At 33.2% G+C, this 114,875-nt stretch overlaps 10 protein-coding genes and 3 long non-coding RNA genes across 15 annotated transcripts; 9 read left to right on the top strand and 4 right to left on the bottom strand.

The window, feature by feature from the left end:
* Positions 1-2,279: 2,279 nt before the first annotated feature.
* LOC130467186 (uncharacterized) lies at positions 2,280-3,773 on the bottom strand. The gene is made up of 2 exons (XR_008927337.1): positions 3,609-3,773; positions 2,280-2,825 (listed from the first exon to the last, which is right to left on the bottom strand). It is a non-coding gene; the product is annotated as an uncharacterized lncRNA (long non-coding RNA).
* Positions 3,774-6,755: 2,982 nt separating this feature from the next.
* Positions 6,756-7,720, top strand: LOC130467185 (uncharacterized). The gene is made up of 2 exons (XM_056835609.1): positions 6,756-6,914; positions 7,109-7,720. The coding sequence occupies exons 1-2, from the start codon at positions 6,866-6,868 to the stop codon at positions 7,366-7,368; spliced, it is 309 nt and encodes a 102-aa protein (XP_056691587.1). The 5' UTR covers positions 6,756-6,865; the 3' UTR covers positions 7,369-7,720.
* A 4,771-nt stretch (positions 7,721-12,491) lies between these two features.
* Positions 12,492-13,314, top strand: LOC130467184 (uncharacterized). The gene is made up of 2 exons (XR_008927336.1): positions 12,492-12,671; positions 12,831-13,314. It is a non-coding gene; the product is annotated as an uncharacterized lncRNA (long non-coding RNA).
* A 5,807-nt stretch (positions 13,315-19,121) lies between these two features.
* LOC130467183 (uncharacterized) lies at positions 19,122-20,195 on the bottom strand. The gene is made up of 2 exons (XM_056835608.1): positions 20,040-20,195; positions 19,122-19,859 (listed from the first exon to the last, which is right to left on the bottom strand). Exons 1-2 carry the CDS (start codon positions 20,086-20,088, stop codon positions 19,357-19,359), a joined length of 552 nt encoding a protein of 183 aa, XP_056691586.1. The 5' UTR covers positions 20,089-20,195; the 3' UTR covers positions 19,122-19,356.
* Positions 20,196-21,663: 1,468 nt separating this feature from the next.
* Positions 21,664-24,721, top strand: LOC130467182 (uncharacterized). Its single transcript, XR_008927335.1, has 3 exons — positions 21,664-21,907; positions 21,999-22,119; positions 24,537-24,721. It is a non-coding gene; the product is annotated as an uncharacterized lncRNA (long non-coding RNA).
* A 2,806-nt stretch (positions 24,722-27,527) lies between these two features.
* On the top strand, positions 27,528-28,602 carry LOC130467181 (uncharacterized). Its single transcript, XM_056835607.1, has 2 exons — positions 27,528-27,683; positions 27,864-28,602. Exons 1-2 carry the CDS (start codon positions 27,635-27,637, stop codon positions 28,364-28,366), a joined length of 552 nt encoding a protein of 183 aa, XP_056691585.1. The 5' UTR covers positions 27,528-27,634; the 3' UTR covers positions 28,367-28,602.
* Positions 28,603-34,007: 5,405 nt separating this feature from the next.
* On the top strand, positions 34,008-35,363 carry LOC130467180 (uncharacterized). The gene is made up of 2 exons (XM_056835606.1): positions 34,008-34,160; positions 34,605-35,363. The coding sequence occupies exons 1-2, from the start codon at positions 34,112-34,114 to the stop codon at positions 35,012-35,014; spliced, it is 459 nt and encodes a 152-aa protein (XP_056691584.1). The 5' UTR covers positions 34,008-34,111; the 3' UTR covers positions 35,015-35,363.
* Positions 35,364-36,817: 1,454 nt separating this feature from the next.
* On the bottom strand, positions 36,818-47,224 carry LOC110775904 (F-box protein SKIP23). The gene is made up of 4 exons (XM_021980527.2): positions 45,903-47,224; positions 40,038-40,107; positions 38,379-38,546; positions 36,818-37,166 (listed from the first exon to the last, which is right to left on the bottom strand). The coding sequence occupies exons 1-4, from the start codon at positions 47,168-47,170 to the stop codon at positions 36,996-36,998; spliced, it is 1,677 nt and encodes a 558-aa protein (XP_021836219.2). The 5' UTR covers positions 47,171-47,224; the 3' UTR covers positions 36,818-36,995.
* Positions 47,225-48,097: 873 nt separating this feature from the next.
* On the top strand, positions 48,098-51,629 carry LOC130467179 (uncharacterized). Its single transcript, XM_056835605.1, has 7 exons — positions 48,098-48,201; positions 48,300-48,475; positions 48,645-48,779; positions 49,385-49,672; positions 50,120-50,311; positions 50,413-50,513; positions 51,320-51,629. The coding sequence occupies exons 1-7, from the start codon at positions 48,189-48,191 to the stop codon at positions 51,339-51,341; spliced, it is 927 nt and encodes a 308-aa protein (XP_056691583.1). The 5' UTR covers positions 48,098-48,188; the 3' UTR covers positions 51,342-51,629.
* A 2,186-nt stretch (positions 51,630-53,815) lies between these two features.
* LOC130467178 (uncharacterized) lies at positions 53,816-63,410 on the top strand. Its single transcript, XM_056835604.1, has 8 exons — positions 53,816-53,975; positions 54,531-54,665; positions 55,095-55,351; positions 59,160-59,216; positions 61,319-61,606; positions 62,074-62,265; positions 62,359-62,462; positions 63,132-63,410. The coding sequence occupies exons 4-7, from the start codon at positions 59,196-59,198 to the stop codon at positions 62,458-62,460; spliced, it is 603 nt and encodes a 200-aa protein (XP_056691582.1). The 5' UTR covers positions 53,816-53,975; positions 54,531-54,665; positions 55,095-55,351; positions 59,160-59,195; the 3' UTR covers positions 62,461-62,462; positions 63,132-63,410.
* Positions 63,411-64,480: 1,070 nt separating this feature from the next.
* On the top strand, positions 64,481-68,499 carry LOC110785350 (uncharacterized). 2 transcript variants are annotated; one of them, XM_056835602.1, is made up of 7 exons: positions 64,481-64,616; positions 64,719-64,894; positions 65,277-65,411; positions 66,003-66,290; positions 66,972-67,163; positions 67,281-67,384; positions 68,208-68,499. In XM_056835602.1, the coding sequence occupies exons 1-6, from the start codon at positions 64,604-64,606 to the stop codon at positions 67,380-67,382; spliced, it is 906 nt and encodes a 301-aa protein (XP_056691580.1). In that variant the 5' UTR covers positions 64,481-64,603; the 3' UTR covers positions 67,383-67,384; positions 68,208-68,499. The 2 variants fall into 2 exon arrangements, with proteins under 2 accessions (XP_056691580.1, XP_056691581.1); XM_056835603.1 differs by lacking the exon at positions 65,277-65,411.
* A 7,857-nt stretch (positions 68,500-76,356) lies between these two features.
* On the top strand, positions 76,357-85,367 carry LOC110775990 (uncharacterized). 2 transcript variants are annotated; one of them, XM_021980645.2, is made up of 5 exons: positions 76,357-77,356; positions 80,498-80,642; positions 80,723-83,728; positions 84,346-84,733; positions 85,060-85,367. In XM_021980645.2, the coding sequence occupies exons 1-4, from the start codon at positions 76,476-76,478 to the stop codon at positions 84,706-84,708; spliced, it is 4,395 nt and encodes a 1,464-aa protein (XP_021836337.2). In that variant the 5' UTR covers positions 76,357-76,475; the 3' UTR covers positions 84,709-84,733; positions 85,060-85,367. The 2 variants fall into 2 exon arrangements, with proteins under 2 accessions (XP_021836337.2, XP_021836290.2); XM_021980598.2 differs by lacking the exon at positions 85,060-85,367 and having other exon boundaries at positions 84,346-85,058.
* Positions 85,368-91,076: 5,709 nt separating this feature from the next.
* Positions 91,077-94,356, bottom strand: LOC110776129 (probable indole-3-acetic acid-amido synthetase GH3.1). The gene is made up of 3 exons (XM_021980705.2): positions 93,866-94,356; positions 92,887-92,988; positions 91,077-92,715 (listed from the first exon to the last, which is right to left on the bottom strand). Exons 1-3 carry the CDS (start codon positions 94,294-94,296, stop codon positions 91,353-91,355), a joined length of 1,896 nt encoding a protein of 631 aa, XP_021836397.1. The 5' UTR covers positions 94,297-94,356; the 3' UTR covers positions 91,077-91,352.
* Positions 94,357-114,875: the final 20,519 nt, after the last annotated feature.

Genomic DNA, 114,875 nt, shown 5'->3' with positions numbered 1-114,875 from the left:
GACCTTAAAATCTTAACCTACCTTGAAATTAAAATTACAAAACACAGTATTATAATTTGAAGTATATAAGTTAACCAAATAAATAAATAAATGTTCAACCGAAGTGTCGTTTTAATCCAAAAATCAGGAAAGAAAAAAGTGTTTTCCCTTTCTCTGTTATATTGGGCTGGTAGGGCCCGTTATTATATGGTCCACATTGCTAAGTTATCAGAAAGACACCAACCTTACTAATGGGCCAAACTTCTGTAGGGGGTAATCGACTGATAATTGACAAAACCATTGTTAAGTTGTTCAGAAGTCAAGAAAATCTGTTTGTTTTGGTGAACTGAATCCAAGTACTACTCTCGCCCCTTATAGATTTAGATTAGAAAAAAGGATCAGATTAGACCAGAAAAAGTAAAAAATACTTCAAAAAATATTCAAATTAGCCCGTTAAACAAAAACTGGAAAAATCAGACCAGGTGAAGAAAACAAAGCCTCAACTGCAGAGTTCTGAATGGATCTGGTGCGTTAGTGCTGGTATAATCACATCCTTAACCATGCAATATCTTACTTAATACTTCTTATTGAGTTGTCTAAGCCTATTTTCAATTCTATGGATTTAACCGATTTACTGTATAATGGCAATATTTAAAGACATTCCTCTAACTTATCTTCGTGAAAAACAACAATTTTTATGTAAGACCGCCTAATCGAAAAGACAGATTTGATTTTTTAACTAATTGGTTTCATTGTTTAACTAATTAGTTCCGTTGTATAACTAATTAGTTTCAGTGCTTAACTAATTAATTCCATTACTTAACTAATTAGTTTCATTACTTAACTTATTTGACACCAATGTAGTTTTTTTGTGTAAGAATGCATTATATAAATGTTTGTACATGAAAAAAGGGGTGGGTAGGATTTTAACACTAGTGACTATAGTTTATTGAGTAAAACATATTCACAAAAAATCAACTATGTTTGTAATTAATGTTAGCCGTACGAGAAGGATGTACAATTTGATGGGAAATTGAAAGCCGTCACATGGGGCAATCCACAAATTTGGAATCTTCAAATTGTGATACTCATATATTCTTGGCATTTTATTAGTTGGGTTGGCACAATTGATAAAGAAACTCTCATATCAAATCAAATTAGCTTAGCTTGGCTTATCAATACATGGTCCAATTATCACGTGGTCCAAATATGATAAAAACACAAAGTTTCTCACCTAATTGGTCCAACTCCTTATATTTTAATAATTTAGATCGTATCATTTTTATAAAATGTTGATGTTACATTATAATAACAAAATTTTGAATCAAGTAGTTTTCATTTTTCAATTTTGCATGTGCAATTTGGACTATAGTAGTCAGTATATACTGAAACATTAATTAAGATCTTACGATTTGTGTAACTTACTAAAATGGCCTTTTCAATCTAGGAAGAGTTACTTTTCGATTGCAAATTTCAGGGTTTGTAAATTGTTATTTATAGCCAATTCACATATTTGAAGACCGATATACCCGCCGGAGTGGCAATACGGTGAGATCAGATGACATGAAATGGTTGGAAAAGAATAAATTAGTTTCTCGATAATGAATTGTTATTCAAGAGCTGAGGCCAAAAACATGTACGTGAAGATTGCTATTGGTCGTATATAACTACACAAGAGACTAGGTAAGGGGAATTGATAAAAAAATATATAAGGGAAATTGATCGAGCGTGGAATATAATGGAGATTTATAATTCAATTCGAAATGCAAACCAAAACTCAATATTTGTGTGGGGGGGAATGTGGAATATAGGGTGAGACTAGGTCGATGATTATGTACCACTTATCAGTGACCACTTATCAGTGACTTAAGCAAAGGTCGAGGCTTTTTAAATCACACAAATGATGTGTCTTATAGGACACTAGGAGTCCGGGGGGAGGTCTTTAGAGTGATTGAAAACACCATGCGCGCCTTTGCCTTTACCTTTACCTTTACGATCATCTAACCATTTTTCAAAACAACCCCTTTAAAGGCTATTAAACTCATTTTTGGGACGCGCTTTAGAGACTGAATTGAACCCTTGACCAATATATTCGTGTAGCAACTCTTGTTTCAAACATAACAACCACTAAAATACCATCTAATTTATGACATTTTAAAAAGTTACAAACTTTATTTTGGTGCGTCACGCTACACACCATGACCCTATATGGTTCAAGTCCGTTCAACCATTGTCCATGTGGCAATACCGGGCGGGTAGGGTCTCCAATATCTAACATACAAAAAAAAAAAGTACAAATATACAAAAACAAAGGAAAAGTCGTCTATCATTATTTATTCATATATATATATAGATGTTGGTATACAACTATACAAGTATACAACATCTCAATTCCCAACTAGCCTCAGTTCTGGTAGATGGTAAGGAAGCAAGCATCAAAGTATCAAACAGTTCTTAACAAACATAATATGGTATCGAAATCAGATCAAACGGAACAACAAACAAAGTAACATACAAATGATACAATGATCGATCAATCGCCGTGCATCGTGATGCCAGAAGATGCATGATCGGGAAATACATCATTGTGGTGGTCGGAAAACACTTGTTCGATCAAAGTTGCTTGCATTGGTACTTATCTCCGCCAATGGAAACACACGTGAGTGTTGTGTGAGGACAACACTCACGTACACCAGGGGTACAAGAGTGCAACGCGTGCTCCTCGCAATTTTTGCAAAATCCAAATGAGCATGCAAGTTCGAGTGGTGATTGACAACAGTTTGCCGATATAGCACATGGCATATTCACTCCTTGACACGCGTCCACATAAACCATTTGTAGCATCACTGCGGAAAAAAAAAACATTGAGATACAAAATTGTTACGTAACGTACATACTATTACCTCCGTTTCTAAAAGTTATTTATGTTTGGAATTTGTGCCCACAAATATGAAAATTCGTAAATTCTCACTATTATATACATCAAAACGTTACATGTAAGATCTTGTTAGATTGGTCTCGGTCTCTATTTTCATAATATTAACCTTTTATAATTTTTTCAAATACGTCATTTTATATATTAGTAGTTAAATATTACATTGGAGTCCGTGCAAATAGTAACTGTAAAGAACTTTCAGAAATAGATCGAGGTAGTACTAACTAATAAGTTCTATCTGCGTAATTATATGTAAATATTACTATGGGTCGGGCCGGGCCAAGCTTTGGTCCGACACCAGCACGAATTCGTGGGCCTGTCGGGATTGGGCCAGATTTTTTTAAAGAAAAAGCACGACAAGACATGATACGGTCCGACACGACAATCCACGCTAAATTAGTAAAACAGCCTTAGACACGACGGTCTGGCCCGACCCTCATTACAAGTGGGCCGGCCTGAACCTTATTTTTAAAATTTTCGGCCTGGTCCATTACAAGTGGGCTTGGTGTGGGCCTGGCCGATATAGACCCACGGACCCTAGGTTCGGCTCGAAGCACGGCCGACTTACAACCATCTTTAATTATATATGAGTCGATCTATAATTTCCTTAATTTGGAACGTTTGCCAATATACATTATTAGGGTTAATATCTTTAAATAAAAAGTATGAATATAAAAATTAAAGGAGACACTACCTGCTGCGAGGAAGAAAAACGCTGCTAATTTGATTTGCTTGTTGGCCATTATATTTTTTGTCGAACTTTGGTATGATCGAGTTTAAGTGTGTAATAAGTTGTTATTGGCGAAAAATGTGTGTAGGTTTCCAATTAATTTTGGTTCTATTTATAGGATTTCATTGTGCCAATGATTAATCTTAGTTATCTTTCTAGTCAGTTTCACTACATATAATAAGTATATACGTCGTCATCGATTGGCCGATTATTGTTAATTTTTTAATTAGCTACTAATACTTCAACGCTTCGTTACAATTATTAATTGTTGGGCAAAAATAATGTTGTCATATGTTTCATTCGAAAGAACTGTACAGCTTTTTTTTAAACGAGATGGTTTTATTTTGTGCTGTTTTTGCAGTTTATATTTCTCATCATGACTCTAAAATGTCGCCATGAAGGTGATGATATGTACCTTCCACATTTGTGATTTTATTATGCTTGGATATACTCATATACTCCATCCGTTTCATAAACTTTAAGCGTAATAGTGAGAATAGTGTTCACCATCCATGCCGCTAGAGGGATAGGAGTCACAAAATGTCTTGCACGTACAAGGTGTACAATAAATTTATATTGTACACTAAGATAACTTTTACATAGATTTTTGTAATTACATAATTTTTTGTAATTTTAACGAGTAATATGTTTTGATTAACTTTTATATTATATAAAAAAAGTTGATAGAAAAATATTTTAAAGGGTTAAATGATTAATTTTATACTATCCCCCATTTACCTGGAAGTTCTTTACGCTTTGAAATATGTGTCCAAAGTATGAAAACTTTGATCGTAAATTCTCACTATTATGAACATCATAACGTTATCACGTAAGGTCTTATCAGATTGGTCTAGGTATGTATTTTCAGAATATCAACTTTTTATAATTTTTTCACATACGGAATTGGATATATTAGTGGTTAAGTATTGCATTAAATTCCGTGCAAATAGTAAGCGTAAAGAACATTAAGGAACGGAGGTAAAACATTATTAATGATTTTGAAGAATTTTTTTTATTAAGATGAAAAAAATTTATCACTACAAAATAGATAACTTTTACATATATAAAGGTAACTTTTAAACATTTTGAGTTAACTTTCAATATTTATTGTACACCACTTTACCACTTGTAAATAAGAATTTATATACGCGTCATTTACATGGATGGAGAAATATCAAAAGATAACTCTTACAAAGAGGTACGTAGAATGCAAAAATCATCTATTATTACTATATTAGTATATACTAAAATAGACACCAGGAATAACACGTGTCAATTCCTGGTGTGATTTTTTCCCGCCAAAAACCACTTTCCCAAAAAAGTGCATCTGTTTTATTTTATTTTTATTTTCTACCTTTTTCTTATAAACTATTTATGTATGGAAACAAAATTTAGTTTATAAATTATGGCAATAATAGATACGACGTAATAATAATTATTCTAAATTGATAATATTTTAGTCAAATCGCTATATTAGTAATGGAAAATATATCACTCAATATTTTGGTCAAATTACCATATTAGCATTTTAAATATGCATATTAGATGAATAAATTCAAACGAGTATGTTAAAAATCTATTATTATATACTAAAAAAGACACCAGAAATGACACGTGTGTCAGAAATGACACGTGCGATTTTTTCCCGCCAAAATGTTTTTTTTATTTTTTTACTTTAAAATAAATAAATTTCATTTCGTATTTTTAGGAAACTAAGATAAAAATATATTTTAATTACCATAGATGTGTACTGCACAATATATTATTGGAGGAAAGCTAAATCAATATTATTTTTTCCTTTATGATATAATTTTATTTATGTATTATTATAACTTTTTAATCTGATAAGAAATATAAAAAATATTGATAAATGAACTTCTAATGTTAGTCTACTATTAATAATACTCCCTCCATTCCTAAATGATCTTCCTATTTGGTGTTTGGGATGGAAAATAAGAAAATGGAATCTTGTAATGATTGGGTGTAAGAGTAATGATTGGGTGTAAGGAAAATAATAAATAAATGAAGAAAAGTAATAAAAAATTGAAGGAGAGAGAAAATATTTTTATTAAAGTAATAAAAAATCATAAAAGTGGGGTTGGGTGGGTGAATGGGGAAATGTGAATGAATTAAATAAGGGATGGTGGGGAAATTTATGGTAAAAAGTCATGTCCAAAAATAGAAACAGGAAGATCAAATAGGAATGACATTTATAGAAACAGGAAGATAAAAAAGGAATGGAGTGAGTATAATACATGGTAACGGGTAAGTAAGAATGTTAATTAAAATAATAATACATGGTAAGTATACTAACATATAAGTTTATTTATCAAGATTTTACTTAATTCAAAATATGTTGTATTTGACTAACTCGGTTAAGCTCGGGTCTTTTCGAAAATTAGTCTTGAGTCATTCGTGTTTGGTTAACGTTGTTAGATCGTTCTACATACAAGTAACGACTATAATTTTTAACTTTGTATAGTAATATGCAAATTTAGTTCATTTGAATTAATATTTTTTTTACACAACTTTGAATTTGACTTTTTTCATATATCCTTTTTACTTTCATGTTTTCCTAATATCACAAGTCTTTTAGTTACTATTAAAATAATATATTTTTTTAGTAGTAGCCGTGCGTTGCACGGGCCCTAAACTAGTGTTATAACTATGCAGTAGTTTGAGAGATATTCAATTAAATATTTTGTGAAAAAAATGATCAAAATCCGTGTATACACGGGATCTAATCTAGTTATAAATAAATAAATATGATTGTGCTAATTGACGCGTTATTTTGGCATTAATTCCTATATACTTGTGTGATTTTTAAATCAAAATCATCTTCTGGCAACATTTTTTGTCATAATGAGAAGAGTAAGCTACAAAAAGGGCACACATCAAAAGTATTTGGCAATTAAAAATAATCTATAGCTCTTATAAATGAAAGAAATGACAACATTCTTGCACAACATTAGGAGACGTTGAATTAGCAAGAGAATATAATCAAGTGAATGTATTATTAAATTAGGAAGGGATAGATCAAACTAATAAACAACAATTGTATTAATATAAAATTAATGATTGGAGTTTTAAGCAATGAAATTTCTATAAATAGAACAAAAAAAATAATGGGATTACTCACAAAAACTAAGTTCATTTAGCTTGTAACAAATTACATACTTGACTTATTATATACAGAAAAAGTCGGGTTTTGAAAAAGAAAAATGGGGAGGAAGGACATCCAATTAGCAGGTTTTTTGTTCCTGGCCACAGGTATTACTTACTTACCTCTGATTTTTTGTTTTAGATTTACTACGTGCATGTATTTTATGTACCAATTATATATACAAGTATAATTCATACTAATTTATTATTTATATATACATTGTGCACAATAATTATTAATTATATTATATATACTATTCCCTAATGATATATTTATTGTATCTAAACAATAATATATGCAGTGATGATGCAAATGGTTTATGTGAATGCATGTATCATAGAGGGTGGCATATGCACTGCTACTCCAGGTGAATGTTGTCAAACACCAAAAGAACTATCATGCTGGAAAGATCCAACAGATCCAACTGGTATTCGTAAGATTTGCACAAATTGTGAGTCGCACCCAGGGCATCCTTGTATCCCTGGTGAACGTGAGTGTTGTACTGACAGTGGACTTACGTGTGCTAATATCGGAGGCGATAATTACGAGTGCAAATTATAAGTTTAATTTGATATGTTGCCATAATCATCATCATCATGATACCGGCCCCGTGCAACTTATGTGTGCCTGATTTGGATTATATTTATGTCATTGTACGTTGTTGTGTGTTGTACGTTCTTTTTCGTTTGAGTACGTGATTGAATACTTATCGATCTGGTTTGTCATGTTATGTTAGTTGATCTGGTTGATGATCGATCTAGCTTGTTGCATGTATGGTTATCCCATGCATTGACTTTGATAAAATGTCAACTGTGGGTAATACTTAGCTTCTTAGCATGGTCGTCCTAGCCTTCTTCCTAACTAACATATACTTGTATTATATATCATCAATAAATTGTTTTTGTTTTTCTAATCTTTCAATTTACGTAATCACTACAAAATTATGCATCAATTTGAGATGGGTTTTGAGACGGATTACTAGCTAAAATCGAAAATGATAAAAGTCGCAACATACGACCTTTAAGCCGTGTCACAATGATGACATGGCATGTTTATGTGTCATGATTTAAACTGGAAACTAAAATATTTAATTTATATATTCTATTTTAAATGTTTCAAAAAAATCTAGGAAAATCTTAATATTCTAATTTGTTTCCTTATTTATACCGACTACCTTATTTACATATTTTCATAGTAAAAATATTGCATTAATAGTAAAAATATTATGATGACTCTTAGCCTACGTGTCGCCTATATGTACCAATTAAACTGCAACAACTAAATGTTGTCGCAACTTGCGACCTTTATCATCATCCTACTAAAATTTCGTCTCTAAATTAAAATTGATATGGAATCATATATGGACTTTCAAAAATTTCGTCTCAAATTTGTAATGGATTTGCAAGAATTCCGTCTCGAATTTTTTTGAGACGTCCTCTATAGAGACGCCCTACTATTTCGTCTCAAATCCGTCTCTAAACATCATTTTGAGACGGATTTGGACCATATAGAGACGAAATTTCTCGTCTCTATAAAACAATTATTTTGTAGTGAATACTCCGCACTACACTACTACTACGTACTTATTTATTGTACCTGTAGTATCAAAACTAAGGGTCTGTTCGTCAAACACCAACTCATGTTTCTTATTGAAATTGAATGATGGGAATTTGTTATAGGCTCGAGTTGAAGATCGACGCACTACAAGAATTTGTATCTTTAACGACAACCTAATTACGACGGGTCAAAAATTCCGTCGCAAAAGCCTTTTGCGACGGGGCTAACAACCAAACAATGACGGGAATAACCGTCGCAAATGTCTTTTACGACGGGTCAAAAATTCCGTCGCAAAAGCCTTTTGCGACGGGGTTAACAACCAAACAATGACGGGAATAACCGTCGCAAATGTCTTTTACGACGGGTTTACGACAAATTTACGACGGGATTTCTATTAACGACGGCCCCCTTTTATGACGGGTTCGCGACAGGAAATCCCGTCGTTAATCAACGATTATTGGCCTTTCGCGACGGGATTTCCCGTCGTTAATAGTACAATTTCTTGTAGTGACGTAAGGTGAAAAACTTGTGCGACGATGTAATGAGAAGCATAATAAGTTAATAACCCGTTGCACCAGCCTATTACAAATGCAACTTCATATATATAAGGGGAAAAAAATAATTAAATTCCGGATTGGCGATATATAGTTGAACGGAAAAAAAAAAAAAAAGAACTATTGAATTCCAGCGTTAGACGACTTTACCATCTGCTTCTCAGGTAACATCTCACGTTAAAGAGATAATTGAATTGCACGTAAAATGCTCTCAGTGAAGTCCGTGTACTGGTCGAAATTTTGGGACTACCTTCATAATCCGGTCGATCTCTAGCTAGTTAGTCTAAATCCGTCTCAAAATAATGATTAAAAACGAATTTAATACGGAAACAGGGTCATAGGGCGCGCGTTCCTATAAAGATCTATCGTCTCAAAAAATTTGAGATCAAAATTTGGCAAATCCATTACAAATTTGAGACGTAATTTTTGGACTCCATACACAAATTTATCTCAATTATTACTTACTGACAAAATTTTAATAATTCATCTCAAGTTTGAGATACTTATACTCTTATAGCGTCCGTCTCAAAATTCGTCTCTAATAATGGCCTAATTTGATAATCCTTAGTTAAAGGTAATTAATTACAACAATTTCTATAGTTTCTCGTAAAAACTAGATTTTAAAAAAAAAACAGAAGTAGGTTTTGACAAATTTTCTTTTATTTTATATCAATATACTGGAAATGGACAGCTCTTCATTCATTGTTATTACAAGTTTTCAATAAATAATTGTTTATTACTTAGTCCATTCGATATGATAGTATCATTTTTGTAATTGAGTAAGTAAAGTCAATAAACACAATAATACATCTATCCACCTGATTATGTTGCCTATATATTAATACTTGTACTATTAATTCAACGTCGTCTATTAATGATTATATGTTGCAAAAATGTTGTCATAAGTTTCATATTTTAGAGCTATAGCCTATAGGTGAAATAATGGTTAGATTAAGGCCGGCTTAGTTGTGTTCGTTGTTGGCCCCCCAGCGAAAAAATTCGAAGTGTACTTTTAGTTTTGCTCCATAAAATTTGAGTATAATTGTATAAATTTTATATTATAATGTTTACTTTTATAGTGACTGCCTTGTAAAACTATTCAAGATCGGCTACTAATTGTTGTTGTTGTTGGTGTTGGGGTTGCCGTTGAGGGTATGTAAGATGGACAACGGTGTAGACTCCATAACTCTAAGGGCCTCAAATTAGCAATTAACTAGCCTATTTAATCACTACAAAATAATCATTTTATAGAGACGAGAAATTTCGTCTCTATATAGTCCAGATCCGTCTCAAAATAATGCTTAGAGACGGATTTGAGACGAAAATAAGGCGTCTCTATAGAGAGCGTCTCAAAACAATTTGAGACGGAATTCTTGCAAATCCATTACAAATTTGAGACGGAATTTTTGAAACTCCCTATACAATTTCATCTCAATTTTAATTTAGAGACGAAATTAAGTAATCCGTCTCTATTTTGAGATGTTTGTTGTATCCGTCTCAAAATCCATCTCTAATTGATGCATAATTTTGTAGTGAATATACCACCGTATGAATATCAGTTTCACCGAACTTAATTGGCTTTTCCTTCTTTTGCATTCCAAATCACTTTTGTTTTTCACCTAAAGTTTAATTAAGCTAGCAACAATGCTTGTAGTTAAGCTCGTGTTTTGTGAGATATTTAAGGTCTCGTCTTCTCTATAGTGATACCTAAAGTCTTATATGTGACCAGCCACACCATCAATTTGATGGTGCGACATATTCACTCTCGTAACTAAGTCCAGCGTGTTGGTTAACGGAACCTAAAACGTCAGTTTAGTTTTAAGGCAATTACTTTTATAGGGGTAGGTCAGTTACTTTTATAGCTTTAGGTCAGGTACTTTTATAGTTTTATTCAAGATACTTCTATAGTTCTATAGTTTTACAGTTTCAGGAAAGATACTTTAATAATTTCTGCCTTTTTAGGGAGGTTCTTTTATAGTTTTTAGTTCATGTACTTTTATACAAGTAACTCTAACGTGAATTTCAAGAAAAGTAACAGCGAATACAATGTGTAAGTAACAACTGAATAGAAAGTCAAGTAACACAAGTCAATAACCTTTTCCATAATAGTTGCGCGCGAGAGAGGAGATACTTTCATAGTTTTAGTGGAGGTACTTTTATAGTTTTAGGGAATGTACTTTTATATTTTTTAGCCAGTGTACTTCTATAGTTTTATAGATTCGGCTAGGGACGGAGAAACTATTATAATTTTAGTCAAGATGCTTTTATGGTTTAATTTATAGATCTATGGACGGTACTTTTATAGTTTTATGGGAGGTACTTTTATAGTTTTAGGCGAGATACTTTTATAGTTTTAGTAAGATACTTTTATAGTTTCAGGTAAGTCACTTTTGTAGTTTTAGTGGAGATATTTTTATAATTTCAGGGGAGCTACTTTTATAGTTTTTAGGCCAAATACTTTCATATAAGAAACCTCTAACATGAAATTCAAGAAACTGCAATAAAACAAGAAAATTAACAACGAATGCAATATATAAGTAACACCAGCATGACTAGCACCACTCAATAAACTTATTCATAGTAGTTGCGTGCAGGGGGAAATGTGCGTCATGTCACACCATCAACGTGATGGTGTGGCTGGTCACACAAGAGATACGCCAGAGGAGACCATTATTAGATTTATTAATACTCCGTACGTACATTAGAACATTAGAACGAGGCAGGGGTGTAAATAGGGCAAGACTTCATATAAACAAGTCGTGTTCTTACTTGGATAAAGCTCGAATATGCTCATTTATTTAATAAACAAGTCGACTTTGAACAAGTTTTGAGCCTCTTATTGAATGAGTTTGAACAATATAATTTGGATTTTCATTATACAAGTACTCTATATAAACATTCACAAACGTAGAAAATGTCATTAATTATGGCAACATTAATCTTTTGTCATAATTATAAATTCGAAAATTATAAAGGTCGCAACATGCGACCTTTAAGCCGTGTCACAAAGATGACATGGCATGCTTATGTGTCATGATTTAAATTGGAAATCAAAACATTTAACTTATATAACCTATTATATATACATGTTTCAAAAAACATGTAGGAGAATCTTAAAATACTAATTTGTTTCCTTATTTATATCGATTACCTTATTTACATATTTTTATAGTAAAATATTCATATTAAAAATATTACGATGACGCATATCCTACGTGGCACTTATATGTACCAATTAAACTCCGACACATAAGATTGCGATAACATTGAATTGCCGCAACTTGCGACCTTTATCATCACCCTTATAAATTTAGGCAATAAAAACTGCACAAATCAAAACTTTTACCGATTCAGAAAAATCTATAGTTCTAAATTTGAAAGATATGACAATATATTTGCACCAGTTAACAGGCATACTATATAACCATAATCAATTTAGAAACATTCAATTAGCAAAAATGAAACATATGACAACATATTTGCAAAAGCATGCATATAACCATTATTTTAAAATGTTGACTTAGCAAACTAATTAAAAACATGATATGATTATTATCAAAGGATTGAAGTATATTGATATAAAATTAATGAAATTAGTATAAATAGAACCAAAAAATATGGAACACTCACAAAATCTTTTTCCCTAACAAATTACATACATACACACACACAAAAGTTGAGTTTTTAGAAAAGAAAAACGAAGAATGGAGAGGAAGCAAGTCCAATTAGTCACTTATTTATTTCTCGCCACAGGTACGTACATTAATACTTACTCCAATTAATTGTAATAATTTTTTATATTTAATTACGTACATTAAGTCACTTGATAGATGGTACTTCTGTTATTTAATTTTCCCGAAATGTGTGTAATCGATTAATTGTAATAATTTATATCTCAAATATTTTCCGCAGTGATGCTGCAAATGGTTTACGTGAAGGCACAAACATGTAGCAATTTGAATGACCCATGTCCTCCACAATGTTGTGATCCGGAACATGCATGCTGGACAAATCCAATCGATCCAGCCGGTAGTAAGATTTGTACAAATTGTGAGTCGCACAAAGGGCACCCTTGTACCGTTGGTGGACCACGTGATTGTTGTCCTGGAAGTGGATTTATCTGTGTAAATACTCAAAGTAATGGTTACCAGTGTCTTTAATTTATAGCGCACGCGCTTAAAGTCTTGCCACAATCATCATCATGATCGATGTTGCGTGCATCTTATCTCTGTCTGATTTCGATTATATTTATATTTATATTTGTCGTTGTTGTGTGCCGGTACCTTCCACTAGATCCTACTTCAGGGTCTAATGGATGTGCTGTTCTTTTCGTTTGAGTGATTGAATTCGATATACTGCTTGATCTGGTTTATGATCTACTCCCTCTGTTCCATAATGTTCCTCATGTTTACTATTCATATGGTCAAAGTTTAAAAACTTTGACCGTAATTATTAGTATGATTAAGAGTATAAATGTTAACCTGTGGGATACCATTGGATTCGTTTCAATATAATTTTCTAAATATGAAATTTTTATAATTTTTACTAATACGAAATTAAAATTATCAACGGTCAAAGTAGTGCATTGGAGACCGCGCATAATAGAAATGTGAGGAACATTATGGAATGGAGGGAGTAGCTTGTAATTGAATGGTTATCCCATGCATTGACTTTCACAAAATGTCAACTACCCATATACTTGTATTATATATTTACATATCACCAATAAATCACTTTTAATTGTTTTCCAATCTAATCGTACTATTTTATTTTGTTTTTGATGAAAATGGGCGATTTAACTTGTCCTTTTAGAAGCGATTTGTTTTAGTGTATAACGCTTCACTTAACATACATGCATATCTACATATTGTATCGAGAGATTCGAGACAACACAGACCGAGAGCAAGAGATACCAAGCCTACTTTTAACGCCATTAATTCCAACAATTTGACTATAAGGACTATAGACCTATAGTAGCTTGGAGGCCAGAAGTAAATATCAATAACGGTTATATATCGATAATTGAAAATATAACATAGTAAATCTATAAATACATTGAACTTTCAATGGTATTAAATATGAAAACAATGGTATAAAAAACAGGTCCGATCCTGACAATATATGGGCCCTAGGTAAACTAAGAGGTGAGAGCCCCTTAAAATGTACGTAGTATAACGTAAAAACTAAAAATTAAATGGAAAACGGGCGGTACCGTTACGGATTTTTATTACTTAAACAAAAATCAGAAGCTATTACATCCTCTAATACGCTCAGACAGCCCCAACCCACACTCTTGTTGAAAACTCAAGAGGGCTAAGGTGAGCCATCGTATGCGCCGCTAGAGTAGCATCTCTATAAAGATGAGAAAATGAAATACTGTAAAAAAAACTAGCTAGAATTCCTATTTCTTTCACGATCATGCCTAAAGCAGTACTCGAACTTCCTTTGCCATTGACCAAATCAACCACCTGTTTGTTGTCGCTCTCCACCACCACTCGCCTTACATTTCCTTGCGTTGCTAGCTTCAAACCCAAGGCTATCGCTTTAGCTTCCGTAGTGGGAACCTCCCATGCGTGGCCTATCTGCTGGCAAGCAGCCTTCACCACTCCCCCATTGCAGTCACGCATTGCCACCAACTGACCCAGTCAACCGCACAGCCCACACGTGGGCAATCCCCCATGTAACCCAACTCTTACATGGATCGGCCCACACATTTACCCGACGACCGTCTCCGATAACCCACTTGCACCCTTTTTCTAAAACCCATTTGCTGCCCCATATGCTCCTCCACACATAACTTGGTCTACTTCCCACCCTCGAGTCAAGAAAAGAGTTATTAGAGTAATACCTAGCGCATAGAATTTGCGACGATAAAAGGTCAGGCATCATCAGTACTCTCCACGCCTGTTTTGCCAAAAGAGCCTCATTAAAGTCAGCAATGTTTCGGTATCCCATACCCCCATCCACCTTCTTTCGACACATCTTATCCCATGAAACCCATGAAATCTACCTCGAGTCCTCTTTACCACCCCGCCAAAAACGACCCATCATGCTTTGGATATCGTGGCATAAGCCCAACGGGCCCGGAGACGAAACAAACTCGATCATTATATAGGTGGGGATCGCTTGGACAACTGCCTTTAAGTGAATTTCCCGACATGCCAACGATAAGAGTTGTTGCTTCCACCCTTTAATCTCAACTTTCACCCATCTTCTCAAAATAATTCCAATTTTAAATTATTCATGTCAAATTTAGGATTGCTCCTTTCTTTTTCTGGTTCCATTTATGTGACATCAAAACTCGAAGGAACTAACTGAAAGTTGAACTAAGGGCAATTTCTTAAAGTTTTTACTCGTCCATTACTTTCACCAGCCCCCTAACATGACCCAAATATTACTGATGTTATCATACTTATCAACATATCGCATTGCATGTCCAGCTCCTGCCCATGCGTTATCTTCATCAACTGCCATCAGTTTTCTGTCGAATTAAGGCACAAACAATCGATCTTTCATTTACAGATCAAAGACTTCACACTGAAAACGTCACAGCATTAAGACGACAATACATAGTGGTCTGACATAGTGGTCCGAGTAAATTGAGTAACTGATATATGACAAATAAAAATAATCATTAACTCTTAAAAATGAAATACGGAGTATATGACAACATTCTTGCACAAAATTAGCAAAATAACTAGTATAGTACCCGTGCGATGCACGGTTTTAAGTTTACAATCTAAATATTAAATTTGCACAAAATTTAAACTACAGTTATAGAAAATTATCATCAGAATAGAGCTTACATATATTCTTCTAATTAAAATTAATGATGGGTGATATGTTATTGCCTCATTCTCCGTCTTAATAAAAAAAACAATAAAACATACATAAATAAAATTAATTTCATCTCCGTTTATCACCCGCATACATAAAGTTATGTTCATCCAACTTTTACTTCAATAGTCATATCCACTATCTAACTCATTACCCAATCACTCACACCCATAGAATACTCGATCATCTACTTAATTAAGCTAGAGATACTTCAAGGCGGGGGCAGGTGCGGGGATGGTACCTCCACGTCTGTGCCCACCTAAAATTGTCACTTTATAATGTTGAGGAATTTCGTTTCTAGCTGGTTAGTCTAAATGTGTATCAAAATAATGACTAGACATATTTGGATGAAACGGAAATAGGGCGTCCCTATAGAGGTCGTCTTAAAAAATTGAGACCAAATTTGGCAATCCATTACGAATTTGAGACGGTTAATCTCAATTATTACTTAAAGATCGACAAAAATTTTGTAATTCAACTCAAGTTTGAGATGGATATACTACGCATCCGTCTCAAAATTCGTCTTTAATAATGACCTAGTTTTGCAGTGAAGGTAATTAATTAAAACAATTTTCTACTACGTATAAGGTAGTTTATCGTAAAAACTCGATTTTGACAAATTTTCTTTTATTTTATATCAATATACTGGAACCCAAATTCTTATATGAGACTGTCCTCACCATCAACTGATGGTGAGACCAGTTCACACTTGCGAATTTAGGTATATATGTTATTTCTATAGTTTAGACATGTTACTTTTTTTTATATAATTTTAGAGGAGGTACTTATTTTAGTTTAGGTATATTACTTCTATAGTTTATACATGTTACTTTTTTTATACGGAGTAGTTTAAGGGGAGATACCTTCTTAGTTTAGGTATGTTACTTCTATAGTTTAGACATATTACTTTTTTTTATATAATTTTAGAGGAAGTACTTTTTTTAGTTTAGGTACGTTACTTCTATAGTTTATACATGTTACGTTTTTTATACGGAGTAGTTTTAGGGGAGATACCTTCTAAGTTTAGGTATGTTACTCCTATAGTTTAGACATGTTACTTCTTTTTTTTTTAATAATTTTAGAGGAGGTATTTTTTTTAGTTTAGGTATGTTACTTCTATAGTTTAAACATGTTACTTTTTTTTATAATTTGATATGTGGTACTTTTTTAGTTTAGGTATGTTACTTCTATAGTTTAGACATGTTACTTTTTTTTATACGGAATAGTTTTAGGGGAGGTACATTTTTAATTTAGATATGTTACTTCTATAGTTTAGACATGTTACTTTTTTTTATAATTTTAGAGGAGGTACTTTTTTAGTTTAGGTATGTTACTTCTATAGTTTAGATTTGTTACTTTTTTTATATAATTTTAGGGGAGGTACGCTATTGGTTTCGCGCTCGTCACACCATCAAGTTGATGGTGTGACTGGTCTCATAGGAGACGCGCTGATACTGGAAATGGATAGCTCTTCATTCATTATTATTACAAATTTTCAATAAATAATTGTTTATTACTTAGTCCATTCGATATGATAGTATATTTTTTGTAATTGAGTAAGTAAAGTCAATAGACACAATAATACATCTATCCACCTGATTATGTTGCCTATATATTAATACTTAGTACTACTAATTCAACCTCGTCTATTGATGATTATATGTTGCAAAAATGTTGTCATATGTTTCATATTTTAGAACTATAGGTGAAATAATGGTTGGATTAAGGCCCGCTTAATGAGTAGTACGTGTACTTTTAGTTTCGCCCCATAATTAGAAGGGCGACCAATCGACCATATAGGGTTCATAACCCTATATGTTACGGAATTTCAAACTAATTTTTTGAGCGGTTGTTAAATTGATTTTACCACCTACCTGCCGTTGACCGTTGTAAGGTAGGAGTAGTCTCTTCTTAGATCGAAAATCAAAGTTGCGAATTTAAAGAGGAATATATTTATGTCGCAAAACTAAAAGTAAACCATTTTAATAACAATTTTTTTTAAACGCCCTACATATTTAATGTAGTCACTGGTTGTTATTTAAAATAAGGTATGACATTGCATTTTATTATAAGGGATATATTATGCTCTTTTAAAATATAGACTGCCATATTAAAGGGTATCCTACTAAATTTAGTTCATGATACGCCAAATGCGATCGGTAGATAACGGTGACACAACATCTGACAAATTCTGGTTCTCTCGATGTAACATTGTAACTATACTAAATCGGCATGGATGATCTATGCATAAATTGTCAAAGTATGAAAACATAAGTATAATAATAAAATATATAAGAATCATCTCATGGCAACATTTTTTTGTCATAAGGAGAAGAGTAAGGTACAGGAAAGGTCTAAACCAAAATTATTTGCCAAATAAAAATAATCTATAACTCTTGAAAATGGAATATATGACAACATTCTTGCACAACATTAGAAAACGTTGAATTAGCAAGAGAATATAATCAAGTGGATGTATATAATCAAGTGGTATCCGAGCCAGCGTGACACAAATATCGCAGATTCAAATCTCATCCACCCATCATTTTAAAGTGGAATATTTAGCGTTGGATATGAGGAGGCATATGATGCATCCACACCATTTAAGGGGGGTATGATTTATTACTTTACTATATACTAAAAGAGACACCAGGAATGACACGTGTCACTACCTGGTGAAAAATTTTCCCACCAAAAACTCTTTACTAAAAAGACATATCTATTTTATTATTTTCATATTTTCTCTCGTATAAAATATTTATATATGGAAAAAAATATAGGATTATGAAATATGCCATTATTAAAAAAATTTGGTAATATTTTAGTCAAATTTCATATCAATAATAGAAAATATTCTTACTCAATATTTTGGTCAAATTAGCATATTAAATATATCAAATATGTTAGTCAGATCATCGTATTAAACATATAAAATATATTACATAGGTTAAAATTGTATATTATATGATAAAATGAGTACATTCGAGATTACTAATTACGCAATAGATTTAAGATTTTAAGGGATAAATAATTCAATTAAAAATTTTATAAAAAAATGGCCAAATAATAATTTTTAAATATCCGTGCGTGCACGGGACCTAATCTAGTAGAGTATAAAACTTATCATAGAGCTTCAAAAATCAGTTTTAATAATCTCATTACTCGATTATTTAATGAAATTAACTTGATTGTTGAAAAAGAAAACAAAAAGTGTTTTTTTTTAACTCGGCCGGATAGTTGAAGGAAAAGGAAAATTCAGCATCGATCAGTATAATTGAAAAATATTATTTATTCATAACATATATATATATATATATATATATATATATATATATATATATATATATATATATATATATATATATATTGATACATAACACATATTAGTTGCTAAAGCTAATACTCCAAGGGAAGTATAACCATGCAAGCTAGATGATGAGATCACCATATATGCCAGTATTCAAACAACAAAATGAACAGTTGGTACATCTCTTAAGATGGTACGTACCGGCACACACCAAGGACGAAGACATACATAAATATAATCCAAATTAGATCGAAATACATAAAGATATATCGATGAAGTAAGTTTGTTCAAGTGTTACATACACTTGAAAACACCTGGAGAAGCTTGAGCACAAACAAGTCCACTTCCAGGACAACAATCACGTGAACCATCAACGGCACAAGGATGCCCTTCGTGCGACTCACAATCCGTGCATTTGTTGTTTACACACGCATATTCTTCATTACAACACTCACGTGTTCCAATGGTACAACTATGATCTAAGTGCTCTTCACAATTTGTGCAAATACTATTTTTGCATGCTATTTCATCATCACAACATCCACGTACACCAAGGGTACATGAATGTCCTACGTGCTCTTCACAATTTGTGCAAATACTATTTTTGCATGCTATTTCAGCATTACAACATTCACGTACACCAAGGGTACATGAATGTCCTACGTGATCTTCACAATTTGTACAAACGCCCATCACACACGCAAGTTCCACTGGTGTTTGACAACAGTTATTTGGAGTAGTACACGCGTTACCCGTTGTGATACATTGTGCGTTCACATAAACCATTTGCACGACCGCTGCATTTTTTTCATAGATACAAATAACGTACATTATTACCGGGCATTGTATAATTGCTGTGCACTATTCAGTATTATGTAATTTGAATATTCATACATGCTTTTAGCAATTGTAAAAATGAAAATATTAAAAATTAAGGTAGGCTTACTTTTATTTAATGAGAGGTAAGTAAGTAATACCTGTGGCCAAGAAGAAAAAAGCTACTAAGTGGATATGCTTCCTCCCCATTTTTCTTTTTTGAAAATCTGACCTTTTAATTTTCTGTGTATAACAATTTAAGTATGTAATTTGTTACAAGCTGAAGAAGTTAGTTTTTGTGAGTATCCCATTATTTTTGGTTCTATTTATAGAAATTTTATTGCTTCAATCATCAATTTTATATCAATAAAATTGTTGTTTATTACTTTGATCCATTCCTAATTTAGTAAATATATACATCTAACTTGATTATATTCTCTTGCTAGTTCAACGTTTTCTAATGGTTGTGCAAGAATGTTGTCATATATTTCATTTTTAAGAGTTATAGATTTTTTTATTGGCAAATAATTTTGATTTATGCCCTTTCTTTACCTTACTCTTCTCCTTATGACAAAAAAAAGTTAATTGCCATGAGATGATTCTTATATATTTTATTATTATGATACTTATGTTTTCATACTTTGACAATTTATGCATAGGTCATCATGTCGAATTAGTATAGTTACATAGGGAGAACCAGAATTTGTCAGATGTTGTGTCACCGTTATCTGCCGATCTCATCCGGCATATCCATGAACTAAACTTGGTAGGATAACCCTTAATATGACAGTCTATATTTTAAACTCTTATAATAAAATGCAATGTCATACCTTATTCTAAATTACAACCAGTGACTACATTAAATATGTAGGGTGTTTAAAAAAAATTGTCATTAAAATGGTTTACTTTTAGTTTTGCGAATATATTCCTCTTTAAATTCACAATTTTGATTTTCGATCTAAGAAAAGAGTACTTCTACCTTACAATGGTCAGCGGGCAGGTAAGTGGTAACATCAAATTAATAACCGCTCAAAAAATTAGTGGGAAATTCCTCTTATTTTGAAATTCTAATACACTTACCCTTTAATTAGTTTCATGGTTGTTAATGTACAACCTTATACGGAGTAGTTATCAGTGAAAATACATGTAACTCAAAAGTTCAAAAAAAATTCATCTGTTTTTATGGTAAAATTTGAGAGATTGATGTATTTAATGGAACTGAACTGAATTGACTGAATGAATAGTAAACTATAAATAATAACAATAAATAATAAATAATAAATAATAAACAATAAACAATAAACAATAAATAATATAATAATTAATAAATAATAATTAATAAGTAATAAGTAATAAGTAATAAGTAGTAATAAGTAATAAGTAATAAATAATAAATAATAAATAATAAATAATAAATAATAAATAATAAATAGTAAAATGTCAATTTTAATTGCAATATCAAGAATAAATGTCAATTTTAATTGCAATATCAAGAATAAAAATAATTACAAAGAAAGATGAATCCGTTCTTTTGAACTGAACTGAATTGAACTGAATGAAGCTAAACTGAACTGAACTGAACTTAATGGAGCTGAACTGAACTGAACTGAACTGAACTAAACTTAATGGAGCTGAGCTGAACTGAACTGAACTGAACTGAACTTAATGAAACTGCAAAAAAGTCCAAAAGAACAGGGCCTTAATATTCTATGTCTCTTTCATAATGTGCAACTAGGGCTTAATAAGGACGTGATGCTATCACTTTACCATTGTTGTCCCCTTCACATGTTTGTTTGGAATGAGAACCTGTGTTGTTGGTTGTTCTCAATAGTTAGCTTGATACGTGCTCCTGGATTTTCACCCTTCTTTGGTCTTTCCCTCTGCATCTCTCCTAAAAGAAGCTTTATCTCGAGCACTGAAGCATAATTTCGCAAATTCAAGAAAGTTGTGTTCAAGATTTTCTGGTGTGGTGATTCTTATTGTATCTAGCTCGACATTTCAGAGGCTTTGCAAGCAATGGAGTAGTATGGTTGGCATGCTTAATGTCTTATTACTTGTTTCATTCATATAACTTTGTTTAAAGAGGTTATTTTGAAATTTGATTACTACACTAAATGCAGAATTTCTTATGGTATTCGTTTCCGGAGTCAAAAGGTTGTTGAGATGCTTTTCTTGGGGGAGGAGCACAGCTGTAATTCTTGATGTTGAGGAGAAGACAATTTAAGAAATGTCACCCTCACTGTAAGTGTCTCATAATACAACTTTTCTTTAAAAAAGAATTATTGAATGTCTTTAAGTAGCTACTTTACTTTCTTTCCCTGAAGTCTGTTGTTTGTTTTGTCTGATCTGTATTGTTCTTGGTGTTGATATGCTCTTCTGCTATTGCTCTTAGATGGTTTTTCTGTGAAGTCTCAGTCTTATTATTCTTGTTCTATCCCTTAACTTGTGCATTTAGAACGACCTAAATAAGTCATTTTAGTCAAAGTGTGACCTATAATTACCAAACGAGCATTAAATGTACATAACTTGACCAAATTAGGTGAGAATGCATTTTTGAAACATTAAAATTATTATACTAAACATGTACAAAGTTTAAGATACTCATTTAGGTTCATTAGTTGAAATTAAGTTGGGAATGAAATAAGCCATTTTAGTCAAAATGTGACCTATAATGATCAAACGAGTTTTATATGTGCATAACTTGACCAAAGTGGGTGATAATTAGTCTTTGAAACATAAAGCTAAGTGTATTAAACATGTAAGGGGTTTAAAATACTCATTTAAGTTCATTAGTTGAAAGTTGGGAATGAAATAAGTCATTTTAGTCAAAATGTGACCTATAATGATCAAACGAGTCTTAAATGTGCATAACTTGACCATATTGGGTGATAATGAGTTTTTGAAACATAAAAGTGAGTGTATTAAACACGGAAAGGCTTTAAAATACTTATTTAAGTTCATTAGTTAAGTGTTGGGACTGAAAGAAGCCATTTTAGACAAAATTTGACCTATAATGATTATACGAGTCTTATATGTGCATAACTTGAAAAAAGTGGGTGATAATGAGTCTTTGAAATATAAATCTAAGTTTATTATACATGTAATGGGTTTAAAATACTTATTTAAGTTCATTAGTAGAAAATGGAGAGCAAAATAAGTCATTTTAATTAGTCAAAATGTGACCTAGCTATGAGGATCAAACTAGTTTTAAATGTGCATAACTGGCCTAAAATGGGTGATAATGAATCTTTGAAACATAAAACTAAGTTTATTAAACATAGAAAAGCTTTAAAATACTTATTTAAGTTCATTCGTTGAAAGTTGGGATCGAAATAAGCCATTTTAGTCAAAATGTGACCTCTAATGATCAAACGTGCATTAAATGCACATAACTTCACCAAAGTAGGTGAGAATGAGTCTTTGAAACATTAAAATAAGTACATTAAACATGTAAATGGTTTAAAATATTTATTTAAGTTCATTAGTTGTAAGTTGGGACCGAAATAAGCCATTTTAGTCAAAATGTGACCTATAATGATCAAACGAGTCTTATATGTGTATAACTTGACAAAAGTGGGTGATAATGAGTCTTTGAAACATAAAGGGAAGTTTATTAAACATGTAAAGGGTTTACAATACTCATTTAGGTTCATTAGTTGAAAGTTGGGACTGAAATAAGTCATTTTAGTCAAAATTTGACCTATAATGATCAAACGAGTCTTAAATGTGCATAACTTGACCATAATGGGTGATAATGAGTCTCTGAAACATAAAATTAAGTGTATTAAACATGGAAAGACTTTAAAATACTCATTTAAGTTCATTAGTTGAAAGTTGGGACCAAAACTAGTCATTTTAGTCAAAATGTGAATGATAATGAACTAACGAGGCTTAAATGTGCATAACTTCACCAAAAAGGGTGATAATGAGTCTTTCAAACATAAAACTAAGTGTATTAAACATGGAAATACTTTAAAATACTCATTTAAGTTCATTAGATAAAAGTTGGGGTCGAAATTAGCCATTTTAGTCAAAATTTGTATGATAATGAACTAACGAGGCTTAAATGTGCATAACTTCACCAAAATGGGTGAGAATGAGTCTTTGAAACATAAAACTAAGTGTATCATACATGGAAAAACTTTAAAATACTCATTTAAGTTCATTAGTTGAAAGTTGGGATCGAAATAAGTCATTTTAGTCAAAATGTGACCGATAATGATCAAACGAGTCTTAAATGTGCATAACTTCACCAAAAAGGGTGATAATGAGTCTTTCAAACATAAAACTAAGTGTATTAAACATGGAAATACTTTAAAATACTCATATAAGTTCATTAGATAAAAGTTGGGGCCGAAATTAGCTATTTTAGTCAAAATTTGTATGATAATGAACTAACGAGGCTTAAATGTGCATAACTTCACCAAAATGGGTGAGAATGAGTCTTTGAAACATAAAACTAAGTGTATTAAACATGGAAGGACTTTAAAATACTCATTTAAGTTCATTAGATGAAAGTTGAGACCGAAATTAACCAATTTTATTATTATACGGTTCATTATTTCTTTGTTATGAACAAATTAATTTATTTTTACGATTCAATATTTATAATATAACTAATGTGTATATATATTTTTTTGATGGTCGATCTTTTTAAGGTATTCAATAATCCGAGTGAGCGGCCTTTCACCTTTGAGGAGATACATGAAGTTCGAGAAATGTTGGTAAACTTTATTACCAGTGACTGTCTTTGATATTTTCTTGTACTGAATCTTAAATTATGGATGCTAGTTGTTCATATGATTGCAATGTAATCGACTTTTATATTTACAATTATATACTTCCTCCGTCTCTTTTTGTTTTTTACGTTTGATGTTTTTCACGCGATTTAACGACTATTTAATGTGCATTGAGATTCCTCTACTTTTTTATTTAAACAAGAAAAATTACGTTTATTTATAATGTTTTCACTTTTATCAAAAATCTGACATTGGGAAAATGAGAAATATTTAATGTCAAATGGATTTAATTGGTTAAATAATATTTGGGCACACATTTTGATAGAATATTAATGCATTATGTGACAATATAAAAAGAAATGTAAAGAACAAAATGAAACACCAAAAATGGAATACGTAAAAAACAAAAAGAGACGGAGGGAGTACTATTTAATTTAAATATCTATATAATTGGATACTTTTTATGTGATGTATGGAGGTTAATCAGTGGCGTAGTCCAATTGTAAAATGTAGCAGGAAAATCGGTTATACAACAAATATAGATCAAGTGAAGCTCATTTATAGGTCAAGTGCGGCTCATTTATAGGCCAAGTGCGACTCAATAAGCCAAGTGCGGCTCATTTATATATCAAGTGCGGCTCACTTTTATGCTTGTGCTGCCCATTTTTATGTCAAGTGCGAGCTCATTTTCAAATTTGGCTGCACCAAATATATATATCAAGTAATTTTCAAAATTGGAAGCACCAAATATGTCAAGTGCGGACTCATATTCTAAAATTGGCAGCACAAAATATGTCAAGTGCGGGCTCATTTTCCAAATTTGCAGCACTTGAAACATCAAGTGCTGCCAATATTTTGGCAGCACTTGAGAAACATCAAGTGCGGGCCGGCCATGTGTTGCACATGTAAAAGCCACACCAAACCCCTTAAAATGTGCCCGCACTTGAGGTTTTTTTCCTCTAGTGGTGTTTTTTTAAGATTCTTTAAAATTTGGCGAAATATTTTTGGCGGTAAAAAAAGGAAAAAATAATAAGGACTCGCCAGAACGTGACACTTCTCATTCCTAATGTGTCTATTAGTAGCTATAGTAAAGCAAATTAGCAATAGATAGATAGATAGATAGATAGATAGATAGATAGATTAACACAAAAATCTTAAAATTAAGGGGTCCATTGGCTCGGCCCAACACAACATATGGGATGAATCGTTCATGGACCTCATTTATAAATGAAAGTCACGAATCTGGTACTATTTTTCTTTAGCTCGTTCCAGGTCCTAGGACTTGACATGTAGTGAGCCTAGACGGCCTCACCTGTGGCCAGCTCTGGTACTCTCTATATTTTTTCTTTGATGGTGACTACATTAACAATAAAAATTATATATTCGTTAATTATTTTTCAATTACAACTACCTAAAGTTTTATATGTGACTTGCCACACCATCAATTGATGGTATTACATATCCAAAATTCCTCCTTTACTCTGACCTTTTAAATTTTTGACTCTAGTGTCCTTATGATGTACTCACACATACAGTCTCCTCATCCTATTTCATACCCACCATTGTTAATCCTCCAATTTCTCTCCTCCTCTTCCTTTCTACGAGTTTAATTTTGGATGTTATTTTTTCGATTTTGTCCTCTCTTACGGTAATTTGTCACTAGTGAATTCAAATTGGGGTAAGTTGGAAGTCAGATTTAATTTGTTGTTAATTGTATAAACAAGGAGGAGGAGAGTAGTGGTGGTTTAACAGATTCTACGTACTATGGTCGGACGACTATGGCTATGGTGGAAGAAAACTTCGTTTGTGAGTAATGAAAGCATTTCAGTTGTTGCATGTAACATTTAAGTAAATAGCGATGGAACTATGTCATTCGTAACCTTAAATATTATATTAAGTAATTCCCTAATAATATAAAAGTAACGTACATAAATTCATATACAGTGCTAATAATCCCTAAACTATTATCAATAATTCTAAATATCATGTTAAGTAACTCTCGTGTAATATAAAAATAACTCAAATGTATATGAAAAGTAACCCCTTTTCTTACAAAAAATATCAAGTAAACCTTAACATTATGATTGGTATATGTTAAGTAATTCCCGGATAAAATAACCCCAAAATATATTGATAATATAATCCTTTTTAAAAATATAAAATTAAGTCATTCGTAACCTTAAATATTATATTAAGTAACTCCATAATAATATAAAAGTCCTTTAAGCATTAACAAATTCTAAATATCAGGTTAATTAAGTAACTCTCCGATAATATAAAAGTAACCCAAATGTATATGAAAGGTAACCCATTTTCTAAAAAAAAAATTATCAAGTAAACCTTAACATTAATTATGATTGGTATTTGTACGTTAAGTGATCGCGCGATAAAATGAATCCCAAAATATATTGATAATATAATCCTTTTTAAAAAAGTAAAATTAAGTCATTCGTAACTTTAAATATTATATTAAGTAATAATAATATAAAAGTAACGTACACAAATTCATATACAGTACTAATAATCCCTTTTAAGCATTAAAACTATGATTAATAACTCTCAATATCATGTCAAGTAACTCTCAAAGTCAACCATGGTGCGATATTTCCGGAACAGATGAAGTATAAGACTTATCTCATGGCAACATTTTTTTGTCATAAGGAGAAGAGTAAGGTATAGAAAGGGCATAAATCAAAATTATTTGCCAATAAAAAAAAATCTATAACTCTTAAAAATGAAATATATGACAACATTCTTGCACAACCATTAGAAAACGTTGAACTAGCAAGAGAATATAATCAAGTTAGATGTATATATTTACTAAATTAGGAATGGATCAAAGTAATAAACAACAATTTTATTGATATAAAATTGATGATTGAAGCAATAAAATTTCTATAAATAGAACCAAAAATAATGGGATACTCACAAAAACTAACTTCTTCAGCTTGTAACAAATTACATACTTAAATTGTTATACACAGAAAATTAAAAGGTCAGATTTTCAAAAAAGAAAAATGGGGAGGAAGCATATCCACTTAGTAGCTTTTTTCTTCTTGGCCACAGGTATTACTTACTTACCTCTCATTAAATAAAAGTAAGCCTACCTTAATTTTTAATATTTTCATTTTTACAATTGCTAAAAGCATGTATGAATATTCAAATTACATAATACTGAATAGTGCACAGCAATTATACAATGCCCGGTAATAATGTACGTTATTTGTATCTATGAAAAAAATGCAGCGGTCGTGCAAATGGTTTATGTGAACGCACAATGTATCACAACGGGTAACGCGTGTACTACTCCAAATAACTGTTGTCAAACACCAGTGGAACTTGCGTGTGTGATGGGCGTTTGTACAAATTGTGAAGATCACGTAGGACATTCATGTACCCTTGGTGTACGTGAATGTTGTAATGCTGAAATAGCATGCAAAAATAGTATTTGCACAAATTGTGAAGAGCACGTAGGACATTCATGTACCCTTGGTGTACGTGGATGTTGTGATGATGAAATAGCATGCAAAAATAGTATTTGCACAAATTGTGAAGAGCACTTAGATCATAGTTGTACCATTGGAACACGTGAGTGTTGTAATGAAGAATATGCGTGTGTAAACAACAAATGCACGGATTGTGAGTCGCACGAAGGGCATCCTTGTGCCGTTGATGGTTCACGTGATTGTTGTCCTGGAAGTGGACTTGTTTGTGCTCAAGCTTCTCCAGGTGTTTTCAAGTGTATGTAACACTTGAACAAACTTACTTCATCGATATATCTTTATGTATTTCGATCTAATTTGGATTATATTTATGTATGTCTTCGTCCTTGGTGTGTGCCGGTACGTACCATCTTAAGAGATGTACCAACTGTTCATTTTGTTGTTTGAATACTGGCATATATGGTGATCTCATCATCTAGCTTGCATGGTTATACTTCCCTTGGAGTATTAGCTTTAGCAACTAATATGTGTTATGTATCAATATATATATATATATATATATATATATATATATATATATATATATATATATATATATATATATATATGTTATGAATAAATAATATTTTTCAATTATACTGATCGATGCTGAATTTTCCTTTTCCTTCAACTATCCGGCCGAGTTAAAAAAAAACACTTTTTGTTTTCTTTTTCAACAATCAAGTTAATTTCATTAAATAATCGAGTAATGAGATTATTAAAACTGATTTTTGAAGCTCTATGATAAGTTTTATACTCTACTAGATTAGGTCCCGTGTACGCACGGATATTTAAAAATTATTATTTGGCCATTTTTTTATAAAATTTTTAATTGAATTATTTATCCCTTAAAATCTTAAATCTATTGCGTAATTAGTAATCTCGAATGTACTCATTTTATCATATAATATACAATTTTAACCTATGTAATATATTTTATATGTTTAATACGATGATCTGACTAACATATTTGATATATTTAATATGCTAATTTGACCAAAATATTGAGTAAGAATATTTTCTATTATTGATATGAAATTTGACTAAAATATTACCAAATTTTTTTAATAATGGCATATTTCATAATCCTATATTTTTTTCCATATATAAATATTTTATACGAGAGAAAATATGAAAATAATAAAATAGATATGTCTTTTTAGTAAAGAGTTTTTGGTGGGAAAATTTTTCACCAGGTAGTGACACGTGTCATTCCTGGTGTCTCTTTTAGTATATAGTAAAGTAATAAATCATACCCCCCTTAAATGGTGTGGATGCATCATATGCCTCCTCATATCCAACGCTAAATATTCCACTTTAAAATGATGGGTGGATGAGATTTGAATCTGCGATATTTGTGTCACGCTGGCTCGGATACCACTTGATTATATACATCCACTTGATTATATTCTCTTGCTAATTCAACGTTTTCTAATGTTGTGCAAGAATGTTGTCATATATTCCATTTTCAAGAGTTATAGATTATTTTTATTTGGCAAATAATTTTGGTTTAGACCTTTCCTGTACCTTACTCTTCTCCTTATGACAAAAAAATGTTGCCATGAGATGATTCTTATATATTTTATTATTATACTTATGTTTTCATACTTTGACAATTTATGCATAGATCATCCATGCCGATTTAGTATAGTTACAATGTTACATCGAGAGAACCAGAATTTGTCAGATGTTGTGTCACCGTTATCTACCGATCGCATTTGGCGTATCATGAACTAAATTTAGTAGGATACCCTTTAATATGGCAGTCTATATTTTAAAAGAGCATAATATATCCCTTATAATAAAATGCAATGTCATACCTTATTTTAAATAACAACCAGTGACTACATTAAATATGTAGGGCGTTTAAAAAAAATTGTTATTAAAATGGTTTACTTTTAGTTTTGCGACATAAATATATTCCTCTTTAAATTCGCAACTTTGATTTTCGATCTAAGAAGAGACTACTCCTACCTTACAACGGTCAACGGCAGGTAGGTGGTAAAATCAATTTAACAACCGCTCAAAAAATTAGTTTGAAATTCCGTAACATATAGGGTTATGAACCCTATATGGTCGATTGGTCGCCCTTCTAATTATGGGGCGAAACTAAAAGTACACGTACTACTCATTAAGCGGGCCTTAATCCAACCATTATTTCACCTATAGTTCTAAAATATGAAACATATGACAACATTTTTGCAACATATAATCATCAATAGACGAGGTTGAATTAGTAGTACTAAGTATTAATATATAGGCAACATAATCAGGTGGATAGATGTATTATTGTGTCTATTGACTTTACTTACTCAATTACAAAAAATATACTATCATATCGAATGGACTAAGTAATAAACAATTATTTATTGAAAATTTGTAATAATAATGAATGAAGAGCTATCCATTTCCAGTATCAGCGCGTCTCCTATGAGACCAGTCACACCATCAACTTGATGGTGTGACGAGCGCGAAACCAATAGCGTACCTCCCCTAAAATTATATAAAAAAAGTAACAAATCTAAACTATAGAAGTAACATACCTAAACTAAAAAAGTACCTCCTCTAAAATTATAAAAAAAAAGTAACATGTCTAAACTATAGAAGTAACATATCTAAATTAAAAATGTACCTCCCCTAAAACTATTCCGTATAAAAAAAAGTAACATGTCTAAACTATAGAAGTAACATACCTAAACTAAAAAAGTACCACATATCAAATTATAAAAAAAAGTAACATGTTTAAACTATAGAAGTAACATACCTAAACTAAAAAAAAATACCTCCTCTAAAATTATTAAAAAAAAAAGAAGTAACATGTCTAAACTATAGGAGTAACATACCTAAACTTAGAAGGTATCTCCCCTAAAACTACTCCGTATAAAAAAAGTAACATGTATAAACTATAGAAGTAACGCACCTAAACTAAAAAAAGTACTTCCTCTAAAATTATATAAAAAAAAGTAATATGTCTAAACTATAGAAGTAACATACCTAAACTAAGAAGGTATCTCCCCTTAAACTACTCCGTATAAAAAAAGTAACATGTATAAACTATAGAAGTAACATACCTAAACTAAAATAAGTACCTCCTCTAAAATTATAAAAAAAAGTAACATGTCTAAACTATAAAAGTAACATATATACCTAAATTCGCAAGTGTGAACTGGTCTCACCATCAGTTGATGGTGAGGACAGTCTCATATAAGAATTTGGGTTCCAGTATATTGATATAAAATAAAAGAAAATTTGTCGAAATCGAGTTTTTACGATAAACTACCTTATACGTAGTAGAAAATTGTTTTAATTAATTACCTTCACTGCAAAACTAGGTCATTATTAAAGACGAATTTTGAGACGGATGCGTAGTATATCCATCTCAAACTTGAGTTGAATTACAAAAATTTTGTCGATCTTTAAGTAATAATTGAGATTAACCGTCTCAAATTCATAATGGATTGCCAAATTTGGTCTCAATTTTTTAAGACGACCTCTATAGGGACGCCCTATTTCCGTTTCATCCAAATATGTCTAGTCATTATTTTGATACACATTTAGACTAACCAGATAGATAGTGGATATGACTATTGAAGTAAAAGTTGGATGAACATAACTAATGAGGCAATAACATATCCACCCATCATTAATTTTAATTAGAAGAATATATGTAAGCTCTATTCTGATGATAATTTTCTATAACTGTAGTTTAAATTTTGTGCAAATTTAATATTTAGATTGTAAACCGTGCATCGCACGGGTAAAATACTAGTTATTTTGCTAATTTTGTGCAAGAATGTTGTCATATACTCATGGGTACAATCAAGTTTCATTAAATAATCATGTGATGGGATTTTATAAGTGTGTGTGCAATAGTTAACAACTCTTAGATTACGTTCTAGAAACCGGCCTCCTTTGTTCTTCCTAAATCTTTATAAATTATAACGCTATGGTCATACACACGGTGATATAATGAGACGATATCTAGATAGGAAATCCTTTGCATGCCGGGATAATGAGACGATATCCGTTTATAGCTTATTAATTAGTTATTTATAAGTCCGTTTACGACTCGCTTAAGCTCGAAAAAATAATTTAATGTAATAGAATGTAAGTTTTTTAAAAAAAATATAAACCTTAAATGTCAAAAAATGTATAAAACGGAAGCGAATCTATCATGTAGTACGTATAATATCTCATAGAATATTCCAGTCGTACATATATTTTGTGAAGTTGATATATGATTTAAATTAATTGGACGATTTCTCAAAGCTCGTTTATATATTAAGCTCGAAAAATCTCGTTTTACTCTAGCTCAAACTCGGGGTGAAGCTCGAGCTAAACTAGAGAGCTCGAGTTGAACTCGAGATATCCTAATGCATAGTGAACAAAGTCAAAGAACAAATGGCAAAGCTCAGTGTTAAGCTCGAGATCGACAAGCTCGAACAATGAAAATTCTTATCAAGCTTAACTCGAACAAGGTAAAACTCGAATCGGCTAAACTAAGGTATACCAGTCCACAGGTAGAAAACGATTTAATTATATACGGAGTAGGAAATGATCAATAAACATGATTGGAACTTGTTGGACATGATTCTAAGAGAGTAATCTGGAGAGAGTCACATTGTACGACTTGATTGGAACTTATAGGAACTGATTGGAACATATTGACCTGATAGGACCTGATTGCAATTAATCTGTACTTATTAGACCTGATTTTTTTTTCATTAAAATGAAAAGTACGCACCCTTATTACGTGATTTAGTCACTCGCCTTTAACTCTTTAACTTTTTTCTAAGGTACTTATGTCGCGCTATTTCTTTTTGTTCTTCAAATATTGTTCATTTGCAGTTAAAGATAGACATGTCACCTATACATAGGAAACTGCCAATGAACTTTTGACCTGGTGGTTAAAGGTAAGAGTATGTATATATAAAATTGAACTTAAGTTTGAATCCCTCTCCCCATTTGTAATAAATGAGCCAAGTTTGAACAACTTCATTCTCAACCTGTTAATGTTCGTGAACAATTAGTTTAAGTTCTTTTATAAGCGTGATTATGTTCAAGTATAACTCGTTAAAAACTCGCAATAATATATATAGTTTGTGTTAATTACTTAAATTATTCTTTTGTAAGCATGTCTATGTGCGAGTCGTACCGGGGTAGTTAAAGCTCTTTAACAATATTATTTGTGTTAATTCTTAATATATTTTTTGTAAGCGTGAGCACGACAAGCCGCCCCGTACATCGACATGCTTATTTTTAACTAATTAACACAGAAAAATTACATTTAAAAGGGGCCTGTTAGATCGGCTCAACACAACATGTGGGATTTGTTGTTCATGGACCTCATTTATATATTAAAAAAAAAACACGAGTTTGATACGACTTTTCTTTAGCCCGTTCCAAGTACGAGGACTTCACGACTTGGACTACATTAACTATAAAAATTATTCATTAATTCATTTTCATTTGTAACTATAGGAGTCCTCCCTTTTTCTTTTTCTTTTTTGACAAGAGTACTAAGAAAGTAGATAACACAGGAAATTTTTTAAAAAAAGGAAACAAGTTGTAATTCGGCATGAATGACCTATGCATAAATTGTCAAAGTATGAAAACATAAGAATCATAATTAAATATATAAGAATCATCTCATGGCAACATTTTTTTGTCATAATGAGAAGAGTAAGGGCATAAATCAAATTTCTTTTGCCAAATAAAAAATCTATAACTCTTAAAAATGAAGTATATGACAACATTCTTCACAACATTAGAAAGCGTTGAATTAGCAAGAGAATATAATCAAGTTGATGTATATGTTTACTAAATTAGGAATGGATCAAACTAATAAACAACAATTCTATTGATATAAAATTAATGATTGGAGCAATAAAGTTTCTATAAATAGAACCAAAATTAATGGGATACTCACAAAAACTAACTTTTTCAGCTTGTAACAAATTACATTCTTAAATTATTATTCGCAGAAAAAGGTCGGGTTTTCAGAAAAAGAAAATGGGGAGGAAGCACATCCAGTTAGTAGCATTTTTCTTCCTGGCCACAGGTATTACTTACTTACCTCTCATTAAATAAAAGTTGTCCTACCTCAATTTTTATTTTTTTTAATTTTACAATTTCTAAATGCATGCATAAGAACTTTTGTGGTAAGACCGCCTTATCGAAAAGACCACTTTAATTGCTTAACTAATTGGTTATATTACTTAACTAATTAGTTCTAGTGCTTAACTAATCAGTTTCATTGCTTAATGTACTAATTGGTTTCAGTAAATTAGTTATTGTGCTTAACTAATTGTTTCCATTGGTTAATTTATATGACACCAAATTGATTTTTTTGTGTAAAACCGCCGGCCTTATATAAAAATTTGTAATGCACGTATGAATATTCAAATTACATATCATGTGCTCACATTAATAATACTTTATAGTGCACAATAATTATACATTGCTTGGTAATAATATTATTTGTATCTATGAAAAAAATATGCAGCGGTCGTGCAAATGGTTTATGTGAACGCACAATGTATCACAACGGGTAACGCGTGTACTACTCCAAACAACTGTTGTCAAACACCAGTCGAACTTGCGTGTGTGATGGGCGTTTGTACAAATTGTGAAGATCACGTAGGACATTCTTGTACCCTTGGTGTACGTGAATGTTGTGATCCTGAAATCTCATGTAACAATAATGTTTGCACAAATTGTGAAGAGCACGAAAATCATAGTTGTACCAGTGTACGTGGGTGTTGTAATGAAGAATTTGCGTGTGTAGACAACAAATGTACGAATTGTGAGTCACACGAAGGGCATACTTGTGAAGTTGGTGGACCACGTGATTGTTGTCCCGGAAGTGGACTTGATTGTGCTCAAGTTTCTCCAGGTGTTTTCAAGTGTATGTAACACTTGAACAAGTATACTTTCGATCCACAATCACATACTCATCGAAATATCTTTATGTATTTCGATCTTAATTTGGATTATATTTATGTATGTCTTCGTCCTTGGTGTGTGCCGGTACGTACCATCCTAAGAGATGTACGAACTGTTCATTATTTTGTTGTGTGTGTTCTTTTTTGTTATTGTGTGCAGTGGGGTGATCTCATGATCTAGCTTGCATGGTTATACTTTTCCCGAGTATTAGCTTTAGCAACTAATACGAAGTACTCCGTATGTTTTATGTATCACCATATATATTTATGAACAATAATATTGATGAATTTTCAAGTCCTTTTCCTTCGATTCTCTCGGCCGAGTTAAAAAAACACTTTTTTTCTTTTCTTTTTCAACAATCAAGTTTTATTAAATAATCGAGTGATGAGATTATTACTACAGGAATTTGTATCTTTTATGACAACTTAATAGCAACGGGTCGAAAATTCCGTCGCAAAAACCTTTTGCGACGGGGCTAACAACCCAACAAAGATGGGAACAACCGTCGCAAATGTCTTTTATGACGGATTAACGACGGGATGTTCCATTAACGACAGCCCCCTTTTATGACGGGTTTGCAACAGGAAATTCCGTCGTTAACCATCGATTATTGGCCTTTAGCGACGGGATTTCCCGTCGTTAACGGTACAATTTCTTGGAGTGTATTAAAACTGATTGAGTATAAAACCATCATCTTAAGTTTTTAGTTGTCAAAGGACCAACTCAACCAAAAGCTTAAATTGGTTGTCGAAGTTCTACGATAAGTTTTATATTCTATTTCGCCCCCTCACATGAAAGCCTTTTGGCTTGAAGTATGGATGCAACATATGCCTACTCAAACCCAGCGTTAGATATTCCCATTTGAAATGAGGGGTACATGAGATTTGAGTCCGTGACCTTAGTGTCACGCTGGCTCTGATATCATGTCAAAGGATTAACTCAACCAAAAACTTAAGATGATGGTTGAAGTCTCAAGATAAGTTTTGTACTCTATCAATACATTTCGTACTTCCAATAAATTATGGTAATGAAGGAGGTGGGAGCAAAAATGGAGTTGTAGAAAAAAGAAAGAGTCGACATCCAATAAATTAATGTACGTACATCCGGCTTTTAAAAATGTTTGTGAAGCAGTTAACAACTCTTAGATTAAGTTCTACAAACATGAAAGTGTTAACTTTAACAAATTTTCCTAAAGTAAAAGTAAAATGGAATGGTATTTAGTAGAGCTGTTCTTGGAAAAGGAGTTCATCAAGCCCTTTTAAAAAGAAGACTTGGACAACGATTTTGCAGAAAATTGGGGTGGGCTAGATCCAGGACTAGACCTGGTTAATGGACAGGGTAGTCCAATGGATATAGGGTTAGGGTCAAGTTAATAGGGCTTTTATTGGGCAGGGCTTTTATTGGGCAGGGCTCTTATTGGACAGGGCCTTTATTGGACAGGGTCATTATAGGGTCAAACTTATACTACAATTATTTTGAAAATTAAAATAGTAATGATATATAAAATTACGTGTATAGCTTAGTATTTACTTGTACTTGCACATGGCTCTTTTGTTTTTCATTTTTCATTGCTCGTTTATTGACCCGCCCACTAATGACCCGCTATTGACCCGTGACCCGCTTTTGACCCGCCCATTATCGACCCGCTAAAAATGACCCTTTCAATACCCGACCCTCTTTTGACCCGCACTGACCCTGACCCGCCCCGCCTGATAACCAGGTCTACCCAGGACATGAGCAAGATATTATTTGTCGCGGACAAGTCCACCCGGCTCAACACAAAGAACGTAGATTTATTTTATGATTTTTTGAGTTATACTTGTTTTATTTATTTATTTTGTACATAGCACGTAATAGAATGAATGTCTAGTTATTAAGCTCCATCAAACATAAAAATTAAGTAAATCTTGGAGAATCCGACTAATCCGTAAATGGTGAAACCAGTAATGCTCTATTCGACAACCACGCAAAATTTATGCTGTTTGAGTTTTGTCTCCATACTGCTGGTCTTTTCTTCATCTTGAAGGACACAGGTATTTATATTTGTCTCCATAAATAACCAATCAGAATCAACATTAACAGACTCACGGCTTTCTTCAGTTCCAAGCGAGGACGTTCCTACCTGCACACGAAGGAAGGAAGGAAGTCACTCCATGTTCAAACAAATTCTCCATTGTTGTGGTCCTTGTGGAAGACATGATCTCGAAGAAAATAACAACAAAAAGATATAAGGGAAAGTAATAGGAATGGCCTTCAAGTTGTCTTATTGATATTCATACCGTCATTTTTTTGTGTGCTATTCTATTGTTCTAGGCTATGTTACTTCCGACACTCTGGTTGGTTGACAGTAGAGCTGGTTATTGGGCGGGCGGATCAGGGTCGTTGCGGGTCAAAAGCTGGCCGGATAATGAAAGGGTCAGTTTTAGGGCCAGAGCAGGTCATGGGTCAATAGCGGGTGGGTCAACAAACAAACAAGAAAAAATGAAAAAAAAAGTCATATGCGAATACAAGTGAATACTAAAATATAGTTGTATATCTCATAACTATTTTTGTTTTCAAAACTATTGTGTTATAAGTTTGGCCCTATATTGACACTTTCCAATAAAAACCTTTTTCAATAAGAGGCCTACCTAATAAGAACCCTATTAACATGACCCATACCCTATACTCATTGGGCTACTCTGTCCAATAACTAGGTCTAGTTGACACAGGGTGTCGGATAATCCGATCCTTCGACACCTTGTATGATTGTATCATTTATTTCATCTAGTGTGTCAAGAGGAGTGTCGGATCCTCCAATCTCTTGTTGAACACGACACCCAAATAAGAGTCTAAGCAACATAGGTATAAGTTAATTCTATCTGCTACTCTTCTGCTTCTGCTATTATCCACCAGCAAACCCTTTTATCTCCAAATCATTAAAAAAAAATAACAGTTAACACTCGTCTCATGTGTCTCCATCACCACACCAATATTCCAAACCCGACACCATTACCCTCTACATTACTGACACGATTTCACTGATGAGTATGTGAGCAGTGTGCCTCGATCTCAGTCAAATGGTCAAGAAGAAGCCACAATGGAGTTATCTTTCCTAACCCTACATGACCTTTGTTTTGGAGAGTATAAGTTTGCAGGTAACCATGCCATATAAGTTCGCAGATTTGAAAACGAAACAAGGAGAAGAGATAACCAGAAAATTTGGATGGGCACTGATTTAAGGAAAACTGGAAACCAGCAGCAATAACAAGCAACAGAAAAAAAAAAAAAAAAAAAAAAAAAAAAAAAAAAGACCTCAACAACTGAATTTGTAAAAGCAAGAGACAGAAATTACTTGATCTTGCTCATTAACGGAATCACTGAGTCGCTTCATATCTCTGAATTGATTGAATTGAGTTAGGAGTTTCGTCAACCTAAAAATCTCCGTCTTAAGTTTAAGCACTTCAGTTATAAGTTTAAGTGCATCCACTTGTTGCAGCAAAGAGAGCTCTTTGAACTTGGGCTGCATTTAACCAAGATCCATTACAATTGTGTAAAACATGAAGGAAAGAAGAGACAAAAGAAATAGAGAGGAAGGTATTAAGGCAGTATCATCATTCTTTTCTGAAACCTGTGTCAAATTCATACAAAAAGGATTGCATACTAGAACTGCCTAATCATTTCAATATTAACACCCGTTGCAGACTAATGTTACTGTGTAACGTGTAACATCATAATATAAAAACAAAATCAAGTTATCAATAAACTGAATTCAGGACCTATAGGTTAAAAACTTTTACACTCTTGATATTAAGAGTATTTTCTTAAGTGTGGAATTAGTTAGAAACAATGTTCAAATCAAATACACATACACCAATAAATTCACTTAAGGGACTAAAGGCCGTTCATCTTTGACAACCATGGGCAAATATTACATCTATTCTTCTTCATAACTACTCTGTATCAATTATCATAAACTCTTCTTCGTGTTCTTTATTTTAATTTTTCATTCTTTACAACTCCAACTCGTATTATTTTATAACATTAAGTTTTTGTGTCAACATGTGTACTGCCTCATTTTTTATCCTAAAAGAAATTCCGACTTTCACTCTTCGATATACCACTTAATGACTCTTCCAATCTTCCTCCAACTTCACTTTACTCCTCTCCTTAACCTTCATCATTTTTTCGCCTCCCCTTCAAACAATTTATTGAAATCACCAATGTACAAGCAATAATAACGATATATCCTTATTCCCAAAGAGAAAGTGTTGGCTGCATGAACCAAGAGTCTCCATTCGCCGCTATCTAATGCTACATCATCTTGCAAGCCGACTTTCTCACATCTTTTTAAACTAGGCTAGGCCTTCAGGGTAACATTTACTTGACATAGTCAAACTCTTGCTTGCATTAAGAGAGTTTCCTTGCTTACTTGTTAGAGTAAGGTCTCTAGTTGTGTAAGGATTTTTGCTGTGATAAAAAGACTAAAGGCCCCTTCAGCTAACATTAGCTCAGAAAAGTCATAAGCCAAGGTTACCTCTTGTAGTGTATGCCACAACGTCCGTATGGACAAGGGGACAAGTGAATTATCACTTTTGAGCGTAAGCAACCTGAAAAGTCATCTTTGTCCTTCCTCAACCCTCCACATACCCAAACCATCATAACTGCTTATCTTATCCTCAATATCCTCTAAATTGAACTTTCCTCTAAGTTCTACATTCCTAGCTAGTAGCTACTTCAATCCATCAAGGTATTCCAACATATCCATCTACGTGTCACTCATCTTTTTAATGTGCTCCTTCCTTAATGCCCAACATTCTGAGCCGTACAATGCAGGAAAAATATTGCCGCTCCAGTTAAAAATTATATATCAATCTAATTATAAAAAATTCCTAAGAAAACGAAAAACATAGAAAACACTCAAATGACAACAATTGCCACACATCAACAAGATACAACAGATTAGCTAGGGAAAAAAGGGAAGAGAGGGGGGAAGGATAAAGAGAGGAAGAACCTTATCTTGATCTAGAATTCTTGACTGAAACTGATCAAGTGTAACTATGAGGGCTGCAAGACGCTCAGACCTGACAGTAAAAAGAAGAAGAAAAAATCAAAATTGTCTGGCAACCTATTCCAGTTATCCACTAGTTAGAGACAAATAAGATGTCTTCATATTAAAGAAGCAATGAAATACTTCAAAGAACAATCTTTCAAGTTTATTTGTTTAGCATAACACCAAGTCAGAGATACAACAACAACACTTCTATACTGTTTTAGAGGCTAAACAAGGCTTCTTCCTTTTTTTCCTTTGAAATTGGAAGGAATGTAGATAAAAGAACCTTACTTCAAGGAACTTAGCACGTGAAACTATTTGATTTTCTAGTTCGTTTAAAATTGGATAGATTATATAATCGAGGGAACCAGACACAAAACAATTGGACCCTCTCCATTATCTCAAAAACTAAGGTGATAGCCAGTCTCGGTTTTGAACTAGGCCAATGAGAAGGAAATAAAATGCCAACGAAGTTAAGGGAGGCAATGAGATAGCCATGGCTTCACGGGTCATAGATAACTCATCCTTATCTGGACCTAGTGTTTTTACTATCATTTCTGTCCTTTTTGTCATTGAAAACATCCTTCTAGTTGTTAAAACATGCACGGGTATACTTCTATTTCTAGAGGTATCCGTACCGGGTACCTCTTGGGTACGGGTACCTCAAGGAAACGTCCCGATTCGTCTCCAATAATCGGGTACAGTCAACTGATATGGATACGGTCAAAGGCTGAGCTTGGGACGTTTTGGCCTAGAAATATAAGTACACGTTAAGAAAAAGGGGGAATAATTTCTCTGTTAGTTAGTTGAGGATTGATTAAGTAGCTGTTGTATGTTATTGTTTCTTGCTACTGCTAGTCTGCTACTGTCATCTTTGTTTCTTGCTACTGCTACCAGCAACTTTGTGCCTTACTGCTACTGCTTTATGGTGTTGTGTGGATTGAAATGGTTATAATTTATTTTTCGCCTATGGTTTTTAACAAACTCTTTAAGGCGTTGGCCCAATTAATATTATAATCGCCTGTTGAAAAAAATACAATAACCCAAATTCCCTGTTTTCCATGCTTTGATATTCTTGTGGCAGATTCTTTTTATATAATATAATTATTTTGGACTATTTTTTCCGTGTCCTTGCCGTACCCACTTTTTGAAATTTTGATTTTACCGTTTCCCGTTCTCGTCCCGGTATTTGTCCCGTACCCGTTTTTGCGCTACCTAGGTTAAAAGTAAGCCCACAGAAACTATGACACCCCAATGGCTTGATTCTCACTGGTTATTTCATTGTTTTTTTTCCTACGGTCTCAATATTAGATTAGTTTTCAGAATGCTCATTGCACAAAGCCTTTGCAATTTTCTATCAATTAAAAGTTCAAAAGTCTACAAAACTAGATTAGGCAACAAGGCAAGCCCATAAAAAAAATGCAAATTTACCTCAAAATGGAAAATATTTGGCAACACAAAAAGAGGATAAGGTGTCCTCAGAATCCTGACAAAGAAACCCTACATGTGAGATAGTAAGATTCATGTTGGACCCTTCCCCTGAGTCACACACTCTAAACTTGTCTAAATCATACAATTGAAACTACTTTTCCTGTCTACTACAAGATTAGAAATTTAGAAGTATGAAAAAGCTATTTAAGGTATCCCCTCCCATTAAAGCATCAGCACCAAAACAATGAAGTCGCCACTCAGTAGTAAAAAACGAAAAAGTAGGTACAAATGGGAATGTACGTTAGCCTCTTCAGAGCTTTGTAGGTTTCACTCTTGCAGTTGTGGTAAAAGTAGTTTCTTTTTCAATCCCGTCAAGAAACTAAGTATTAAGAAACAATACCTATTAATTTAAATGACATAGCAACTGTGTTGTGTAAGATTCTTCTATAAAAATAAAGCATCATCCAAAGTGTTGTCATATTACCTAAGCTAAGCAAGTTTTGGGTTATGAGAAGCTGAGGGTATCCTAAAAAAATAAAAATGAATTCGCCACGAATTATCCCATGGGACTTCAATATTCATGGCAAATTTACCTCTTGGCTCTTGCCATGGAAAAATTAGCTCCCACTTCAAACTGCAAATGACTACAAAAAGTTGTGCAGTAGCCTATATGTAATACTTCTTAATTTTCAGAACATAGAAAGCAGTGTTACACTGTTAGATACTCCGTATTGTACAAGTCACATAAATTATTAAGACTAACAAGAACACAAAAATTGATCTTTGATCACCTAATACCCTAAAATGGGTTACCAATCTTTAATTATAGAAATGAAGAACTAGTGCAGCTTGTCAAACACTTATTGTCCACTATATTGTAATGTAACCAATCATAAGTTCACAGACATAGTTGCAGATTAACCTTAATACCATGCAAAGTAAGGTTATACATATATATATACTTAACAACCAAATACCAAACACCCAAAAAAATTGAAGGCATAAACAAAGGGAAGGTTGGTATTTCATGAAACAAAATAATTCAAAAAAACATTTTCAGAAGAGGATCTACAACCTCAATTACCCAAGTAAATAGTAGACATTTTAACATAAACATATACTAAGTAAGTGCTCAATAAGTTAATAAAATCATACCCTCTTTTACTTCCTTAAAAATTTATGTGTAAAGCGTTACAACAACATTTTTAGACTAAGGAAATACTTAATCAGTTAATAAAATCATATACACCATACGTCGACCTCATATGATTTACCTGTCGTATGCTTTCCCAATAAATGCAACGCCGAAACTCCAAATCCAAACCAACACTTTCAACATTAATCTTCCAAATCTATTAAAAAAATGAATAGTTGTAAAAATATCATGCTAGCCCAGAGAAGAGCATTTACAAAAAAAAATTATAAATATGGAGCAACCATTTGGGAAAAATACATAAATTTAGTTCACTTGCGAGTAGATCAACAATTTGCACTTTAGAAACCTTGAAATGCGCAATAAGGGAGTTCACAAAATGATACGGCAACCTAAGTTACGTGAAATTAGCAACTATTAGGAACATACTTAAAATGAGTAGAATATAATCTAAATACATACCTCAGTGCTCAATTCAACATTTCCGCAATACTTACTAAAGATCAATTTCTTCTTCCAATTTTTCGGTTTACTCTTGTATTTTTCAATCAACTGAGAAACAAGACATTAGGACTCTGCGATACAAATGTTGTTATGTAAGATGTTATTTGATTGAAACATACATGCACCTCTAGTTTCGCTGTTGTCAAAGACATTTGCTCGTCATCATAACTTAACAAGCGGTAGTTTCTCAAAATAGGTTTCTCAAAGCAAAATGTTGGAGTTTGAACCTGTTTTGAGAAACTACAAGTTATGATGATGAGCAAATGCCTATGGCAACAACGAAACCAAAGTTACATGTTTGTCTCAATCAAATAACATCTTACATAGTAGCATTTGTAACGCAAACTGGTTTAATGTCTTGTTTCCCAGTTGATTGAAAAATACATGAGTAAGCCGAAAAATTGGAAGAAGAAATTGATCTTTAGTAAGTATCGCGGAGATGTTGAATTGAGCACCGAGGTATGTATTTAGATTATATTCTACTCATTTTAAGTATGTTCCTAATAGTTGCTAATTCCTCGTAACTTAGGTTGCCGTATCATTTTGTGAACTCCTTATTGCGCATTTTGAGATTTCTTAAGTGCAAATTGTTGATCCACTCGTAAGTGAACTAAATATACTTATCTTTCTCAAATAATTGCCCCATATTTATAATTTTATTTGTTAATGTTCTTCTCTGGGCTAACATGGTTTTTTTACACCTATTCATTTTTTTTAATAGATTCGGGAGATTAATGTTGAAAGTGTTGGTTTGGATTTGGAGTTTCGGCATTGCATTTATTGGGAAAGCATACACCAGGTAAATCATATGAGGTCGGCGTATGGTTTATATGATTTTATTAACTGATTAAGTACTTCCTTAGTCTAAAAATGTTGGTGTATACGCTTTACACATAAATTTTTAAGAAAGTAAAAAAGAGGGTATGATTTTGTTAACTTATTAAGCATTTACTTAGTCTATGTTTATGTTAAAATGTCTACTATTTACTTGAGTAATTGAAGTCATAGATCCTCTTCTGAAAAAAATGAGTTTGTGAACTAATGATTGATTACATTACAATATAGTGGATAATAAGTGTTTGACAAGCTGCACTAGCTTTTCAATTTTATAATTAAAGATTGCAGTGTTAGACTGTTAGATACTAGAAGATACTATAAAAGTCACTGAAATTATTAAGATTGACTACTCTTGTGTTCCAATGTTTCAATGTCTACTATCATTGTGTGCTTGACAGGATTACAAGTTACTAGATTATGCATCATAACTTTGTAAGATATTTTATTTAAGAAAATTTGATAACACTTTTGAAAAGCAGGTTTAGTTCTACTGGTCTTACCTCTTGAGTATATATGCAAATATTGCCAAATTATGTCACATTGTTATTAACCAATTGAACTGCACGATTGCACGAGGACACATGCTAGTTTCAGGTGACGTTCTGTCCTTTGCTCTTCCGTTGTGAGTTGCACAGTCTTCTTCAGGCATGTACTATGTAGTTAAATCTTTCTTGTAATGCTTCTACCTTCTAGATAATTTCTTTATTTATTTATGACATGTATGTCATACAATCTAAAAAGGCAAATAGGACCCAAGTGTTTTTCATTTTCTATCTGAACTTATGCTTTAGCGTATCACGTGTATTCTAGCTTGACTTGTCCAACAAATTTGAAATCCTTAGTTTTACTATTTTAGTCTGGAACTTGCGACTTTCAACTTATGCATCATTTCCAGAATTATTTCAGATTTTTCCAATATACACTTTTCTGAAAGACTTGTTTCTGGATTGTGGATTGTGGATTGTGGTTTTCTTATTGATGGTGATGTGTTATGTTGTTCCTAGTCGTTTTTGCTCGGGATATCAACTGAAGGTTTGATGCAAGGTAAACATACAGCTTAATTTCAAATCATACCTAGAAAGTTGAAAAATGTTCCAAATTCTTTGTTCTTGTCAGTCTTATATTTTGGGTTTCAGACCTTGGTTTCTGTTTGTTTTGTGCCTGCTCACTTTGGTAGTTTGGTTTTCAAGCCGTTTTGAAGTTGTTAGACCTAGTATTTTCATGTTGCTCGGGCTTAGTTTCATCCAAATCGAAACTCCAAATCTTTACTTATTCTATGTTAGATTATTCGTGCAGTGAATAATGGTTCTTCCACTAAAATATCTATCAATTAATCAATTATACTGATCTATTTGGTATTTTCATTTCTTTCACTTGCAGGTCTGATAATAGAGTTATTGCACTGTTAACCGACTAGAGATAATGAAGCACAACTGCACAAGACAACTATTATTCATATGTAATTTTCTTTTGTACATTGAGAGTGACCTTTTTTATTAAAAAATTTAATTAACTATTTATTTTGAGTAAATTCTATACACTTTACTAAAGCTACGAAATTTCGACACTTCTATCACATAACATGAGCAATATTTGATACTAGTAAAGAAGCTTTCCATGACTTCAATGTTTAGGCCATGGGTATAATATGTTGCCAGCATTAATTATTGAAGCATTGCCACATCCCCCTCAAAATAATTGAAGCATTACAGCCATTGCCACATTTGTGCTTGTGGCTAGATGATGGTACATTTGTACTTTTGGCAAGGGGATAATGTTAGACACATTACCTAACTTAAGCAACTTTTGGGTTATGAGAAGCCTAGTGTGTCATAAAAATAGATCACAGACAGTTTATCTTAGTAAGGAACATAAATCAAGAGTCATGACTTAATACATACCTGTCTTTCGGCCAAATCCAAGATGGGGGCGGCCACAATAAAGCGGAATATCCACAGTGTGATCCAATTAAACCGAGATGAGAAGCATCTTCCATCTTCCATACTCCAACATTAAGATTAACGGATTCTACTTTCTTAAACAGTGCAGAATCATCATCATATCCACTATAGTTCAGAAAACTATGTTCTTTAAAAAGGATGCAATTCTTCCCACAAGAACCATGGAGTTTCTCCGCCGCAACGGACAAAGAAAATCCAACACCAAAGAAAAAAGTCTCATCACAAAGACTATGAACCTCAACCCATCTCTTGGTACCCTCATTGGTAACATAAACCTTAAACAAGGAATCAGTCTCTGCAACAACATTACATCGAACCACTAAATGCAACCGCCCTAACGATTCCACTAACCGCTTCCTTCTTCCACCTCCACCAGTAATAGGAATTACAATGGCATTCATTTTAGCAGGGGAAGCACAACCTATCTCAATCTCATACACTCGTCCCCTTCGATCAATACCTAAAAGCCTCCCCTTAAAATCAACAATGTCATCGAATCGAAAGCCTTTACCATCATGTACAATCTCCCATTTTAGTTCTGTAACCAAATTATCATAATTATCCCTTAAACCTAACTTAAGCATCCCCAATTTCCCCTCATCGGAGAGGGCAACAACAGTTAACCCATAATCATTAGAGAACACAACGACCTTATGAACCACCCCAAAACTACTTGGTTTAGTAAGCTTACCATTTGAATTAGAAAGATAACTAATATTATAAATTCGACCCAATTCAGAAGCGCGAAAGCCCAGAAAAGTTAGGTAACCAGGAAAATTAATCGGCATAGAATAAGGAAATTGAGAAAAGGGTTTGCGAATACTGAACTTACCAGGACTAGCTTGATCTAGAAAGAGAAAGCAAACCTTAGGCATCCATGAAGGTAGAAGCTGTTCTATTGGAGGACGAAGAACGTAGATGACGGTGACGGATAAAACGGTGGCGTCTGGCCTTTTGATAGAGCCACCGTAGGATAAAGGAAATGAGTAGCGGGAATGAATAGAGTGCGGCGGCGGAGGAGTGTTGATAGGCAGCGGAGGAGAGAGAATCCAAGGTTGGGAGGGGAGAGAAAGTGACCATGATTTGCAAACACTGCGGAAACTTAGGAGGTCGATTGGGTTTGAGGTTAGGAATTCGGCTATGGTGGATAAGAGTTCTTGAGGAAGGTCTGACCATGGCGGAAATCGACCCATTTTACAGTTTCTCATTGTAGTTTCTGGGTTTGGGATGTTTAGGGAAAACTGAATCACAAACTTTTATATAAGAATGTCGTACACAAAAGACCATCTTGATGTCATATAAGTTAAGCAATATAATTAATTAGTTAAACATTTGAACTAATTAGTTAAGCACCAACACCAATTAGTTAAGAAATGAAAATAATTAGTTAAGCACTAGAACTAATTAGTTAACTAATATAACCTATTAGTTAAACAATGAAAGTGGTCTTTCCGGTAAGGCGGTCTTGCACAAAAGTTGCCGAAACTGAATAACGCTGCTTGGTTGCAAAAAAGGAAAATAAGAAGGAAAATAAGAAAGCTAATATAGTGTGGAGCCAAAATCAATAGTTTTCTCTATCACCATTTTTGCACTCATAGTGACTTTTATTGTTCTTATAATAATTGTAATAAATTAAACACCAAAATTCTTAGACATAGTAATCATTTTTTGAGGTATAATAACCCTGTATTTTTTTAAGCGAATTATGACTTAAAATCACATTATTCAAGCACAACATGAATTAACAACACTGATTTGATATTTTTTTGTTCATAATAATCCTAATACAATGCCAAAATAAACTAGGAACAAGTTATTGACTTTATTTTAAGACATGATCCACAATAAATTTAGCGAAAAATGGTTAAAATAAGAAATGGTGGAAGTTATTTTGTTACTGAAAATAAGGAATGTTGTTGACCAAGGTACGTGGCCTAGGTGGGACTTCCCCACTTCAAAATAACCCGACCCGTATCCTACTTGAGTAACCGTTTTGACAGCGGATGGGCTTGAAAGATGTTAGGAAGTAACATAATTGGGCTGGAGTTGGGCTGCCACAACCTACACAAGTAACATAATTTAATTGAGAGATCAAGCCGGACCTTGGAGTTCACGGCAAGCAAAATAGTCAACGATAGATTTGGAATTCGTATCCCACTAAACAATAAATAAAACCCCTCAAAAAAAAAAAAAAGTTTATCAAATATCATTTCAACAGAAATACCAATGGCGTTTGAAGGTACTAATTCTATTATTCAACCTCTAAATAAATTGGTAGAAATTATGTTTATCTTTAATTAATTAATTTGTCTTTCGTTGTTTAAAATTTTAAAACAGGTGATGATAATGATAATCAAAATTCAAGCAATTTGGTTCATCAATTTTCCTTTGCCAAAACGGTGCGGCATTGCTCGGATTCTGAATTGGAAGCGAACCTAACCCTAGCCAAGGAGTTAAGAAAACGGTTTCGTGACGAGAAAGAATGTTTGTTACTTAAAATACGATCGTTAAAGGTATTTCCTTAAAAAAAAAAAAAATTATTTTTTCTCGTCTTAATTTAGAGCATTTTATACTATAAGCTCCCTTTCTTTATAATTATTCATAAGAAGACATTATTAACTGGGAATTTTAGAATTATTATTTGTATGAATGAATAATTATTTTTCTTATAATTGTTGGCAGGAAGGATTAGACGTTGAAAATTCAAAAATATTGGAACTGAGCGACAAGGAAAAAGCACATAGATATCACGATTATGAAATTCACAGACTTGAAGAATACCATACAGAACTTTTGAAGTGTTTTCCTGAAACCATTGTAAGCTATTTCGACTATTGGACTTTTCACCGGTTCTGGTATGATTTTTCTAGCTTTTAAAATGGTAGGATTTTTCTAGTTTTTGGTGTGATCTGGTTTGAATGTTTAATGTGAGTGTTTTTGCTTTTTCTGGTCTGATTTTTCTTGTCTTATCTAAAATAAGTAAGTAACAAAAATAAGGAGAACATAACATACTTTTGATCGAAAGTCATACGACATCTGCAGAAATAAGTTAAAACATTAACAAAAAGTTATCAAATTGAACCAAATAAAACTCCGTTTAACGTAGTGATAGATTTGACACGTGAGCATACATTCTTTCACATTGTTGTTTGGCACAATCTTTAATGAGTGGATCTAATGATCTTTGCAATTTTAAGGTGGATTTCGATCTGATTCAATTGACTGCAGTCGAAGATCTAACCTCTCATATTGTTATAATTAGACCACTGCACTTTGGGAAAATATTACTCCATTTGACCATTTTTGTGAGAGTTTTTGGGTCAAATGGAGCAAGTAAAAGGAGACTGAAAATGTACCTTTTTTTTTTAACCATCAGTCTGCATATTTATTATTGTTGTACATGGTTGTATGAATGATTACAGAATGAAGACCTAGAAGAAGAATCTGACCCGGATATAGAGTTGGCTGAAATTGCGGAAAAAATAGAGAAATTGAGTTCGCAATTGGGTCATGGGAAGACTAATTGGGCAACCGAGAAACAATTGCTCAAAGAGCTCGAACCTCTTCAAAGAAGGAGGCTCATTCTCGAGGCTGAAGTTAAACAAGCTGAAGCTAAAATTCCAAAATCAAAACTTATAAGACATAGCAAATTCGAGTATTGGCAAGGGTGGCGCTTTGGTTCTAAGTACGAATTGAAACGCAATATTCGTGTAAGATTAACATTACTTTTGCATTCGTTATGATAAATTCACCGGGCCATATACGAAGTCATACTTCCTTTGTTCTGAAAAGATGCAACATTTACTGTTCATCATGAATTTTCCATTGTACATGGATTCAAGGAAATTTACATATTTATCCCCCTAGGAAAAAAAAAGTGAGTGATATGAGTAGTGGGTAGGTTAATGAAAACAAATGAGAGTATTTTGGTAAAATTGGTAGCAAAGGTTACCACAAAATAGAAAGGTTGCAACTAAAAGAAAATGGAGGAAGTATAGAAAAAATATTGACAACATGCAAATCTGACGAGTTACATCCTAAAACAATTGGTGATACGTGGGTATCCCACAAATCTTGTAGTACTTCGTATATTAGTCAATCTTTCTCTATTTTTTCGACATGGAATAACTATCCACTCTTGCTTTGTGTCATTGTAGAAATGTTTGAAGGAAATCAGAGTAAAACATCCAGATTTTTGGAATGAAAAAAAACAAGCACAACGTAACCAAAGAATCAGTCAAATAGAGAAGGAACTTGAACCTCTAGAAAAGAGATTCGACATTTTAAAGCGAAAGGAAGAAGAGGCTTCTAAATCAGTTATGGAACTTCAAATCCAAAAGAAGCAGGAGGTATTAACTATTTATGCTACATTGTTATAGTTATATTATAGATTTTAAATAAATTGCTTTGAACTTATTATTAGTAAGATGATTATATATATTTTTGACAGATTGATCTCAAACACAAATATTGCGAACTAGAACAGAAATTCCAGGACTTTGAAACAGAGACAGATTGGATATTACTTGAAGAATTGTCTTCCAAAAATAGGTAATTAGTTACACACTTAGACTTTGTTTTGTTCATCTGGTCTGATCTGGATTTTCTAGTTCCTGGTTTGTGAGAAACGAAACACGAAAGATAGAATCGCACAACTAGAAACTGATTCACGATTCTGATGGGTTGTTGACAATAGTTTCTGACCATCCCAAAGCTCTCACTTTGTGATGCTCAAACTATTGTTCATGAAGATGGTCAGAAAATCTGTCCAAATTGATGGTCTTTGACAATAGTTTTGATCAGTAAGAAATAAAGGTTTGTTTTGAGTGGAATCCAATAAACTTTGTTGATCTTTTCTTAGCTAATTCGTGACTAAGTAATGCATGGAATGAACTTTGAATTACCATAGCACCTTGAACTGATTTCGTGGGACTTTGAACATATTCCATATCAAGTCTAGTCGGGATTTTGTTAGTTTCTAGTTTGATCAGTTATGGTCTAATCCTTCCTGGTTTGATCTAGTGTTGTCTAAATATTATTTGTGAGTTTTTTTTTGTTTTTTTTTTGTTTTTTTTTTTTGTTTTTTGTTTTTTGTTTTTTTTCCTTATCTGATGTGGCCTAATAAGCACTAAGAATAAGTTGAAGAGAAAGAGCCTTACACGCGTATGCTTTCATTCATAGGCCTTACATAGTACTACTAGGTTTGGAACCCGTACATTAAATTATTAGTCACATACTACGTACGAGATAATTCTAATATGTAGTAACATATTACTACAAATAATATTATGTGTTTTTTCTCAAGATATTTTGCTGTTTTTGACTTGTATTTTCCATCTGAATGTATGTGTGGTTAGATCAATCGAGGAGTTCATCTAAGTCTAAATGGAATCGCGATGATCAAACTATACCAGAAGTATTCAGCTATCCCTTACCAATCGAGGCGATGGAAGGATGCAAGATCCCTCGGAAATCATACTTACTTCTCCGTACTTTATAATTTGAGACCTTTGTTCATTTCTTGTATTATTGCATAAGCATAATATCTTCTCCGGTGACAAACTAGTTTTATATGTACGTGATACGTGTTTAAATGTAAATTCGTTGCTGAATGATGAATGTTTGTACTAGTATATGTTAATTAGTACGACATCTAATTTTTATTGATGTGTACTCCGCATTTGATTCAACAGTAAATTACAATGGTAGAATTTGAGATATTTACGAGTACGACTTAAATCGTGACGCGAACGTCGTAAAAAAATCTAATGGAGCAAATAATAAGGGACGAAATGAGTATACGTCAACTCTTGAAGGTCTTCGTTCACGTGATTTTAACTTTTTAAGAGTAAAATTTCCAAATAAGCGGTCACTTAGCCTTTGTTCTGTTCACATGGTCTAGTCTAATTTTTTCTAGTTCACAGTCTCATCTGATTCTTACTAGTCTGATCTGATTTTTCTAGTTTGTGGTCTGGTTTGATTTTTTCAATTTCTGGAATGATCTGATCCGATTCTTTCTGGTCCAGTTTGGTCTAAATATCTTATATGAGTATTTTTTGGTTTGGTTTGAATTTTTCTAGTCCTAATTTGATTTTTTTGATTTGGTCGGGTATAATTTGCAATAATTAAGAATAAGATAAAATAAAATATATAGCCTTAGATAGTTAGACCGCTTAGACGTGTATTCTTCTATCCTTACTTCCTTAGGTTTGAAACATGTACATTGAATTACCTTCTATCCTTAAGCCTTAGGTTTGGAACCTGTACATTGAATTAAATAGATAATTCTAATAATATACTACCTCCGTTTCAAAGTTATTTTTATATTTTCCGTTTTAGTCCGTTTTATAATGTTATTTACACTTTTCTTTATTCCATTTATGGACAAATCAGGTGACATCTACATTTAGACGACAAAGTATACCCCGTATTTGATTTCAATCGTAAGTTAAGATGGTAGAATTTGAGATATTTACGAGTACGTATTAAGCGACTTGGAAATCGTGAAAAGTCTAATGGAGTAAGTAATAAGGGACGGAAGGAAAATGAGGCCTTATAACTTATAAGCAACTCTTGAAGTGTTGGACTATTGGTGTTCACATGATTTTAAGAGTAAAAACTTCAAAATAAGTGTGTGATGTCACATATATTATTTGTGATCCGGATAAGGAATAACTGTTAAAAATTGACCCGATTTGAGAACTCAATTTAAAGTGACCCAGATTGGGACCCGAGATATTGTTAAAACGGGAAACGACCCGACTGTATCAGACCCAACAAAACTAATAATCGGTATAGTATGACCCGAATATGAACTCGACACCGTCCGAAAGATGACCGACAACAGATTGGCCCGACTGAAAAATTAATTCGAACCTGATTCGACACTGTCCTGACAATGATTTGAACCCAATTATAACTGACACAAACTGTTAGTGGTCCGACCTATATATTATCCGATTTTACCTGGCCTGTTGATAACTGGACTTGTCATTGACCAAGCTAAATACTAACTCTAAACCTCAATTTGATCTGATCATTCTTACATTGACCAGACAAGAACACACGATGACTTGATGACCTAATCGATTGGAAAAAAACTCAAATTTTAAATAAATAGAACATTGATTTTACAATATTAGAAAATAATAATAATCATAGGTTAAAAGCTTGACCAGATCTGAGAGTTATTGAACTCGATCTTGACCCGTATCCGGAAGTGAATCCGACTTGATTTTTGATAATTATCCGATTCAAATTTGGCCCGAACCTAAAATTACATGTTACAATACCGGCTCATACCCGACCCAAAAATTAAACTCGACCCAAATATGAATCGATCCGAACCCGATATGTATACGAAATGGAAAAAATATCGACATGACCCGACTGAAGCCAACCCGACTTGAACTCGGGTAATAGAGTGATCTGACACGACCCAATCAGATATGACTTGATACCCAAAATAACCCGACTCATATCCGACTTGAGTAACCGTTTTGACGGCAGATGGGCTTGAAAGATGTTAGGAAGATGTCCACGCTGGAGTTGGGCTGTGTCAACGTAATTTAATTGGGAGATCAAGTCAGGCCTTGGAGTTCACGGCAAGCAAATTAGTCAACTATAGATTTGGAACTCGTATCCCCTTAAACAATAAAACCCCTCAAAAAAAACAAGTTTATCAAACAAATATCAGAAATTTCAACAGAAATACCAATGGAGTTTGAAGGTACTAATTCGATTATTCAACCTCCTAAATAAATTGGTAGAAATTATGTTTATCTTTAATTAATTAATTAATTAATTTGTTTTCGTTATTTTTGAATTTTAAAAACAGGTGATTATAATGATAATCAAAATTTAAGCAATTTGGTTCATCAATTTTCCTTTGCTAAAATGGAGCAGCATTGCTCGGATCCTGAATTGGAAGCGAACCTAACCCTAGCCAAGGAGTTAAGAAAACGGCTTCGTGACGAGAAAGAATGTTTGTTACTTAAAATAAGATCGTTAAAGGTATACCCCAACATTTTTTTTTTCTCCTCTTAATTAGAGGGTTTTATACTATAAGCTCCCTTTATCAATTATTCATAAGAAGACATCATTAAATGGGAATTTTATAATGATTATTTGTAAAATGGTAAATTGTTTTTTATGACCTCAAAAATTTGATATATTGGTTTTTACCACCTAAAAAAATAAAAATTGTCTTTTACCACCTAAAAATAAAATAAAAGTTTGTTTTAACACCTCTTAATAGGAAAGATGGATGATAACGTTATGTGGACTCATTTCAACGACTATATTTTTTATTTACTTCTTTTCTCCCACGATTTTCATGTATATAAACTACCATTTTCCCTTATTTCCTATTAATTCACATAACGTTTTCGTCCATTTTGTAGTTAAGAGGTGATAAAAGACAATTTTTATTTAATTTTTAGGTAAAAAAAACAACTTTTATTTTTTTAGGTGGTAAAAAACAATTTGTCAACTTTTTTTTAGTTGGTAAAAAACAATTTAACCTTATTTGTATGAATAAATAAATAATTTTCTTATAATTGTTGGCAGGAAGAATTACACGTTGAAAATTCAAAAATATTGGAACTGAGCGACAAGGGAAAAGTGGATAGATATCACAATTATAAAATTTACGGACTTGAAGAATACCATACAGAACTTTTGAAGCATTTTCCTGAAACCATTGTAAGCCATTTCGACTATTGGACATGTCACGTGTTCTTTGATTGTTTTTGCTTTTTTTGGTCTGATTTTTTTTTTGGGTCTTATCTACAACCTTTTAAAAGTGAGAACCTTAGTTTAACTATTCATGCAATAGTATTATCCCTACAAAGCCCTTCATTTTATGCCCATTAATAGATTTGCCCTTTCTAAACTGTCCACACGTGCCTTCCTCTTTCTCACACATGACTGCCTTCCTCTTTCTCACCCATGAGTCTTCTGTGTTCCTTACTCTCTCCCTTGCTTCTCCTTCACCTCCATACTCTGCTCTCGAAATCAGCCCTCCTTTTCATCCTCTCTTTGTTTAGCTTTTGTCTGTCATCCAGGGTTTGTTATCGGGTTTGCCTTTCTTTCTCCCTCGCCTCTCCTTCACCTCCAGCCTTTTCTCTGCAGATTTGCTGTCCTTGGAGGCGCGGCCTTCTTCTTCGGTGTCGGCATCTTCTATTTTGCTCGGTAGAAACCTACCGGAGATGTGGACCCAATGCATTGGGTTCCGTGCGTTGCGTTAGGCCTCGCCCAGAAATCAGATCTGGGGAGCGTGTCTAACCATGCATCCGGTCCTAATTCATTAGGTTCCATATTTCTGGTAGGATTCCTACCGTTTTTAGGGCGATTTATGTAGCTGGAATCGGTCCGATATCTGGGCCTTGGTGCGTTTCTCTTCCGCCCTTTCTTGTAGTTTACTGTTTATTTATCATCTGCAATTGTGGTTTACCCTGGGTTCGTTTATTGCTTGGACATATTTTCTTGTTTCTTTTGTCTTAACATTGGCCCAAATTGTTTTAGATTTCTATGCATTTTTTTGCTTTCCAATTGCTTGAGTTCATTAGCGTTTCCCAGATCTGTTTGCTTTAGTTACTGATTTTATTACATCTTCTTGCTGATCTTGCATGTGGAAGGATGATTCCTTGGGCAACACCGAATTGTGAGTTAAGTGTTTGATTAAGTGGCTTGGAATTTGTTAGATTTACATTTCTGTTCCTTCCTGATTTTAGGTTTTTGGTCATTTAGATGTTTATGGTCATTTTCATTTCTGTTATGAGCTGGGAAATTTTTGATGGGGTTTCTTAGTACTGAAAGTTTTAGAGTGAAATTGTAAAATTTTGTGGGAAATATGAACTTAATTTGATTGTTAAAATGATGGGATTGGTTGTGTTTGCTGGGAAAATGGGATAAATTATGAGAGAATGTTGCTTGTAATTGATTATGACGAATTGGAGACAAAATAGAGGATTGAAGAAGCAGTATTTCTATATCATCAAATCATCAACTTAGCTTTCTGGAATCTTCGAATTCAAGTTTCTTTCCTTTTGGTTTCAGTTATGATTGATAATTTGTAAAACTTTTGCTGTGAATTTGCAATTCGTTGATGTTTGAGAAAGTGCGGAGGTTATTGGAGAAGGATTTACTGTTAGAGACTCGCACTTCGGATACGCATAAAGGATTAAATTAGTCAATAATTGTCTTCAAACGGTTATCTCTTGTTTTTTTTTTATGATTAATTAGTGGTTTATGAGATTGGACAGTTGTGGTTATGATTATTGTGGTAGGAGCTACATTTCATTGTTTTTAGCATTACGCGACAACGATTATGAATTTGGGATCTGATTTTGTTTAGTTGTTATTACTTTGAGTTGTTTGTTACTGAGCACGTCACATTAGGTGATTGGTGTTTGCTTTAATTCTTGCTTAATTAACTGCTCAAGTAAGGGTGTTGAGGATTATGAGAAGTACTCCTTATTATCTGTAAAATCGTGTTATATAGGGGAAGAAGGCAGTTTTGCTTTTTTTTTTCTTGATTGTAGAATCTGTTTGAGTTCCTGTCTTTTGATTAAGGGCCTGATGGTTAAGAATTAATTACTCGTATTACCCTAAAATTAGTTGGACGGGCGGTAATGTCAATAGGAGATTAGAGTAATTGTTTTATTGGGAAAGTTGTGATTGTAGGTGGATATACAACAGGCTATGTCTATCCATGTCCACTCCTACATTCCCCACTCTTTAGGAATCTTTAGACGGTGGCCGAATGACAGGCGGTGGCGGCACTCAAGTGTTTGGGAAGGTATATGAGATGAAGGAAGCCGATGTAGAGGTATGTGGGAAATGATATTGATAAGGAAAGAGATGGAGTTGCAAGAATTGTGGCTATGAAGAATCTGAAAAGGGTTAGTTGTGGTTTTAAATTGAAGTTGTTTTGAGTTTCCATTCTGAAAGAGTTGATGGAAATTTCTTAGTGAGGAGGAATTGAAGATGATGAACAAACTGCACACTTTAATTTATAGCTAGCTAGAATCCAAACCCACCCAACCCTTTCCTTAATCACCCGTGCCTATTAGAGGAGTAAAGTTTTTAACACAACCTTGATACATCTTATCTTATACTCCATACTACTACTCATAATTTAAAGAAAAAACGAGATTGGAGGAAATGACCAATACCATTCTTCAAGAATTTTTCTACCTCAGAAGTTTGTAATATTGCTGTGTATTGGTAGTTTTTGTGCTAGAATGTTCTACAAGGTAAAAACTTACTTTTTCTGGGTAGTTTGATTTTTCTAATTTATTTTCTGTAAATTTGTTACCAGATTTGGGTATAATTTCTTCTAAATTGTTTGCGAAATTATTTTATTGTGTATTTAACCAACTAGGCAAGCTATGAATATATGAAAAGCTTATTAATTGGGGAAAAGGGTGTTGAGATTTGATTTTTATTGAGGTTTTCTATGATTAGAAATTATTTAGGTTTGCTTAATTTCTAAATCCTTAACCCTTGTAAAAGCAGCAATTACTTAGGTTTATGGTCATTTAGGTTTAATAGCAAGTTCATTTTGCTATTTCTAATCCGGCAGTTTTAGGTTTATGGTGATTTAGATGTTTGGTTTCAATTTCAAATGGTCGTCATCTAAATGCTCGATTTCAGTTTTTGTGGCATCTAAATGCTCGGTTTCAGTTTTTGTCCTGTTTTTGTGGAGCCTATTCTGTTAAGTCAAACTGATTGGTCATTTAAATGCTCGGTTACAGTTTAAAATGAATGTCTCCCTTTACATGGTTGGTTCAAACTGAAATGGTCGGTGTCATCTAAATGCTCTGCTATTCCTGATTTTGTTAGATTTACATTTATGTTCCTGATTTTAGGTTTATGGTCATCTAGGTTTATACTGAGTTCATTCTGCTATGTCTATGCTCGTGGTTTGAGGTTTATGGTCATTCAGATGTTTGGTCTCGATTCCAGATGGTCGTCATCTAAATGCTCGATTTCAGTTTTGTTGGCATCTAAATGCTCGGTTACAGTTTTGTTTCCTGTTTTAGTGGAGGCTATTCTTTTAGGCCAAACTGATTGGTCATTTAAATGCTCGGTTACAGTAAAATGAATGTTTCCCTTTACATGGTTGCCTTTTATAAGTATTTATTAGTCCGTTTTTTGTGGAGCCTGTTTTTTTTATTTAAACTACTTGCACCCACCCCTGCTCTCATTGAGTGTACACCTGATATAGCTCGAGGAAATGTTCGGTTTTAACCCCGTCCTCAATCTGCTCAGGGTAGATGCTCGGTTTCAGCTTGAGGTAATTGGTCATTTAAATGCTCGGTTTCAATTTTTAATGCTGGGTTTTATTTGGAGTTCATGTTCATTTAAATGCTTGGTGCCAGTAGTTGCAGGTACCTACAAATTATCTGTTCTGGTAATATAATTTTATATATAAATGCAAAAAACCAGCTGCAGATTAGTTGTTCTGGTAATATTAGAAAGGTATAATTTGAGACATTGTTCAGTTTAAAAATCGACTTTGCTCTGCTATTTGTATGCTCTTGGTTCTAGGTTTATAGCCATTTTAGTGTTCGGTTTCAGTTTCAGATGTTCGGTTTACATTTGAGATGCACGATTGTTAAAATGCTTGGTTTCAGCTTAAAATAAAAATGTCGTCCTTTAAATGCTCGGTTTTGTTTATTTGTTCACTTTCTGTGGGGCCTGTCCTTTTATTTCACGCTGTTTGCCCATTTAGATCCTTGGTTACAGTTCAAAATAAATGTCTGCTCGGTTTGATTTATTGGCCCCTTTTTTGTGAGCCTGCTTATTTTATTCAACCTGCTTGCAAATTCCGCTCGGTTTTAATTTATTTTATTTCGGTATTCTTTTAACACTACCTTGGGAAATGTTCAATTTCAATCTCGTGCTCAATCTGTTCAGACAAAATGCTCGGTTTGAGTTTGAGGTAATAGGTCATTTAAATGCTCGGCTTCAGTTTGAGATAATTGGTGTGAATGTTACATAAATAAGTGCCGGCCTGCAAGTGCTTGACTTCAATTTGTTGTTTTATCTTTCTTGGAACCTCACTCTGTCATTTATCCCATTTTTATGTGTAGATTTTTCTTTGGTCGTGGAGGGTATTGGGGGTGGTATGGGGGCTATCTTGGAGGCCTAAACTGATGACCCTTACCCTGTTTGTTACATTGTTTGCAGGCCAGGCACTGTTCCCACCTTTTTTCATGGAAAGGCATGCTCTTAAATAGTAAAAAAGTACTTCCTCATTCCTTTTGACCTTTCCCCCCCTCTTGCACTTGTATATGCTCAGTCCCAATTTTTTTACCCTTTAGTTGTTGTACTTTTTTTTACCTCCCTCCTGCTTTTTTTTATTTTCCCTTTTACTTTTTGGGTGTAGCCTACTTCTGTGTGGCTGCTGTCATGTGTGTATATATATGTGTCCTCTTTTGCTTTTAGTTCATTAGGTTTCTGGCCTCTTTTGTTTTCTTAACCTTTTTCCCCCATTTATAACTCACACCAGTAAGGTACTCCCTGCTCTTGCTTTTTAGCTTGGCCACTTTAGTTGGATGTTTGTGAGCTTGGATAATAATTTTCATTTGATGATATGATACCGAATAATATGTTTCCCATGGACAATGTTTCACCCACTGCATAAAATTATATAGTGAATGCTGTCATTCCGATGCTTTGCTATTTGGATCTGCTACGGCGTTTACTTGTGTGCATGTACTTGGAAACATTATTTGTTAAACTTCTCATCTCACCAACTGATGTCCGTGACTTTTTGTCTTGATTTGATCGATGCTTTCTTCCATTTAGTTTTGGTTTTAGGTTTGAGGAGAATTTTTAGGTTTTGAACAATTTTTTGGATTACTGTGATTACTTTTTGTTACCTGGCCGTTTGATGTGAGGCCTGTTTTATTCGTTTAATTTACTTTATTGACTGAAAGTAGGAGTTTGATCGGAGTCATTTGTTTTTTCATACGCGTCTCGTTGATGAGACTAACACGGTTAATTTGGTTTTTTTACTCTTGTAATGTGTAGCCGCTATCTTGATCTACACTCTAACTTCATAACTTTAGCTCATTCACCCCCTTAATCTTCAGTTATGCCTTGTTATTTGGATGTGATATGCGGTTTTCTTGTGTGTATATATTTGTGATCTTCTCATCTCAGTAACTGAACTACGTGGACCTCTCTTGGTTTAATCAAAGTTCCCTTCATATTAGGTTGACCTTTAGGTTTAAGGATCATATTTAGGATTCCTACAGGATTTTGGATATACCTGATTAAGTTTGGTTAGTTGAACGTTTGATGTGAGGAATGTTTTGTTAGTTCAACTGGCCGTGTTTGGTATGTGTGAATCTATTGATTCATTTATCTGCTGCTTACAAAAGTAGAATGGCTACAATGAAATGTCGTATACTAATTCCGCTCGGGATTTCCTTTGCATTTCGGTATTCTTTTAACACTAACTTGGGGGACCGCGCACGGGCCAACAACTAGTCTAATAAGTACAAGAATAAGGTGAAAAAAACATACTCTTGAGCAAAAGTCGTGCTACATCTACACATATAAGTTAAAAACATTAACAAAAACTTATCACATTGAACCAAATAAAACTTCATTTCTCGTTATGGATAGATTCGACACATGTGCATACGCTCTTTTCATATTGTTTGGTAGAATCTTTAACGAGTGGATCTAAAAATATGTGCAATTTTGAGGTGGCTTTTTCGATCTAATTCAATTTATTGTAGTCGAGGATCTAACCTCTCGTTCTGTTGTAATTCGACCACTGCACTTAATATATTGGAAAAATGTTACTCCTTTCGTCTCTCCAGTTGACCATTTTTTGTGAGACTTTTTTGGGTCAAATGGAACAAGTAAAATGAGACTGAAAGAGATTATTCCTGCGTCAACCTGATCCACAATAATATTAGTGTGAATCCAAAACCAATAATTTTCTCTAATACCTTTTTTCATACATATGGACCTTTATTGTTCATATAGTTACTATAATAAATTAAATACCAAATTTCTTAGATATAGTAACCATTTTTTGTATCATAGTAACCCGTGTTTTTAAAAGTTAATTGTAACTTAAAATCATATTATTCAAACACAACATTATTTATCTACGACACCAATTTAATATATTTTTTTCATAACAATCTTAATAAACATGCAAAACAAATTAAGAACAAGTTGTTGACCTTCATTTAGGCATGATTCACAATAAATTTAGTGTGAATCAAGTCCATTTAAGAATTGGTGGACTGAAAGAGTATCTCTCTTTTGTAACCATTAGTCTCCATAATAATTGTTGTTGTACATGGTTGTATGAATGATTACAGAATGAAGACCTAGAAGAAGAATCCGACCCGGATATAGAATTGGCTGAAATCGTGAAAAAAATAGAGGAATTGAGTTCGCAACTGGGTCATGGGAAGACTAATTGGGCAACAGAGAAACAATTTCTCAAAGATCTCGAACCTCTACAAAGAAGGAGGGTGATTCTCGAGCCCGAAGTTAAACAAGCTGAAGCTAAAATCCCAAAACCACAACTTGTAAGACGTAGGAATTTCGAGTATTGGCAAACGTGGCGCCATGGTTCTAAGTACGAATTGAAACGCAATATTCGTGTAAGATTCACATTACTTTTTTCATTCGTTACGGTAAATTCACCAGGCCATATACAAAGTCATACTTTCTCTGTTTCGAAATAGATGTAACGTTTACTGTTCATCATGAATTTTCCATTGTAAGTGGATTCAAGGAAATTTACATATTAATCCCCCTAACGAAAAAAGTGAATGATATGATCGAGTAATTGAGTAGTGCAAGTGGGTGGGTTAAGGAAAACAAGTGAGAGTATTTTGGTAAAATTGGTAACAAATGTTACCGATAATAGAAAAGTTGTAACTAAAAGAGAATGGAGGAAGTATAGAAAAAAATATTGACAACATGTAAATCTGACGATTAACGTCCTAAAACAATTGGTGATACGTGGGGTGGCCCACGAATCTTATAATACTTCGTATATTAGTCAATCTTTCTCTATTTTTTTCGACATGGAATAACTATTCACTCTTACTTTGTGTCATTGTAGAAATGTTTGAAGGAAATCAGAGTAAAACATCCAGATTTTTGGAATGGAAAAAAACAAGCACAACGTAACCAAAGAATCAGTCAAATAGAGAAGGAACTTAAACCTCTCGAAAAGAGATTCGACATTTTGAAGCGAAAGGAAGAAGAGGCTTCTAAATCAGTAATAGAACTTCAAATTCAAAAGAAGCATGAGGTATTTATGCTACATTGTTATAGTTATATCATAGATTTTAAATAAATTGCTTTGAATTATTATAAGTAAGATGATTATATATATTTTTGACAGATTGATCTCAAACACAAATATTGCGAACTAAAACAGAAATTCCAGGACTTTGAAACGGAGACAGATTGGGTATTACTTGAAGAATTGTCTTCCAAAAATTAAAGGTTAGTTACACAATTAGGCTTTGTTTTGTTCATCTGGTTTCTAGTTCCTGATTTGTGAGGAACGAAACAAGAAAGATAGAATCGCACAACTAGAAACTGATTCATGGTTGTGATGGGTTTTTGACAATAGTTTCTGACCATCCCAAAACTCTTACTTTGTGATGCTCAAACTATTGTCCATGAAGATGGTCAGAAAATCTGTCCAAAATGATGATCTTGACAATAGTTTTGATCAGCAAGAAATAAAGTAACTAGTGGAATCCTATAAACTTTGCCGATCTTTTCTTAGCTAATTCGTGACTAAGTAATGCATGGAATGAACTTTGAATTACCTGATCAGTTCTGGTCTGATCCTTCCTGGTTTGATCTAGTCTTGTCTAAATATTTTGTGAGTTTTTTTTTAAATTTTTTTTTCCTGATTTGGTATGACCTAATAAGCACTAAGAATAAGTTGAAGAGAAAGAGCCTTACACGCGTATTCTTTCATTCTTAGGCCTTACGTAGTACTACTAGGTTTGGAACCCGTACATTGAATTATTAATCACATACTACGTACGAGATAATTCTAATATGTAGTAACATATTACTACGAATAATATTAAGTGTATTTTATCTAGAGATTTTGCTGTTTTTGACTTGCATTTTCCATCTGCATGTATGTGTGGTTAGATCAATCGAGGAGTTCATCTAAGTCTAAATGGAATCGCGATGTCACATTTAGATCAAACTATACCACAAGTATTCGATCCCTCGGAAGTCATACTTACTTCTCCGTACTTGATAATTTGAGACCTTTGTTCATTTCTTTATATGTACGTAATACGCGTTTAAATGTAAATTCGTTGCTGAATAATGAATGTTTGTACTAGTATATGTTAATTAGTATGGCGTCTAATTTTTATTGAAGTGTACTCCGTATTTGATTCAACAGTAAATTACAATGGTAGAATTTGAGATATTTACAAGTACAACTTAAACCGTGACGTGAACATTGTAAAAAGTCTAATGGAGCAAATAAAAAGGGACGAAATTGGTATACGTCAACTCTTGAAGTGTTGGTGTTCACGTGATTTTAAGAGTAAAAAATTCAAAATAAGCGTATTATGTCACATACTCCGTATATTACTCTGTGATCCGGATAAGGAACAAATGACAAAAACTGACCCGACCCAAGAACCCGACTTGAACCGACCTATACCTGTAACCGATCGGGATCCGAAATGTTATTTAGACAGGAAACGCATAACATGGCCGTACCCGACCCTACAAAACAGATAACCTTTGACCCGATATTGTATGATCAAACCCGACAGCCGATCGGAAGATGGTCGATCGATAACATAGCTGGCCCGACCAGACAATTAATCTGGACGAACTGGACCCGACAATAATCTGAACCCAATTATAACTCGATAAAAATTGTTAGAGACCCGACATGTGACGACCTGTTATCCGATTTAACCTGATATGTTGATAACTCAACTTGTCATTGACCAGAGGTTGATGACCTAATCGATTTGAGTATAACTCAAATTTGAAATAAACATAACCTTAAATTTTATAATATAAGAAAACAAAATCATAGGTTGAAAATTAACTTGACCAGATCTGATAATTACCAGAACCGAACTTCACCCATGTTCGGGTGTGAACTTGACCTGAATGTTAATCAACCCGAAAATTATCCGATCTAAACTTGACTCGAACTCGAATTTACTTGCTACGAAACTGACTTAAACCCAACCCAACATGACCCAACTGAAAACCAAATCTGAACTCGTGTGCTAAAGTGACCCGACATGACCCCATACATGAAATGACCAGACTCGAGTAACCATTTTGACAGCTCTACACTATAAAATAATTCTGATGGGCTTGGAAGATGTTAGGAAGATGTCCACGCTGGAGTTGGGCCGTTTGGGCCTGTGTCACACCCTAGTACCCTACACAGAAACGTAAAAAGTTGCCTCGTAATTGAGAGATTAAGCTGGACCTTGGAGTTCACGGCATGCAAATTAGTCAACGATATATTTGGTAATCGTATCTCCATAAAATAATAAATGAAATTAACAAACATACAAAAATTACCCCTCAAAAATTAAAAGATTATCAAATATCAGAAATTTCAAACAGAAATACCAATGGCGTTAAAAGGTTTTAATTCGAATATTCATCCTTTAAATAATTTGGTAGAAATTATGTTTATGTTTATGTTTAATTAATTATTTGTTTTTTGTTATTTAAATTTTAAAACAGGTGATGATAATGATAATCAACATCTGAGCAATTTGGTTCATCAATTTTCGTTTGCCAAAACGGAGCAGCATTTTATAGATCCTGAATTGGAAGCGACTCTAACCCTAGCTAAGGAGTTAAGAAAACGGGTTCGTGGCGAGAAAAAATGTTTGTTTCTAAAAATACAATCTTTAAAGGTATTTCCTAGTTTTTTCTCTCTTGTTTTTTCTCGTCTTACTTAACTTTATCATACCCTTAATTCCCTAGTTTTTTCCCTAATTCTCTTTGTTTCTTTTATTAATTGCATAATAAAGCATTTTTCTTGGGGAATTGTTAGAATAATACTCTGTATGAAAGAATAGAACAATGATAGAGTAACCCTAAGGGTTGGTAACCCTTTAAATATTGAATTATGATTGGTTACAAATTCATTGAAACTCACCTTATAACACTTTCTCTCTCCAATTAATTACACTTATATATTATTTTATTTTATGTTATATGTATCTTAAGGGTTGCTAACCCTTAGGGTCAACCAAATATTTTCCGAAAGAATATTGTTTTTCTTATTGTTGGCAGGGCGAATTAAAGGTTGAAAATTTAAAAGTGTTGGAACTAAGCGACAAATCAAAATGGAAGAATCATCAGATTTACAAACTTTACACACTTGATGAATACCATACAAAACTTTTGAAGCATTTTCCTGAAAGCATTGTAAGCAATTTCTACTATTGGACTTTTCACTTGTTCTCATCTGATTTTTCTAGTTTTTGATTGGTATGATTTTTCTAATTTTTGGTGTGACCTGGTTTGAATGTTGCCGAGGATATTTTTTGGTCTGACCTAGTATAAATAACAAGAATAAAGTAAAAAGAATATGCTTTTAATCAAATGTCATACATCTCCGGAAATAAGTTAAAAACATTAACAAAACCTTATCAAATTGAACCAAATGAAACTCTATTTACCGTTGTGGATAGATTTGACACATGTACATACATTATTTCACATCATTATTTGGTACAATCTTTGATGATTGGTTCTAATGATCTAAACAATTTTAAGGTGGCTTTTGATCTGACTCGATTGATTGCGGTCGAAGATCTAACCTCTCAACACTACACCTTATTTATTGGAAAAATCTCACTCTCTCTGTCTTATTTTTCTTGCTTCATCCGTCCATTTTTTGTGAGAGTTTTTTGTGTAAAATGGAACAAGTAAAATAAGACTGAAGGAGTATCTCTCTTTTTTAACCATTAGTCTCCATAATAATTATTGTTGTACATGGTTATATAATGATTACAGAATGAAAACCTAGAAGAAGAATCCGACCCGGATATAGAGTTGGCTGAAATCGTGGAAAGAATAGAGAAATTGAGTTCGCAATTGGGTCATGGGAAGACTAATTGGGCAACGGAGAAACAATTGTTGAAAGAGCTTGAACCTCTTCAAAGAAGGAGGTCGATTCTCGAGCCCGAAGTTAAACAAGCCGAAGCTAAAGTTCCAAAACCAAGACTTGTGAGATATCCTAACTATGAGTATTGGCAAAAGTGGCGCTATGGTTCTAAGTACGAATTGAAACGCAATATTCGTGTAAGATTCACATTTCTTTCTTTTGCATTCATTGTGATAAATTCATTGGGCCATAAACAAACATGATCAGAGAAGAGATTGACAAAATGATGACATATGAGTCTAACGAGTACCATCCTAAAATCGGACAACTAGTCTAATACTCACATGTGAATAATACTCTTAACACGTACTCCACCTCATTGTGAGCCACCTTAAAATTTGCGGTCTGGATAGGTCATACAACATGCTCACAGACCCCCTAACTTTAGAAGAGATAGATCACATACACAAGCTCATATAAGAGAAGAGATTGACTACATATACTCACATACTTTCTCTGTTTCACAATAGATGCATCATTTTGTCTTTCTATACTATTTATGCATTAATTTGAACATAAGTATCTTACATATTATTAGATGCTTTGAAAATATATATTGAGATTAACCTAATAACAACTAAAAAACATAAAATTTGTCTTTACGTATTACTGTATTAGTAATACATATGGTCAAAGTTAGTACATTTATAGTGTAAAAACTCAAAATGATGCATACGACGGAGGTATGACGGAGAATTATGACGGGTTCCATCCTAACACCAATTGGTGATAGGTGGAGTGACCCACCAATCTTATATACGAAGTACGAAGTATTAGTCAATTTATCTCACTTTCACTTTCACTTTGTGTCATTGTAGAAATGTTTGAAGGAAATCAGAGTAGAATATCCAGATTTTTGGAATGAAAAAAAACTGGCACAACGTAACCAAAGAGTCAGTCAAATAGAGAAGGAACTTGAATTTCTCGAAGAGAGATTCGACATTTTGGAGCGAAAGGAAGAAGAGGCTACTAAATCAGTAATGAAACTTCAAATTCAAAGGAAATATGAGGTATTTATGCTAGTACATTGTTATAGTTATAGATTTTGCCCTTTGAGTTTTGATATTAAATTATAAATTGCTTTGAACTTGTTATTAGTATGATGATTATGTACATATTTATGACAGATTGATCTCAAACACAAATATTGCGAACTAAAACAGAAAGTCCAGGAGCTTGAAATTGAGAAAGATTGGGTATTACTTGAAGAATTGTCCTCTAAAAATTAAAGGTTAGTTAGTTACACATTTAGCCTTGTTCTGTTCATATGATCTGGTCTAATTTTTTTTAGTTTACGGTCTGATCTGATTCTACTTGGTCTGATCTGATCTGATTTTTCTAATTTTTGGTCTGGTCTGATTTTTTTCTCATCCGATTTTTCATGATCCAAGTCTGGTCTAAATGTCTTATATGAGTAATTTTTGGTTTTTTTGGTCTGTTGTTGATTTTTCTAGTCCTAATTTGATTTTTTTGATTTGTCCTGGTCTAATTAGCAATAATTAAGAATAAGATAAAATAAATATATAGCCTTAGACGTGTATTCTTCTATCCATAGGTTTGAGACCTGTACATTGAATTATCTTATATCCTTAAGCCTTATGTTTGAAACCTGTACATTGAATTAATAGATAATTCTAATAATTACATATCTATACTAATATATTAAAAGGCGTTTATGAAAACGTATATGTGTCGCGTAGATTCCCTCCGTATTACGCCATGTCACCACTAATAAGCATATCATGGTATGTTATTGACAACCAAAAAAAGCATGTAGCAAGGATCGAATATCAAACCTAATGGATTAAAAGTTTCACTTCCTACCATCTCAACTACCTACAATGTTTGTCATACTTTCACATATAAATGTAAAATACAATCTTTTAAAATTGGGCACATTTTTAGAAAATGTAAACCCGATTAAAAGTAAAACCCGGAGCAACGCCCGGGCCACACACTAGTTATAATATAATATTAAGTGTGTTCTACTGTTCTCTGTGGAGATTTTGCTGTTTTTTAACTTATGTTTTCCATCTGCATGAATGTGTGGTTAGATTGAAGAGTTCATGAAGAGATCAAACTATACGAGAATTGAAGTACTTACCAATTATCGAGGCTTGAGCAGCGATGAATCATGGAAGGATGCAAGAATCAAGATCCCTTGGAAATGATATTTGATATTTCGTACATTATAATTTGATGAGACCTTTCTTCATATCTTGTACAAGCATGATATGTTATCTTATGACTAGTCTTTTATGCACGCGATGCGTGCGAGATAATATCTGAACTTTAAATTATTTTATTACAACTAATCACCAATAATAATATAAGGCTCTATGTACCTAATTTATTCATAAATTATTTTATTCATAACTAATCACCAATAATAATATAAAGTCTTATATGCACGCGATGCGTGCGGAATTACATAAAAACTTAAAATTGTACTATTACAACTAAATATAAATATTAGATTAAAAAAAATGTTCACAAAATTCATATTTAAAAAATTTAAGGTTATACTATACAATCAAACATCTAAATAGTAAAACGGAGTAATCATGCCCTTTACATGACAAAGAATCTAATCTTAGTACCAAAATAAAGAAATTATATCAATGACACAAATATGATAAATAAATAAAAATAAAAATAAACTGATTTCTCTTCTTTGTACTTCTGGCTCTTTCCATGGGCAGTCTCCTGAAATAATGACATCCCACAACAGTAACTAAACCGGCATACAATTGAATTAAATACACAACTGAATTAAATACACAACTGAATCATCGGCAACTTTTCTAGCGAAGTTACAACAATGTTTGATCTTTCGCCTTTTCTTCTTCTCCACATCATGAATCCTTACTAATAACCAACATATTTCAAAATAGTAAGGAACATCAAAGTTTTATTAGCATTAAAGTAGTTAAACCATTAGACACTGTGAATTACTACCCGGTCAGAATTACAGTAATCAATGGCACGATTAAAGCTAATCAGAACAACTGAACTAATTAACAACAGGTAATCAATGGCACAATTAAAGCTAATAATTCTCTAACTGCTACACCAAGGTAAGATCCATCATATTGCTCATTTTGGAGCATCTTCACCACCCTGCAAGCAGTCACATTCGACAATTAACGTACTCGGGTTGCAAGGCAATGTTATTTTAGCCCCAAACACGATTGATTTTGCCTCCACAATGCTTGCCTCCCTCACCTCCTCCATTTGCTGGCAGCCTGCACATACCACATCCCCTAAATGGTCACGTATGACAGCACCCAGACCAACCCCTTTATATCCGAACTTCGCTCAGTCAACATTTAGCTTAAGCCCACCAGTAGGGGGGCTTCTCGATGCATCCTACCCTCTGTACTACTCCCCCTCCCCACACTACTTGCCAACCAATATCCCATCAGATAGGACTCGGCTCCAGCAACTACTTCTGCCGGGTGCTTAGAACAGCCCCCATGCATTGCTATAGCCCATGCCAACATCACCACCTTTGCTAACTCTTCCCCACTGAAGCTTCTCATACACCAACTTACCCACTCCAACACACTGTCACCTAACCTTCAATTCCCTAAGCCACCTCATCCCATCCCCATGTTCCCAGACCTAGAAGCATAGATAATCAATGATGTTTATCCTATATCTATTTTTTTTTAATTACCTGAAATATGGTCAAACATTCATAAACGAAAAGGACAAAATAAGTTCAAAGTGATATGAAAACCAAAAAGACATGTAGAGTTTTTATTTTATAGGCGTCAGTTCATAGAATTACAGATATTGAGGGAAGAAGTTAGACTACTTTACGGTGAATTTGTAACTCATCCCATCATCAACTATTAGTAATTTGATGTAATTTATCAACTCATCCCATAATCGAATATAAAAAAAAAAACAATTATTAAATGAAATTAATTGATGAACCATAAGTAAGCAGAAAATAAAGAAAAGGAGACCTGTCGTTGAGATCAGAAGAAAGAGTTATTCGACATTGACAATGAATTGCTGTTCTTCATCAACTTGTTTTTCTCTAATAATTGCAGCAACGTCTAAAAATAGAGAAGAGATTCGACTCCAAAGTTACTCATCACCGTCTGCGAAATTTATTGATTCAATTCAAGTTAGCTACATTTGGTTTGATTTGAAAACTGAACGGAAAATAAGAAAATTAGTACTGCTACTTGCATCATAAGCTTCGTTGATCTGGTGGAAACTGATTGACCAATTATCTCCTCTGCATACATCTGGATGATACTGCAATGTATTACCACCAAATTACAATCAAATCGACAGTAATTAAAGAGAACACACTTCAAATTCCACAATAATCAACCGGAAACCATAGTTTATTCATAAAACGCTGCTAAAATAGTGAAATGTTTCAAATTAAAAGAAAAACGATGATTTTTTTTATAAAGTCGGACACCTCCGGTCAGATCAACTATGAAACAGAAACTCTACCTGCAAATGAAGGTCTTTTAGAGACTTTTTTTTTGCCTGTTTCTATCTACATTAACATTGAATCCCAAATTCAAGCAGGTGAATTATTGATAGAACCCAGAAACAGATAATTTGGATGCTTTTTCATACCGATGTGTGTACTATTCCAGTAGTATAGGAACAAATATGATCAATTGAACAAAAAAAAATTTACACAAACACACTCTTCATTCCCTTAATTCATGAAATCTGGCTCACCAAGGAGGCAATGGAGTATGACGCTTAAACTACAAAATTTTACCTTTGATTTCTTTTATTTGTACCAAAAAAGAATGGAATCCTAAATGTCCATATTTAAATTTAAAACCTCTAAACTTGATCAGTTCCACCAGAATTGGTTTCACTGTTTTTGTTTATCTTAGATGGAACTTTTTACAATAATTTTTCCATTAAACTTATAGTATTACAGAAACAATAATTAATCAAAATGAGTAACAAAAAATATAAGGAAGAAATAAATTACCATGGAAGAGGGCATTAAGATATGGAGGACGATGAAGAACAACAGTGCAACTATGCGAATTTCCTTCAACCAGCACCTGCTAAGATAATCGAATAACAAAAAAAAAAAACAATTAGTAAATGTAATTAATTGATGAACTAATCCATAATTATTGAAGAGTCTGTTAAGAAATTCAAACCAAAATCGGAAAAAACACATGATCAACAAAATCTCCAGAATCAATTCGAAATCTCCAGATCTCATAATAATTGTGAAAAAAAATGAAATTTAATCATCTGAAGATTAAAGAAGTAATATTTACCACTTTCGAGAACTTGGCATTATTGCCCAAAATGGGCGAATTTCCAGGATATCCTAAACCCAAACCCGAACCCATTCCCACAGTCAGATCCTCCACCTTTACCCCACCCACCACCGTCGGAATCTCTTTCCTCCTCCACCACACTCCCCTGTTCTTCCTACTCAACCACCCTCTCTCAAACCCAACCCACCGTTCATTAACAACCTCGATCCCAACCCAGAATCTGACCCGATACCCGCCCCAAAAGGACTTCGTTTAGGGGAAACGGCGGTGAGATGGCGGAGATCTTTTAAGACAAAAAAAACCTTGGAGAGAGAAAGGTATAACTGAAGATTTGAGAGAGGGAGAAAACGCAAAAAATTACCTTAATGCCGCTTTGAGACGCGATTTGCTGAGGAACGACGGCGAAGAAGTGGAACCTAGAAACGACGGCGAGCGATGGCTTTTCTCAAGGTGGTCGACATTGATTTAGGATTGAGGTTTTTGCGGGGCGGGGGGGAGAAATTGGGGGTTTATTTTAGGGCTAGACGGGTAATAACTCTAATCGGGAAGTGGGGGGTATTTTGGTCTTTTAATTTGGGGACACGAAAAGTTAATTTACTATTTTAACCTCAGCTGTTCCTTTATATAATAGAGATAAACTAGTTTTATATGCACGTGCGTGATACGTGTGACGTGTATAATGTAAAATTTGGTGCAGAAATACAGAATAATGAACTGTTTGTGTACGTTTAGTTAATATGACATCTAATTTTTATTATTGTTCACTTGGGGTTTTAACTTTTAAAAAATTGGTCAACATTTAAGCAATCTAATACTCGTACATGAATATAACCAACCTAAATTGGTGGAGAACTCACATTGTGAATTGGAGGTCATAGGGTCGAGTCTCAACAACTGTGTAATGGCTCGAGCAAAAACCTAAGTAGCTAGGATAGCTAACCTGTGCTAGGTGCTTATTCAGTAGCTGAGTAGGGTCTCTTCGTCTTATACGTTTGGAAAAAAAATACTCGTAATATGTCTTGCAAGTGAGAAGGTGTTCAACCGGAATTACATATTGTTCATATATACCCCCTATAAATTATACCCACATGCAATTGATTCTTGGCAGTTAAAAGATTGTAGAAAACATCATTTTTTTTTTTTTTTGAGGGAATAGAAAACCTCATCTTAGTAAAAACCTTAAACTTTTATAATTAAGATATATAAATAACAAATTTTAGGTATTTTAAGTGAATACCAATACGTACCGGAGGAGTTAGGGCGGTGATCGAGATGCACCTTTCGAGATTAATAAGTAAATTAACGTCAACGGAATATCAATGATCAAAATTGTTAACGTCAACCGAATATCAATATATGATCAAAATTATGAGGAGGAAAAAATTAAAAGTATTGAATTCCGATGTAAAGAGTACGTAAATTTGAAGGGTGAGAACACAAGTAAAGAACCACCAAAAGCCATTAGAACCCTCCTTTTTAATCAGAAACACAATTAAAGAACCACCAAAAATTTCATGTTAACATAGTAAGAATCGAACATGAGACCAAGAAGAAGCTAGACAACTAGTATTTGATATGATCGTTTCAACTCAATATTTAAATGTGAATATCTCCGAATAAGTACGTTAAAAAAAATATAAAAATTTAGTTTTAATAAACTACACATTGAGACGAACAAAACAAGACATGAATATATTTTGAAATACATATGGAAAAGAAATTAAAAGATTTTCTTCAATTATAAATAGTGTCAAGATTCCAAAAGGGATTAATAATCAAGAACAGAGGGAGTACATAACTTAGAATAATAATGAATTCACAGCTTTGATAACAAGATCTTGTATGACTAATTTTTTATCTTACCTACAAAATCACCAACAACAATGAAAATATGTGAATAACATAAAAAATTCAAACGTTACGAGTATTAAAAAACTGATGACGTGTAAATTTTGTTACCAAACGTTCCATTCTTTCTTCTTCTTCGAGTAGATTACCAAAGATAATACGTTCGATGCCATTAATCGCCTCTTGTATTCCTACACGGGTAACGGCGTTTTCGTTCGAAAAAACCCACGTTATCATCGAGTCGATAACCTCGTCTTGTACGTTATAAGGTATTCGATTCATTAAACGACGACACCACAATCTCGTTAGAATTTCCAGCCTCAATGTCTCTGCCTCTAACCGGACGTGAGCCGGAAATTGCAGTACGTCCGTCAGAATTTCGCGGATTCTGTACATTAGTTCGAGTCGATTGTTACGAGGAGAATCCATGTTTGTACGTTAAACAAGGTAAATGATCGAAATAAGGTTATTTATGGGAAGGGTTTTCGATGGGTTTTTAGAGATGAGTATTATGAATAGGTAATTTGGTGAGTATATATATATATATATATATATATATATATATATATATATATATATATATATATATATATATATATATATATATATATATAATTTGTAGTTAGATCGAATTTGTAGTAAAATAGGAATCCTATTCCTTGGTGAAATATAATTTGATTTGTTAATACGAATTGGAAAACGATTTTTTTTAAGAGATCTATTCTCTTACAAAAACATGTAATGTAAATATGTAATGTACGTAGTAGTTGTGTGCTTCGAGTATACTTCCTTCGTTTTTCGAATATAAATGTTTTTTTTTATATAAATTCTGCCTATCTATGATTTGTATATTTTGCTTATATGTAATTAAAGATAATAACTATTTAAGTTAATTATACATTGACAAAGGTGAAAAACAAAGTGCAGTAAGTAAAAAAAAAAGAAAAAAGCACAGAGGAAGTATAATAAAAAAAAATTATTGTATACTAGGTAAATTTTAATCAATTTTTGTTGTTAACTTTTAACACGTTGCAATTAACTTTGTATAGTAGGAAATATTTTTGTATGAAATACCATTCTAAGTAATCAATTAAAGGGTAATTCCCTTTAAAGAGACAACATTTTCATTTAAAAATAATCGGCTTTTATATTATACTATAGCGAGAAATTTTAATTACTTTGAGATAATTTTACATCCACCTTACAAGTTAAAATATCTATTGTACAAAATTAATGGTAATCACCACAATTAGACTACCTGGCTTCTTCCGAATTCAAAATTACTGGAACAAATCCGAACCGATCCGAGTAAAAATATTATCCTATTACGAAGTAATATGAACCGTTTACATTCGATCTCATGATCCGATTTGACAGCCCGGGATTATTAATACAAAGTCCATACACACTGGGCTATCCCAAATTCCAAACTCGGCATAGAAAGACTCAAGGGCCAAGCCCAAAAAAACCCGGCCCATACTTTTTTTTGGCCCACATTTTCTCTCTCCTCCTTCCTCTCCCTCTCCTCTCGACGCCGTACTCCTCCCTAGGGGTGAAAGTTTGGTAGAAAAAACCGAAAATCGAACCAAAACAAAGCGAATTTCTTATTCGGTTTGGTATTTTTTTCTATTCGGTTCGGTTTGAACTAAGATTTAAAAAAAAATTGGACTAAGATTAATGGTAATCACCACAATGCTCGAGACTACCTGGCTTCTTCCGAATTCAAAATTACTGGAACAAATCCGAACCGATCCGAATAAAAATCTAATATATATATAAAGGGGAGTTTTTTTTGGAGAGCATTGAGAGCGTCCACGTAGGATTTCCACGTCATCACATATTATTAAGTTATTAACTAATTAAATAAATAATATTAGAGTCTTGCCAAGATTAACTACTTAATATGATAAAGATAGATTCCACAAACTTCTTCCACCTTTTTGAATACATATACATAAAATCTCAACCCTCACATTAAAAATCTCAACCCTCATCTTCATTATACGTGCTTCATTGTTAATCTCAACCCTCACCAAATTAGAATTTTGTATGTTGGGCTTCATTGTTAATCTCAACCCTCACCAAATTAGAATTTTGTACGAGCATAAATCATAATTGTTTATGTTAGACTTCATTGTTTATGTTCTATGGAAAATAATTTTGTATGTGCTTCATTGTTTATGTTCCATCGCAAGAATTTTGTACAAGCATAATTGTTTTTGTTCCATCGATTTATGTGTGTTCATTTAATACTACTTCGTATACCTACTGGATATTGATATATTTGTATTTTAACTTACGTATATTAATTCTTTTACTGTGATGATGGAGTATTACACATATAAGTTGCACACAAGAAAAAAAAAGCACAAACTTTAATTCATCAGCGATTTTTATGCATTGATCAACCCATCTTTTCCCTAATTAGTAATTGTGTATTCATAACCGTGCCATGTAATTATCTTGCAGGAACAAACACTTGGGACAGATTTGAGTTGCGTGCCCACAAGAGAGTCATCGACCTCTTCAGCTCCCCTGATGTGGTGAAGCAGATCACTTCAATCACCATTGAACCTGGTGTTGAGGTTGAGGTTACAATTGCAGACTCTTAGATGTCCTGCCAAGTTATGTTTTAGGGCTTTTGTAGTTGTCCCTATATATAGTGGTGCTCCTACTTACTCGGAATTTTGGAGATAACTGAAATTGTTTGTTGGAAGAGATATTTTTATTTAGTTATTATTGTTATCATGTTTTCATTGAACATGTGTTATTTCTCCATGTTTTATTAATAGAACTCTCCAGTTTGAGTATGGAAATTTATAAAAAAAACCATTTGTATACGATATAATAACACAAATATGTACGAAAATTGACAAACCCGTGTATCGCACGGGCTTCAATACTAGTATTATCCTATTACGAAGAAATATGAACCGTCTACATTCAATATGATGATTCGATTTGACAGCCCGGGATTATTAATACAAAGTCCATACACACTGGGCTATCCAAAATTCCAAACTCGGCATAGAAAGACTCAAGGGTCAAGCCCACATATAACCCGGCCCATACTTTCTCTCTCCTCCTTCCTCTCCCTCTCCTCTCGACGCCGTACTCCCCCTCCCACACAAAGTCGCAAACCCAACTGCACAAACTCAATTTCTCTATCCTCCCCCATTTTCACCCACCATGGCTTCCACCGTCAGCCCACCACCACCTCCACCACCTCCGGATCGCCTCTCCTTAGAATCAATCCCAATCGTCGATCTCCGTCTCCTCTCTCAATCAGAACTCACCGCGCTTTCTCTCTGCTCCTCCCACGCCTTCGACCTCCGCCGTTGCGAAGACGTCGTAATCCCTAAAATAGATCGTTCCGTCTTCAATGAGTCCGCCGGAAGCCGTAAACAAACTTACTCCCGCCTCCGCCTTGCCCCGCGCAACGCCAGCAACAACCTCGCCTCCACCACGCCGAAACCCCGCTCCACTCTCTCTCATCTCGACGCGGACAACTCGCGCATTATCTCTCTTTTTAAGACTCTATTCGACGGCGGAAATGATGCCGGAAACGGAGACAACTTCTCCGCGCTTGTTCCCGTCAGTGTTGAGTACAGCGACGCTTTCCTTGGTGGCGGAGATGGTGGAGAGAGAAAACGGAAGCGTGTACAGAAGGCGAAAAGTGATTCGACCGCGGAAGCTGTGACGACGGTTGCATTGGTGGTGGGAGAGGAGCTGAGAAATGATGATGAGAAGGCACCAACGGCGGAGGAGAAGGAGTATAGAGAGAAAGAGCTGGTGAATAGGAATGGCGAGGTGGTTGATTTGGCAGAATTAGGGAGGAAGGATGATCCATACGGGGATGAGATAAGGAGGAGGACGGAAGGTAAGGAAAGTCCTGAAGAATTGTTAGGGTTTATTGGGGATTTGAATGGAATTTGGGGGAGTAGAAGGAAGAAGAGGAAGATTGTTGATGCTAATCAGTTTGGGGATGTTTTGCCTAATGGTTGGAAGGTATTGATTGCCATGAAGAAGAAGCAGGGCCGCGCCTGGGTGTTTTGCCGGCGATATATAAGGTTTATCTTTCATTCTTTCTATGTTTATTTGATGATATTGTTGAAAGGTTGATGCTGAATTTCTTATTGTTGGATATAGAGCTTATTTTTGTCGAATTGAGTAATATAAATGCTTGTTGAGGTTTCCTTTTCATGTATAAAAGGAAAGATAGGGCCTTGAAGTAGCTGAATTGAAATACTGGAATTGATGCAGTTCTAGTTGTAGAATGATACAAAGCATTGTCCATGAATAGTGAATGCTTGAGCTGATTTTTTTGTAGAAGGAATTTAGAATTATTACTGATCGACAGCTTGATTGACTGTGCAATATTAGGCAAGTGAACTACCATAGATACAATCAAGTGTAATGAGCCGTTAAGAGTATATAAGTAATGATTGAATGGTAATTGTTCAGTCAAGATTTGTTTTGGTAGTTATGGAATGAATAAGTAATGATTGAATGGCAGTGAAAGTTAGTTGTGCAATTGTATAGTTGCGAACAAAATTACAAACAAGAGGTAATGATTTGATCTTGAAAAGCAACTTAAAGTTTTTAAAAAACTACAACTGTAATTCATACTGGATGCGAATGTGAGTAATAACTTGGGATTAGTGGACGAGTGGTATAGATAGTACAATTTCTTGGTCAGAAATGTGTTAAAACAACTAAGGAGTTTACTTATAGAGCTCAGCCAATACTAGATTACAATACCTAGTTTAGCTCAAGAACAATGATTCAAATTAAGTTGTGGTAAGGTTGTCATTGTGATTTTTGTATGTCAAATCTAATTCTCAAATGCAATGGTGACTTGATTGAGGAGGAAAAAGGCTCCGTAGATGAAGGTGAAATGTGATAGAGTAGGTTATTTTAGATATGGACAGAACATTAGGACTGTAAATTGTAGTTAAACTGCTGAGTTTTACCAAGTTGGTGCATGATATTAAAGATCAAGATGCCACCGTGTAAGGAAAATTCAATTTTTTTGGAGTTTGTTTCTTTGGTGTTTGAGGAGAGTCCCACCAGCTAGACTCATGCTCTATCAGTAGTGCTAATTGTGCATGGTTGGAGAGACCTTTCTACTATTGGGTATACGTATAAAATTCTAAGTGCGATCTAATCTTTGACATTCTCTTTATTCAATTACTATTGGCATTAATTATCAAACCAAATATGGTCTTTATAAGAAAGAATCACTAGGACACACTTACAACTACTGCGCTGCTGGCTTTGAGGAAGAACCCTTCATATTCTGTTACTTTCCGATGCCTTTTCTTCTCTTAGACTTATACCTTGCATAAAATCCACCTTATTTAAAACCCAACTTGTTGGACTTCAACTGCCCGTTCAGTTGTTCTTCCTCTTTCCATGGACACATCACCATTCCAGATCTCACCTTACAATATGATCTTTTTCTTTCAGCACCAACCCTTGACCTCAATAATTTCTCATAAAGCTTTCTGTCTTGTTTGCAATGGTTACGGGAAACTTAAGAACGGAATTAGAGAGGTTTATTAGAGTGAGAAGAATTTAGTAAGTAATCCTCCCTCCATGGCATAAATTGATTTCTCCCACAGTCCCCACAAATCTAGCCTCTTTAGAGATCATGCAATTATTAGCTCCCCTCTTCAAAGGCCTTGCAAATACTGGATCCCAAACAGAGTTCTTAAGTGGGTTAACTCAAGTGACACCCTTTATCAAGGTACCTGGCCAGAATTTTATACCCTTCTAAACGGCTACAAACTGTCAAAAGTGTGGTGCTAAGCGAGCGAGTCCACTCCAATTGAAAACCGGTCGACGCATGCTTGACTCAACGTGGACACCGATTCATTTGTACTCGAATCAAAACTCTTCGAAATCAAAAGTCCCGAGCTTAGCTAGTGCTCGAAAATTATTTTTGTTGTTCGCGTGTTCCGCTTGACTCTAGCTCGTCAAGCTTTGACAAATTAGTATGATCATCATTCTCTTTATGGTGAACACATATTTTCTTTATAGTGAGAAAAACGAAGAAGTAGCCACCATTCTCTTTAATAGAGAACATAGGGTTTAGTTTTTTCTTCCCACCAATTTTAGAATTTTTTAAGAACTATACATCATTTTCTTTTGAAAAAATATATAGGCATATGTGTTTGGTTCATTCACATTTTATTTTTAAAGAAGTGCCCGTCATTCTCTTTTGTAGAAAACATATTTTCTTTCGTTCTTTTTTTTTTCTTCCCAATCTTACGCGTGACAGTATTTTAAGAAGCCAATTTTTTTCTAGAGCTATTTTTTTTTTTCAAACAAATGTTGGACAAATTCAAGATTGCTTGAAAACGCTCTAGAATGTAAGTTGCTCCTGGTTATTGTTGGACAACTTCTTTTATGTGTTATTTATCCCTTCTCCTTCTTATATACTTTTATATTGATTCCTTTCTTCTTTTAATATAGTTTCTTTCTTAGTGTTGGCACTTTATAGTTTTGGTATGATTTAAACATAGGTGACCTTTATGTTAATGATTTAACCTTCATTAAGATATCATATATGGGTTTATACTAAGATTTATTAGAGAGAAATGATGTTTTATAGAGAAGTGAGGTTTGTGGTTTGAACAACTCGACTCGTGAAGGTCTCACGTTCGAGTCAATTTGAGCTTTGACGGAGTTGAGTACGAGTTGCTCTCTATCTGACCCGATTAGTTCCCCTCCTTTCAAAGAACTTCATGATCAAGATCAGTGTCTACTTAGGTATACATAAAAAGGTTGATCTTATCCCTTTGGTTTTACAGTTTATACCAGTCCTTGTAGGACTCGTGGCCTTCCTTTGATGTATAGTATTTATTCCTTGTCTTGAAAAAACATTTTTTGTTTTGTTTTGTACAAAGCACTTTTTTAAAATTATTAGTATTGTTCTCCTCTTGCCAACCCCTCTCTTATTAGTTTAGTCCTCCTTGCAGGCTCATTTTTTTTGTTAATACCATAATGACACGATGAAAACTTATGATGCTAGAGTAATAGCTTGGTAGCTTAAACGTTAGCCTGAAAACTTTTGACAATTTTTATGGTGCAAAATTTTGTCTTGTTATTTTAGTTCACTGTATTTGGTTTTGCTATCCTTGGAGTTCTGTTGGGTTACAGTTTACGCCTGCTTTACTCACACAGTTTATCTGCTGGATGTTATGCAGTCCTAATGGACGGTATTTTGTGTCCTGCAAGGAAATCTCTTCTTATTTGCTCTCCCTGACTAGCCCTGAAGATTTAAAGCAGCAGATAACTGCTGTTCAATGCACAGAAGCTTCAGTTGTCGACAACAAAATCGCTTCTGAAAATGTCAGTCATTATATTTGTACTTTGATACATGCTTCCTTCTGTTATTTCCGCTGTGCCTGAATTGATGTAATATTCTACAGGCTGCAGATCTGGGAGCAAAAATTGAGCACCCATCATTGTCTGTCACTCCTCAATTTAATGATTACGAAAATCAGCAGAAGCCTCTCTCTACCCCTCCAACTATTGATAGTGAAAAACAGCTAGCCTTATTGACACCTGTTCATTCAGAAGAAGTACAAGCAGCATCTGGTTTGAAGTGCCACAAATGTTCCACTGCATTTGGTGGAAAGGATGAGCTATTGGGCCACCTTGTGTCATGTCACAAGAGGAAGCGGCGAAAATCTGGTGCACCAGTTGAAGATGATATTGTGATGAAAGATGGAAAGTATGAGTGTCAGTTTTGTAACAAGGTGTTCCATGAGAGGAGCAGCTATTTTGGGCATGTGGGCATGCATGTGAAAAACTATGTGAAAAGTATTGGTGGGTCTCCAGGTCTGACAGTGACGTCCAAGCAAAGGAATTCTTCTATCTCTGTTGCTGAGGTCCCAGAAACTGTGTCTGAAACAGTAGGAGATGTAGAAATGGATGCTGTTCCTATATCTTCAGTTCCTAATATTTTAGCTGGTAGTGAGCATATTTCAAATTCATCTGACAAGAAACCTGAAGCTGGTTGTGAGGCTGAAACACATTTAGGAAATGATAGAGTTGACCAAGATAATTTGTCTCTTCACGCGGAGCTGGTAAATGAAGCTGCTCAAAATTATAAAATATCAGCTGATGACTCTTCTGGTAAACATGATGGAACTGCCCCTAATACTGAAAATATTGTTAGGGAGGTAGAAGAGGCAGTTGATTTTTCTGCTATGGAGCCTGATAATCATTCTCTTTCTGAGGAGATGTGTAATAATGAAAATAATGATTTTTGCGAGAATCTTGGTGAAATAAATGCAACTGAATGTGTAGATTCTGAAATAAGCAAATCATCAGTTGCACTGGTGGAAGATGATAGAACTTGTTTCCTATCAGATAGAGGGCAGGTAGATCTTGGTTATAATGTTGCTGACGACCTCTTTCAAAGGGAGAGTGATGCTTCTGAAAGTGATCTACTTGCTGAAAATGAGGAAAACTCATCAGGTGATCAGAACTCTAAAGATAAATCCGTGGGTCTCGAGACTGTTGAGCATAGTTGTTTTACTGAAGGCTTGGAAGTTGGAGATGATGTTGAGCTGATGGAGTGTACCGAGAGTGGACATCTTGATCTGGGTATTGATGCTGCTGACGAGGTTCAACATACTGGGAGCTTGGATGAATATTCAAATGTTTTTTATAAAGAAGAGGAAACGTGTGGTTTTACAGCCAATAAGATTGAGCTTCCGGAGTCTCCGTTGGCAGATTCCAATGAAAATAGTTCTTGCAGTCCATCAGGGGATCAACCTACATCTGAGATGCAGAACTATGTTGGAAAAGACTTTTTTGGCATGGTTAGTGAGACGGAGGTCGACATGTGCAGCTTGGAAGATACCGATGCAACAGTTGGTGTCGAGGGGTGTATTGCTCAGGAAAGGCCCGAAAGTTGTACAGCTCTTCTATTAAAGGATAATAATGGTTGTGGTTATATTGCGAATGAGGCTCAAACTTTTAGCGACACTGAAGTTTTTCAGGTTGAGCAAACTTGTAGACTTGAGAATAGCCCAAGGTGTGAGCTGTCAAATAGAAAAGGCGGGGATCCTAAAAGTGCCCAAGTTATGAATATGAATGCAAGCAATCTATTTTTAACTCCTGGAAGCAACGATAGCCATTTAGCTGCTAATGTTATAACTAGCAATGATCAAGAGAATAGTGATGTCTCTAATGTATTAGGGTCCTTCAGCAATTTTATTGAGGATAAGCAGGAACAAGTTCCTAAAGATATTCTATCTGAACTTTCCACTAATAAGCACATGCGTGGAGTTTCCATGAATACTGCGACGGGCGTTCCTTCCACTACAACACAGCTGCCTGAACTTGATAAGGTGGACAGCTCAAGGACTAATAAGATGATATTTGATTTTGGCAGCATTCCTGAAATGAATACAAGATTCCTTAGTTCTGTACAGAATGAGACTGTTGTTCCTCAAGGGACATCCCCCTTTTCACTGTGGGGGCAGCAGACATGTGCTGTTGATGACAGTCAAACTAGGGTTTATGGTGGTTCCAGGGGTGTTGCTGATCAACAGAGGGGTTCAGATAATAGTTCACTTAATCTGGTAGGTCTTCAGCAACCTTCAGATGTAGGGTATAACTTGAACAAGGTTTGTATGAACGAACAAAGGTTTGGTGTTCAGCATAATGAAACGGGAGTTTACAGAAATAATAACGAACCTAGGAGGGAGGAGATCTACGGTGGTGGCAGGGGTATTGTTCAGCAAGAGAGGGCTTCTGACAACAATTTGCTTAACTTGGTTGGTCTTCAGCAATCTTCAGATGCCGGATTTAATTTGAACAAGGTCCATATGAACGAGCAAAGATATGGTGTGCAGCAAAATGAATCAGGAGTATACAACAACAAAAGTAATGAAACTAGGAGAGAGGGGATATCTCATGGAAATACTCTTAATCTAGCTGGTCTTCAGCAGAAATTTGACGCTGGATATAACTTGAACAAGCCTTGTTTAAATCAACCAAGTTATGGCATGCAATGTAATGAAACTAGAGCTTATAACAGCACAAGCGACGAGTCAAAGCAAGAGAGGGTGACTTATGGAAATTCTCTTAGTCTAGCTAGTGTTCCCCAAACACGTGACACAAGGTACGGCTTGAACAAAGCATGCATTCAGCAAACCTGTGATACGGGTTTTAGCTTGAACAAGGGATATATGGGTACCATGCAGGAACTGTCTAAATTAGATGAACTTGGACACTCTCGAGACCGAGATTTAATGGTTGGTTTTGGAAATGGTGGTGGGAGGCCTAATCAGGGTGTTGCAACTGATTTTTTATGGAGAGCGACAGAGGGAAATATTTTACCTGGTGGTTTGATGGATTCTTCACCGTCCCAGGGACAGTCATCTGGCTCTTATCAAGCTTTTGATTTCCTTTCAGACAAGGTATTAAACAATTCAATTTTCATCCTTTTAGAATTGGAAGTAACAAGGATAGTTTTCTTTGATTTATCTTTCTTTTAAACATATATAAATTCATGTGTTCTTATGGCCAAAACGACTGAGTAAAAAGAAAAGTCAAACAGGGAGTTTTTAGCTAGGTTTAGGGGAGGGGTAAGAGGAGCAGACAAGGTACATTTGCTTCCCCATGTTCCTATATATGTATAAAGGTTGTGCATCTTTTCGATACCTACCTCTCACTTGGATGCACCACTAGGCGTAAAAGAGTTCTCAATGGCCTTTACATATCTTGTTGTTTGCCTGGTTGCTTTAAGTTCGAATTGGTGGAAAGCAGTAACTTTTTTTTTCAATTGAAGGATGGAGTTCCTCAATTTGTGTTTGTTGACCATGTGCCCTTTCACCCATTGCTTTTAGAATACTTTAAAAAAGATTGCTAAGAGATTTCTCACTATCCAGTGGGGATAAGGAAATGACTCAGTTTAGGCTCTGTTCTATTCGACTTATTTTATCTCAACTTATATTCTCTGAACTTAACTGAACTTATCTGGTCATTGTATATGTTGAAGAACAGAAATGTGATGATATTTTGTCTAATTTTTCAGGGTGGGAATGATCTCTATGCTGCCAATGAGAAATTTGATAACATGTCAAGCTTCGAAGGGCTAAGACCTACCGGCGTGGAACCAATGGAATTTAGTTTCATGACAACACAAGATTCAAATGCTCAATTGGAACACCAAAAGGTCATGTCATTCAATGCACAGATGAATCAAGGTTTTGGGTGGCATCATCATCAAAAACCAACATCCATGCCAAATATGATGACCGGACACGTTGTTAGCACGATGTGTGTTTGGTGTGGAAATGAATTTCATCAAGATTCATTAGGCTGCGAAATGCAAGCTGGTTCAATTGGTTATCTTTGTCCAACCTGCAAAGCTAGAATGTCAGGGCAGTTTCTGTAGACAGTAATCAGCCCCAATCTTAATGGTAAAGTTAACAAATCTGATGTTTTTTTGCTGTTTGTATTTTGTAATTTTTGTTGTAAATGATTTAGTTTCTTCATGCATTCATTCATGTTTAGCGCGATTTCTAGGGGAAAAAAATGAATGCAACAATGTGCATAATGCTGCATTTAGTTTGGTTAGGGTAATCATAAGTTATTAGCTTGCATAGTTACATTAGTTTGAGTTTCTATTGATGCATCAATCTGTTGAGATTTGTGCATTTGCTTTAAGCTTATCTTGTTTTAACACTTAGTAATAGCAAATATATACTTTATTCCATAATGGATGACTGTTTTTGTTGTTTTTCAGATGATGAGTGAAGCTATAAGTCGAGTTTTACAAATTTTCTGCTCTTTTTTGTTTTAGTATTGTTGCTCATATACCTATGAGACAGACAAATTTGTTTGGCTTAATATATTCTTCGCTACTAGACGGCATTAGACCTGGTTATTGGGCATGGTAGCTCAATGGGTATAAGATTTGGATCATGCTTATCGATTTTTATTGGATATGGCTCTTATTGGACATGACCTTTATTGGACAGGGTCAATGTAGGGCTAAACTTGATTGCTAAAAGTTGATAACTATTATATTATGTAAAATGACATTTTTAGACATTGATTTTTGTCGCATTACTTTATTTTCCCCTCTTCATTATTAAAATATGAATGGTGAATTTCTAATTTATAAATATAACTTTGGGAAAAGTACAAATTTAGGTGGTAAATATTGTATATACTCACCTTAGCGGCCCATACTATGTCCCATACCATCCATCTCGTTTATTCTGCACGAGTGTGGATAGGGGGTTGTCCAAGTATCGTAAAAGATATTGTAGCTTCTGATTTTTGCCTAAATAATGATGATAACTAGTGGCTGGTGCCGTTGATCTAAAAAAAAAATGTATTGTATGTACTCCGTATTTGTGTACTACTCCAATTTGGACATTTTCAATGTACAACTTGAAAGTGAGTTACTATTACAGTATTACTGTGTTCATCTAAAAAAAAAAAAAAAAGCAAGAAAAATGAAATTAAAATGTAAAATAAAAAAGGAAAGGAGAAAAATAGAAGGAAAAAAACAGAAATATCCATAACCGTCCATAACAAAAAAGAAAAGTATGAATATCAATTAAACAAATAATCAAATGGCAGGAGCTCCTTCCTTGAAGTGTTAGAGCTGATGTAGGAGGTAAGAAGAGAGGAGGGGGATGAACTAAAGAAAGATGCAATTGATTATTTATGGACAAAAACATATTTTACAAATTAATGTTTCAAACCTCCAACAAAAACGTTGCCCGTAGCAGCGTGTTCAAAACTGGTGATTTTACCTCAAACCTCTCTTTACCAAACATCTCTTATAGAAGTTTTGTCAAGTCAAATCTCTAAAAGTGGTCCAAACTTCTAAAATTGCCCCCAAACTCTATCTGCCGAACAAGACCATAAGCTCAAACACTCGTAATTAATACATTCCGGTCATGAATTACGGAGTATTTTTTTTATTTCAAACTTATGTTGAGCATATTATATATTTATATGCGCGAAAAAACCCATAACAGTTGTATATGTGACTTAAAGTCATACACCAATGAAAAATCTTTAATACTTCGTATGAAGTAATAATGTTACCATGAAATTCTCAAGTGATTTAACTAACCACAACAACTAGGTGCATCCACTCACATTTATCTGGTATGTGAAATATAAGAAGAATATGTAAGACAAACCATCAATTCTAAATCGGAAATTCATAAAGATATACTTCTTGCTTTAGGTGCAACTGAGAATTTGTATCGTATATGGCCCAGTAGATATTTCAAATTTTAGGCATTAAAGAGGTGAACATTATGATTTGATTATTTATCTTTATTAAATTAAATCATTTGGACTTATTCTATATTTTGGGTATAGTGGAAATTCACTCTAGTGTATATGATTATGATGTTATGTACCATGGACTATTCATTCTCATACAACCCATTAGACATTCCAACATGACCTAAAAGCTTATGTTGGCCCATTTAATAATTAAACTTGTAAAATTAATGTGTTACTAAATTGAATAAAATAATTAATTTCCATCATTTTATTGTAATCGAAAGATGTACTTCATATTGTAAAGACTTTAGAAGTCTGTACAAAAATTAACCATATGAAATTCACGTAGTAAAGTCATCTCGAACTGTTTAATTTCAACTTTATAGTACAATTAAGTACCACTCCACTATTGAGTATATATGATTGTACATCCATAATCTACTTTATAATAACCGTACTTTTGCCTAACCATTTACGTATTAGCATTACAATAGTAGAAAATCAAAACCCTAATTTTGCGAGTTGATGTAGTATCTAAAAAGAGCAATTAGGCAAGAAATTGAGGGATTTGGCCCTCATGCAAGAGGGTACGTACGATGAATAGAGGCAACTTAATTGGTTGGATCATTTGCATGTGATGGAATGACTACTCAATATTATTGTAGACATTGCTAAAACAAGAACAACACAAATTTATTAGCAACTTCATCTTTGTTTCATCTTATTTGGCCATTTAATTAAAAGGGGATTGATTTGAATATTGATTCTATTTCTTTGTCCAGCTAGTTTTGGCTACTTTCCTAATCACATTAATTAATTTCGACCCATATTTAGATGCTAATTGTCTTATTAGTACATTGAAACAAGGAAAAGCTCTACAATCTAACACTTATAGTTGATCTTTCGATCATCTTTATTTTTTGAGGATAAGATTACATTCAAATCTCGTATTGCCATGTCATGTGCTTGGTGGTAATACTAATTAGATATGGCAAATAAGGCTATGTCATGGTCACCTTATTTTCACTAGCTTATATCTGAAAAAATAAGTTATGATAAGTTCATATTTAGTATAAGATAAATTCAGGAAAAATAAGTTTATGTCAAATTAGGTGAATAAAATGCACCTTAAGTCGTGTTTTAATTATATTACTTTACATTCAAGTTATTTATCTACATTTTATGTAATTTTGGTTTGGTTAGGCTCCGTTCTGTTGGACTTGTTTTGACTAAACTTATATTATCTGAACTTAACTGAACTTATCTGAACTGGAAAAAAAAAAAAAAAAACTTATTTTGTCTGAAATAAACTTATTTGTGTGAGAAAATGTCTAAATAAACTTATATTATCTGAACTTAACTGAACTTATCTGAATTTAATTTGTTTGAAATAAGTCAAAATAAGTCGAACATAACAGAGCATTAACATTAGGGTTGGAAAGTACACTATAGTGAATAAGTGACCCATGTTTTACTATTGACACCATGTTACATTGAGTCTATTGAGAGTATTGACCAACAAATTATTTAGGAGCACGTTTCATTTTGTTTTTTTTTTTTTTTACATAGAAGAGTACTCCCTCTGTATTTATTTAAAGGATACACTTGTCTTTTCCGGCCGTATTTGTTTAAGAGATACACTTGTTATTTTTAGTAACTTATCAACCCCCCATCTAATTAAAAAATATATCTACATCTCACCCACACCCCCCACTCTCTAAAATGACATGTTCCCCCACTTGTTTTTCTTATTAATATATCTAATCAATCCCACTTGTTTTATTACTTTATTTCATTCAATTTTTTTTCTTAATACCCGTGCCCGGCCAAGTGTATCTCTTAAATAAATACGGAAGGAGTACGTTCTTGTTGTTTGTATAAATGTAATACATGCAAGTGCTATCAACAGAACAATATACGGAGTAATATATTGTGTTCATAATTCCCGATTTATTTACTTTTGTTGATCAAATAAGTCAAAAATTAAATTCGAATGATCATAATTCATAACAATTACTCCGTATTATGTAAGTACATTACATGATATTGATAAGACTGTAAAAGGGAACAGATGGGATATATAATGAATGACGAGCCATAAAATTGAAAATGCTTTAAGGGAAAGATGAAAGATCTAATCAAAAAATACATAATGCTTATCCATTCCTATTCAAAAATCGTCAACTTTAATTTGTACAGTAATTGGATATATTCAATTCACCGAATTTATTTCCCATAATTGCATACTTTTATTAAAGTGAGGCATCTTTTAAAAGAAAGTTTTATAAGTTTGTGTCAAACATTCACTGTACTTAAAAAATTACTAGGGTCAAAATTCAAAAACATAATCACTACCCAAAAGTTTCATTGTTACATAAATGTCGTGTAAAAGTTGTGTCAAATACTGTTAATGTTTTAACTGTGTGTCGATCTAAGGTGATCAGAAATGGCAACATACTTTAATAATCCTACCTTAGTTGTTTATGATATATACCCATCAAATTTGTGTAAATATCATAAGTTGTTGTTGATCACCCATAAAAAAAAAGGACATGTCACAACTGACTACGGAGTAATTAAATAGTGGGCGGCCATGTCGATGCCCCGATTGCTACTTTGAATAATTAAAATTCAAAATTCTTATTCATCTTAATATTTGACCAAAATACATGTAGTTCATTAAAGTGAAAAGATTTATTAAACTGGTCAACTACACATGTAGTCCGAGTAATTTTTCAATTAGATAATCTTATAATTAATATATTTTTTACTCTAATGGAACTAAGAACATCTTCAAATCTTCAATGGCGAGCTAATTGTCAAATTAGTTTGTCATGCCACTTCGTATATAGAGTTTCTGGTGTCATGTAAGTTTCCTATAGTTAATAGGTTTATAAATTAAGAGTTTGTGTGGCCCTTTCCCTTTGGTCAAATCCTCTAACTAGGCTAAATCCTCTAATTATAGTTGAAACCTCTGAGTATCAAACGCAACCAATATATGAAAGACTAAGTCGTTTTCTCCTAGTCTTCTTTGAGTATACCATAATAATCAATGTTTTTCTTTTTGTACGAATGAGTCACAAAGGTAATACAGATTAATTACAAATGGGGGCGTAAGAATTCGAACTTGAGACCTATCATGCATACAAATACCATTAGTTTTAACCACTAGGCCAGAACCTCGATAATTGATGCTAATAATCAAGTGGATGCACGTGGATCGCGTCTTATCTACATTTATACTACTTCAGTCATTCATCCACCCTCAACATGTGTATCGGAAAGCAAATCAAGTGTTGACTAAGTTTGACCGTGTCGGACTCATGTAACTTGTGAGTTATATTGTTTCATATGTACACGTACTCCATACCATTCCATTCCATTAATACAGTACTAGTGTACTACACCACAACAATATGGAATATGTTATTGTTGAAGTAGTCAACAATATAATGTGCAAGTTTGGAATTGGACAAACAAAATATCTGATTTTAAGAAAGAGTAATCTTTCTCTCCTCACTCTGTGTGCTAGCTCTCTGAATCTGTTGAACACATTATTGTTGAGGTAGGTGAGAAATTTTACTAGACTTTTTTTTATTACTCTTTCTTTAATACATTACTAATGTTAAGTCCTTTTTGCTTTATAGGGCAGACATTAGGGATGGAGTAATTAAGTTAGGGACGGAATGATTACTACACTTTATAACAAAAACAAATAAAATTTATAATTATGTAATACGGAGTAGTAAACTTATGAGTTGAATATTTAAAATATACATTGAGTCAAACCCAATAACATTTTTCTTAATATGGAGTAATATTTTTTTTTATTTGTCAATAGAAAACTATAGTCAAAGTAAAATAAATTAAATAGTGAAAAAAGTAAAAATTGTGCAACAATTTAGAAACATAGTACTCCAAATACTTAGTTAGTAAATGTTGGCTTTCCCAATCCTTTTTACTCTCTCCGTTTTAGAAATACTCACAATACTTGAGTTTGGGCGTAATTTAAGTAAAGTTGTCGGCAGTACCTCTACATGAATAAGCTAATGTGCAAGTGGAAATAATGTGATTATTGTAATTGTTCTTGAGAGAGTGAAAACTGAAAAGTACTCCGTATATTCAAATAATGGGTGCAAGTGGAGTTAATATGAGAAAAACACATTGAAGAATTGATTCAACTTGCAAGTGTGATAAATAGGAAAAAATAGTAAATAATTTGTAATCTCGCGTTAAAATAAGAATTGTTATAATTATTCAAAAAGGGACATAAAAAATACAAGTGTTGAAGAATATTCAGAAACGAAATAAAAACGTGCTTAAAAAAATGTGACACAGATGCACAAATTCACCACTTCTTCAACAATCAACACTCAACAGTAAATTCGATCCATAATTGAAAAATAACCAAATACAATGTACAAGTAAAAAAGCAAAAAAGAGAGTTGAAAAAATTAAAAGCAAGTTGCAATTAGAGGTTGGTTGCAAAAGGCAAACATTAAAAATTACTTTAGATTACAAAGCCTTTTCTAAAGGCCAACAACACTCTTTTTTTTCTTACTAAAAGAGAAGGGTTACATCTTTTTACTACAAACTTCCCGATTTACTTCCCTAAACCAAACTAATTACCCACCTTTTTCCTTGATTCCAAAGGTTAATTAATTAATTACCCCCAACAAAATAGAGGTAAAAAAAACTGTCCAGAAAATTAAGGGAAGCAGAAGTTAAAAAAAAAAAAAAAAAAAAAAAAAGGAATATAAATCTTCCTAAAAATCTAATTAATTTTCACCTACGGCGCTCAGGAGTCCAATGTGGTACAGTCGGGCTAAAATGCGCCGATACAACTCGTGAGTCAAGCAACTCCATTATTGGCGTAAAATTCACACATCTCGGCACTTTATACTGATTTATCGACGCTCCACGTGAGATTGCATAATCCATAAGTTCCTCGAAGGTCCCACTTGTAACGACCCGGATTTCCAATGCCCCGATTGAGTTATCCGCGACCCGGCATTGCCGGTATACCGAGTTAAGCGATTCCTCCATAGCTAAACAACATTCATTTAACACGTGACTCGGTGGCGAGTTTCCCGAGTCCTTCACTAATAACTCCCAATAGATGACGTAATGACCCGGGATTGTTGTCGTATCAGCGTAACTCGTGTACTCTACAACACTTGCGTTGTACTTTTTGAGGAGTTTTGTGGCGTTTTCTACTGCTCTTTGTAACTCGGACTCGTCCGTTTTGTCCGAGTCAATGCTGAGTAGTACGTTCTTTCTCCTCACGAAATGGAACTGTGGGGCCGAGTTGTGGAAACCGGTGACTCGGAGGATGTCGCCGACTCGGTAACGGTATAGCCCCGCGTAGGTGGTGATCACGAGCTCGTACTCTTTCCCCACCTCGACGTCGACAAGGTCAACGAGTTTTGACTCACGAGTTGACCCGGGCGGGTCGAGTGGGAGGAACTCGAAGTAGGCCATGTTTGGCATAATGGTGTAGGAAACTTCCGAAGGTTTACACATGGGGTTTAAATTTAACCCAAAGTAACATTCTGATGACGCATACATGGTACAAGCCAAGGGTAAACCCCCGCTGTAAAAATCCAAAGTGGGAATATACTGAGCCATTGCCCCAGTAACTATGACGTCAAGGTACTTGGTGTTGGGCCAAATCCGGGTTATGATCCCTTCCCATTGGTCCTTCTCACACACCGCGGCGATAAAGTCCGCCAACTCCGGGTCGGGTTTCATAACCCGACTCATGGCTGAACGGATACTCGGGTCGGTAACCTTAGCATTAAGGGTCCCGTCTCGGATATCCTGAGCCAACTGCCTCCAGTTAAGCTGTAGGAAACGAATGGCCCGGAGAAGACCCGAGGCAAAAACCGCCCCTAGACGTAGAACTGACTTCCGCTCGTACATCCCGCACAACATCTGAGAGTACATGCTCTGGTAAGAATCGGCACAGAGGATCGCCTCGTTCGGGCTAGTATACACCATATACGGGTCATATGGGCGGGTCTTGAAGTGCTCGCTTTTGTAGTAGCTAGTGAGAACGGGTCGGGCTAAAAGCCCGCCCGGAGTCTTGGTTTCTGATTTCACAAATAAGAAGTAAAGTCCTTTTCCCTTGTCTAGTCCTGGCACGTACCTATCACGTGAAATCAGTTAAGATATTTGGTCAGTTTTTGAGATCCCAATATGATTGCAACATAAATTATTAGGTGTACAAATACCAAAGTAGCCAGAAATTAGTTATATCAAACAAAATATTTAATAATTGTGGTTTATCTTAAGAAACAATTAATTGTAATTAACTTACAGATTCATGACAGGCATTAGAAGGCTGTACAGTAGTTGACGACGATCTAGTTCTTCCTGGATTGTGGGCATCAATTTCCTCTCTCCAGCTGATGTGCCAGAACTGCAAAACCATTTCATAATTCACCAAAATTTTAGTTCACTCTTCAATTTTTAATAAAAACGAAAAAAAGTCAAACATAGTCATAAACGCGTTTTATCTTAACATAATGACTCACTTTACGTGAATAAACTTTAACAAGACTAGAAATCAACCCAACCGACTAATTAGTGTGTTATTTATACAACAATAATATGAGGCCGGGGTAGGGAGCAGTATAGAGCTAGCAAAAAGCTGACCCTACCCACCAACCCGTTGGGCTTAAGAATTCGGATCTTCCAGCCCTAATTCGATATCACTGTTTTTTCAGTTTTTAGTTTTGAAAGTCATATGATTTAGATTGAATCATGAACAAAAGAATTGTCATACTAATAGAAGTCATGTTGATTTTGAAAACTGACCACAAAAAAGGTGAAAATTACTTTTTGTAGTTTTCATATTTTGGTTTTCAGTTTTGTACAAAACAAAAAACGAAACCGAACGGGGCCTAAAATGTGAAATTTAGAATTTTAGTGTAATTTAACATTATTTAAAATTTAGTTTGCTGTATATTTTAATTTTGACTAGTAATAACAGTGCATTTCTTGGGAAATAGTGCTAATTTGATAAACTTTTAGTTTTTTTTATTTTTATTTGTAAAATTTTAGGTCGGGAGAAAATAAAAACATAAATAAACGGGTCAGTCTCAAGTTGACCCGTTTATTTTCTGATAACCATTTAAGACATCACGTCGGGTTCAAATTGATAAAATCTCAACCCGTTTGTAAACATGTCGACCTGATTTCGAGATTCTTTCCCTTTGAGGGTCACTACCGGTGGGGACCACATTACCCCCCAAAAAAAAACTTTTTAGTGAAATAAAAATAGTAAAAATACATACCTAGTGAGGAACTCGGAAATGGGATGAGCAGAGAGGATTGGGGAACGATCACCATTGGCAATCCGCTGAATTTCAGGTTGAAGGTCTTCATAAGTAACCATAGGGAGTTTAGCCCTAAAACTCTCCCTATCATAAGCTCCATTGAGGTTAAACCGAGTAAGATACTCTGTGTTAGCGTTTCGGGTCAAGATCTCACCCAATACTCTCTCTTGAACTATATCAGCGTTTCGAGTCATATCCTCTATGAACTGGAGAGCTTTTGCGTCTTTATCGCAAACCGGCGGTCCAAGCGGAGAGGATAGAACAGAGTCAACCGCCATTTTGTTGGTGGTCTTTACAAGAAGAAGATGCAAATATTTTTCGAAGGTTAACTTTGTTTTGTATAGGTTGTTGGTATTTAACAAGTTTAATGTGGAGAGATTTCTGTGCATACGTTAATAATTTGTTAGAAAAGAAAGAAAGAAAGATTTTTAATTTTGGGTTGAAGAAATGATGGAAGAGAAAGGGAGGTATATATAGGAGGGGGAAAAGAGAGAGGAGGACACGTAAGCGGCCACGTAGGAGAGAGAATGGGAAAAAGGGGAGGTGAGAAGGAAGGTGAGAGGAGCAATTGAGGGGTATAAGGAAAGCGACAGTGTAGGGTAAGAAGGGGGACAAAGTGGGGGCCCGGACACGTGGAAGTAGTCAAGAGGAGAAGAGCATGTGGGGTTAGGTGATTGCCATGTCAGCATATGACAGCCTGTTATTTTTGTTTTTTTGTTTTTAATTTAATTAAATAAGGAACGCGTCGCCGAAGCGCACGGCTGGTTTGAGGGTGCAAGTGTTGGACGGAGATAATGACGGGAAGCCGGAAAAACTCGGCAATTATAGAGGTCATCAAAATTCGGATCGGGTCGGGCTTTAACATAAAAAATTATGTCTAAACTCATAAACTTGATGCGGGCTTTTCGGGCAGAAATATATTTTTTCGTATTTGAGGTTGCCCAAACTCGTACTTCTCGGACTGGCTGGGTCGGGCCGCAGATGATCAGGTTTAGGCAATTTTTTTTTTTTTTGAGTTGAAATAGCTACCGATCTTTTGTAGGTGGGAGTCTAGGCAATTATAACTTGTACATTATGGAAGAAAGAGAGTAACTATATATCTAAAGTCTAAACCTTCTCTTATCCCCTCACGTGTGGTGATACTTGTTTCATGAGACAACATGGTATGGGGGGAGAATAATACTCTCGTATGATACTACTAGTAGAATTGTAAATGTATTTTGTATGTATGTACACGAAACTCGATTTTTGTGTACGAGTATCATCACTTTTACACATTTGCATCCGTACGAGATGGGTCTTTTTATATTTAATTCACCAGGTAGGGATCTGTCTACTGCTCATTTATAACTAAAATAAGTTCAACCAACTAAAATAATTTTAGATATATAAGTTATAAGTCAATAGAATGGACTTTTAATTTGTAGCATGTACACAAATTGCTAATTAGCACTCATTCAGTTATAACTCGCTTGGATCAAATTCATGTAGTCATGCAAAAGTCAAATATAGTTGGTTTTGAGATTAAGATATTGTTAATGAACATTAATTGATTGTTTGAGTTTTACTAGTTGTAGTCTAGTAGTGTTGAGAATCTTCAATAGTATTTTATGATGATAAAAGTTGAAAAGAACCTTACCTTTCATGAATAATCAAAGTGCTAGCTAGAATAGTAGTATAAAAAAGAACCTTAATTAGCTTGAATAGTAGAATTAGTTAGTGCTAACTAGTGGCCTAATCAGGTCCTATTTCTACTAATTAAATACAACACTTAGTAGAATGCGAGTTTTTTCCCCGGCCGGTCAAAGAGGAAAAAATAGCCTAGAGATAAAAATAAAAAAAAATTAAAATCTTTATCACATATAGGAAAATATAGTAAATTTTTAAAATATCTAAATATATAACATTTTTTATGATAGGTAAGAAGAACTGTCCTATCGAATTAGAACTGTAATCGATACTTCGTATATTTTGTGGATTTCTTAAAGTATACTACGTAATTAGTTTGGTTGATTGCTGAGATTGATGGGACAAACAAGCTTATAATTAAAATTTAACATGTTTTTAATTATTATAAATTTTTAACATTATCTTTTCTAATCTTTGAAAAATATGTACGTACGTAGTGTTATAGACTGAGACAGTGTGGTGGTGTTGGATTGATGTTACAGATTTATGAGACAAACATAACCGTATTACGTTTTACTTGTATTTATAAATTATAATGCTACATACGTGGTACGTGTATAAAAAGGACTATATAATTTATATTATCACTTCCCAAGTGTTCGTTATATTTCATTTGGTATTGCCTACCTTAAGTAGACTAATAACGTTCGTACATACGTAGTATAGTCGGTTTTAGAAGTTGCAACCTGCCGAATTATGTAGTTTGGATTATGCATTCGGGTACACGTACACGTCGTACAGTGCTTATTGTGCAGCTTGATGAACATTAACTGAGAGTCTGATGGTGGAGAATAATTTCAATGTATACGTGCAAGTGGAATATTTGAAATATATATTGTTTTGCTATATGTTATTTGAGTATGAACGATGTGTTCTTTGTATTTGAACTATATGTTCATTTAAAAACAGGGTGCACGGTGAGTATTGTTCACTAGGGTTCATAAACCATATTTTGGCCGAATTAAACCCTCAATTTTTTTTGTTACGTTATTTAGGCGTATTTAATACAAAGTATATATCCATTCATGACCATTTAACCATAGCAATAGGTTTTTCATGCTTTATACTGCTCCGTATAAGTTATTGTAAGCTTATCTAAAGAAAAATAGGTTTGGTAGAAGATAGTAAAAGAACTTTTATTAACAGGAGGTGGAGCTAGCCATAACTTTTGGTAATGAAAAGAGAGAGATAATAAAATATTATTTTGTTCATGCAATAAAAGGAAGTATGACAGTGGACTATGGACAATGGTGCACAATAAACATCGTGCACCAAAAGAACATAACATTACGAAAAAAGAAAATGTGATATATTATACGGAGTATCACTTTTCGTTATAAATAATAAGAAGTAAATAATACTCCCTCTGTCTTTTAAAAGTAGATATACTTTTCTTAAACGACTGTATTTTAAAAAGAGATACACTTTCTTTTTGTGATATGTTTTAGTTCTCATTTCCAATTATATAAATATTTCTCTCTTTATTGTGGTTCTCACACTTACTCACATCATCTTTTTACTATAAATAAATAATTCACTCACTACCCCACTTTCATCTTATTTAATAAATTCAACTCACTCCCCTAAAACTATATGTCGGTCAAAATGTATCTCTTTTTAAATACGGAGGGAGTATAAAATTGCGATGATTAAGTTGAGATGTAGTACTTGTTATATTAGAAAAACATTTATACTACGACGGAGTAAGAAGTATATTTTTAGATCCAACAAGTTTCTATCATATTCAATTAGGAAATTAAGTTTCAATAAATTCTAATCAAGTCCAATAAATTTAGGTAAAATACATTCAGAAAATTTCAAATAAAAAGAACACATCATCTGAATAAATAAAAAAAATAGTACTCCATATATAACAGTATTTTGTAGTAACAGGTGCGACCTGCTCCATTGATTTTGTCCCTCCCTGGCTAGGTCTCTGCCTCTAATCAGAAATTGTTAGCTTTTGTCCCTAAGTTAGCTATACCAAGGATTCTTCTGTTTGATAAGACAATAAGTAGAAATATTTAGGAGTATAAAATATAATTAATAGTTCCTTAAAAATTGAATTAGCTAGGACAAAAATGTGCATTTGTCGTAACGCAAATGATGCAATCATGTTTTGTTGATGATAAGTACCCTATTCTAAATCTAATTTCTTGTTTGAATATAGATATATATACGTACTGATTGGGTCAATTATTTGATTCCACTCTATTTAATTAATTAATTAATTAATGCATGTTTTCATGTTAATATTATGGATTTTTCTTTTTGGTGGATATGTTACAAATTAAAGAAAGTGACCTAAAATGGGTAGGTTTTTTTAATATTATTTTATAATTAATTCATCCATGATAAATTATAAAACAAGAACTATAAACTAATTGTATCATTATTCAATACTTTGGATACCCAAATTAAAGCTTACTCTCCACTCCGATGGTGATTGTTAATTTTTCCAAGACCTTGAGATAGCAACCACAACTAAAAAATGACACAGGTGGTATTTGATTCAAAATATTGGGTATTGTATTTACCTAATTTCCGCTTAATCTAGAAAAATTAATTTCAAATACCACAAGTTTAAGAAAAACAAGGGTTATCCAAATATTTGAATATTTGATATATGCAACTCTAAAGCTCGTAAATGCCATACATCTTTCAATTTAATTAGAAGTCGATATTTTAATTTTCATCTTCTCATCTATATACCCATAGGGGTGAGCAAAAAATTCATGGTACCCTGAATCAGAACCAGTTAACATGGTTTCGGTTTTAGGTAACAAAATTAAGAGGTTGTTGCAACCGGTTTCGGTTCTCAATTTTTTGAAATGGTTTCCCATTGGGTACCTTGTAAACATCGATTTCAATATTAAGACTTTGTTCTGTTCGACTTATTTTGACTTATTTAAGACAAAATAAGTTCAGATAAGTTTAGTTAAGTTCAATTAAGTTCAGATAATATGAGTTCAACAAAAATAAGTTTTTTTTTCAAACATTTTCACACACAAATAAGTTTATTTCAGAGAAATTAAGTTTTTTTCCAGATAAGTTCAATTAAGTTCAAATAATATAAGTTCAGTCAGAATAAGTCCAATAGAACGGAGCCTAAATATAAGATTTGAAACATAAACCAAATTTTGGTAAATTATCCCAAAACATAAAACAATTCAAGCTCGTTTATGGAATATAAATACTACATACAGAATAACAATTTAATCCCAAATTACAAAACAATCAAAACTCTAAACATAAATTAGATTATTTTTTTTAATAATTAAATTGACAACAAATTATTTAAATCTATAACATACTCCGTATCAAGGTACCTTGATTGGAAACCTATTGCAACTTACAACAGGATCTCATTCCAGTTACGTACCCTGTTGTGCTCACCTCTAATAACCCATATCATTTTTCATATTCAAATATAGTCGTATACTACATATGTATAGGGAGTAATTCAATTTTTTTTTTTTTTAAAAAAAGAACGGAATTGTATGCACCAAAATAAAAGAAACTAGAAGCGGCATTATTGCAAGAAGTTGGAACCACTTTGGAAGGCAATCTAAGAGCAATTAGCAGGCCTACCAAAGATGTAAATGAGTTGTCTCACAAATGGCCATTTCCTCCTTTTAGGGGTCGTACAACAGGACACAATTCTGGATATATTGTTATTTTGACCGTCTTCCTATCCTCCAATTAAGATTTTAATTAATTCATTCATCTAATTTTATTTTAATCAAAACAACGACTCCCTAACTATGATTAATTATAATTTAACAACCGTCGTAATCATGGCTTAACTAACTACATTTTTTAATTAGTTGATTGGATTTGAAAAATAAATATGCAAGGACCATGGTTTAAAAAATAAAATATACTTTTCACATTATTACCCCTATGACCCTATTTACAATATTTGTTTGAAAGTCTTAATCCAGAGGTTTTTTTTTTTTTTTTGATAAAAGGACTAGCAACTAAACAAAGAACAAACAAGAGAACTTAAAATCGATGCGAAAGAAGCTGACGCCTGCGCGAGTCCGCGCCAAAGCCACCAGAACATGCGCAGGCTGAATCATAGAACGAGGAACCTTCAGAATTGAAAACCAAAGCAATTGAAAGAAGCGTGCGCAAATATTTCACATATCTTAGCTTCCGTTACCTTACCTTCACATGTATTTCTTGTGTATATAAATTATAATACACATATTGACGTAAGTACGTCATTGTGCTAGTGATAATAAGCTAAAAAAGTAGTAGTAGCAGCTAGGGTTCGAGGAATCTCTTCAAAATTACTCCTTTTTATTTGCAATTTGGGAATTGGGACCAATATTTAAATTGCTCTTTTTAAATTTGTAGAGCTTCATCAATTGAAAATGATGTGTTTTTAGATTTTGAATACATATACGTAGTAGGTAGTGTTAATATGAATATTATTTAGGAACCCGTATAACGGTATAACGCATAACACACATATATGTCATACTCTCTTTGTCCCCCACAAAAAAAAAAAATCATACTAGCAAAATTATTGATTGCTATAACATACACGATATTATGGTACATGACTACATGATACTCTGTAGTAATTAAGAAAAAAATGCTTAATTACTTCAGTAATTATCAATTAGCATTAAAATTCGTAAAATACTACAAATACATGAAAGCCGCCATACCGGAAAATTACACAAAATTGTTTAATTTCTTAGATTAGTCAAAAAGTCCATACATATTGATTTGTATGTATACTTTGAATATTGAGGGTTAAACTAGCTATATAGTAAGACCATGTTGTATCACTTTATTTCATACTTATTTAAACTTAGGTAAATAAGAGTTGTTCAAGTCAGAGTATGATTTATAACTCAAATAAGTATTGATAACACTATAAGAAATTGTACCATTAACGACGGGAAATCCCGTCGTCAAAGGCCAATAATCGTTGATTAATGATGGAATTTCCTGTCGCGAATCCGTCATAAAAGGGGGTTGTCGTTAACATGTCATAAAACACATTTGCGACGGTTGTTCCCGTCTTTATTTGGTTATTAGATTTGTCGCAAAAGACTTTTGCGACGGAATTTTTCACCCGTCGTAATTAGATTGTCCTTAGAGATACAAATTCCTGTAGTGTAACTTCAGGATTATTTTGTGAACTTAATTTAATACGAACTTAATTTATTTTATGTAGTATTTTCTTGCATGAACAACTTAAGCATAAATATATTACATATGTATGCAATAATCTTCAATATATGTTGCTCGAGTCCAAAATATGTGTTACTTTCATCTAATAGACGAAATTGACATATCATAACAACCCAATGCGGCATACTTATTAATTTGTCACGTAACATCCAAATCGTTGTGTTTAATAAAGTCTTCTACCCCGACCCGACCCAACCCGGCCCGGCCAAACATGTAGGAGGTGTTGAGAAGCAAATCGTGGAACATTTGAAAGCTCAACATTTTAGTGGTGGACAAACTTAATTTGGAGGCAACTTTTTAGGAAGATAAGATGAGATTTTTTTTTTATTTTTTTTTAATAAATAATAATAATTATTATTATTGTTATTTATAATATTCCCAATCATATGAAAAAAGCTAAGAAAATAGAGGGGTCTTCTTGCTTCCTGCATGGGCGACGACCAATGGCCTCCCCCATTATATACTCATGTGTAATGCTTCACTTATTAAATATATATACTGTACATTAGTATATACTTACTGTACTATATAGTATATATATATATATATATGTAACAGTTACAAGCACTAATATAAAGTTTTTTGTAGGGATTTTTGTAAAATAAAAATAAATAAATATGTGGTCTTTTTATGTGGCATTTATATGTCAAACGTATGTGCATTTAATTTTTCATGGTCTCAAACAATACACATTGCATTTGTTTGTGATTTTTTGTATGTCCAATATATAATTAATATCTCAATTATCATTAGAGAGTTTAATAAATTACTATATGTGTGTGTATATATAGTTTCTAAATAGGGTAAGATAGATATGATGAAAGTAGGACCTCCAATATAATGATTTCAATGGAGTTAGTTGCAAGTTGGAATTTGGAAAAGATCATTAAGCACAATTCGATCAGAATATTTCTCGTCTTTTCATATGATTTATTTTTTGGTGAATTATCTATTTCTCATTGGAAGGTAAGTAACAAAAAAGAAGATTTGTTTTTCAAGCTTAATGGTTTATGATTGGACTTTTTAATTAACAAATTTTTTTCCCCGTAGCTTGAGTAATTTACTATATACGTACCTCGTATGTATGAAGAGTTACAAACATTATAGATGCGTACCCTAACAAGTTATTAATGTATTGTTGTTGAAACTCAATATTATCCACATGTGAGTTGTCCCACGTTTGATAAAGAGATAAAATACTAACTTACAAGCTTGAGAAATTACTCCCACTATTAACAATTGATTTTAGTGTAGAATATCTGTTGGACTTATAGGTGGATCAAACTCTCCTCATGCATATACACGTATGTAAAATATCTTCATTATGTAAAATAGTTAAAGTTGCAAAACATTAAAATATCTTCATAATGTAACTTCTTTGTAATGTATTTGAAGGATGACTTTAAATCTCGAAAATATCTATTGAACATCTTTTATATACCTGAATATCTACTGAATATCTGTTAACTTAATTATTACTATATACACTGTTGATATTGTTATAACGGAAGCAAAGAAAGATCAAATAACGTAAATAAAGAACACAGAGATTTAACGTGGTTCACTAACAATGTGTTAGCTACGTCCACAGGCAGAGGGAAGGAATTTTTTATTGATTTTGAGAAGTACAGATTACAGATCCACATGTTGGGGCGTTGCAGTAAGGCTTGACCGATTCAAAACGTTATTCTAACAGATATAAATATCAATATATGATGATACGTACGATCAAATACGTGATGGATTATGCATGCACATATACCACTTCTATCAATTCATACTAGTACTAGAAGTAACATTTAATATGAATATCTGTACTTTGATCTTTTAGGTGGGATTTAATTTGTAAACTACTAACTCTAAGATATTTCAAAATCATTTAATTTTAATACCATCAAATTCAAATATAAGGACCAGAAAAGGATTGTACAGAGAAGATTGAGGGGAATTGAAAAAGAGTTGAAGGGAGTTAAGTCATGTTTCATCAAACTTATTCATTGTTGCTATTTTTTGGGAAATGTGGTTCCAAAGATGAAGACTTCTCATCAACAACCCCCTTTTATAAGAAAACAAAGAGATGAAGTTTTGCACGTTCAACACCAAAGCAAACACCTAATGGACCACTATAGTACGTACTAAACCAAAATATATGGTACGGTGTACGTCAATTTAAATTACTCTATCCGGCCCGATTTGAGTTTAAAGGAATTATATCATGATTTCGATCATTTCTTCGTTCGATATGTAACTTCTCCTATTGTTAATTGGTTTTACGATGATACATATATCACTTCACCACCATGTGTTATGTTAGACGGTTAGTGGGCTTTTGTTTTCTCCTTGATTCCGCCATCTGTTATAACAATTTACAACTACGTACTCCGTAATACCTCCATTTCATAATTAATTAATTAATTGTAGTTACACTTTATGTTTTAGTCTATTTTATAAATTTTTTGGATATTAAAATACACCATCTTACCCTTTTATTCCAAAAGTTTACATATTTTCACTCAATTTCTCTTACACCCACCCCCTTTTTACACCCTCTCTTACTTTATTTATAATATAAATATGTTAAGAATTACCAAAAAATAAGTATAACGTAATACTGATTTACAATAAATTTATTACGGAGTATACACTATGTGTGATAGGCCTATTGATTTTCTTATACTTACCCAACTTTTTATTCATGCACATTTTTCTCATTAATTTGTCTTAATTTATAAATTAATTAAAATCATTATTAAATGGAGGTAGTAACTTATAAAAACACTGAGTAATACTATTTCACACCAAACCTATAGTCCTCCCATATCACTGACTAGATCTTTTAAAAAAAATCCGTACGAGTTTTACTTGCTCTTACAAACCAACTAACTCGAAAGCAATCTTGTCTTGACTCAATCTTGAGGGTCGTTGAGTAGAGTAGAGACTTTTTTATTCATTTTATTATTTTTTATTATGCATAGTTAGCAAAAAGGCTAATGTGCGTTCTATTCACCTGATTTTCACTTATTTTTTCTGAACTTATTAAAACTTATCAAAATTTATTTTAGTTATAAGTTGTACTTGGTTAACCCTTATTTTTGTTCTGAACTTATCTGAACTTATTTTTCCTGAAATAAGTGAAAATAAGGCAAACAGAACCAGACCTAAGTTAGTGATGTTATACTATTTGATGCATAGTAGTTACTGTCTGAATGTTTGCTTGGATTTGACCAAATAAAAGACTAGACATAGCTGTCTTTATTGATGTTTATGTCCAAATGAGATGCATGAAGATGACATTTGAATATATATTTGATTAAGTAGTTGCATGGGCAACGAGTCATTTTCAATTTAAAAGTTAATTACAACCATATTCGCGTAACCATTATATATACAATATACATCATGCTCCACATTATTCTCTTTTAATTTGTCTACATATATTTGGTACGTGTACGTCTTTGTTGATCACACTAATTTGTAAATGTTTTAACTTGAAACAATTAAGAATAATTACCTTAATGAATTTATCTTATTTAAGCATCAATTTTAAAGAGCTTGTATGGGATCAAAGTTAGCCCATAAGCCAAGAGAGCTTAGCGTAGATTATATTGTTCATTTCAAATACACTAGCTAAAATAATTGTGTATATATGTTTACATAAAACGACGACCTTTCACTACAAAAAATTATACTATTAACGACGGGAAATGGTTAACTAACAAGTCATCGCTTTGGTTTAGCAGACCACATATCATGTTGACATGCATGCGACTTAAGGCTATGTTTGGTAAAACTAATTGAAATAGAGTTGAAACTGATAAATTAATTAGTTGAAACTGAAAAAGTTATAGTTGAAACTGATAAGGTGGCTGAAACTATTAAAGTACCTGATTAAATGAGTTGTTTGGTAGAATTAATGGTTTAAGTAGCTGAAATTTATAAAATAATTGTTTTAAAAAAAGTTAAAGGTAAAATACATGAAAATTTAAGGGTCTTAAATCGAAACTTTACTCAAAGTAACGTCTCAATTGAAGGCAATTTCAACACATTATATTCTATGTAACACGTGATTGGCAAACCGCTCTAATCATTTAAGGTGGCTTAAAATTTCAGCAATTTATCGTTAAAGACGTCTGAAATGACGTGTCAAACATAGCCTACCTATATTTTCACAATAAGTTGAGTATTATCTTGTTATTTTTAATTTGTGAGTGTTCATATTAGTCAATAATTGATATTTTAAAGATTAGCCTCCACATTTTAGGTTTAATATTTTAGCCTCCACGTTATAATTCACTTTGAACGTGTCAAATGTCAGTCACAGTTGACTAGTTCAATTCTGAGTGGGTAATTCACAAAAAAAACTCCGTAAGTCTTACATCTTATGACTGCGTATAATTTTATTTATGAGATATTGAGATTATAACGCGAGTTTAAAACTTCTAAAAATGAAGTAACCTTGAGGTGTATTATGAAGTATATGACTGAGTTCGTGTGTTTCTAAATAATTTCATTTATCTGAACTTAATTATGAATCATGAATTTATCTTAGGATATCTTAAATTATTTTACCTCAACTCAACTTGTGCTTAATTGATGAGAAAAATAGATGCTATATTTGGAATTTTGATGGGTAATTTTTTTGTTTTTTAGGTAAGATGAAGATTCTGTTATAATGGATGCAACGAAAGATTAAATAACGTAAATAAAGAAAGCATAGATTTAACGTGATTCACTAATAATGTGTTAGCTGCGTCCAAAAGCAGAGCGAGATCACCGTGCTGGGACGTTGCAGTAAAGAGTTTGACTGATTCAAGGCATTATTCTAACAGATTCCCTTGCAAAAAGGAGGTAAATATGGGAATCTCATTTGTAAAGGTTGAGAATCGAACCCTTACTATAGGATGGAAGGAGAGAGCCTTCAACCATTAGTTCAACTCTTGATTCTCATTTTGATGGGTAATGGATACTCTTTTCTTATAGCATGGCTCGGGTATTACCAAATACAAGTCGACAATTCAATCGATCGCGTGAGATGATGATGATGATGATACTATATATGCTGATTATCTGTAGTAGTATACTTAACCAACATAAGTTGGTGGGGAACTCGATCACCCTATGACTTGGAGGTCATAGGGTCGAGCCCTATCAACTGCGAAATGTTTGGAAGTGGTTCAAGCGAATACCTGCGTAGCTGAACTAGTTAACTTGTGGTAGGTGATGATTTAGTAGGGTCCATTCTTTTTACCATTTAAAAAATAAAATAGTAGTATACTCGAATACATGCTAAGGATATAAGCTACACACCACATGCAAAGCCAATTATATAGCAAAGTTATTCAACCAACATGATGATAAAAAGTAATGAAATAATGAAGCACACAAATCCCAATCAAACTTGCTATCATCTTAATTGGCTTTTTCGATCACTCATGAAGTGTCCAACAAGGAACAAAGATTATTGGTGAATCCACAGCATAATACTCCAACTCTTTTGTATTTTCAACAACAACCTCATCCTCCTTTTCTTCTTCCTTGTTTTAATTTGAATAGACACACAATAATTAAATTATTAGAGAATAATATATGTATAGTCTTCGTCATTAAAATAAAAAAAAACAACAACCCTCCACCAAAAATGAAAAAGAAAACAAACACATAGTCCCACAAGTGGAGCAAACGTGTATTGCAATGAGGGGGAAACTTTGAGGAAATTACTAACGCAATTATATAAATTAATCATTTAACTTTTGATTATATTTTATTTTTGTAGTCAATATTAATAAAATTACTTCTCGTGAAAAAATATATTAAAACATCCATTTTTTTTTTCTTTTGAAATCTTCCCTAACTAGCATGACAAGAAACCTTGACCAAAACGGTGGTATTGGTATTTGTTGTATTGAAATTATGACAAAAAAAAACATGTTTTTTACATCGGCTAAATTACATAAAACAAGAAAATAACTACTCCCTCTGTATTTATTTAAGGGATACACTTGCCTTTTCCGGCCGTATTTATTTAAGAGATACACTTGCCATTTTTAGTAACTTATCAACCCCACCATCTAATTAAATAATCTATCTACACCCCATCCCCACCCCCCATCCCCTAAAATGACATGGTCCCCACTTGTTTTACTTATTAAAATATCTACCCAACTCCACTTGTTTTATTACTTTATTTCATTCAATTCTTTTTCTTAATACACGTGCCCGACCAAGTGTATCTCTTAAATAAATACGGAGGGAGTAATAAGTTAGGGAAAAAATGAAAAGAGTACAAGTTCTTGTAGCTAATGCTACATTTCACAATTATTTTACTTTGATATTCTGGTCAAATTGTTGAAATCAGACAAGGACAAAATGTGTGCAGTAGGGAGAAAGGATAAGAGAATTTCCATCATAAAGGTCGCAGACTCGTAGTTGATTTGTGCAATATATCAATCTATACAAACATCAAAACTTTGAACTCTGGCTACATCATCAAGTACTAGCTACTAAAATCAAGGGACTTGACGCACCTCTAATTGTACGTATGTAACTACTTTTATATATTACCTCTATTTCAAAAAATCTCTACACTTACTATTTGTACTGTTTCCGGTGTAATGTTTGACTGTTCAAATTATTAATTTTGTACGACAAAAAATTATAAAAATTTGATATTCATAAATTACTTTTGAGACGAATCTAACAAGATATCTCATGATAATTTTTGATAGATATAATAGTGAGAATTTATGGTCAAAGTTTTGATTATATACTGGACACATTTCAAAACGCAAAGAACTTAATGAAACGTATGTAGTATACATCAAGGTGTGCCAAAATCAGTTTACTACAATCGGGAGGGTAATATCGTCTTTATTGATTTATTCTTGCTGCCTAATCATGATGATGATGATGATGATCATTAGACGTTGATGATCGATCATAAAATCCATGGTCAAAGTCTTCCATGCAAGAAAATTCGTACGGCCAAGCATGCACGTGGGAAATAGTGATGAAGAACGAAGAGGGTTATATCCAGGAAGCAACACCCTCCTCAAGGTCACCGGTCACGTGCACTAGAATATAAGCTTTTTTTTTTTTTTTTTTTTTTTTGTAGAATTCTCTATTTGTCCCTTAATACTCGACCTGGTTTGAGATTTTGCACTATTCACATAATATATTTTGACTCTATTTTATTTCTAGTATTTAAAAACAAATTATTGTTGGCTTCATCTTAATATATATTTTCAAAATATTAATATTTTTAAAAGTTTTTATAATATGTAGTTAAAGAAATTGGTAGTCAAAATTATTTATTGGCAAACGTATCCGGTCAAAACAGATCGAGTATTAAGGAACGGAGGGAGTATAAGTTAATTAAGCAAAAAAACAGAGGGTTATTTCCTAACATGCGCCTGTGTTGTGTTATTTGGTTCCCCATTTTCTAGTCAACTCTTCTCTTTGTTCTTCGCAGGACCGCAGCCCTTCATTATGCCCACTAAACTACCTACTTAGACGGCCGTTAATCCGTTCAACTGTATTAATTTCGCTAATTAATTTATTAAATTATCTTAATTAAGGATTAGTTCTTTTTTATGTACGTATGTTTAATTATTTTTTACGTCGTCTGCTAATTAATGAGCCGAGGTTCTCATATATGTTTTAGTACTCCCTGGTTATTATTGATGGTTTGGATGAGTTGCTATGAAACTTCTTGATTGTATTTGTTTAATTCATCTTAAATTAATTAATAAATGGATTTACGTTAATAATATATATATATATATATATATATATATATATATATATATATATATATATATATATATATATATATATATATATATATATTGTGTGCTTAAATATATTTGCTTCAGAGTTGGTCTTGATTGTACGAGCACGTACTCTATCGTGGAATAATTGACATCATCTAATCATTGTACTTGTTCTACTTACTAGGAAATGAGTGCATAAATATTTTATTAAAAGGATGCTTAATTAAGGAAAATTACTATTTTGTCTAATGGTTTCAACATATATCCCTAATGTTTTTAAACGCTAAAATATAATTTTAATAAAATCGTTATAAATCAGGAACGTAATTTTAAAACTTACATAATAGTATTGAGTTACGTACGTCAATTCAATTTAAAGGGTAAAAGGTTATAAATCTTCACCTTTAGACCCTTAATCAAGCTAGTTAGTTCTTTTGTGAACCGGAAACAAGGTGATTCACATGCACACGCTTTAACCAAGATGAGCTAATTTCGAGGGGAATGAGTCCTAATTGACATTAATCTAGCTACCTTAACAACCTTTGCTTGATATATAATCAAAAGGTACGATGAACAATCATTCAATTATTCAACTATATGTTATCATAATAATAATAATAATAAAATTGTTGAAAATCGAAGCAAGTAGATTTTTATAAGAACATAAGAAGCAATTTATAATGTTGTGACTTAAAGTGTACATTTAGGGGTGAAAATTTCAAATTCCCAACAAAATCTTCCCCTTTTAAAGAAAATTTGTTCACTTTATTTCTTCCGCACACCAAATCCCATTAACCTCTAAACATGTTGCGCCAGTGAAATTATATTGATTACAAAAATTTGTGTCTCTAATGACAACCTAATTTCTAATGACAACCTAATTACAACGGGTAAAAAATCCCGCCGCAAAAGCTTTTTGTGATGGGGCTAACAACCAAACAAAGATCGGAACAACCGTCGCAAATGTCTTTTACGACGGGTGACGGGATTTTCCATTACCGACGGCCCCCTTTTATGACGAGTTTGCGACAAGAAATCCCGTCATTAATCAACGATTAATTTCTTGTAGTGATTGTACCCGTATATTTTTTTTAGCAAATTACTCCATACTTTAATTTGTCATGTGCCTATACTTCGAATATGAAATTAAATGTGTTGTAGATAGAATAGTAAAAGTATGTCAAATTGATTTATGGTTTGGTTATTCATGAAAAGTTTATTTCGAATGTAGATGGAAAATAGATCTTCATGAACTTTGTACACTTTAACTCTTTTGATTTAATTTAATTTAATATTCAAGCTTGCATAAAATAAAATAGAAATTGTATTTCTGCATTAAAATAATGAACTAACAATCCGGCAAATATAAATTAGGAAGACTTAACTAAGATTCATTGAGTCACAAATGATCAAAACAACACCTGGAATATATTTCTGTCATCCCTGAAATTTGAAGATAGAAATGTTTTCTTTTTTTTTAGAATATATTAATAACTTTATTTCCTTAAACATGTATTTATAAATTATAAAAATATTACATAATAAAGACAATAAAAGGATAAAAACAAAAAAAATGCATGTTTGTATAGCGTAAATAATATGGTGTGCACCGACCAATAGCAATTAGCTTAAAAAAAAAACAGGATATAATCTTAGAATGCCCTCCAGAAAGATTTGTTGTTCCCCTTTCTATCGTACCACACATATTAATGCCGCCGTCTTTTAATGCTTCTATTATTACATATTACTAGTTGTATTTTATAATTAGGATTATAATTAATTAATTAATTAATTATGTAATGCTATTTAAAAGATTAATTACCATTTTCTCGGCGCATAACTTGGTGGGGAATGGGATGTAGCAATTTAATTGCAAATCTATCCTTTGATTTTTATTTTTATTTTTATTTTTGACAGGATTTTATTAATTTCTATTACTTGTGAATTGTGATTAATTTCACGCGTAAAGATGTTACTTATGGTGACCTACTTCGACCTCCAACTTCTTCAATCTATGGTCCTTTAAGTGGGATTGGTGTGTTGTGCTTTTTGTCTGTCTGTCTATTTTTGAGACCGTGTTTTGATGGTTAATTTTGAAATACTTTTAAGCGCGTAATATAGCTGATTTCCAGACATAATTTATGTATTGGGATGGCAGATCTTGAGCACAGAAGATGAGGGGCCGACCAATGGGTCAAAGTTGAATAGACTAATAAGTCATACGTGAAATAACATTAAGGCACGAACATTAAGCCCTATGGTCCTTAAGTGGGATTGGTGTGTTGTGCTTTCTGTCTGTTTGTCTATTTTTTAGACTGTGTTTTGATGGTTAATTTTGAAATACTTTTAAGCGTGTAATATAGCTGATTTTCATACATAACTTATGTACTGGGATGACGGATCTTGAGCACAGAAGATGAGGGGCCGGCCAATGAGTCAAAGTTGAACAAACTAATAAGTCATACGTGAAATAACATTAAGGCACGAACATTAAGCCAAGAGGAAGTAAATATTGAGTAATTAGTAATGTGAAAGAATTTTAGTTAGGTCCAACACAAGTATATAAGACAATTAGACAAAACATTAAAGCAAGTACCATGTACATTGCCGGATTGGAGTGAGTAATATTGTTTATTAATGTTGTTTAAGATTAATTAAATGTTGATTAATATTCAACTTCACATATGAAAGAGACAATAATTTAGGAAACCATGATGAAGTTGTAGTATAATTAGTACGGTGTACTTTATTAAGAGGTAACGAGTCATGGTCAAATAAAAGCGTCGAAAGTGGAAAAAGGATGAAGAAAGTTACAAGTGATGAATAAAAGTAATCACATCAAAGTTTAACTTGAACTATGCAACAATTAAATCTAAATTCACAATTTTTTTATTTGATATGTTTAGATGAATGTCAAAATTAATAACAAGTATGAACGCGTAATTAAATAATTTTTCCCAAATTCTTATATGAGACTGTCCTCACCATCAACTGATGGTGAGATCAGTTCACACTTGCGAATTTAGGTATGTTACTTTTATAGTTTAGACATGTTACTATTTTTTATAATTTTTAGAGGAGGTACTTTTTTTAGTTTAGGTATGTTACTTATGTAGTTTATACATGTTACTTTTTTTATACGGAGTAGTTTTAGGGGAAATACCTTTTTAATTTAGGTATGTTACTTCTATAGTTTAGACATGTTACTTTTTTTATATATAATTTTAGAAGAAGTACTTTTTTTTAGTTTAGATATGTTACTTCTATAGTTTATACATGTTACTTTTTTTATACGGAGTAGTTTTAGGGGATATACCTTCTTAGTTTAGGTATGTTACTTCTATAGTTTAGACATGTTACTTCTTTTTTTATAATAATTTTAGAGGAGCTACTTTTTTAGTTTAGATCTGTTACTTCTATAGTTTAGATCTGTTACTTTTTTTTATAGTTTTAGGGGAGGTACGCTATTGGTTTCGTGCTCGTCACACCATCAAGTTGATGGTGTGACTGGTCTCACAGGAGACGCGGTGATAATTTTTTGTCAAAAAAAAAATCATAAATACGTAATTGATGACTTTTCTCAAAGGGGACCAATATTAAGTTTGAATTCGGTGTTTTAAAGTTTTGTTCTCCTAACCTGATTTAACCTGATTATTAGAAAATATTGTTTGGTTAGGTCTGAATGTTATTTGTTTTTTTGGCCTGATCTGATTTTTCTGATAAGGTCTGATTTGATCCGAAATCTTATTGTTTTGTCTGAATTCTAAAAACAATAAGAAAACTATGTAGAAAACAAAGTCTTATACTTTCTTTGTTCCGAAAATATCGCATCATGGTTGACTTTTACTTTTCTAACCATTACTTTAACTCTTAATATCTAAAATCGTGAGCAAGTAAAAATTATAAAAAATTAATATTTAGAAAATATAAATCGATATGAATCTAACATGACCCCACATGATTAAAATTTTCTTACGTATGAATTACAAAAATATGGTCAAAGTCGTAGTGTGCATAGTGTAAAAAACAAATGATACTATATTTTCGAAACGTATGAAGTATATATATGCACCAGATCCAAACAATATACGGAGTACTTCGTATACTTATCCTAGTGGTGGCAAAAGGTCTTGTTTAGGGCCAGTTTGGATTCAATATCGTGTGTGGCCCACTTAGTAAATGAGTTGAGACAAAGTAACAAACCCATTAGCTACGTGGAAGCTCATAGAAGATCCCTCAATGGGCCAGCTAGGGCCCATTTCATGAGTTGGTTTCCCGGACATTAATTTAGTGGGCCGGCCCTTAAATCACTCCCATATGGATATTGCTAATTTGCAATACAACAAAGGAAAGCATTTTAACAAAACTACTACTCCGTACTTCATTAATTGAAGGAGAAATAACTACGGATTGCTTTATCAACAAAAACAAATAGGTTCTTCATGGTAAATTTTGTGGTTAAAAAAATAAAAAAACTAGCTTTTGAGTCCGTTCAATGAACAGGTAATTATATAGTGGTTGTTAAGCGGTCTTTTAAAGTGCTAATATTGTTAAGAGATTGTGATTTCAGTGGCTTGAAAATTGAAAAAATATACAAATTAGATGGTGGATTAATATCGAGTGTTAAGGAGGGAGATGAGATGGAAGAAGTTATATGAATTAAATGGTGAATTGATTTTGAATGAGGAAAATGAATTGGGGTGTTAAACCTGTAAAATAATTGTGAATAAACCACAAAAGGAAAAATGGGGGGGAAGGGAAAATCGGATGACACATGTCATCTAATAATCCATGGTTTTCGTTTTTATATACTAGGTATTGATTAGTGAAAGATAAAAAGACACTTATAGTCCTATATAGTGTAAATCTATACAAGAGTTGAACACCGTTATAGTGTTATACTACCCTGGCATAGTGAATTAGTGGCATCAAAAGTATACGTACACTAGTCGTACCTTGATATCAAAATCATACGGAGTATGTAGTATAGTGTACAAATTATAGTATCCTTCCAATAAGAGTACATATTTATAATATATATATAGAAAAAAAGAACAATATTGTTAGGATAGTTTAACATACAATTTGTCAATTAATTAGGTCTTTAGATAGTTCAGCCATATCTTTAATTTACGTACGAAAATGATACTATTATGGCCTATTTATTTTCTTGTATTATGATATATTTAATCATAAACCCAACTCTAGTTTTATATCTCATGGATTATTCAAATCACTAAAGATAGAAAACATACCTAATCGTTATCATGTTGGTTAACATGTTTAATTAACACTAGTCTAGGCCAGATAGAATTACATACAATATATCATCTCCCTAAGTCCCTATATTGATAATGGTTACATAGTACTGAATTCATTATGTTACAAAGATGAGGCAACTGTGGAATCGTGGAAAATCAATATAATCAGGAAAAATTGATTCTAAAAGTACAATAATTGACCGGTCTTTTTAAAAAGGGTTGAGGTTTTAATTATCTAAGAATAATATAAACTTTAGCACCCGTCTTTTTTGTATAGGGCTAAAATGAGTTATTACTTGTTATAACGGGTTAAATGGCTTATGTGGGAAATTGTTGCACCTTTTTCCCTTTAGAAAAGTCTAATTTAGACCCTTTTTTCTTAGAATTATTTAGACTCCTAGTAATTTTACAGTAATCGAATAGCAAAAGTGATTTGAATAATTTTAGTTTTCAACTAGTGTGTAGCTCGGGCGATGCCCCGAATGCTACATTGAATAGTTAAAATTTTAGATTTTTCTTGAGTTATATTTGACAAAATACATGTACATTATAAAGTGAAAAGCATGCATCAAGTTCGTTTACTACAAAGTCGTTTATCGTGGGAAATAATTTTACATTTACACCATCTTACAATTTGTATAATTTTTTTTCTTCTAGTGGAACTAAGTGATTCAAATTAATAAACACCAAATTAGATATATGCAGTCATGCAAGTCATTTCTATAGTTGATGCTTATGACACTTATTACATCATGTTTATTCATGATTGTCCTAATTCTTTTTTTTTCTTTCCAAAATAGTTAGTAGAAAATTAAAAGTCACATAAAAAATTAGTTTTTTAGACTTCATGTTAACATTCATTTATAAATTAATGTGAAGACATAAACCACAACTGGTGGTTGGTTAAGATGGTAATAAGAGTTATCATCCACACTTGAGGTCATGATATGACATATTATTTGGTGAGTGAATGATGTGACGCAAAAATAAAAGTACTATGTGGCACATAAATGTTTTTTTCAACGCCTTTAATATATT

Source organism: Spinacia oleracea, chromosome 2, assembly GCF_020520425.1.
Source record: "Spinacia oleracea cultivar Varoflay chromosome 2, BTI_SOV_V1, whole genome shotgun sequence".
Classification (NCBI taxonomy): domain Eukaryota; kingdom Viridiplantae; phylum Streptophyta; class Magnoliopsida; order Caryophyllales; family Amaranthaceae; genus Spinacia; species Spinacia oleracea.
This window is presented reverse-complemented; position numbering and strand designations above follow the sequence as displayed.

Coding starts and splice junctions, on each gene's coding strand:
- LOC110775990 (XM_021980645.2), top strand. CDS start 76,476: ATGGCTTCCACCGTCAGCCCACCACCACCTCCACCACCTCCGGATCGC. Junction 77,357..80,497: donor TTTTGCCGGCGATATATAAG/GTTTATCTTTCA, acceptor GATGTTATGCAG/TCCTAATGGACGGTATTTTG. Junction 80,643..80,722: donor ACAAAATCGCTTCTGAAAAT/GTCAGTCATTAT, acceptor AATATTCTACAG/GCTGCAGATCTGGGAGCAAA.
- LOC130467180 (XM_056835606.1), top strand. CDS start 34,112: ATGGGGAGGAAGCACATCCAGTTAGTAGCATTTTTCTTCCTGGCCACA. Junction 34,161..34,604: donor ATTTTTCTTCCTGGCCACAG/GTATTACTTACT, acceptor AAAAATATGCAG/CGGTCGTGCAAATGGTTTAT.
- LOC130467185 (XM_056835609.1), top strand. CDS start 6,866: ATGGGGAGGAAGGACATCCAATTAGCAGGTTTTTTGTTCCTGGCCACA. Junction 6,915..7,108: donor TTTTTTGTTCCTGGCCACAG/GTATTACTTACT, acceptor TAATATATGCAG/TGATGATGCAAATGGTTTAT.
- LOC130467179 (XM_056835605.1), top strand. Junction 48,780..49,384: donor AGTGTTTTCCTGAAACCATT/GTAAGCTATTTC, acceptor GAATGATTACAG/AATGAAGACCTAGAAGAAGA. Junction 50,312..50,412: donor AAATCCAAAAGAAGCAGGAG/GTATTAACTATT, acceptor TATTTTTGACAG/ATTGATCTCAAACACAAATA.
- LOC110785350 (XM_056835602.1), top strand. Junction 64,895..65,276: donor TAAAAATACAATCTTTAAAG/GTATTTCCTAGT, acceptor TATTGTTGGCAG/GGCGAATTAAAGGTTGAAAA. Junction 66,291..66,971: donor AATTGAAACGCAATATTCGT/GTAAGATTCACA, acceptor GTGTCATTGTAG/AAATGTTTGAAGGAAATCAG.
- LOC130467183 (XM_056835608.1), bottom strand. CDS start 20,088: ATGGGGAGGAAGCATATCCACTTAGTAGCTTTTTTCTTCTTGGCCACA. Junction 19,860..20,039: donor TTTTTTCTTCTTGGCCACAG/GTATTACTTACT, acceptor AAAAAAATGCAG/CGGTCGTGCAAATGGTTTAT.
- LOC130467178 (XM_056835604.1), top strand. CDS start 59,196: ATGCTCTTAAATAGTAAAAAA. Junction 59,217..61,318: donor TGCTCTTAAATAGTAAAAAA/GTACTTCCTCAT, acceptor GAATGATTACAG/AATGAAGACCTAGAAGAAGA. Junction 61,607..62,073: donor AATTGAAACGCAATATTCGT/GTAAGATTCACA, acceptor GTGTCATTGTAG/AAATGTTTGAAGGAAATCAG.
- LOC130467181 (XM_056835607.1), top strand. CDS start 27,635: ATGGGGAGGAAGCATATCCACTTAGTAGCTTTTTTCTTCTTGGCCACA. Junction 27,684..27,863: donor TTTTTTCTTCTTGGCCACAG/GTATTACTTACT, acceptor AAAAAAATGCAG/CGGTCGTGCAAATGGTTTAT.
- LOC110776129 (XM_021980705.2), bottom strand. CDS start 94,296: ATGCACAGAAATCTCTCCACATTAAACTTGTTAAATACCAACAACCTA. Junction 92,989..93,865: donor ATTTCCGAGTTCCTCACTAG/GTATGTATTTTT, acceptor ATGGTTTTGCAG/TTCTGGCACATCAGCTGGAG. Junction 92,716..92,886: donor CTAATGCCTGTCATGAATCT/GTAAGTTAATTA, acceptor TTCACGTGATAG/GTACGTGCCAGGACTAGACA.
- LOC110775904 (XM_021980527.2), bottom strand. CDS start 47,170: ATGAGAAACTGTAAAATGGGTCGATTTCCGCCATGGTCAGACCTTCCT. Junction 38,547..40,037: donor GAATTCTAGATCAAGATAAG/GTTCTTCCTCTC, acceptor GGTTAAATGCAG/CCCAAGTTCAAAGAGCTCTC. Junction 37,167..38,378: donor CCGTTAATGAGCAAGATCAA/GTAATTTCTGTC, acceptor CTTCGTGTGCAG/GTAGGAACGTCCTCGCTTGG.